This window comes from Dermochelys coriacea, chromosome 24, assembly GCF_009764565.3.
Source record: "Dermochelys coriacea isolate rDerCor1 chromosome 24, rDerCor1.pri.v4, whole genome shotgun sequence".
NCBI lineage: Eukaryota > Metazoa > Chordata > Testudines > Dermochelyidae > Dermochelys > Dermochelys coriacea.
In genome coordinates this window covers 15,188,475-15,326,780 of record NC_050091.1, presented here as the reverse complement: position 1 = coordinate 15,326,780, position 138,306 = coordinate 15,188,475, and the positions used below count along the sequence as shown (strand labels likewise).

Here is a 138,306-nt window from a genome sequence, read left to right as displayed (position 1 = left end):
CAGAGGTAAGGGGGTGGCTGGGAGTCAGGACTCCTGGATTGCTTCCCCAGCTCTGGGAGAGGAGTGACCTCTAGTGGGTTAGAACAGGGGGGAAGTCAGGACTTCTGGGTTCTAATTCAGTCTTTGCTACTGAATAATTGTTTATCCATAACTCATGTCATCCCCCACAGCCTGTACACCACGTCCTGTCAACACAGGGGTTCATGAGGCTGAATAAAGTGCACCTGCCAGGCCTCAGGCGGGCTTGTTACAGATCAACATCATTGTAATTTCTAGTCTTTCCATCATTTTGATAGCAGCTGAATGAGCCTCCTGCCCCTTCAACTCAGGCTGTTCTAACGTGGCCCCCTCTTACCCAGGTCTGCTTGTTCCTTTTCACAGCTATGAAAGCATCTTGGAAGAAAATGTAGGCGATCATCTCAGCCATCACTGCCCCGTCGCTGCATGCCCTGACGTCCACCACCACCCTGAACCAGGAGGGGGTGCTGTCATTGCAGAGAGAGGTCAGCTCATAAGCACTGTGGAGATCTCCTCCAGAGGCGCCGTCGAAGGAGGTGAGCCGGGCTCCGGGGAGTAATGTGCACCGGCCTTCCTGCTTCACACCGCAGGTCATAAATATAAAGGGAAGGGTAAACACCTTTAAAATCCCTCCTGACCCTCCTGGTCACCTGTAAAGGGTTAAGAAGCTAGGATACCCTCGCTGGCACCTGACCACAATGACCAATGAGGAGACAAGATACTTTCAAAGCTGGAAGGAGGGAAAAAAAAAGGGTCTGGGTGTGTCTATGTGATGCTTTTGCCGGGGACAGAACAGGAATGGAGTCTTAGAATTTAGTAAGTAATCTAGCTAGAGATGCGTTAGATTATGATTTCTTTAAATGGCTGAGAAATTAGACTATGCTGAATAGAATGAATATTCTTGTCTTTGTCTTTTTTGTAACTTAAGGTTTTGCCAAGAGGGATTCTCTGTTTTGAATCTAATTACCCTGTAAGGTATTTACCTTCCTGATTTTACAGAGGTGATTCTTTTTACCTTTTCTTCTATTAAAATTCTTCTTGTAAGAAATTGAATGCTTTTTTCATTGTTCTTACGATCCAAGGGTCTGGGTCTGTGGTCACCTATGCAAATTGATGAGGATTTTTATCAAGCCTTCCCCAGGCAGGGGGGTGCAAGGTTTTGGTGAAGATTTTGGGGGGGAAAGACGTTCCCAAACAACGTTTTCCCAGTAAACCCAGTCGAACCTTTGGTGGTGGCAGTGGAAGTCCAAGGGCAAAGGGTAAAATAGTTTGTACCTTGGGGAAGTTTTAACCTAAGCTGATAAAAGTAAGCTCAGGAGGTTTTCATGCATCCTGATGAGGTCCCCACATCAGTACCCTAGAGTTCAGAGTGGGGAAGGAACCTTGACACAGCTGCACACCCCATCCTGGAGTGCACAGATCTCTTTGTCGGGGCAGCTGTGGGGCTCGCAGGCAAGCCCGCCTCAGGCCTGGCAGGTGCACTTCTCAGAGCAAGCACTGGAGATGATGCTCTCCCTGGCCTGCAGAGAAATTCCCAAACAACTTTCTTACAGGAAAGCAGCATGAGTTCTGCAGAAAAGGACCTGGGGATTACAGTGGTCGAGAGCTGGATATGAGTCAGGAGGGTGCCCTCGTTGCCAAGAAGGCCAATGGCATATTGGGCTGTATTAGTCGTTGTGATGGGTTGGATCACAGAAACCCTCTTGGGGCTGCCAATTGATGTGCCAAGACTACTTGCTGTATAAGTAGGAGCATGATCATTCCCCTCTATTTGGCATTGGTAAGGCCTCATCTGGAGTACTGTGTCCAGTTTTGGGCCCCACACTACAAGAAAGATGTGGGAAAATTGGAAAGAGTCCAGCGGAGGGCAACAAAAATGATAGGGGGCTGGAACACATGACTTATGAGGAGAGGCTGAGGGAACTGGGATTGTTTAGTCTGTGGAAGAGAAGAATGAGGGGGGATTTGATAGCTGCTTTCAACTACCTGAAAGGGGGTTCCAAAGAGGATGGATCTAAACTGTTCTCAGCGGTAGCAGATGACAGAACAAGGAGTAATGGTCTCAAGTTGCAGTGGGGGAGGTATAGGTTGGATATTAGGAAAAACTTTTTCGCTAGGAGGGTGGTGAAGCACTGGAATGCATTACCTAGGGAGGTGGTGGAATCTCCTTCCTTCAAAGTTTTTAAGGTCAGGCTTGACAAAGCCCTGGCTGGGATGATTTAGTTGGGGATTGGTCCTGCTTTGAGCAGGGGATTGGATTAGATGACCTCCTGAGGTCCCTTCTAACCCTGATAGTCTGATTCTACTTCTGCCCCTGCCTTCCCTGCCAGCTTAAGACTCCAGAACCCTGCCTGGTTGTGCCAGACGCGTTTGCTGGCTACAAACACAGACCCAGGTCTGAACCACGTTCCCTAAACGCTGCAGGCTTACCTGAAAACAGCTTAAGAAGTGTTCCTGTCTCCAATACTCAGATGCCCAGTTCCCAATGGGTTCCAAAGCCGAAATAAATCCATTTTACCCTGTATAAAGATCATACAGGATAAACTCATAAATTGTCTGCCCTCTACACTGAAATAGAGATATGCACATCTGTTTGTTTTACCCTTCCCCCCAGGTATTAGTACATACTCTGGGTTGATTAGTAAAAAGTGATTTTATTAAATACAAAAAGTAGGATTTAAGTGATTCCAAGTAATAACAGACAAAACAAAGTGAATTACCAAGCAAAATAAAATAACACACAAGTCTATGCCTAATACAGTAGGAAAACTGAATATAGATAGAAAAGGAGTACTTGTGGCACCTTAGAGACTAACAAATTTATTGGAGCATAAGCTTTCGTGAGCTACAGCTCACTCGCTCTAATAAATTTGTTAGTCTCTAAGGTGCCACAAGTACTCCTTTTCTTTTTGCAAATACAGACTAACACGGCTGCTACTCTGAAACCTGAATACAGATAAAATCTCACCCTCAGACGTTTCAATAAGCTTGTATCACAGACTGGACACCTTCCTAGTCTGGGCGCAATTCTTTCCCCTGGTACAACCTTTGTTCCAGCTCAGGTTGCAGCCCCCTTTGTTCTGTTCCTCCCCCTTGTATATCTTTTGCACAAGGCAGGAATCCTTTGTCCCTCTCTGGGTTCCCACCCCTCCTTCCAAATGGAAAAGCACAAGGTTTAAGATGGATTTCAGTACCAGATGACATGGTCACATGTCCTGTGAGACCCCAAGCCTTCATTCCTCCCAGCCTGACTCACAGGAAGGCCTGCCTGCAAACAGAGCCATCCACAGTCAATTGTCCTGGTTGATGGAAGCCACCAAGATTCCCAACCACCATTAATGGCCCACACTTTGCATAATTACATTAGGCCCTCAGTTATATTTCATATTTCTCATTTCAGATACAAGATTGATACATACATACAAATAGGATAACCATACTCAGTAGATTATAAGCTTTGTAATGATACCTTACATGAGACCTTTTGCATGAAGCATATTCCAGTTACATGATATTCACACTCATTAACATATTTTCATAAAATCACATAGAGTGCAACGTCACAGTCGGAGCATTGCCAGCAGATCAAGGGAAGTGATTATTCCCCTCTATTCGGCACTGGTGAGGCCACATCTGGAGAACTGTGTCCAGTTATGGTCCCCCCACTACAGAAGGGATGTGGACAAATTGGAGAGAGTCCAGCGGAGGGCAATGGAAATGATTAGGGGACTGGGGCACATGATTTACGAGGAGAGGCGTAGGGAACTCGGGTTATATAGTCTGCAGAAGAGAAGAGTGGGGGGGATTTGATAGCAGCCTTCAGCCATCTGAAGGGGGATTCCAAAGATGATGGAGCTAGACTGTTCTCAGTGGTGGCAGATGACAGAACAAGGAGCAATGGTCTTAAGTTACAGTTGGGGAGGTCTAGGTTGGATATTAGGAAACGCTATTTCACTAGGAGGGTGGTGAAGCACTGGAATGGGTTACCTAGGGAGGTGATAGAATCTCCATCCTTAGATTTTGTAAGGCCCGGCTTGACAAAGTCCTGGCTGGGATAATTAAGTTGGTGTTGGGCCTGCTTTGAGCAGAGGATTGGACTAGATACCTCCTGAGGTCTCTTCCAACCCTAATATTCTATGATTCTATTCTATGAGAGAGTCCCTGTTCTGTTCCTGGGGAAGGGTAAGATTATGTTGATCAACAGATGGCTCAGGCAGTGGTACTATCAGGAGGGCTTTGGGAGTATGGCCACTGGGAGGCATTCATGGACAGAGGACTGTTCTTTCGGGATGGACTTCACCTGAGTAAGGAGGGAAATAAACTTCTAGGATGGAGGCTGGCAGAACTGATAAAGAGAGCTTTAAACTAGGAATTTGGGGGAGATGGTAGGGAGATGTCCAGGTAATCTCCACGCCGGATTTTAACATTGAGAGGGAAGAAAATGAAGTAAGACAGGATACAGCCATGGGTAGGAGAATAGACATAAGGAGGAAGGACAGTGTGGATACCAATCTAATAGCTGATACTGGCAGTAGAATGTCCATGCCTAATCGGGTAAAGAACGTGAGCAAAGCCAAACAGCAAAAATTAAGATGTTTGTACACCAATGCGAAGAGCCTAGGTAACAAAATGGAGGAACTAGAGCTACTGGTGCAGGAAGTGAAACCAGATATTATAGGGATAACAGAAACATGGTGGAATAGTAGTCACGGCTGGAGTACAGGTATTGAAGAGTATGTGCTGTTTAGGAAAGACCGAAATAAAGGCAAAGGTGGTGGAGTAGCATTGTATATCAATGATGAGGTAGACTGTAAAGAAATAAGAAGTGATGGAATGGATAAGACAGAGTCTGTCTGGGAAAAAATCACATTGGGGAAGAAAGCTACTAGAGCCTCCCCTGGGATAGTGCTTGGGTGTGCTATAGACCGCCGGGATCTGATTTGGAGATTGATAGAGACCTCTTTAATGCTTTTAAAGAAGTAAATACTAATGGGAATTGTGTGATCATGGGAGACTTTAACTTCCCAGATATAGACTGAAGGACAAGTGCTAGTAATAATAAGGCTCAGATTTTCCTGGATGCGATAGCTTATGGATTCCTTCACCAAGTAGTTGCTGAACCGACGAGGGGATGCCATTTTAGATTTGGCTTTGGTGAGTAGTGAGGACCTCATAGAAGAAATGGGTGTAAGGGACAACCGTGGTTCAAGCAATCATGAGCTAATTCAGTTCAAACTAAATGGAAGGATAAACAAAAATAGATCTGCAACTTTTTGATTTCAAAAGGGCTAACTTTCAAAAATTAAGGAAATTAGTTAGAGAAGTGGATTGGACTGAAAAACTTGTGGATCTAAAGGCCTGGAATTACTTCAAGTCAAAGTTGCCAAAACTATCAGCCTGTATCCCAAGAAAGGGGAAAAAATTCATCGGCAGGAGTTGTAGACCAGGCTGGATGAGCAGGCATCTCAGAGAGGTGATTAAGAAAGCAGAAAGCCTACAGGGAGTGGAAGATGGGAGGGATCAGCAAGGAAAGCTACCTTATTGAAGTCAGAACATGTAGGGTTAAAGTGAGAGAGGCCAAAAGCCATGTAGAGTTGGATCTTGCAAAGGGAATTAAAACCAATAGTAAAAGGTTCTATAGCCATATAAATAAGAAGAAAACAAAGAAAGAAGTGGGACCACTAAACGCTGAGGATGGAGTGGAGGTTAAGGATAATCTAGGCATGGTCCAATATCTAAACAAATACTTTTCCTCAGTCTTTAATGAGGCTAACGAGGGGTTTAGGGATAATGGTAGGATGACAAATGGGAATGAGGATATGGGGGTAGATATTACCACATCCGAAATAGAAGCTGAACTTGAACAGCTTAATGGGACTAAATCGGGGGGGCGGGGAGATAATCTTCATCCTAAAATATTAAAGGAATTGGCACATGAAATTGCAAGCCCACTAGCAAAAAATTTTAATGACTCTGTAAACTCGGGGGTTGTACCATATGACTAGAGAATTGTTAACATAGTTCCTATTTATAAGAAAGGGGAAAAAAGTGATCTGGGTAACTACAAGCCTGTTAGTTTGACATCTGTAGTATGCAAGGTCTTGGAAAAAATTTTTGAAGGTAGTTAAGGACATTGAGGTCAATGGTAACAGAGACAAAATACAAGATGGTTTTACAAAAGGTAGATTGTGTCAAACCAACCTGATCTCCTTCTTTGAGAATGTAACAGATTTTTTTTTTTTTTTAGACAAAGGAAATGCAGTGGATCTAATTTACCTCTATTTCAGTAAGGCATTTGATATGATTCCACATGGGGAATTATTAGCTAAATTGGAAAAGATGGGGATCAATATGAAAATTGAAAGGTGGATAAGGAACTGGTTAAAGGGGAGACTGCAAAGGATCACACTGAAAGGTGAACTGTCAGGCTGGAAGGAGGTTACTAGTGGAGTTCCTCAGGGATTGGTTTTGGGACCAATCTTTTTATTACTGACCTTGGCACAAAAAGCGGGAATGTGCTAATAAAGTTTGTGGATGACACGAAGCTGGGAGCTATTGCCAATAAAGAGAGGGACCGGGATATCATACAGGAAGATCTGGATGACCTTGTAAACTGGAGTAATAGTAATAAGATGAAATTTAATGGTGAAAAGTGCAAGGTCATGCATTTAAGGATTAATAAGAATTTTTGTTATAAACGTCAGACTTGGAAGTAACAGAGGAGGAGAAGGGCCTCAGAGTATTGGTTGATCAAAGGATGACTATGAGCCGCCAATGTGATATGGCTGTGAAAAAAGTTAATGTGGTGTTGGGATGCATCAGGCGAGGTATTTCCAGTAGAGATAAGGAGATGTTAGTACTGTTATACAAGGCACTGGTGAGACCTCATCTGGAATAATGTGTGCAGTTCTGGTCTCCCATGTTTAAGAAAGATGAATTCAAACTGGAACAGGTACAAAGAAGGGCTACTAGGATGATCAGAAGAATAGAAAACCTGCCTTATGAAAGGAGGCTCAAAGGGCTTGGCTTGTTTAGCCTAACCAAAAGAAGGCTGAGAGGAGATATGATTGCTCTCTATAAATATATCAGAGGGATAAATACAGGAGAGGGAGAGGAATTATTTAAGCTCAGTACCAATGTGAACACAAGAACAAATGGGTATAAAGTGGCTATCAGGAAGTTTAGACTTGAAATTAGATGAAGGTTTTTAACCATCAGAGGAGTGAAGTTCTGGAACAACATTCGAAGGGAAGCAGTGGGGGCAAAAGACATATCTGGCTTCAAGACTAAGCTTGATAAGTTTATGGAGGAGACGATATGATGGGATAGCCTAATTTTAGCAGTTAATTGATCTTCAACTATTTGCGGTCAATATGCCCAATGGCCTGTGATAGGATGTTAGATGGGGTGGGATATGAGTTACTACAGAGAATTCTTTCCTGGCTGGCTGGCTGAGTCTTGCCCACATGCTCAGGGTTTAGCTAATTGCCATATTTGGGATTGGGAAGGAATTTTCCTCCAGGGTAGATTGGTAGAGGCCATGGGGTTTTTCGCCTTCCTCTGCAGCATGGGGCAGGCGTCACTTGCTGGAGGATTCTCTGCACCTTGAAGTCATTAAACCATGAGTTGAGGACTTCTTTAGCTCAGACATAGGTCAGGGGTTTGTTCCAGGTGTGGGTGGGTGAGATTCTGTAGCCTGCATTGTTCAGGGGGTCAGACAAGACGATCATAATGGTCCCTTCTGACCTTAAAGTCTGAGTCTGAGTCTATATACATATATGGATAGAGAAATGACTTTCAGCAGATCATAACCTTTCCCCTGATATCTTACCAAGCCTGCTTTATGTGTAAGATCACAATTATATACAGGTGATGAATATGGGGGGTTACAGGTTGCTCCCCCAAGGTACAGAATGTCACAATAAGAACTAGGGTTCACCCAATGAAATTAAGAGACAGCAGGTTTGAAACTCACAAAAGGTAGTATTTCTTCACACAATGCATAGTCAACCTGCAGAAACTCATTGCCAGGGGATGTTTTGAAGGCCAAAAGTATAACAGGGCTCAAAAAAGCTAGTTAAGTTCATGGAGGATAGATCCATCAGTGGCTATTAGCCAGGATCGTCAGGGATGCAACCCCATGCTCTGAGTGTCCCCAGCCTCTGTTTGCCAGAAGCTTGGAGTGGACAACAGGGGATGGATCATTCAATAATTGCCATGTTCTGTTCATTGGCTCTTGGTCTCTCTCCCCCCTTGTCTGTCTTCCTGGGGTTTTGATTGTTGTGACTTTGGGCATCTAGGTCTCTGTCTTGCTGGTTTCAGAGTAGCAGCCGTGTTAGTCTGTATTCGCAAAAAGAAAAGGAGTACTTGTGGCACCTTAGAGACTAACAAATTTATTAGAGCATAAGCTTTCGTGAGCTACAGCTCACTTCATCGGATGCATCCGATGAAGTGAGCTGTAGCTCACGAAAGCTTATGCTCTAATAAATTTTAGTCTCTAAGGTGCCACAAGTACTCCTTTTCTTTTTGTCTTGCTGGATACTCTGTTGATTGGGGGTCAGTTTCAGCCAATAGACTAAGCAGATATCTCACTGGATATTGCAGTCCTTAATAAGCAGATTTCTGGGCCAGTCCCCACAGTTGGAGTCTTCAGAGTGTCCTTGTTGCTTGCAGCATAAGTGGGTAAAGGAGTGTTCTGTTTTATAACCTCAGTCCCATGTGCTTGGGGAACATAAGTCCAGGCATGTCTTGGGGGCATTGCGGAGTCCCTCCAAACAAGGCTGAGCAATTCCCCTGGTGGGGCCTCATGCAGGTGAGTCATTGCATTGTAGCTCCCTTGCTGGACAATGGCTGTTGATGGGTTGTTTGACAACCCGCCCAGGCGTTAGTTACTTTCCTTGCTGTTGCCTTTGGGGAGTTAATATCTGGCTGATTTCCCCAACTTACAGCATGCTTTAGTGACCATCATGCAACACAATTCTCATAACTTCATATGCATTAATGATACACATATATGGATAGAGAAATGACTTTCAGCACGTCATAACCTTTCACAATTATATGAAAAGGAGGAATATGGGGGTTACAGTACACTCCCGCAAAGTATAGAATGTCACACCTCCCCCCGCTTAGTCAGTGACTAACCCTCTTGCAGTAAACTATCTCGAAGGTAGTTTGTTGTTATAGTTCTCTTGGCATCCAGCCTTTAAGGCCATTAGGCAGCGTGCCTGAGTTTCCCCATTCACACACAGCAAACCAGGTTTTTTTATGGTTTCTCTGCTGTGATAACCTTTAAACTTGTTTAAGGTATTAATTGAAAAGTAGCATTATCATAAGGTTTAACATCTGTGTCAAAATTCTTATTCCCAAAACTTAACATTAATACCCAAATTTTTATCTCAGCCATGCAGCTACACCTATCTTTATGATACCACACCCTCTGTTCAGATATTCTAGTTTGAGGTTAGTTTGTTCATTATCCATGGTGTCCTTTGACTCTCTCCCATGTAATCAGTCACTGGCTTTTCTTTCCCTCCAGTGTTCCACTCTGTGTGGGCTCTTAATTTAATCCTGTTTCTGGCATTTTGATATCTCGGGCTGTGATAAATAAAGTGGGGGGAGGAGGGGGAGCTCCCTTTGATGGACACCCAGCCAGCTGGAAATCCCTCTTGGTAGCTGTTCTTACTTGCATTACCTGTAAAGGGTTAAAAAGTCCCCCAAGTAAAGAAAAAAAAGTGGGCACCTGACCAAAAGAGCCAATGGGAGGGCTAGAACTTTTTAAAATGGGGAAAGAAACTTGCCCTTTGCCTGTTGGTCTCTCTGGGCTGCAGGGACATGGAGCAGCAATGCTATAAGCAGGAATGATGTGTAATATTTGAACCAGATATGAAAAATTATTTTCCATACCTAGCAGGACTCATTGTGTCTACCTAAACATTCCCTATCCCAATCAGATTATTTCTTTATTTTGGCTTGTGGATCTCCTCTGCTAACCCCAGATACTTTTGTTTGCTTGTAACCTTTATGCTGAACCCCAAGAAGCTATTTTGGATGCTTAATTTTTGGAATTGCTCTTTTAAAATCTAGCAAAAGCCTAAGTTCCAAATGTATTTTCTTTCTTTTTGTTTTTAATAAAATTTACCTTTTTTAAGAACAGGATTGGGTTTTTGGTGTCCTAAGAGGTTTGTGCATATGTTGTTTAATTAACTGGTGGCAACTGCTAATTTCCTTTTTCTTTCTCAGCTCTTCCCCCAGAGGGCAGGGGTGAAAGGGCTTGAGGATACCCCACAGTGAGGAATTCCCAAGTGCTCCTTCCTGGGTCCAAGGGTTTTGGGGTTTTTTTTTTTTCATTTGGGTGGTGGCATCATTTACCAACCCAAGGTCAGAGAAAAGCTGTAACCTTGGGAGTTTAATACAAGCCTGAAGTGACAAGTATTAATTTTTAGAATCCTTGCAGGCCCCCACCTTCTGTACTCAAAGTGCCAGAGTGAGGATTCAGCCTTGACATGGTGGCAGCGCTGGGATCATTTTGAACCAGAAGCACAGACCTCAGGATTTTAAAAGGACACATTTTTCCGTTTGGCTGCTTGAAAGCCAGGGAGGGGTTTTTTCTTTTCTTCTTTTCTTTGCTACCTGAGGGGGAACAAGCATGCCAAAGGATTAGCCTGCAAAGCCAGGGAGCCCAACAAGCCGTTTATTTTTTGTTCTTTTCTAGCTTCATTGCAATGAAATAATTAAGCTAAAGTAGGGCAGCCTGTGCATGAGGTTGAGGTCAGGCACTGAAACCCTAGAGGAAACCAATCTTCCCAAAGCAGCACACCATGGAGAAGACAGACCCAGATCAAGCCCCGACATCCAGCTCCATGACAGAAATGCAGGGAGGGGATGGGGGAACAGGAACTTCCCAGAAGGGAAGGGTCAGCCCGCCCCCGACTGAGATCCAGGTGCCAGGATGGAGGGATGTCCTTAACCCAGACTGAGTTCTGACTGCGGAAGACAGGAATTTCTTCCTACAGATGAAGCGCTTCGAGTTGGAAGCAGAGGAGGGGAGAGAGGTGAAGCGCTTGGAGGCGGAAATGCAAGCAAAATGCTTGAAGTTGGAAGGAGAGGAGAGAGGCGAAGCGTTTGGAAGTAGAGCTGAAATGCTTAGAGCTGGAAAGCACTAAGCTGGATCAATCAGGTAGCCCTAACCATCCTTCTTCAGGTACTGCTCCCCATTCCAAGAAATCTTCCAAATATAAGGTAGGTGATGATACAGAGGTCTTCTTAGACAATTTCAAAAGGGTCTGCCTTGGGTACAGCATCCCTGCAGACCAGTATATGGTGGAGCTGAGGCCATAAATCAGTGGATCCTTAGCAGAGGTGGCAGTTGAAATGCCTAAAGAACACATGAACGAACACAAACTTTTTAAACAAAAGGCTAGAATTTGGATGGGGCTAACACCCGAGCAGGCCTTTCAATGGTTCAGAGCCCTACGGTAGAAACCAGACGTGGCATTTCCCTGACACACCGACCACATTGTAAAAAATTGGGATGTCTGGATATCAGGAGCACATGTTAAGTCTCTGGAAGATCTGTCTCTCCTAATGCAAATGGAGCAGTTCTCAGAGGGTGTTCCTGAGGAAATAGAAAGGTACATCCTCGATGGGAAGCCCAAAACTGTAACTGAGGCAGGGGAGATTGGAACCAAATGGGTGGAGGGTGGTGGAGAAAAAAAAAAGTTAGTAGCAGTTGAAGCAGATACCAGAAGGGGCAACACCTCACCATCGGGGTCAGCCCAAGGCCCCACCTCGCAAGGAGGAGCCCTCCACACAGCCAGAGAGATCCCAGATGCCCTCTCATCCCACCACCCCACTCTCCAATCATCCATCTCGCCCCAGCCCACAGTCAGCTCGGCGATGCTTCAAATGTAATGAGCTGGGGCATGTGAAGGCCAACTGCCCCAAGAGCACCAACTGACTGCAACTCATCACCCTGGAGTCCCACCAAGTGCCTTCAGGCCCAGATGTCTTGCAAATACCCCCAGAGCGAAGGGAAACGGAGAGTGTGGGCACGAGGAAGATTACTGAGTGGAGAGACACTGGCACACAGGTGTCAGCTATCCACCAATCCCTGATGGACCCCAAATTCATCGGCCCAGGTGACGGTGCAACCCTTTAAGGCCAACTCTTTTAACTTGCCTACAGCCAGGTTGCCTGTCCAGTACAAGGTCAGGAACAAGGACAAGTGCAGAGTCTTGCACTTGGGAAGGAAGAATCCGATGCACCACTACAGGCTGGGGACCAACTGGCTAAGCAGCAGTTCTGCAGAAAAGGCCCTGGGGATCACAGTGGACGAGAAGCTGGGTATGAGTCAGCAGTGTGCGCTCGTTGCCAAGAAGGCCAACGGCATACTTGGCTGTATATTGTACATATGTTTAATTAGCTGGTGGCAACCATTAATTTCCTTTGTTTTCTTTCTCAGCTCTTCCCCCGGGCGGGGGGGTGAAAGGGCTTGAGGGTACCCCATGGAGGAATTCCCAAGTGCTCCTTCCTGAGTCCAAGGGTTTTGGGGGTGGGGGGGTGTTGCAGCATTTACCAAGCCAAGGTCAGAGAGAAGCTGTAACCTTGGGAGTTTAATACCAGCCTGGAGTGGCCAGTATGAATTTTTAGAATCCATGCGGGCCCCCACCTTCTGCACTTGCAGTGCCAGAGTGGGGAATCAGTCTTATCAAGGGCATGGGACCTTTGCCCTCTATGGGGCACCAACTGCCATCTGGCCCCTTGGCTGCCTCAGGGGATTGGGGAATGGGGCATGGGATCTTTGTCCACTAGGGGGCACCAGCTTCCCAACCTAGGGCCTTTGCCTCCCTACTTTTCAACCATTGTTTTTAGCCATCCTCCAGCATCCTGCAGCGGGGCGCTGGTGAATGCAGTGCTCTAAAAGAGCTGGACGGTAGCAGGGTTGGTGGGTTATGCCATCTCGTTTCAGCCATGCGTGTCTCCGGCAGTTGTGAAGCTGCCGCATCTGTTTCTAATCCGAACCCCTTCCCATCTCCCAGACAGCCACTCAACGCACTTGGCTCCCAGGGCCTAGCTGCACTAGATGGTTTGATCACCAAGGCTCCGGCGTCATAGCACCCCCAACAAACTGCTTCGGCAGACTGCATCCGCGCTCAGCCTCTCCTGTCCATACGACAGCGGTTAAAAGCCATGGTGCATTGTGGGTAGGCATTCCTATGTCCTTAGCTCTGCCTTCAGGCATGGGGGGCTTTGTGAGTAATTGGTGCTGTGTATTGTGGGATGCCATCTTATGCCAGCTGGGCTGATGTAAAGGGGCCAACAGGCAGGTGTGAACACACCAGGGAAAGCCCCCAGCCCAGGATGCTGCTATGCCTGGCCCCAAGACAAAGCAACAATGGGTGTGGGCAAGGAGAAGGAAGCAGGGGTTGTGTCCAGGGCAGACCCTCTCTCTGGCAAGTCTGCGCCATAAGAACCATTGAAATAGGGGCTGGAGTTTATCTTAAGCTGAAGCTTCATTGGCCTCCTATGGCCTCTGAATAAGTTAACTTGCTTTCCCCCTCTCCTCGTGCTGGAGACTGATCTGTGAGGCTCTTTAACAAGGCCCCTTCCTGCACACCCCACGCATAACCTGTCGTCAATTGCAAGGAAGTCTCTGAACCAAGCATCTGCTCTCTCAGGTGCTTGGCTGGCCGGTCCTGGTGCACCTGCTCAGGGTCAAACTGATCGCCAGATATGGAGTCGGGAAGGAATTTTGCCCCCACGTCAGATTGGCAGGGACCTTGTTGGGGTATCTTTGGCCTTTCTCTGCAGCGTGTGGGTGCGGGTTACTTGTGTAGCCCATGGCGGGTAGTCTATAGTGGGTGTGAGTCACTTGTGTAGCCTATAGCGATGATGCTGGCCTATGTTGTATAAAAAGGTAATGTAAGTAGGCTCAAAGATCGATTTCCTAAAAATAGGCTTGACGATAATAAGGAGAGAGCTGGTACAATATACGTGAAGTGAAATACGAGTGCTCAGAGGCAAGGGAGAGAGAAGTCAGGACATCACCCCAGGTTATGCTGGGAACATGTGTGGTTCTAACTGGTTTTAATGAGAGTTGTGGATGTTTTGGAAGAATGCTATCTATAGCGATAGTTATTGGGATTGCTTTTACACAGCTGTTAATTAAATGTGATGTTTAATATTAACTAGCCAATGAAGGAGCAGAAGGTATTTTAATTATGGTGGTGGAAATATAGATATGCTAAAAGGCAAGATTAATGCTAACTAATGACGGGGTGTTATTCTAAGTGACTATAAAGCGTAGCATGGTAACTTTAGATTGGCATGCCCATCCACCAGCAAGGTACATCAGAAAAAGGATCACATACTTGTTCTTCTTGTCCAGGGAATCATCACTCCAAACTGCCTCACTCCACCATAGGAAGGGAGTGTAAATGCAGTGTGTGATTGTGCTCTGATGCCTGTTTTAACTATTTTACTATAAATCAAGTCTGTAATTTCATCACTCATTGTGCCCTTCACAGTCCTCCACAGATTTAAATTATCTGTAACCACCCCGGAGGCTCAACCCTTGAAGAAGTCAGTTTGGTTTTATTCCTTATCTTTAAACTACTAATTGGGAACATGTAAATTAAAGGTTGCGCTTGCCGGGGTTATCTGGGTAGCTCTTCCTTAATTGTTTCCCTGCCATTGCAATGGCTTTGGGCGCTGGGGCACCTCAGTGCCTCCTATTCTCTGCCTGTGACACACAATAGTCTAGTCTAGTCTCCTGTGGGCTGAAATATTGTGGTCTAATTGCTTGTTGGGTTTAATGCATGGGGGCTGGGTGGTGGTGGTGGCCTGCCATATACAGACTGGACGATCTAGTGGTCCCTTCAGGCCTGATCCTCTAGGATTCTGTGACACTATGGATGGCCTCCAAGGACTTTTACCCCAGCCCAAAGAATGCTCCAGGTTGGTTAGGAAACTGAGGCAGGAAAAAATGCATGAAGGGATTATTACCTTGGTGTACTTCTACATATCTCTTGGTCTTTTAGAAGAAAAGACCACTGATGTTTTAAGATCTGGTATAAAGTCTCTCTTTATACGCTTTGTGTTACATGGAGCGGTAAACCAGAGTCCCAGAACATCACACAGATGGGTGTATTTAAATTATGGCTTGTGCCCTGGGAGTGCTTAGAGGATCCAAGACTAGCAGCGGGACCTGGAGCCTGTTCAGACTCCAGACTCTTAAAACACACTGGATCCCTGCACTGCAGTCTGGGGAGTGGCCAAGAGGGGGCACTCAACTAGCACTTTGACAGGCTGGAAGTTTAAAGGCAGCAAATTTAAATCAGGAAATAAGATGCAAATATATAACAGTGAGGGTAATAAACTACTAGACCAATTTACTGAGCAATGTGGAAAATTCTCCATCTACATTAAGGGCCAGTTACATGGTGAGGAAACTCCGTCCCTGTAAATCAAGGCTGTCTTTCTATAAAAGTGATGCTATGATTGAGCCACCAGTAACAGGGTTTGCTGCAGGAATCACTGGGTGAAACTTTACATTCTGTGTTACAGAGAAGGGCAGATCAGATGATCCCAGTGATCCCATCTGACCTTAAAATCCATGACCCATCCTAGCGATTCTCTTAAATTCAAGTGTGATGCTGGCAGACCAGGTGCCAGGCCATGCCAAGGCCCCAGGCCTGACTGAACACTTAGAAATGCAAAACTGGAAACTAGTCTTGCCTACTTGTGTGCTAGCGTCGCTGAAAGGAATATTAGATGTTTAGCTGATAAGAATGTGTTTAGTGTTTTTATAAAATGCTTGCAGGACGCCACATGTATTGTTCTCACTCAGCTGTACTCCATGCTATAATGTAACGGCAGACATTTGCATCGCATATACCCCTGGAACTAAGGCCACGACTACACTACAAAATGAAGTTGACCTAACTTACATCGGCATACAGCCACCGCAGTTATTACATTGCTTGTGCATGCCCACACTTTGCTCCTTGTGTCGGTGGTGTGTGTCCTCCCTAGGAGTGCTTGTACTGACAGCATGGAGTACTGTGGGACAAGTTCTGAAAGCCAGTAATGGTTGATGTAAGCAGCACAGGCTCTATACGGACACTGCATTGCCTTAACTACATCGATTTGGACTTTGTGCCGTTCGTGGAGTTGGCGTTATTAAGTCAGTGTAGTAGGGTGGTTACATCAGTGAGTGAAATTTAAGTGTGGACACTTCCATAGTTAGGTTGAAGTAAGCTGCCTTGCATTGCCCTAACACTGTAGAGGTGACCAGGCCTACAGAACCCATCAAACCGAACAAACTGAGTCACATCAACCTGATAGCTTTCTTTGATTTAGTTGGGGATTGGTCCTGCTTTGAGCAAGGGGTTGGACTAGATGACATCCTGAGATCCCTTCCAACCCTGATATTCTATGAACAAGCCTTGTGGATAGAGGGGAAGTGGTAGACGTGGTATATCTTGACTTTAGTAAAGCTTTTGATGCTGTCTTGTATAACCTTCTCATAAACAAACTAGGGAAATACAACCTAGATGGAGCTACTATAAGGTGGGTGCATAACTAGTTGGAAAACCGTTCCCAGAAAGTAGTCATCAGTGGTTCACAGTCATACTGGAAGGACATAACGGGTGGGGTCCTGCTGGGATCAGTTCTGGGTCCGGTTCTGTTCAATATCTTTATCAACGATTTAGATAATGGCATAGAAAGTACACTTATAAAGTTTGTGGACGATACCAAGCTGGGAGGGGTTGAAAGTGCTTTGGAGGATAGGATTAAAATTAAAATGATCTGGACAAACTGGAGAAATGGTCTGAAATAAATAGGATGAACATTAATAAGGACAAATGCAAAGTACTCCACTTGAGAAGGAACAATCAGTTGCACACCTACAAAATGGGAAATGACTGCCTAGGAAGGAGTACTGTGAAAAGGAATCTGGGGGTATTAGTGGACCACAAGTTCAATATGTGTTAACAGTTTTCAGAGTAGCAGCCGTGTTAGTCTGTATTCACAAAAAGAAAAGGAGTACTTGTGGCACCTTAGAGACTAACAAATTTATTTGAGCATAAGCTTTCGTGAGCTACAGCTCACTTCAGTGTAACACTGTTGCAAAAAAAGCAATCATTCGAGGATGTATTAGCAGGAATGTTATAAGCAAGGCTTGAAGTAATTCTTCCGCACTACTCCACGTTGATTAGGCCTCAACTGAAGTATTGTGTTCAGTTCTGGGTGCCACATTTCAGGAAAGATGAGGACAAATTGGAGGAAGTCCAGAGAAGAGCAACAAAAATGGTTAAAGGTCTAGAAAACAAGAAGTATGAGGAAAGATTGGAAAAAATTGGGTTTTAGTCTGGAAAATGCGTCTGATTGTTCTCCTCCTCATCGCTGTGTAAATCAGGAGTGACCCTGGAATTATGCCACCCAGTTTGAGCACCCAGTTGGCCTCCTGGTCAGCGCTCAGAAGGCATGAGCTGACCTTTCTGTGATGGTGCTGTTAATTCCCTGGTGAGGAAAGCCAGAGGTGATGGAGATGATTTGTTGGCATGACCCGCATGTGGATCTCAGGGGAAGAGCAGGTTAGGAAAGGCATCGCCTATCACACAGTGCTGACAGAGAGATTGTGGTTAGGCACCTTTGCCCATAATCTCTGCAGTGTATCAGCACTAGGCCTAGGCCCGAATTCCCAATTACCCAGCCCTCTTTACACCATTCTAGTGCTGAGAAGAGAAACAAAATTGCCTGAGTCGCAATATGCTGATGCTCCTTTATTCCACTTTGGCAGCATAGAGGCCTTAAAGGGTGTTGTGAAGGGACCTTAGCAGTCAGATCCAAGTGGAATGTGAAAGCCATTTCCCGAGGCATGCCAGAGCCTGCTGCTTCAGACACTCCTTTGCAAACTTCTCTATTGACAAGTTCAGATGAGATTTTCCATCACGCACCCAGCACCACTGAACTCATCCGTGCTGCAGGGAGCGCCCTACGTGAAGGAACAAATGTTTGTGTGCTAAGCTATGCCTGTTACTGAGTAACCAGCCAACCCAGTCCAATGCAGGGAAGGGAAAGGGGGTGGGGGGTCCATTGCAGCTCAGGTGGCTTTTAAACATCGCTAGGAGAGAAAGAGAAAGACAGACAAAAATTAGTCCCTCCTGCTGGGTCACAGAGCACATCGAGATTGACAGCACTTTTCATCCAACCACCTCAAAATATTTTATGAGGGTCCCTCCAGCAAACTGGAATGAAATCCAGTGAACACCATGTGATGTTGCACCCCATAATGCTTTATGGAAATATGCTTATGAATGTAAATGACATAACTGGAATATGTTTTATGCTACATATGCCAGGTAACATATCTCTGCAAAGGTTATCTGATGATTATATTCATCCTATTTGTATGCACGTATCATTTTTGTATTCGAAGTTATGAATATTGGCTGTGTACTTGTTTGAGTTTAAGTAGCCTTAGTAAAGCATTTGGTCAGCTTCCTGAGAAGAATGTGCAAATTAAGTGCCCAGTCAAAAAATACTTAAGTGACAATGGATCTTGGAAGACTCCAATCCACATAAGAAGTCTTCCTGGAGAAATTCAAGATAGTTTTTACAGGAAGCGCCATTGCCCACATGCTGAGTCATGCATGGACATGTGACTTGCCCATGTGACTCCAAAACTCCATCTTGGAGCTGGATTTTGCATAGGAGAGAGGAGGGGGTCTCCACCCACAAGAGGAAGTCTATTTAAGCCCCTGGAAACCCCTCCATTTTGTCTTCAGCTGGCTCAAGAGATAGCCTCTCCACCCCCAAAGGATACCGGAAAGAAACTGGAACAAAGGACAGTAACCACAGGGGTGTGAGTGATTGCTGGACCCAGATTAGAAGGAGACTAGTCTGTAAATGAAGCTTACTGGAACATCTCTGAGGGTGAGATTTCATCTGTAATCACTTATTACTGTATTAGGTTTAGACTTCCATGTTTTTATTTTGTTTGGTAATTTACTTTGGTCTGTCTATTACTTGGAACCACTTAAATCCTACTTTTTGTAGTCAATAAAATCACCTTTTACTTATTAATTAACCCAGAGTATGTATTAATACCGGGGGGGGGGGGGGGGGGAACACAGCGGTGCATCTCTATCAGTGTAATAGAGGGAGAATAATCCATAAAACAGATTTATTTGGGGTTTGGATCCCATTGGGAGCTGGGCATCTGAGTGTTAGAGACAGGAACACTTCTTAACCTGTTTTCAGTTAAGCCTGCAGCTGTTGGGGGACCCATGGTTCGGACCTGGGTTTGGGTTTGTAACAGGCTAGCGTATCTGGCTCAATCTGGCAAGGATCTGGAGTTCCAAGCTGGCAGGGAAAATGAGTTAGAAGTAGTCTCAGCACATCGGTTTGTAGTTCCCAAGGGGTTTTCTGTGATCCAACCCATCACACTCCACTGACACTGGGGTCATCAAGAACCCCAGAGTCCTTACAATGACTGAGAGCATCTGCTCCAGCCCCACACCTCGCTCTGGGGCCATAAAAGTTACACAAGAAGAATCGCCCCAGGGAAGGAGCAGTATAGGGCTGACAGGCAGACTTGTGCTGGCAGAGGCAGACCTGTGCTATCCACCTCATAAGCCCCAGTGTATGGGTCATGGAGCAAGAGGGGTAGTCTTCACAGTCTGCGGACCTGCAGCAATTCTGGGCTGATCTAGGCTGTGAAGCAGCCTTGTTATAAACTAAAGCAGCCCATGGCTTCTCTATTATATGCCAGGGGCTGAAGCAGAAGCAGAGCAAAGGTGGCACAGAACAGAAGCAGAGCCATCGTCTTTACTCCAACAAAAGTGGTACTGCAGGTAGCCATGGCCAGTGGTTTCCATATCACAAATGCTGGGTGGGGGCGGGAGGTTCCTAGCTGCCAGCCCTGAAAGTTCCTTCTGGGATCCAAGGGTACGTCTACACTGCAATCGGGAGAGGTGACTCCAGCATGTCTAGGGCTATCTGAGCTAGCTTTGATTGGGGTAGTGGCACCAGCTAGCTGCCTGGTCATTAGCCTGTCTCTGACCCTAGATAGGTGCTCAAGCAATTAGTCCAGGCTACTTGTACAGTCACAGCTCTTTTTACCAAGCTAAGTCAATCCAAGCCAGCTCAGATACACGTAAATGAGCTGCAATCATGCCTGATTGCAGCATAGACATATCCTGAGAGTCAAGCTGGGGTCTTTCCTTCTTGGGCACCAATGCCAGTGTAACACCGACAGACCCCTGTCATCAGTGGGCGGTATTGAATCTAGGATCTCTGGAGCTTAGTGCATGAGCTTCTACTGCATGAGCTAAAAGTCATATGGCCATTAGCTAAGGCTGTAGAGCAGACTCATTAATCTCTCCCTAAGTGGTCTCAGTGCCACTAGATGAAACAGAACACCACACCAAGGAAGTGTGTGGTTATACCAGCAGTACAGGTTCATCAAGGCTAGCTTCATCTTCGGGGAACCTGTTCAACCCTATTGGGTACAGGGGCGTTGCACAGGCATAAGTGGTTGAAACAAGAACAGGACCATCTCACTCTTCCACTGCCACATTGGATCTACAGGACCAACAGAAGGAACTGCAATTTTGCAGGGCTGGTTTAAATATTGCCATCAAAGCTGTCGTGCCAACAGACAACCAACTGGGTTTTCACTTTAAATGACCATTTTCAAGGAGAGTATCAGCTTTCCTTGAACTTTGATTTTTTTCATCAGACAAACAAAAATCCAAAAACCAATGGTGGATCCTCCAGTACTCGGCATTCTGTAATCAAGCCTGATGCTTTTCTAAAAGATCTGCTCTAACAGGAATTCTTTTGAAGCAGGTCCCAATGGCCCCTCTTGGCCTTGGAACATATGGAATCTATGAACCAGGTCAACCACATGATCACACCTATGGAGAGTGAATGGCCATGCTGTCTTAGAAGAAGCAGCCCTTTGAAGAGCCCCTTACCTTCTTGAGAGGTCTCGCGCCCTCCAAGCTTCAAACACATCCGTGATGTTCCCCACGACCTGCCCGCTGGGCAGCTGCAGGTCATCGGAGATGTCGCCGTTGAAGTTCCCACAAGGTGCACACAGATTGTTAGCCAGGCTCTCGCTTACTGTCACCGTTACCTCCCCACTCAGGCTGAACAGAATCTTTATTCTAGAGTCCTGGACAATCATGATGGTGCCCTGAGACTCACTTACAGACAAGGTTTTGGATACCTTCACTGGGAGCTGCCTTTGGTGCCCTCTCACCTGGAAGGCACAGAAAGGGAGGTCAGAGAAAAGCTGGGCACCATGGGAGGGAGTAAGACAGAGCTAGTCTATGGATCCCAGTACAAGGCAATGGGGTCTGGAGTCGCTAGGTCAGATTTTTCTCTCAAACAAGTGTAAAACCCAAGTAAATCTATTGCAGTCAGGGGAGTAACTCTCGATTGAGACTGATGTAACTGAGAGCAGGATCTGCCCCTCCACTCTGGGAGATGAGCCTATCTTTTTCCAGTTCTTCTCCTCATTGCATGGTGTGACTAAGAGTATCAGTTCTCCTTTTTTTCTGATACTAACATGGTCTTCGTTAGCTCACGTTTCCATAATTAGTGGCATTATTTCTATTGCAACAGCACCCAGGAATCCCAGGGTGGTTCAGGACCTCTTTGTGCCAAGTGCTGTACAAACACAGACCAAAAGCACAGTCTTCACCCCAACGAGCTTACAGCCTAATGCTTCATTTTCAGCCAAAAGAAATGTGGTCAGATCTAATCATATTGACTGTGAAGGGCAATAAATGGGGGCCATCAATGAGGCAGGGAGATCCAGCCCAGAACAAGTATTTGACTGGTACTCGGGAAACCTGGGTTCTGCCCATGGCTCTGCTACTGAATTCCTGTGTGACATTGGTCCATGTATCTTCTATCTCCCTTTGTGTCTATTTAGTTGTATGCTCTGTGTGATAGAGACCCTGATCTCAGGTGGGCAGGGACTGTCTCTCGCTGTGTGTCTGGGCAGGGCCCAGAACAATGGGGCCCTGATCTCAGCTGGGGCAGGGACTGTTTCTCACTGTGTGTCTGTGCAAGTCCTGGAATAATGGGGCCCTGATCACAGTTGGGGCCCATTGTGCTGCCATACTTGGTGTCCTGAGTCCTAGTTTCCCACCCCGTACTTTAATAGAAATGATAATAATAACTGTTACAGAGAATATAAAGCTCCCCCGGAACATATTTCTTCAGTCATTAAAACCAAACTCAAACCAGGGTTGTTTTAAGGTCTGTAAATACACAGATTAGAGCTGGAGGGGGGTGGAATGGTGTTCTAGTATTGCCACAAGTTTTTGAGAGTTTGACATTTTTTCTCATCCTGAATCAGTACGGAAAGTCTTCAAATTTTCGCAAATCAAAAATCTGATTTTTTTGTTTGTTTGTTTTGGGTCAATTGAAATATTTGGTTTCAGTAAAATTGTCATTTCTATTTTGACCTTTTTCTTTTTAACTTTATTTTTAGACTAATTCATTTAAAATTTGAAACACAAAGTTATTCTGAAATGGAAAACCAGAATTTTTCATTTTGAAAATACTGAAATGTTTCATTTTGAGTATTTTGGAATTCCTTTTTCAGAGTTTTATTCCACTTGGGAGCTTCATCAAACCCAAGCCTGTATCACAAAAAGTTTTGGGTTCAACAAACAGCATTTTTTGTCCCAAAAACAATTTGTCAGAAATCTTGCCCATAGCACAGATATGCATTTTTCATCCTTGTTTCTGGCTGGGATCAGGACTAGATCTACTCAAATCACCATAAGTCCTGATCCACAGATCTCACACATTTTACAGAGGTGAGTGGTCTCCTCAACATTCTTCCCAGTGGTCGCATGGTTAAATACCCTGGTGAAGGTCTTTTGCTCACCACAGCTTCCTACAACTACGGCAGGTGAGATTGCTGGCATGTCAGGAACAGCCTTGCTATTGGTAGCAGTGCAAGCTCACCATTAGAGAAGGAGGTTAGGGACTCCCAGCTCCATGTGGTGCTTAATTCACTGGTTAGATGAGTGGGCTAAGATTCAGAACTCATGGGTTCTAGTCCCACCCCTGGGAGAGGAGTGGGGTCTAGTGGGATTAGAGCAGGAGTGAGATGGGAGCCAAGACTCCTGGGGTTTTGCTCATGGAAGGGAATAGGGTCTAGTGGGTTTGAGTGGGGGGCTGGGAGCCAGGACTCCTGGGTTCTATCCCTGGGTCTAGGTGATTAGAGTAGCATCCTCACAGGAGTCCTGCACTCTATTCCCAACTCAGTCACTAACTCATCATATAACTTTGGGCAGATCACTTCCCTTTAATAAAGCGGGGATCTTAATAGTGACTCACCCCCTCCCCCAGATTTTTGCCCCTCACCCTTGGTTTAGGGTGTGCTAACCCAGCCTCCTCTTACCCAAATCTCCTTTTTCTTATTGACATGGATAAGACCCTCGTCGAAGAAAACGGAGATGCCTTCAGGAACGGCCAAGCCACCTTCTCTGAACACACTGACCACCATCCGGAACCAGGGGAGGTTGACCCCTTCGCAGATGGAACACACTTCGTAGACCCCATCAAGGAGGACTTCCCTCGTGACACCATCAAAGGAGGTGAACCATATTCCTGGGGCCAGTGTGCACCGGCCCATCTGCTCCACGCATCTGCGCACCCCATTCCTGAGCATGCATTTCTCCTCTTCGGTACAGTTTGTTTCCTCACAGATGACCTCTCCTGAAGCGTGGCAGGTGCATTTCTCAGAGCAGTTGCTGGAGACAAAGCTCTCCCTGGCCTGCAGGGAAATACCCAGACAAACAACTTTGTTAAGTGAATGCAAAGGGAATCACACCTCGGCAGGAGGGACTGGAAGCAGCAATATATAGAGCTATGGGAAAGCCCCGCCGTGAGGGTCAATAGAGAGAAGGCGTCAAGGACCTTCCAGAAGCAATAGCTTAGCAAGGCTGATGACAGAGAGGAAGAGCAGGTGGATACAGCAGAGATAAAGAAAGCAAGGTGTGGAATTGACCGGTCTCCACCCTGAGATCTAACAACATCAAGACCCAACACCTACCAACGTCCCCTGCCCAAGGTCTGACAACAAGGGGGGCGGCTGCAGTGTTGATTTTCATGTGAAAGGCAGATTTGCCAACCAGAAATTAGGCTGAGTCCCACCAACACTCTTCTTTACACACAGTCAATGCTCTTGTTTCCCAGGAGCCAGACTGGAGGGGAAGAGCCTCATATTCCACTCACTGCCCCCCTGAACTAAGGCTGGATTGGAGCTGGTCCCCTGGAGGGGAAAGGCCCCATCTCGCATGGCCCAGCCACCTAAGCCAACCAATCCCCCCACCCTGGGCTGGATCAGAGTCAGAGGCCCCTAGAGGAGAAAGGGCCCTGTGTCCCATTTCCCCAACCCACTAAGCCAGGCAGTCCCTCTGACCTGAGGCTGGCTCAGAGCTGGCACCCCTAGAAGAGCCAGGCCCTGTGTCCCATCCCCTGTCCCCCTAAGCCAGCCAGTCCCCTTAGTCTGAGTCTGGATTAAAGTTAGACCCCCTGGAGGGGAAAGGCCCGTTTCCCATTCCCTAGACACTCCCTTACTTTACACTTGCTCAGACTCTAACATGCTGGACAGTTTCATTCCCTCATGGTATTTCTTTCCAGCTCTGTTTTACAATTTCCTGCAAACAAGCTTTATCTCAATACCTGGCTATCTGGATACCTGTCTGATTTGAGCCCATGCTCAGAACCTTCTGAGAGTCACATTACATCCCAGGAACTGGTCAGTTCCTTAGATCGAGCCACCGAGGCTGCTTAGTGAGGTCCATAAACCGTGAGCATCATTGATCAAGTCTGCTCTGCATGGGCAATTACACAGAACCAATGAAACTCCCAAAGACTGACACCCCCATGGGATGCTCTCAGCTCAGTGTAAAACTGGGAAAGGGTCTTCTGGGAGCAGCCTTTGCTTTGGTTATTCCAAAGGCCTGTTCTGGAATATAGAAGACCATCCTTGTTCTCAGTGGTGGCAGATGACAGAATAAGGAGCAATGGTCTCAAATTGCAGTGGGGGAGGTTTAGGTTGGATATTGGGAAAAACTATTTCACTAGGAGGGTGGTGAAGCCCTGGAATGGGTTACCTAGGGAGATGGTGGAATCTCCAGCCTTACAGGTTTTTAAGGCCCGGCTTGACAAAGCCCTGACTGGGATGATTTAGTTGGGGTTGGTCCTGCTTTGAGCAGGGGGTTGGACTAGATGACCTCCTGAGGTCTCTTCCAACCTTGATCATCTATGATTCTATGATCCCTGTAATAGAAATGATGTGCCCCACATTTTGTATGCACAGCTGCCGTTGACTGCAGTGGAAGCCGCATGGGTGACTCTGAGGGCAGGATTTGACTTTAGGTTTTAGGTATAGCCACATAGTAGGATACAGAACATGCCACTCTATAGTCACTCTAACCCCCATTGGGAATCCCATTGCCAGAGGAGAACGGCAGAATCGGGGAGAACGGAGAGACCAAAAACCCAGCACCCACCTTGATGTAGCGTCCGTTGTGCACACAGCCGCACCTGTCCATGGAGACACATGCCTCCCCGTCGGACACGTATTCTGGATCACACCAGCATCCTTCAAAGCACTTCCCGGTGCATTGCGCAGGGGCAAACAAGCTGGCACAGGTGAAATCGCAGGATCTGGTACACAGCTCATAGTGGCTGTTAGCTGGGCAGGCGAGGGCTGGAGGGACAGAAGAAAAATTACAACCATCACAGACAGAAAGCTAAGTTAAGCTGAGGTCTCCAACCTAAATAAACAGAGGCTCCTACTTAGCCTAGAAGTCTGAGAGGCATTGTGGAGGTTAGATCGCACAAGAACTACAGCAGCTATGGGTTAATGAAGTACAGACTGTAGATTGTCTTGTAGACTTACGGCAGAAGGAGGCTGTTCTCCAGGTCTCGATCTTGGCCCCAGCTGCTTGGCATGCAGCCACATAGGCCTGCAGGCTCTGGCAGAGGGTCTCTCCCCTTCCGTTGGTGGCACACAAGTCATAGAGACAGTGGTTGAAGTACTCAACAGGACTGATTATTGAGTGACAGTGTCTGAAGGGACCCGAGGTGGCTGCGATTAGCCCACAGGAGCTCTCAGTCTGGTACAGTGCTGTCTGGGCTGCATCACAGATGGGGCACTTCTCACCACAGCCATCAGAGCATGTGGCACCATCAACAGGCACCTTCCAGGAGGCGACAAATTCATCCACATTCTGGGTACTCTTCATACCGGGCAGCAGGAGATCATCGTTCTTGTCATCATTAAAGTTGCCACAGAAGCCGCACACATGTCCCTTATAGGTGCTGGGGACGGACACTTGGAGGTAGGAGGCAGTGTCGTAAAAGACTTTGAGGCCAGAGGCTGATTGGACAATGATGTTGTTCCCCTCTTGGTTGATCCAAAGCTTCCCATCATCCGTAGCCAGTGGGAGAGCGTAGAGCTCACCACCCACCTGTGCCAGTGAGAGAGAAATTCACCCGTCACTGGTGGAGACTCAGCAGTGGCCTGCTGTTTTTCTCACACACACCCCCACACGCCATTAGTGCTATGTAAGACTAATCGCAAACAGGGACTTACCGCAATCTTCCACTTCCTCCCCCTCTCCATGGCGATGGTGTAACCATGCAGGGACACCACCACTGTCCTCGTCACAGCCATGTGGCCACCACCAGGGCTCTCATTCTCCACCACCACAGAGAAGTTCCCCAGTCCAGAGTCTCTGCTGCAGACCTTAGCTAAGATATAAGTGCAGGAGCCCTGGAAGTCGAAGGCCCGTCCATCAAAGGAGATGTAGTGAGGTCCACCAGATGCGATGCAGGTTCCATATCCCGTGGCATGGCAGCCCAGGGCTCCGCTCTCCACCCTACACTCCTCACTGGCTCTACAGGAGGCCTCCTGGCACTCGACGACCCCATTGTCTTTGCACAGGCAGCGCTCCTGGCAGGAGGCGCTGGGGTAGAACTCCTCTCCCTTCCTGTAATACACGGCCTTGTGCACACAGCCACACTGTGCGACAGGTATGCACTTGTCACCACTCAGGGTGAATCCAGCATCACAGAAACACCCTTCAGCACAGGGCTTCTCACACCAATCTAGAGCCCACAGGTCATTGCAGTTGGAAGGGCAGCTGATTCCACAGAGTTCGTAGTGAGAGTTAAGCGGGCAGGAGGGTCCTGAAGAAAAAGATCAGAGAGAATTTGAATTTGTGTGAGGAGAAATGTGGTTGAACTAACAGATCATCTTGGGTCAATGTTCTTTTCACATCCGTTAGGATATGTTTAGAGCAGGGGACTGGGAATCAGGACTCCTGGTCCTAGCTTCATCTCTGGGAAAAGGTATAGTCTAGTGATTAAATTAGGGGAGTGGCCATCAGGACTCTTGGGTTTTATCCCCATCTGTAAGATGAAGGGTCACCTCTTGACTAGAATAGCAGGAGTCGGCTCTGTAACTATAGACAAGGCATGAAAACACCAGGAACAGAAAAGATGAGCTCTAAGAGAAAGTTTACAGGACATCTAGACATTAAGTAACATGACACAGAGTGAAAAAAATATTTCAGGGACTAACATTTTAATTGCATGGTGGAAATGTCCAGGTCTAGAATCTGTAACAAAGATATCGCACACTGTAAATTAAAACTCAGAACTGGGTGGGTGAACAATTCTGAGCCCACCCTGCAGAGGGTGCCGCTGCACATGTGCAGTCGCCAGTCCCTAAAGCAGAGTCCCCCAGGCGACACTCACTGCAGAACGAGGCCGATCTCCACTGCCCTATCCGGATGCCCCTGGCCTGGCAGGATGTGACGTAGGCGCTGATTGCGCTGCACAGAGTGTCCTGGTGACCCTTGTACTGGCAAGTGTCATAGAGACAATCATCAAAGAAGGGAGCTGGGTTGATGGCCCCGTGGCAGTGCCTGAATGGCCCGTTCTGTCGGGTGAGGACCCCGCAGTACTGGTCTCCCTTGTAGGGTTGTTTCTGAGCCTCACTGCAGACTGAGCAATCCCCGGTGCAGCTAGACGAGCACCCTGGCACCTCCCCCACCTTCCAGCTCTCTGCGAACTGAATCTCATCAGATGTCTGAGTTCCATCCTTCATGGTCAGATCATCGCTGGGGTCCTGATTGGCATTGCCACAGAGGCCGCAGACGGCATTGGCGTACGTATTGGGTATGATGACTCTGGCATAGCTGTACCAGTCAAAGCTCACTCTCAGGTCGAAATCAGTCTGGATAAAGCCGTGGACTCCACTGATGTAGGCCTTGAACTTGTGCTGGTAGGAGAAGGGCAGGTCCACAAAGACACTATTGACCTGGAAAACATACAGTAGAGATTGTCAAGGATTTCACGCAGTGCACTCAACATGAAATAATTCCATTTCCATGGAGCTGCCATGGATGGTCTGGCTCCAGAATTTCTATTTCTGAATTGGGTGGAGGGTAACCCAGTGCATTAATATTTCATCCCATTGCCCCTTACTAGTGCCCTTTCCTTTTCTAGAGCTCCTTCTATCCAAGGAGTGCTAGGCAGTTGAAGCATTAAAGACTAGAGCTAGGTGAAAAATCTCACACAAATAATGTACTTGCTCATAAATGCAGTTTTCGTTGACCAGAAACTATTTTCATATTTGATAAAAATTGGAGGGATAGTTGTGGTGGAAAAAAAATTCAGGCTGGATGCACAAGGCACTGTATGTGCAAGCAGTTTCCTTTATAACTTTTAGCCCAGTCTTTAGGGCACTCACCCAGGATGTGGTAGACCTGGGTTCAATTCCCCCACTGCCTGATACAGGGCAGGATTGAATTTTGGTCTCACATTTAGCCTACTAGGCCACTCTAGGGAAAAGGTATTCTCAGTCTCTCCTGCTGAAGCTGTTCTACTTTGTGTAACTAACTAGTTAATGGAGCAGGAATTTAAAGGGTAGCCCTGCCCCAGAATATCCCATAGTCCAGTAGTTAGGGGACGCTCCAGCAAATTCGAATTCCTTCTCCCCATCAGGCAGAAAGAGGAATGGAATTCAGGTCTTCCACATCCCAGATGAGTGCTCACCCACTGGCCTAAAGGGAGTCATTAGCACCGCTGGTGACTGCATGAACCTAGCCCGTCATTTCCTTGGCTTTTTATTGCCTGGAAACAAAACAAAAAGTTACCTTTCAGATTAAACAGAATTTTTGTCAATATTTTCAGAACTGGAAGTGCATCAAAAACCAGTTATTTGCCTAGCTCTACTCATAACAGCCCTGTGAAGTGAAAAGGTCTTATTACCCCCTTTACAGCTAGGAAAATAGGCCAGGTCTACCCTATAATCTTACATCGGTATAACTACGTCGCTCCGGTGTGTGAAAAATCCACGCCCTGAGCAACGCAGTTACACTGACCTAACCCCTGGTGTAGAACTTGCTCTGGCAATGGGAGGACTTCTCCTGTCAACATAGCCACTGCCTTTTGGGGAGGTAGATTAACTATGCCAACAGAAGAAGCCCTCCCATCAACATAGTAGCATCTTCACGAAGCGCTACAGCGGTGCAGCTGCATCGGTGCAGTGTTTTAAGTGTAGACCTGCTCATAGAGGTATAAAGATAGGAAGCGACTTGCCCGAGATTATTAAGCCAGTCAGGGGCAGAGAGAGGAATAAAATCCTAAATGTCTGAATCCCAGCTCAAACCACTTCCCCTACTTCCCAGGAGCAGAATGCTGGAGCTCTAGTTCTTAGCACCATCTGCTCTAACCTTCTAGTCCCCACAGCTGTGTTAGAACCTCGGAGTCCTGACTCCCAGCCCCCCGCACCAACCACTGAACACCACTTCCCTCACAGAGCCAGGGATGAAATCCAGGAGTCCTGGTTCCCACCCCCCTACTCCAACCACTAGACCTCACTCCCTCCCAGAGCTAAGAAGACAACAAAGAGCCCAGACAAGAGATCATTGAAATGACTTCCTGTGTTCCCCAGTGATCCTGCATCCCTACCTGGATCTTGCGTGGATGCTCCTGGCTCAAGCTGATTGTCACATTGTAGACCACTAAGGTCACCCTTTTGGTGAAGGACACGGCCTTACTGCCTCTGTTGTTGTTCTCCACTTTGACATTGAATGGGGTGAGTGTGGGGTCCTTGGAGCAGAGAGCAGCAAATTGGTAGATGCAGGAGCCCATGAAATCATACTTTTTCCCATCGAAGGTGGTGTAGTGAGGGTCTCCAGTACCTATGCACGTGGAGTAGCTGATACTATGGCAGCCACGGATGCCATTGACCATGGAGCATCTTTCTTTGGCCTTGCAAGTGGTCTTTCTGCAAACCACTGTGCCCAGGCTGGAATCACACCTGCACCGAGAGTGGCAGTTATCATCCCAGAACTCCTCACTGGGTTTGTAGTAGTGGCCGTTGTAGTCACAGCCGCAGCTCCCCAGGGGGACGCACTTGTCAGTACTGAGGACGTAACCGTCATTACACTGGCAGGTCTCCACGCAGGGCTCCCGGCAGGAGGAGGGGGCAGTTCGGTCAGAGCAGCTGGCGGGGCAGGCATTCCCACAGGCCTCATAGTGGCTGTTCTCAGGGCAGGGCAGGGCTGGGACAGGATTGGAAAGGGGAGATTTAAAAATATAGGAAATGAATGAAACAACCTGCCTAGACGCAGTGAGAGCTACAGACAAATTCTTACACGCAGTACATTATCCACCCTGCATGAAAAAGCCATAAGGAAAAGGACGGTGGAATTAACTTCTGCATTCAGAAACCAAAAGGCCATATATGTCTGCAGCCAAATCTCACAGGCCATGAGTGAATCATCAGGGTCAGCTCTTGGGTATAAAGAACACTTAGGGTCTGCAGGGAGTGCTCAGTAAGAGTACTCTCCTTTGGAGTTAGTGCTGATCTCAATGGCACAGTGTGGAGCGAAGGGGCGCTGTTCTGCAAACAAAGGAGCTGGGTCTGATTAGGAGGTGCTCTCCACTTGAGTCCATGCTGACTCCAATGCCCCAGTGTTGCGCTGGGGGGCACTGTGCTTCAGGGAGTGGGGTGGAAGGCTCAGTAGGGGATGCTCAGTCCTTGGAATCAGTGCTGACCCCAATTCCCAAGGGTGACACTAGGGGGCATTGTACTGCAAGGAGCAGAGTAGGGAGCTCAATAGATGGTGCTCAGAGTCAGTGTTGATCCCTATGCCCAAGAAACCCAGTCATTCCCAACTCTATGCTCAGGTCATTCCCCATCCCCTCCACCGACAGAGGGAACAGATGGGCTACTGGAACTGAGCTGAAACCAGATTTACCATTTCATGGGAAATACCAAGATTTTGGATTTTCTTCTGTTCCAAAAGGGAATGGAAATGAAATTCCTGTCCCAGACATTGTTGGAGGTCGATCAAAGTGTTTTATTTTGATAAAATCAAAACACTAATGTCTCATTTCAACCTTATAAAACTTTTAAAAAATGTTTTATATATCTAAAAATAATTAATTTTGTTGTCAAAAGTTGTTTCAAAATGAAAAATCAAAATACTCCATTCTGAAATGTTATTGACATGCTTTGTCTCACTTTTTGAAATTACTTTTTTCAAAATCCGAACTTTTTTCTAAACATTTGGACTTTGACAAGAATGGCATTTTTCCTTGAAACTCTGGTGGAATGAAAAACATCCAGGCTTCTCTACTGACTAGCCTGATTATGCCCGTCACAGTAAGGACACCAAGCTGTCAGACTCACCACAGCCAGATGGCATCCTCCAGTCATAGACAGTGACCCCGTGGTCTCTGCAGGTTGCTGCATAGGCCTCCAGCGCCTGGCACAAGATTCTCATAGCGCCCCTGTTCAGACACACGTCGTAGATGCAGCTATCGAAGAACTCACTGGAGTTCACTCTGGAGTGACACTCTCTGAAGGGCCCTCCCAGTGCTTTGCTGATCAACCCACAGTGACTGTCGCCCCCGTACAGCTCCCTTGTGCTCTCATCACATGTCAGGCAGTTCTCTTGGCAGGAATCCAAGCAAAACGGATCCCGATCTTGGACTTTCCAACTGGCAGCCCAGCCCACGATGGAGGAGACTCTGGTTCCGCTGGCTGACATCATGTCATCTTCAGGGTTCTGGTTGAAGTTCCCACATAGGCCACACGTGGCCCCATAGTAACTGCTGGGGAGGGTGATCATCAGATGCCAGTCCCAGTTGTATGCCACCCGGAGACCAAAGTCCGTCTGCAGGATGGCGCGGAAGCCGCTCTGGTACATTCTGATTTTACCGTCTGACAGTGTCACTGGGAGACTGGTGATCACGCCGTTTAGCTAGAGACAAGGAAAGGATGGGATGTTATTGCTCTTTCATCCTAACCTGTTCTTATTGCGTATGTCGCCTCACCAATCATTTCGACTGTACCTCGTTGTCACTCTAAGCAGTGGCATATACAATATGGGGGGGCCAAATCCTTCATCAAAAGAAGATAAGAATGGCCATACTGGGTCAGCCCAGTATCCCGTCTTCTGACAGAGGCCAAATGCCAGATGCCCCAGAGGGAATGAACAGGACAGGAAATCATCAAGTACTCCATCCCCTGTAGCCCATTCCCAGCTTCTGGCAAACAGAGGCTAGGGACACCATCTCTGTTCATCCTGACTAATAGCCATCACTTTTTACCCATTCCTTACTCAGAAAGAACCAATTAAATCAATGCGAGTTGGCCTGAATATATTAAGAACAGGTTAGACAAACACCTGTCAAGGATGATCTAGCTATACTTAATATTGCCTCGGCCGAGGGAGATGGACTTAGATGACCTCTTGAGGTACCTTCCAGCCCTACATTTTTAGAATTCTGTATAGAGCACTTAGCTATCTACAAAATCTACCTACAGTATCTGTCTGTCTGCAGAATTCTCTATGTCTATCTACCCATTCACACCACCTACCTATATGACTAGTCACCTAAAGAATCTAATCATCCATCCATCCATCCATCAATCAATCGACCCACCCACCGATCTCTCTGTCCACATTATCTAGCTCTATTATTTACCCACCCACAGGATCTATGTACAATATCTGATTATCTAGAGGTGTCTAATATACAACCCATCTGATACATTTGTATAACACATTGGGAATCTCCAGAATCTAAGCTTTCAATTTAATTTATTTATTGAATTGTTTGTTTGTTTAAAATAATTTTTTGGCCTTTATGGCTGCAAGGAAAACCTTCCAAATGTGCCCGAAGTGTGACTAGTTCGGCAACAACTGCCTGAGTCTGCAGAGCGCCTGAAACGATGACCCCCAATGGTGTAAACTCCACTGCCCATACTAAGTGGATCAGAGCATCATCTGTAAAGCCCATGGATAACACTTCAGAGACAACACTAGCTATTTAAGTCCTGTGTGGCAAAAGTGCTTTCCCCCACATAGAATTATAGAATCATAGGACTAGAAGGGACCTCGAAGGTCATCTAATGCGATCCCCTGCACTCATGGCAGGACTAAGTATTATCTAGACCATCCCTGAGAGGTGTTTATCTAACCTGCTCTTAAAAATCTCTCATGACGAGATTCAACAACCTCCCTAGGCAATTTATTCCGGTACTTAACCGCCCTGACAGTTAGGAAGTTTTTCCTAATGTCTAACCTAAACCGCCCTTGTTTAAACCCATTGCTTCTTGTCCTGTCTTCAGATGTTGATGAGAACAATTTATCTCCCTCCTCCTTCTAACAACCTTTTATTATTCTTGAAAACTGTTCTGTCCCCTCTCAGTCTTCTCTTCTCCAGACTAAACAAATCCAATTTTTTAAATCTTCCTTCATAGGTCATGTTTTCTAGACCTTTAATCATGTTTGTTGCTCTTCTCTGGACTTTCTCCAATTTGTCCACATCTTTCCTGAAATGTGGTGCCCAGAACTGGACACAATACTCCAGTTGAGGCCTAATCTGTGCGGAGTAGAGTGTAAGGGAATGTCTACACTGGCAAGTTTCTACGCAACCACTTTTATTAAAGTGCTGGAATTAAACCGCTGTTGCATGTCCACACTGTGCTCCTCATGACAGTGGAGCGCATTCACATTAGCAGCTCTTGCAATGGCAAAGAGAGCAGTGCATTGTGGTAGCTATCCCACTGTGCAACTGGCCGGAGGGTGCTTTGGGAAGGGTTTGCAATGCCTCATGCGGCAGGCACAGCATCACATGATGCAGGTTTCCCAATCCCATTGTTCCATGGACATCCTACTACATTGCCAGCAACAATGTGTGTGTGTGTGTTGAGGGGGGACAGTGTGTTTTGGGGGACAGAGAGAGGGTCTTGTAAGTTCAGACAGTAGCAGGAAGCAACCAGACCTGAGGCAGTGGGAGGGGGAAACCCCCGACATCAACTCCCGCCTCCCTCCACAGCTCTCCGCATGCTGTCTGTCTGTCTGTCTCTCTCACACACACACCTCTGTGTTCAACAGCATGAGCATTCCACATTAATGGTTTGCTCAGCACAGCATGCAAGGGCTGTCAGAAACTGGAGCTTTGTAAGGGGAGGGGTGCATGTCTCCAGGGCAGCGAGTTCAAAACAATGAGGAGAGCGGCCACTTGAGGGATTATGGGACACTTCCAGAGGCCAATCGATTGTTTTCTGTGCTGTAATGTGTTTACGCTGCCAATACAGCGCTTTAAGGCTTACGACTAGGCGGTTTTTTTGCAATACTGCAACTGAGGAGTTTCTGCGCACTAAGTGGCTTGGCAGTGTGTTCACCTCAGGAGTTACATCACAGAAAGCTGCTTTATTGCACAGTAACTTGCCAGTGTAGACAAGGCCAAAGAATTACTTCTTGTGTCTTGCTTACAATGCTTCTGCTAATACATCCTAGAATGTTTGCTTTTTTTGCAACAATGAATCGTGGCATGTACAAATGCAATTTTGGGTTGCATTAACAGAGGCATAGCGTGCAAATCACAGGAGGGGATAGTATCGCTCTACTTGGCACTGGTTAGGCCTCAGCTGGAGTACTGCATCCAATTTTGATCACTGCTGTATAGGAAGGATGTAGAGAAACTGGAAAGGATCCAAAGGCGAGCGACAAAGATAATCAAAGGGATGGAATGCAAATCTTATGAGTAAGGCTACGTTTTAGTCTCGGGTATTTTTAGCAAAAGTCATGGACAGGTCACGGGCAAGAAACAAAAAGTCACGGCTGCCTGACCTGTCAATGACTTTTATAAAAAATACCTGTGACTAAGTCTTACCTGCTGGGAGGGGGGCGCTCCTGAAGACTGCTGCTGGGGGGAGCTGCTGGAGGAAGCAGCAAAGGGCGATGTTTTGGCTGGGGGGGCAGCCCAGGCCCTGATGCAGCTGGAGGGGGTTGCGGCCTGGGGCCCTGCCGCTGCTGGTCCAGGCGGGGGAGGCATGAGGCCCTGCTGCCACTACCGATGGTCCCGGACCACTGCACCAGGGCAGCACTGGGGACCAGTTGCCTGGGGCTCCCAGAGCTGGCCCCGGTGCTTCCCCAGCTGCTGGGTGGTCCTGGGGTCAGCTGCACCAGTGCTTCAAAATTCACAGAGGTCATGGAAAGTCACGGAAGCCATGACTTCTGTGACCTCCATGAATGATTCGCAGCCTTACATATAAGCAAAGACTGAAGGAACTGGGTATGTTTCCTTTGCAAAAGAGGAGATCGGGGGGGGGGAAATATGATAGCTGCCTTCAAATACTTTAAAGGCTGCCAAAAAAAGATGGAAAAAAATTGTTCTTTCTTGCCACAGAGGGCAGGACAAGAGGCAATGCTTTCAAACCACAGCAGAGCAGATTTAGATTAAATCAGGAAAAACTCCCTAACTGAAAGAAGAGTAGGACAAAGCAACAGATTATTTAGCAAGGTTGTGGAATCTCCCTCACTGGAAGTTTTCAAAAGTTTTCATCTCTCTTGGATGGTTTAGACCCAACAAATCCTGCGTCATGGTAGGGAGTTAGACTAGATGATCCTTGAGGTCCCTTCTAACACTATGGCTTTATGATTCTATGTGTAGGATAAGCATCCCAACACACCCTGGTCATTTTAACAGACCAAATGGGGCAAACACTGGGGCGAAAGCATCTTGTGTAGAGAACTGGGGGTAGCTACAGAGAATGAGATACAAAGAAAAGGATGAAGGAGATTCACACAGACAGGTCAGGAAAAGAAAATCAGACAAAGGAAAATGCTGAAAATAGAGGAAAAAAGGAAAAAAGGGCAGAAATATATCTGAGCCTCAAATGGAGCAAGTTTTCTCACTGTACAATGAACGGAACAGGAAGGAAATGAATAATAAATGCATAAATAAAAATTTAGTTCCTTCTAGACTAGTAATTATGAAAAAATTAGAAAAAAATGATTTCAGTTGAACTGAAAAAAAATTCACATTTTTTGGTGAAAAGTGGAAAGAAAATTGTTTCAGGTCGAACAAACCACTTCAGTCCAATTTCAAGCATTTTTTAAAATATTTTAAATTTGAAAAAAAAATTAAAGGAAGTTTTGAAACAAAACATCATTTTGAATTAAAAAACTGAAACGTTTTATTTCAAAAATGTTGAAACAAAACCTTTCAGTTTTTTTAGATTTTTTTTCCTCAGCCAAAATAAGTTGTCGAAACAGATGCAAATTCATGAACAGTTTCAGTGCACAGAATCTGCATTTTTCACCAACAAATATTTTGGATGAAAAGTGTTGCCCAGCTCTGGTTAAGAACAGAAGAATGGACATACTGAGTCAGACCAATGGTCCATCTAGCCAGATATCCTGTTTTCCCCACAGTGTCCAATGCCAGGTGCTTCAGAGTGAATGAACAGAAAAGGACAATCATTGAGCGATCTAGCCCATCGTCCACTCCCAACTTCTGGTAGTCAGAGACTAGGGATCCCAGAGCATGGGGTTGCATTCCTGACCATCTTGGCTAATAGTCATTGATGGACCTATATGCCAGGAACTTTTCTATCTCTTTTTTGAACCCCGACATAGTTTTGGCCATCATCCTCTGGCAATGAGTTCCACAGGTTGACTCTGTACTGTGTGTAAAAGTATTTTCCTTTTATTTGTTTTAAAACTGCTGCCTATTAATTTCATTGGGTGACCTCTGGTACTTGTGTTATGTGAAGGAATAAATAATACTTCCTTATTCACTTTCTCCACACCAGTCATGATTTTATAGATCTCCATCATATGCCCCCTTAGTCGTCTTTTTTCCAAGATGAAAAGTCCCAGTCTTTTTAATTGCTCCTCATTTGAAAGCTGTTCCATACTTCTAATAATTTTTGTTGTCCTTCTCTGTACCTCTTCCAATTCTAATATAACTCTTTGAGATGGGGCGTTCAGAACTGCACACAGTATTCCAAGTGTGGAGACTATATTCTCCCTTTGATCTCTGTGCAAACTTCTGACAGGCCATTCTGCTGTGCATATTGGCGAGTATATAATCCTGAATTTGCACTGTGACACATGCACCATAACTAAATGTAGAATTCAGCCCTCTACTGAGAGGTGTGATCTATGCCACCTACTCCCATTGATTTCAATGGAGTCATGATTTCATCTTTAGTATCTACCTATCGAACACTCGTTTCTTTCTCTGTCCCTTCTATAGGAGGGAGAGTCTTCTCCCATGCATCTTCTAACACTTGAAACAGCAGCCCCACCTTGTCCAGGTTAGAAACGTTACCTGAAAACATCTTTCTTCCCATTTGCCTCTGTCTTTCTCTCTCACATCCCCTGATTCTAGGATACCATTTGTGTGGGATAGACACTATGCCAAATCACTGTGTGTTATAAGTCCAAAAGGTGCAGTCCTGAAATCAGAGACTTACCCGGACTTTGCCAACTTCCCTCTTGTAGATGGAGATGTTGTACCCATAGACATAGATGTTGGTCACTCGCAGAAAGGAGATGGCCTGGCTGCCCCTGTTATCATTCTTCTCATCGATGGTAAAGGGTTCCAGGGAGTGGTCGTGGCCACAGTACTTGGCGATGGTGTAGGTGCAGGTGCCCTGCAAGTCAAACTTCAGGCCATCAAAGGTGTGATAATGCGGGTCCCCCCAGCCCCAGCAAGTTCCCACATAGTCGGGAACACATGTCGCGTGGCCATCCTCTGTCTTGCACATCTCCTTGGTCCGGCATTTCAGGGATTTGCAGGTTTCTGAAAGGAGAAAGCCCAGTCACATCAACAGAGTGGGGGACTCAAGTCAAATGTCTAGGCCGGGGAGCAAGATATGCCATGAGCACAGCATTCATGCAGAACCAACTGAATCAACCAAGGTGTTCTGAAGATACTCAACATCACATGGATAATCACATGGCTGGTTAATTCAGCTGGTTAGAGCGTGGTGCTAATAACACCAAGGTCACAGGTTCGAGCCCCGTTTGGGCCACAGTTGTTTCAGGGGGAGGGATAGCTCAGTGGTTTGAGCATTGGCCTGCTAAACCCAGGGTTCTGAGTTCAATCCTTGAGGGGGCCATTTAGGGTTCTGGGGCAAAATTGGGGATTGGTCCTGCTTTGAGCAGGGGGTTGGATTAGTTGACCTCCTGAGGTCCCTTCCAACTCTGATATTCTATGAAACATAGAATCATAGAATATCAGGGTTGGAAGGGACCTCAGGAGGTCATCTAGTCCAACCCCCTGCTCAAAGCAGGACCAATCCCCTACTAAATCATCCCAGCCAGGGCTTTGTCAAGCCTGACCTTAAAAACCTCAAAGGAAGGAGATTCCACCACCTCCCTAGGTAATGCATTCCAGTGCTTCTCCACCCTCCTAGTGAAAAAGTTTTTCCTAATATCCAACCTAAACCTCCCCCACTGCAACTTAAGACCATTACTCCTCATTCTGTCATCTGCTATCACTGAGAACAGTCTAGCTCCATCCTCTTTGGAACCCCCTTTCAGGTAGTTGAAAGCAGCTATCAAATCCCCCCTCATTCTTCTCTTCTTGCAGACTAAACAATCCCAGTTCCCTCAGCCTCTCCTCATAAGTCATGTGTTCCAGTCCCCTAATCATTTTTGTTGCTCTCCGCTGGATGTTTTCCAATTTTTTCACATCTTTCTTGTAGTGTGGGGCCCAAAACTGGACACAGTACTCCAGATGAGGCCTCACCAATGTCTAATAGAGGGGAATGATCATGTTCCTCGATCTGCTGGCAGTGCCCCTACTTATACAGCCCAAAATGCCATTGAGCTTCTTGGCAACAAGGGCACACTGTTGACTCATATCCAGCTTCTCATCCACTGTAACCCCTAGGTCCTTTTCTGCAGAACTGCTGCCTAGCCATTCGGTCCCTAGTCTGTAGTGGTGCATGGGATTCTTCTGTCCTAAGTGCCGGACTCTGCACTTGTCCTTGTTGAACCTCCTCAGATTTCTTTTGGCCCAATCCTCCAATTTGTCTAGGTCCCTCTGTATCCTATCCCTACCCTCCAGCGTATCTACAGAACTTGGCTTGCTGCAAGCTCTGGGCCCAGTCCAGCTAAACAGTCAACCGTGTGAGCAGTTCCATTGAAATCAATGAGGTTATTCATACGTTTAAAGTTATGCATGTTCTTAAATACCCCTGATTCTGATCCAGCACACCCCCAATAACCCATTGATGTGGCACTGAAGTAACTGGCTAATTCCCACTGACTCCTTTGGGAGTGACATTTCAGGCAATACATCAGTGAGCAGGCCCGCCGACAGCAGGGGGGGAAGGGGGCAATTGCCCAGGGGCCCAGGTGATTTAAAAGGGCCAGGGGGCCCCCGGCCACTGCCGTGGCAGCAGCCAGGAGCCCCGGCCCTTTTAAATCATTCAGGTGGGCCACAGGGCTCCTAAGCATGTGGGGGGTGGTACCGGCGGCAGTGAAGGCAGCCAGGCGGGCATGTGGAAGCCCTGGCTGTGCTGGAAGAATGCACCCAGCAGCGCAGCTGCCCTGGGGCCCAGAATTGTTGGTGGTGGGTGTCAGTGAGAGCCACACGTTAGGGGTTAAATTCTGAGAGTTGTAAGCACCTTTGACTCCCATGTATTTCAATGGAAGAAAAAGTTAATCCCCTGGATCTCCCTTCCTAACTCCTGGATTGCCCACTGCTTTGTTCTTATGCTGTTTCACTCTCAAGATCACTAGAAATGTTCCACAGACTCCTATGGCCCATAGACACTGAACTACACCATTGCCTGCTTGCTAGATACGTTGCACTAAAGGCAAATTGCAGATAAACTACCTGTGTCTGTCATTCTTTCAGGCTTGTGAGTTCTTTGAGAGGAGACTACTAGGGTACACTTAACCAAACAAAGGAAACCCTGCAGAATAGGGGGAGCTCTACCCTAAGAATCAGTGCAGACCCCAATGCCCCACGGACCTGGATATTCCCATCCCCATGCTCAGGTCACTCACCATCCCCTCCATCAACAGGGTAAACTGTCTGATTAGTCCCATTGCCATCTGTTTCGACAGAATACCAACCTCCAGATTCATCACAACTGGACGGTGTTCTCCAGTCATAGACAGTGACTCCATGGTCCCTGCAGGTATCTGCGTAGGCCTCCAGCGCCTCACATAGAATGATCTTGTTCCCCTCATTCAGACACACGTCATAGATGCAGTTGTCAAAGACGTCGTCGGGGCTCACCCTGGAGTGACACTCTCTGAAGGGCCCTTCCGGTGCTTTACTGATCACCCCACAGTGACTGTCATCCCCATACAGATCTCTCTTGCTCTCATCACACATTGGGCAAGTCTCTGGGCAATAATCCCAGCAAAAGGGGTCCCGGTCTTGGACTTTCCAACTGGTAACCCAGCCCATGATGGAGGAGACTTTGATGCCGTTGGAGGACATCAGATCGTCTTCTGGGTTCTGGTTGAAGTTCCCACAAAGACCGCACATGGCACCATAATAGCTGCTGGGGAGGGTGATTACCAAATGCCAGTTCTTGTTGTACCCCACCCGGAGGCCAACGTCTGTCTGCATGACGGTGCTGAGGCCTTTCCGGTACAATCTGATTTTACCATCTTTCAGCATCACTGGGAGACTGGTGATCACACCGTTTAGCTAGAGACAGACAGGAGGGGAAGAACATGATGGGCATTATTCTTCTTTGATCCTCACTTGCTCTTACTCCAGATGTAGCCTCACCATTCATTTTGGCTGTTATTCATTGTCACTCTAAGCAGCAGCAAGTAAAATAATGGTCAAATCCTAAGTCAGTTTAGCCGTTCCTTACTCAAGAAGAACAACTGAAATCAATCCAAAGTCCCGGAGTAAACACAGTATTTATCTAGCTTCACTATCTACCTAAGGTATCTGTTTCCAGAATTCCCTATATCTCTATATAGATTCTACCTATCTGAAATATCTACCGATCTAGCCACAAAGTCTTGTTTTTGCTATCTATCTATCTATCTTACGTTTTTCAAACATACAGATCAAACGGATCAGATATATTTATGTACTTGTATTGCCCACATGACATATTCAGCTGACGGCATCTGTTTGGGATTCTGTTTGTGTGAGACACTACACAAAAGTACTGTGCCTTGTAAGTTGAAAAGTGCCAGAGCCCTGAGCTGGGAGACTCACCCGGACTTTGCCAACTTCCCTCTTGTAGATGGAGATGTTGTACCCATAGATGTAGATGTTGGTCACCCGCAGAAAGGAGATATCCTGGCTCCCCCTATTATCATTCTTCTCATCAATGGTGAAAGGCTCCAGGGTGGCGTCGCTCCCACAGTATTTGGCCAGGGTGTAGGTGCAGGTGCCCTGGAAGTCAAACTTCAGACCATCAAAAGTTTGGTAGTGCATGTCCCCTGAGCCCAAGCAGGTTCCCATGTAGTCAGGAATACATGCTGTGTGGCTATCCTCAGTCCGGCATGTCTCTTTGGTCCGGCATTTCAGAGCTTCACAGCCATCTGAAAGAAAGACTCTTGGTCATATCAACATGGCAGGGAACTCAAGTCCAGTATCTAGGCTCCTAAGTGCTACAGTCGTATAAATAAATAAATAAATATAATAATAATAATACTCTATATATAATAAAGCAGTAAGGCATGTAGCTATGCCATGCCAAGAGTCCTAGACCATTGTGAGTTAGAGGTATCTCAACCAACCACCACCCTTACTCTACACCTAGCTTGTATTCAACAATTTCATTGGTTGTAATGAGACAGTGATATAAGGGAACTGCCCCACAGTTCTTTAAAGATTGATTCACCACCTGTATAACTTAAAAGAAACTCTCCACCGCAGTCCACATGCCCAAACAAATCAACACAAAATCTCCAAACATGATCCCCCGGACACACATCCCTCATTTGTCACCCACACAATTAAATACAAAATTCTTCAGCCCAGTCCCCCGATACAAATTAACACAACCACCAACACAACAACACAGTCAGAACATGATAACCCCAAACACATAGCTCCTCATCACAGCACACACTCCTCTTCCACCACCTTCCAAAATTTCTCAACACAACACAAACATTTGCCCACCTATATTTAGACTTGCCTTCAAACAATAAATGTCAGTGGCAAAGCTGTGGTTTATCAATTAATAACAATAATAGCAGCATGGGAGAGCCAGACTGGTCATGAGCACAACCTTCACGCAGAACCAGCTTAGACACCCATTGCATGCTGAGTGAGTGGCAAGTCCATGATAGTCAACAGAAGCTGGCTTGCTGCAAGTTATAGTCCCAATCCAGCAAAGAACTTAACCATGTGAGTAGTTCAATTGAAATCAATGAGGTTACTCACACGCTTAAAGTTATTCATGTGCCTACGTGTATATGTCTCTGATCCAGCAACATGTTGAGCACCCTCAATTAGCTGTTTCTGTGGCACTGAATTCATTGGTGAATCCCATTGGCTCCAGTGCGAATGGGATTTCAATCCATAAGTCAGGAAGGGCTGCAGGTGCTAAGAGTCAAATTCTGAGAGGTTTAAGCACCTACAGATCCCATGCCTTTCAATGGGAGAATAACATCTCATGGAGCTGCCTCCCCTCTTAACTCCACAATTGATTATAGCTGCTTCACTCTGAAGACCACCAAAAAAGTTCCATAGCCCCCTATACTCCATGGACACTGAGAAACACTGAACTCCACCAGTGTCAGCTTGCTAGATACATCACACTTATAGGGTATATATACACATAGGAGACTTGGGCAGCTAGCTTACACTGTCACCTGTGACTTTGCATCTACGCTGATATTTTTAGATATCTATCTCAAGCCGAGTGAGTTTGTAAACGTCCACCTGAGCTGAGAATTATGCCTCCCAACTGCTGTGTACATGTACCCTAGCCACCTGAATCGGTGATTGTTTTAGATCTCATTAACTAACAGGGCCAGGCGGGTTAGCTCTTGGCTGAATGACTGCTAGAGGGAGCTCTACCCTAAGAGTCAGTGCTGACCCTAGTACCCCAGGGATCCTGGATATTTCCATCCCCATGCTCATCAACAAGATAAACAGATTGACTACTGCTACCACGATCAATAAGAAACAAAGATGCCAGACTCACCACAACTGGATGGCATCCTCCAGTCATCAACAGTGACCCCATGCTTCCTGCAGGCATTCGCGTAGGACTCCAGCGCCTCACACAGAATGCTCTTGTCCCCCTCATTCAGACACATGTCATAGATGCAGCTGTCAAAGAAGTCATCGGCGCTCACCCTGGAGTGACACTCTCTGAAGGGCCCTCCCGGTGCTTTACTGATCACCCCACAATGACTGTCATCCCCATACAGATCTCTCTTGCTCTCATCACACATTGGACAAGTGTCTTGGCAATAATCCCAGCAAAAGGGATCCCAGTCTTGGACTTTCCAACTGGCAGCCCAGCCCACAATGGAGGAGACTCTGGTGCCATTGGATGATGTCATGTCATCTTCTGGATTCTGGTTGAAGTTCCCACATAGGCCGCACGTGGCCCCATAATAGCTGCTGGGGAGGGTGATCACTACATGCCAATTTTTGTCATATGTGATCTGGAGGCCAAAGTCCGTCTGTAGGACGGTGCTGAGGTCTTTCTGGTACAGTCTGATTTTACCGTCTTTCAGCGTCACTGGGAGATTGGTGATCACACTGTTCAGCTGGAGACAGAGAGAAGGGGGGAGGTATAATAGGTGTTATTGCTCTTTCATCCTCACTTGTTCTTACTGCAACTGTCATCTTGTCACTCATTTCGGCTGAAATCATTGTCACTTGTAACCAGTGGCATGTAAAAGAATCACTGAAATCAATGTGACTTTCCCTGAATAAACACAGTATTTATCTAGCTACGCCTATCTACCAGTTTATATTTTTCTGCATAATTATCTAGCTAGCTATCTACCTATCACAACCATGTCAAACACACAAGACCAGTTGCATTTATGTATTTGTATTGCCCATATAATACATTCAGCTCATGTCGCTTGTATCTAGGATTCCATTTGTGTGAGAGATACTACACAAAAAATACTGTTTGTTAAAAGTACAAAAGGCACAGAGCCCTGAGCTGGGAAACTCACCCGGACTTTGCCAACTTCCCTCTTGTAGATGGAGATGTTGTACCCATAGACGTAGATATTGGTCACCTGCCAAAATGAGATATCCTGGTTCCACCTTTTGTCATTCTTCTCATCAATGGTGAAGGACTCCAGGGTAGGGTCACTGCCACAGTATTTAGTGATGGTGTACTTACAGGTGCCCTGCAAGTCAAACTTCAGGCCATCAAAAGTTTGGTACTGTGCATCCCCTGAGCCCAGGCAGATTCCTGTGTAGGCAGGAACACATGCCTCTTGGCCATCTTCAATTTTGCATCTCTCCTTGATCCGGCATTTCAGGGTTTTGCAGGGATCTGAAAGGAGAAAACCCAGTTCTATCAACAGGGTAGGAAACTCAAGTCCAGTGTCTAGGCTGGGAGATCCAGCCCTGTCATGGGCACAGCATTCACACAGAACCAGCTGAGATAGCCAGAGGACACTGAGAAGTTGGGAAGTCAGGGATACTCAACAGCACTTGGTTTGCTGGAAGCTATGGTTCCAATCTATCAAAACACTTAATCAAGTGAATTGAGTTGAAATCAATGAGGCTACACACATGCTTAAAGTTATGCTTATGCACAAGTGCCTATGGCTCTGATCCAGCAAAGTGCGGAGCACCCTCAGTAACGCATTGTTATGATTCGGAAGTCATTAGCCATAGGTGCTGGAACTAGGAGTGCTGGGGGTGCTGCTGCACCTCCTGGCTTGAAGTGGATTCCAGTGTATGTAACATTTACAGTTTGGTTCAATGGCTCTCAGCATCCCCACTGTAAAAACTGTTCCAGCACCCCTGTCATTGGCTAACTCCCAGTGATTCCATTGGGAGAGGGAATTCAGTCCATAAATCAGTGAGAGCTGCAGGTGCTAATGGTCAAATGCTAAGAGGTGCTAAGCGCCTGTGACTCCCGTGGGAGGAAAAGTTCATCTCAGAGATTTCCCTCCCCTCCTAACTCCCCAGAACTCAATTCTTATGCTGCTTCACTCTGAAGTCCACCAGCTCAGTTTATAAAGGCGAGTGTGTGTCCTCTCCACATCGAAGGAGGGGCAGACTTGGAAGTGAACTTACACTGGTCAGGCTTCTGACCAAGGCAAGCAAGATGGTACTGTTCTGGGGCACAAGTAGGGTGACCAGACAGCAAGTGTGAAAAATCGGGATGGGGGTGGGGAGTAATAGGAGTCTATATAAGAAAAACCCCCAAATATCAGGACTGTCCCTATAAAATTGGGACATCTGGTCACCCTAGGTGCAAGGCTGGGGAGCTGGGGGAATTGGCTGGAGCCTCCCTATTGTTGGTTCATGAAAGGCTAGGAGAAGCATTCATGTAACTCGGTTGGGCGTGTCCCTGCCTGTAGATGTCTGTGTAAGTGTAGTACCTGCCAGAGGTTGTAGCTTGCCAACAGCATCACAGTGAGAGGGATACCCCAGGTCATAGGCGGCGACTTCCCCACTTTCCCCTGGGTGCTTAACTTTCGCCCCTGGCCCTGGCCCCGCCCCACTCCACCCTTTCCATGAGGCCCTGCCCCTGTCCTGCCCCTTCCACCCCTCCCTGCCCCCATTCCAACCCCTTCCCCAAATTCCCGCCCTGGCCCTGCCTCTTCCCTACCTCCTCCCCTGAGCGTGCCACATTCCCGCTCCTCCCTCTCCCTCCCGGAGCTTGCTATACAGCCAAACAGCTGTTTGGTGGCAGCTGGGCAGGAAGCGCTGGGAGGTAGGCGAAGGAGCAGGGAGGCGGCGTGCTCAGGGGAGGAGGAGGCTGAGGTGGGGTTGGGGGTGAGAGAGCTTGGCTGCCAGTGGGTGCAGAGCACCCACTAATTTTTCCTCTAGCCCCAGAGCACCCATGGAGTCAGTGCTTATGCCCCAGGTTGGACAGAGGGCTCAGCAGTCCCACAGTCCAGGGTTGCACCCTGGGAACCTCTGTAACAATCAAACTTCTTGCTGAATTGCAAATTGGCTATCTCTGTCTATGATTAGCTAAGCAGGATCAGGCTGTTTAGTTAGCAGAAGAGTATTTCTTGAGGAAAAATAAGCTTAATAAATAATCTGTTGTAAACTGGTTTCTCCCATCCCTACCTCAGTTATTCCACCCACAGTAACCCCTCGGGGAATATTTCAATCAGGTTTCAGAGTAGCAGCCGTGTTAGTCGGTATTCGCAAAAAAGAAAAAGGAGTACTTGTGGCACCTTAGAGACTGACAAATATATTTGAGCATAAGCTTTCGTAAGCTACAGCTCACTTCATCGGATGCATTTGATGCTTATGCTCAAATAAAGCTTATGCTCAAATAAATTTGTTAGTCTCTAAGGTGCCACAAGTACTCCTTTTCTTTATTTCAATCAGTGACTCTCCTTCACCTTTGCTGATGCAGCCCATGATACCGTCTCTGATCTGGCAGGTTTCTTCTCTGGTGCAGTTGTGGGCTTTGCAGGTCACCTCTCGGGCAGGAACACAGGTGCAGCTCTGCTGGCACTTGTTCATCAGGATGATCTCTCTGGGCTGAGGGGATGTTTGGAAAAGGGGAAATAACACAATGTAATGAAGAAAAGGTTATTTATAATAATTTCTGGCAGTACTTGTGACCAAGTGGGGTTTTATTCATCTTCTTATGTTGCATGTGATTCTTAGTGTCCTATACTAATACTGTGTGTACCTTAGTTTCCCTGTGTACTGCATGACTTAGGTGATGGGAATTGGGTGTGTGATTTTGCTGAGGCCCTCAGGGCAGGGGAGACTGCCCAGCTATTTGCACCTGTGTAACCTGAGACCCAGGAGTGGGGATGCGATCAGCTGACACCTTTTGCCCAGGGAGCAAGACAAAGAGAAGGAGGAGCAGCATCAAGGGGGGGGCGTAGGAAGTAGGGTAACTGGAGATTGGCAGTCTGCGTGGGGGGACTGGAAGAGGGGCAATCCAGGGCATCTGGCCCAAGATTTCCAAGATGGACTTGGCTGAAAGTCACTGATGTCTGTAATAGCAAGATCTGTTCTATGCTGTGTCCCTGTTGACTAATAAACCTTCTGTTTTACTGGCTGGCTGAGTGTCACGTCTGACTGTGGAGTTGGGGTGCAGGGCCCTCTGGCTTTCCCAGGAGCCCTGCCTTAGCAGACTCGCTGCAGGAAGCGCACCATGTGGAAGGAGATGCTGAATGCTCCAAGGACAGACCCAGGAAGGTCAAAGCTGTGTAAGCTTCTTGCCCTGGAGACAGTGTAGCTCAGAGAGAGGAGGCTCCCCCAGTCCTGACTGGCTTTGTATAGAGTAGTTCCAGAGCATCGCCCAGTGACTCTGTGACAGTGCTAAACCCAGAAATGTGTGGTGATGTGTGTGAAAAATGTCTGTTCTGTTGTCATATTATTTGCTCTTAATGTTAAAGAGAAAGGCTGTCTCATGGCTCACCTCTGGGCCAAAGGCCAGAAATAGTGCCTAGGTTTTAACCTCCCATCTGTTCATGACTCACTATGTGGCCGTGAGCAAGTCACTGCCTCTCTCTGTGCCTCAGTTTCCCTATGACAGACGAAGGGAATTAAATAATCTTGCCTTTCTTAGCGCTTTGGGCATTGGATACTAGCAGAGTGGGGTGCCAGGCTGGATAGGCCAAAGCTCTGATCCACTACAGATAACCCTATTCCTGGTTAGTGTAGGGATTAAGATGTGGATAGAGCAAAAACTAGATCAGACCCAGAATGCTTGGGGCGGTACCTTGTAGTATCTCCCACGCTCGAAGCACCCACAGCTCTTCAGAGTTACACAGCCCTGGCCATCGAAGAAGAAGCCCTCGTCACACTGGCAGCCTTCAGCACAGGTCTCCGGGCAGTCCATGATGTCTCCAGTGCAGGTGGTGCAGAGGTCGGCACAGACCTCATAGTGGCTGTTGGCTGGGCAGGTCAGAGCTTAAATAGAGAATTAATTTAGGGCAGGAAAGATCTCACACCATGAACCAGAGGTACAGAGACATGAAGGGGAGGAGAGCTGGGCTGGGAGGAGAGGACTTGGACACATATTTAAGGTTGGTTTCCATCCAGAAGAGTTTCTGAAGAAACCCAGAGGTTTGGAATGAGATGCCTTGAAATTATGACCCTCCCCAGTGCATCCCAGAGCTCCATCAGCATCACAGAACTTACGGCAGAAGGAGGCGCTCCTCCAGGGCTGGATGGTGACCTTGGCCTCTTGGCAGGCCGTCACGTAGCTGTGGATGCTCTGGCACAGGACCTGGGAGTTCCCGTTGCCCAGGCACAAATCATACTGGCAGTTGTTGAAATACACACTGGGGCTGACCGTGCCATGGCAGGTGGCAAAAGGGCCGTCAGGGGCTATGAGCAGCCCACAGTAGTTGTGCTCTTTGAAGACATCTTTCCTCTCCTCCTCACAGACCGGACAGCTGTTCCCAGCACATTTGTCTGTACAGGATGCCTCTGGGGTCTGAACTTCCCAGGCAGACCCAAAGGATGCAATGTCGGGGGCCACCCTGCCATCAGGGAGCAGGAACTCGTCATCCTGCTGCCCTTTGTAGTTCCCGCACAGGCCGCACATCCGGCCATGGTAGCTCCCTGGGACAGTGACTCTGGCATGGTAAACCAGGTCGTAGATCACAGTGAGGCCAAAGTCAGTTTGCACCAAGATGTTCCCGCCGTGCTGATATGCCCGGAGCTGCCCATCGGCCACGATCACAGGCAGGTTGTGGGACACCCCGTCCACCTGGGAGAGACAGAGCATCCTGTGTGAGCTGTGGGGAGTGGAAACTGTAGGGTTTGGGTTATGTGCAGTGAGTTTTGAGATTCTGTTCTCACTGACACTTGTAGCGTAAATCCAGTATGACTCCAGATCTCACTTTAGAATAACTCCAGATTTACACCAGTGCCAGATCAGTCTCTGGTTCCAAGCCTGCAATAAAATAGGCAGCAAAAGCCCTGATCACTGTATTGCATGATCACTCTGGCCCACATCTCCCTCTGCCCCTCATCTTACTCCTGATCTTTCTCTTTCCCACTCCCTCCATTTCCTTACCCGGCTCTTCGCATGCACCTGTTTGGGAGCTGACTTCACCACATCTCAGCTGTTCCCCTTGTGCAAGTGTAATGTGATTTTTGTTAGGTTCTCAGAGATCATCAGCACCGCTATTCCCACTCAAATCACTCCCCACCGAGCTGTTCCCATCCTGCTGCGCTGATGAGACCCACAAAGTCAAGAAGGAGATGGAGGCCTGAGGGAGGGTTTCAGCACAGGCTGAGTACAAACAGTGGCAGAGAAGGATAATGATGCCATTGCCGACAGGCAGATTTGCAGCAAGAGGTGGTTTAGGAGGAGGAGGAGAGTTCAGGTTCAAAGTCAATACCCAGGTTAGAAAAAATGGAGACAAATCTTCAAGGGGAAACTTCTTGTCCATATGTTCCAAGCTCGTCACCCTGACCTACCTCTCTGCTCCCCTTTTGCTAACCATCCACGTCCTCCCTGATCCTCTCTTTACCATCCCCATCTCCTCCACCCACATTTGGCCTGCAGCTCTGCTTCATGCCCACACGTACACTCAGAACTATCTCCTACTTCTTGTCCATGTCCTCCCTCCCCTAAAAACCCATGAGTTATGAACCAGAAATGGAAGCAGAGAAGACGAAGCTGAGCTGGAGGATGCTCACTGTGCCCACGAGAAGCTCTCACATAGCAGCATCCATGAGTAATGCTCTCCACCATCTCCTGTTGGCTATGAGACCAGTCCCATCCACCTGGATGATGACCTGTCCTCAGTTACTCATGCTTTTGTAAGCTCTTGACAGGATTACAGCAGTAGGCTATAACCAGACATGAAGCCCTTAGCACTTAGTAAACTTCTGCTGGTACATAATTCTGCAACACATCTCTTCAGCAACACCGGCTGCTGTGAAGATATCAAACCTGTCCCTACGCTGGATTTCCAGAGAGCGCTGAAGTTCTCTGTCCTTATCTTCAAGGTGCTCAATGGCCTGAGCCCAGGGTATCTAAAAGATCAGCTACACTTCAGGGATGAAAACCATGTGTAAGCAGGGTCTGAATGAGGTTTGGGAAAGGTCTCCAGGAACACATGGTATTTGCATAAACACACCTACTTTGCCTAGGTATTCAGCAGAGGGGGCTGCTTTGCCAAAGTGCTCAATTTTGGCTGGTGTTGGGTTACAAATCACTTATACAGACACTCTTTTCTTAACCTGTGTATTATATATATTTTTTTAACATTCACTTTAATAATATTTTTAAATTTGAGTGGAGGGGTAATGAAATGTTATCCTGATTGTATGAGCAGAACGGTACTTACCCAGGCCTGACTGATTGAGGAGTTTCCCCTAAACTTAAGCTCACTTGCTAAGCAGGGGGTAGAGAAGTCAGATCCCAGTGAAAGAATGGTGATGGTGGTGCTGAGTAGGGAGTCCTAGACAGCATTTGACTCTCCATTGTATTGTTCAATCATCACTGAAATCACTGGTAACCAGATGCTGAGCCTTAGATCTGGTGTGGGACCATAGGTGCCGACTCCGTGGGTGCTCCGAGGCTGGAGTGCCCATGGGGAAAAAATGGTGGGTGCTTAGCACCCACTGGCAGCCAAATTCCCTCCCTCCCCTAGTGCCTCCCGCCCCCCGCCTGCCGCGAACAGCTGTTTCACACTGTGCACGAGGCTGGGAGGAAGCGGGGAGGAGCAAGGACAGGGCTGGCCTTACCATGAGGCAAACTGAGGCGGCCGCCTCAGGTGCCAGACTGGCGGGGTGGGGGGGCCACTAGGACCCAGAGTGTAGAAAATTGTGTCTGCTGCTGGTGAATATGGATTCTCTCTGCTCTAGATGCACAGAGATAGGGGAGTACGGTGCTGGAGGAAGGAGGGCACATGAGACATAACAGACCGGCAGGAGAAAAGGTGAGGGGCAATAACAAAGCAGCAGGAGCTACAGGGAGAGAGAGGAGAGGAGCCTCTTATGTACCTCTCTAGCATCCCCAGGAGCCTGGATTGTTAATACCAGCTTCTCAGGGGGCTTCCAGTTTCCTGCTGCTTCCCTGAACCCACTTGAGGAGAACAGGCAGTCAACTGAAGTAGTAGGAGCTAGTTAGGCCTTTAAGACACTGATATCTTCCCTCACTCAGGCCCTGCTACCCGCCTGCTTATTTGTCCCCTTCAACTGAGCGTTGAGAGCCACCATAGCTGGCACAGAACAGCAGTCATGAGTGAAAGAAGAAAACGCCCCTCTGGGGCAGCATTCAGAAAAAAAAAGAAAGCAAAGGAAGCTTTTCTATCTAAGCAGGAAGGAGCTCTCCTGAGATACACAGACACAAATGTTCACGATGAGCCTTCCAGCTCCAGTGAGGATGTAAGTGGTGAGGAGATGCCTGATCTTCCAGTTAGTCAGAGTGCAAGTGACCTGGCAGCTACTGCAGCATCCATATCTCCATCTCAAATGGATGTAACCATGCTCATTCCTGAAGAAAAGTGTAGATCAGAGAAGAGTGTGGTGGAGGTGCAAGAAACAGCTGCTGCTGAGTTTAGTTCCTTAAGTCTAGATGATCCAGGTCTGTGGACCCACTTGAGCAGTAGCCTGAGGGACTGCATGGGCCACAGCAAGTGAAAAACTTCACATTCCCCAAAGACAATGGAAATAGAAGTTTCCATCCCACACATTACTGGCGTGAAATCCCCAATGGGGACAAAGTGGAGAGGCCATGGCTTATGTACTCCAAAACCCAGAATGCTGCATTTTTTTTGTTCCAAACTCTTCCAGTCTAATGTTCCAGCCACATTGGGTTCTACAGGAATAAAAGGACTGGAAAAATCTGGCTAGAAATCTGGCATGCCATGAGAAGGCAGCAAATCACCAGATAGCATTCCATAGGTGGAAAGAGTTTGAGATGAGACTAAGGTTAAAGGCCACCATAGATGATCAGCATCAAGAGAAGATTGCATCAGAGTCTCTTTACTGTCAAAATGTTCTGAAAAGGCTCATGCCATTGTGAGAATGCTTGCTACCCAAAACCTAGCACTGTGTGGCACTTCAGTTCAGCTGCATGTGCCAAACAATGGAAACTTCCTTAAAATTGTGGAGCTGATGGCTGAGTTTGATGCTATACTCTAGGAGCATCTAAGAAGAGTCACCACCCAAGAAATAGTACACACACCACTATCTTGGAAAAACAATTCAAAATGAGATCATCCAGTTACTGGCAACAAAAGTCAAACAGAAGATTGTGGCAGATCTGAAGTCAGCAAGATATTACTCTGTTATTCTGGACTGCACATCTGACATCAGCCATATGGAACAAAACTACATTAATGGTGCATTTTGTAACAGAACCTAGTGAAAATGTCCCTGCAATGGTGACTGTCAGAGAGCATTTTCTAGAATTTATTGACATCGATGTCACATTTGACAAATGTGCTTCTTAAAAAGCTGGAAGATATGGGAATTGTGATAGCTGACATGAGAGGTCAGGGCTACGACAATGGTGCCAAAATGAGAGGAAAGAACAGAGGAGTGCAAACACGGATCCGAGAGTTAAACCCTCGAGCTTTTTTTGTACCATGCAGTTCTCATTCATTGAACTTGGTGGTCAGTGATGCACCATCAGCTTCTAGTGAGGCTGCTGAATTTTTTAATGTAATTCAAAGCATCTATGTATTTTTCTCTGCATCAACTCATCAATGGCAAATTTTGAAGCAACATCTGGGAACATCCTCTCTGACACTGAAACCATTGAGTGCCACACGATGAGAAAGTCGAATGGAGGCAATAAAGCCTATCAAACATCAAATTGGGAAGATAGATGATGCCATAGTTGCCATTATGGAGGATAATGCTATGACAGGAACTGTTCATGGGAGAACAGTGGCAGAGAGAAATGGAATCACCAGAAACATATATAAAACTTCAAATTTCTGCATGGCTTCGTGTTGTGGCCATGACATACTGTTTGAAATAAATGTTGTAAGCAAGAAACTCGAAGGTGTTGACCTTGATATATCTGGAGCAATGGAACAACTGGACAAAGCAAAGTCATACCTACAGTCTTACCAGTCAGATGAGGGATTTCAAAACATTCTGAAGAGTGCACAGAAGCTGGCAGAGGAACTTCACACTGAAGCTATTTTCCCACCCATTCAAGAATACAAGAGTCACTGAAGAAAAAGACATTTTGATTACGAGGCACAGGATGATCCCATAAGAGACCCCATACAACAATTCAAAGTTGAATTCTTTAACCAGGTGCTAGATTGTTCAATACAGTCAGTTGAAGAATGTTTCATGCAGCTCAAGGAACACAGTAGTATATTTGGGATGTTGCATGATATTCCAAAACTCCTCACTATACCTGAAGAAGACTTACACCAGCAATGCAGGGCACTAGAGACAGTGTTGACACATGATAACATGCGCGATATTGATGCAAGTGATTTAGGTGATGAACTGAAAGCCCTTTCAAGATACATTTCAGCAGGATCAACTCCAAAGGCTGTTCTGGAATATATGTGCACAAATAAGATGACCACCCTCTTTCCAAATGCTTTTGTTGCTCTATGCATACTTCTAACACTTCCTGTAACAGTTGCCAGTGGAGACGCAGCTTCTCCAAGCTAAAGTTCATAAAAACACATCTACGCTCCACAATGACACAGGAGAGGCTGGTCGGCCTTGCAACCATCTCAATAGAGCATGAGCTGGCCCAGACTGTGGACCTTCGGGAAGCAGTTCAAATCTTTGCAACCAAGAAGGCACGGAAAGCACCACTTTGATTATTCAAACAGACAAAAATGCCAGTGTTTACTATGCAGACAAGAAAAGTTAACTTTCAAACACCTGAACAGCAAATGTAAGTGTTACTTAACATTTTTGAACAAGGCATTTTAAGTTGTTAGTTCTCCTTTATTGGGGTAGGTAGCAGAGCAGTACTATGAGAGGAGAAGAACAGGAAGAAGGCAGAATTGAGACCTTTCAAAGTTTTGAAGCAAGTTTTGAAGTTTTGAAGCCAAGCAAGGGGGTATGGGGGTGTCATTTGAGCTCCCCATCTCAGGTGCCAAAATGTTGCAGGCCGGCCCTGAGCGAGGACGCAGAACACTCGGGGAAGGGAGCAGAATATTAAGAAAAATCCATAACAAAACACCCCACTGAACACACAACTTCCCCTGGGGAGAGGAGGAGAGAACAAATAGGAGACAGAAGTGAGTCACATTGCTTAGTATAATACTGGAAGATGCTCAAATACTCCAGTGATGAACATGGAATAAGAACCTTGTAACAGGGTGGCTTGCCCCTTAAGGGCTAGTGGCCTGAGGTCAGCCAACCCTTATTACTAAGTAGGCACACCTGAGCACCAATCACATGATTCCCCTATAAGAGCAGCTGGTGGAGGCCAGGCTGATGGCCCAGCACAAAGAGTTCTCAGGGAAAACAGAAAAGAGTCCAGAGGCTGCTGCAGACCACTACGCTCCAGCAGGGAAACCTGGAACTTGGGAAGTGAGAAGACAGGCAGGAAAAGCCGGGGAGTGACCAGATGAAGAGGTAAATGGGTGGATGTGAAAACTTTATTCATAATGTGTGTTAATTTAACAAACCAGACCCCTAGGAGGGCTGCTATTATTAAAAGTTGTAAGTTATTCGGAGGTCCAAGAGGGTAAAATGAGGAAGACCACCTATAGAGTGACCTCTGGCCACGAGAGGACAAACCAGTATAGAAGAGAAGAGAATCTCTCCTGTCCAAAAGGAATCAAGAACGATCTAGGACTTACCATGATGAGCCAGAGTAAGCGAAGAAGGACTTACCATGATGAACCCCTGTTTGTTCTGCAGCAGGGTGAGTGTGATCCCATACACCTGGATGGACACCAGCTTGGCCATGGACACATTGCTGGTGCCCCAATCTTCTTTCTCTACACTGATAGTGAATGGTGTAAGGTGACTGGCATCGGTGCAGGTCTTGGCCAGGATGTAGGTGCAGGTGCCTTGGAAGTCAAAGAGGACCCCGTCGAAAGAGAGGTAGTGGGAATGGCCGGAGGCAGAACAGGTCGCAGATCCAAATGGGTGGCATTTCTGGATGCCGTTCACAACCCCGCATTCCTCACCAGTGCCGCAGGAGAATGCCTTACACACAACCTCCCCACCAGCCTGACACATGCATTCCTCCTCGCATGAACTGCTCGGGTGAAAGGTCTCCCCGGCCTGGTAGTAAAGTCCCCTGTGGAGGCATCCGCACTGGGAAAAGGGGACGCAGTGGTCACCACTGAGAACAAAGCCCTCGTCACACATGCAGCCTTCCTTACACTGGCTCGTGCATTGCACCGGGGCATAGAGGTTGCTGCATGTCAGATCACAGCTGCTGCAGAATTCGTAGTGACTGTTCAGGGGACAGGACGGAGCTGTAATTAGAACAAAGAGTTAGCTCATGTAGTGCATTAGCAATGTGCGCAATGAACCATCACAGAACATGCAATTTCATTCAAGCTCCTAATTTTCTATTTCCTTAGTTTGGTTAATTAATAAAAGGGCAACCTCTCTAATTTGGTCCCAGGTCTGGGGACTGGGTGCCCCAGAGACACCAGGTGATGGGATATAGACAATCTCTCTCCAAGGATTAGGCTTCTAATCTGGTCCAAGATTAGGGAGTGGAGGGCTCATGGGCCTGGAATTGTTCTGTAGAGTTTTTCACCGCTAGCTTTTTGCTTTGAGTCCAGGACACTAGTGCCTAAAACTCATTCCCAGATGATGGCTTATGGGAAATGAGTTGGTGGCTTCCCACACCAGTTCCTAATAGACAGACATCTCAATTACTAAGACTCCACTGACTCCCAGCTCTGATTGTGTCCAGTCTCAGCAGGGAAGCCAAGGACTGGATGGACCATGGAGGGAACTACTACATCCCCAGACAGTGCCTCTTGGCCTGGGGTGCAGCACATTGATAGGGCACGGTGAGGGGCCAGCTCCAATGACTGCACTCATAGTTTGGAGAGAGGGCTTCTTTGTCACTTAAGAAACATTCTGCAGAATAGGATATGCTGAGCATTTAGATCAACATCTACCAGCCAACAAAAATTAACAAGCCCCATGGGGCAGTCAGTAGTGAACAGAGGAGACTCACAGCAGAATTTCGGAGTCCTCCAGGGATGCACCGTAGCACCAGCTTCCTGACATGCCTCGGAATAGCCAGCAACAGCCTGACAGATGTTACTTTCCCACGCACTGAGGATGCAATAGCCGTACACGCAGTCTATGAAGTATCCATGGGGGTCGACTTTGCTGTGACATCCTCTGAAGGGGCCATTCTTGTCTAGGGTGATCCCACACTGTCCTCTGCTACCTCGTTGTTTTTCAATAGCCTCTATACTTGTGCATGGTGGTATCGTTACTGCAGAGCATCCCGGGAGGTCTCCCACCTTCCAGCTCTGGCCAAAGCTGATGGGGCTTGGTGCCAGCGTGCCATCCCTCATGAGCAAGTCATCCTCCCTGTCACTGTTGAAGTTGCCACACAGACCACACACGGCTCCCACGTAGTTGACTGGCAGAGTCACCGTGATGCGTCCTGACCACCCAGCAAAGGTAACAGTGAGTCCAAAGTCTGCCTGTATCACTGTGGCCCAGCCCTTTCTATACACAGTGATTTTCTTATCATTGAGGCTGAAGGGAAGGTTAATCAGGAAACCATTCATCTGTAAAAGCAAATCATTCAGTATATGAAACATCACTCGCTCATGGTGGAACCTCTCGCTCCAGAACAGAGCACCAGCCCATAATTATAATAAAAATCCACCTCTGTTTAAATTTTGTCCAGTCTGCCCTGCTCCCTTCCCTACAACCTGCCTGAATCTCTCCAGATTGGTTGGAAGATCCTGCCCAGACTTTCATTACCTCTGGCTTTGGCTATTGCAGTTCCCTCCTCTCTGTTCTACCTGAGCCCCAGCTCCCCAGGTTCCCACATACGCTGGATGCTACTGACACTTTCTGACCCATCTCAAGTGAAATGGCAGCGCCCCGATCTTTAAATATCTCCATCGGCTCCCTGTTCATAGAAGAATCCAGTTCGCATTCATTCTATATTTCACAATCCTTCCATGCACTGTCTGTAACCTATGTTGATGACACAGGTGACTTTCTAGAAATGTTTTAGAGAGACTAGAGACAATTTGAGAAACTCACCAGGACTTTCCCAGGGAATTGATTGCTGATCCCGAGTTTGGTCTGATACACCTTAATCTGTAGAGGAGCGGTATTGTTCTCCTGGAAGTAGACCTCAAAGTCCACCAGTCCCTCTGCCTTCTTGCACAGGGCTGTGAGCTGGTAGCGGCAGGTGCCTTGAAAGTCGTATCTCTGTCCATCAAAGGTGGCATAGTGCAGATTCCTTGTCGCAGAGCAGGTGGCATAGCTGGAGGGGTAACAGCCCCGTACGCCGTTCACTAGCCCACACCTCTCTGAGTGTTTGCACATAGCAGCCACGCATTCGACTTGCCTAGTGGCTGCGTTGCATATGCACTGTGTCCCACATACCTCATCGACCCAGAAGCTCTCATTGGGGGCATAGGGGCGTCCTTCAAACTGGCACCCACAACCGCTCTTGGGTATGCATTTACCCTGGCTCAGCACAAAACCATCCTTGCACTGGCAGCTTTCCACACAGGGGTCTTTGCAGCTGCTGGGGGCTGACTGGTCCACACACGTGGCTGGGCAGGCTGTTCCACAGAGCTGGTACTGGCTGGTCTTCAGGGGGCATTCCATGGCTGGAGAGTGAAGGACCCACAGATTTAGCAGCAAGTTCTCTCCAAGCAAAAACAGTATTTAAAATAGACAGAGGGGGATGTATCTTGTGGGGCTATAATGAAATAAATACTGTTTGGAATTGTGTGATTATGGGAGATTTTAACTTCCCAGATATAGATTGGAGTAAAAGTACTACCAATAATAGTAGGGCCCAGATTTTCCTGGATGGGATAGCTGACAGATTTCTTCACCAAACACTCACTTAACCAACAAGATGTGATGCCATTTTAGATTTGGTATTGGTGAGTAGTGAGGACCTCTTAGAAGTACTGGTTGTAGGGGACAACCTGGGTTCAAGTGATTATGAACTAATTCAGTTTAAATGGTAGGATAAAACAAAAATAGATCTGCAACTAGGATCCTTGATTTCAAAAGGGCAAACTTTAAAAAAAAAAAAAAAAATAAAAGAATTAGTTAGGGTCCAGGAAGTAGACTGGACTGAATGTGGAGGAAGCTTGGATTTTCAGAAACAATCTGAAGTCGGCATTCCAAGCAAGGGGAAAAAATTTATAGGGAAGGATTGCAGACCAAGCTAGATGAGCAAACGTCTCAAACAGGTGATTAAGAGAACACGGAAAGCCTACAAGGAATGGAAGAAGGGATGGATCAGGAAGGAAAGGACCCTGTTGAGGGTTAGAAAGTGTAGGGAGAAAGTGACAATTGCCAAAAGACAAGCAAAGTGTACCTCGCAAATGAAATTAAAACCAAAAGTAAAATTTTCTATAGCCATATAAATAAAGTTACTCAGGAAAGAATTTTCTATAGTATCTGGCTGGTGAATCTTGCCCATATGCTCAGGGTTTAGCTGATTGCCATATTTGGGGTCAGGAAGGAATTTTCCTCCAGGGCAGATTGGAAGAGACCCTGGAAGTTTTTCGCCTTCCTCTGTAGCATGGAGCACGGGTCACTTGCTGGAGGATTCTCTGCTCCTTGAAGTCTTTAAACCATGATTTGAGGACTTCAATAGCTCAGACATAGGTGAGAGGTTTTTCGCAGGAGTGGGTGGGTGAAATTCTGTGGCCTGCGTTGTGCAGGAGGTCAGACTAGATGATCATAATGGTCCCTTCTGACCTTAGTATCTATGAATCTATGAAATAAAAACGAAAGAAGTGGGACCACTAAACACTGAGGATGGGGTGGAGATTAAAGATAATCCAGGTATGGCCCAACACCCAAACGAATATTTTGTCTCAGTTTTTAATAAGGGTAATGAAGAGTTTTGGGGTAGTGGCAGGATAGCTAATGGGAACAAGTATATGGAAATAGAAATTATGGTATCTGAGGTCGAAGTCAAACTCAAAGAGCTTAATGGGACTAAATCATGGGGCCTGGATAATCTCCATCGAAAAATATTAAGGCAACTGGCACATGAAATTGCAAGCCCAATAGCAAGGATTTTTAATGAATCTGAAAATTTGGGGAAGAATTTCTAATATTGGTCCTATTTTTAAGAAAGGGAGAAAAGTGATCCAGGAAACTACAGGCCCATTTGTTTGACCTCAGTTGTATGCGGGTCTTTGAAAAAGAAAGCAGTAAGGAAACAGAGGTAAATGGTAATTGTGATAAAATATAACAACATGGTTTTACAAAATTTAGATCATGTCCGGCCAACCTGATCTCCTTCTTTGAGAAGATAACTGACTTTTTTAGACAAAGGAAATGCAGTAGATTTTATGTACCTGAATTTCAGTAAGGCATTTGATACAGTTCCATATGGGAAATTATTAGTTAAATTGGAGAAGACGGGGATTAATATGAGAATTGTAAGGTGGATAAGCAACTGGTTAAAGGGGGTACTACAACAGGACATATTGAAAGGTGAATTGTCGGGTTGGAAGACAGTCAATAGTGGAGTTCCTCAGGGATTGGTCTTGGGATCAATCTTATTTTACATTTTTATTAAATGACCTTGGCACAAAAAGTAGGAGTGCGGGAACAAAATTTGCAGATGACGCAAGATTGGGGGGGGGAGGTATTACCAATATGGAGGAGAACCGGAATATCATACGAGAAGATCTGGATGACCTTGAAAACTGGAGTAATAGAAATGGGATGAAATTTAATAGTGCAAAGTCATGCATTTAGGAACCAACAACAAGACTTTTTGTTATAAACTGGGGATGTATCAGTTGGAAGTGACAGAGAAGGAAAAAGACCTGGGTGTATTAGTTGAGCACAGGATGGCTAAGAGACACCAATGTCATGCGGCTGTGAAAAAAGGCTTATGCAGTCAGGAGAGGTATTGCCAGTAGAGACAGGGAAGTGTTAGTACCATTATACAAGGCACCGGTGAGACATCATCTGGAATACTATGTGCAATTCTGGTCTCCCATGTTTAAGAAAGATTAATTCAAACTAGAACAGGTGCAGAGAAGGGCGACTAGGATGATCCAAGGAATGGAAAACCTAACTTATGAGACAAGACTCAAAGAGCTTGGCTTGTTTAGCCTAACCAAAAGAAGGCTGAAGGGAGATATGATTGCTCTCTATAAATACATAAGAGGGAGAGGAGTTACTTAAATTAAGCGCCAATGTTGACACAAACAAATAGACATCAACTGGTCATCAAGTTTAGCCTTGAAATTAGATACCCATCACAGGAGGGAAGTTCTGGAACAGCATTCCAAGGGAGCAATAAGGGCAAAACACCTTACTGGCTTCCAGACTGAGCTTGATAAGTTTATGGAGGGGATGGTATGATGAGACTGCTCACAATGGCATGTAGCTGATCTGCGCGTGGTAGCAGCAATGTCTCCAACAGCCAGTGATGGGACAATAGATGGGGAGGGTTCTGAGTTACAACAGAGAATTCTTTCCCAGGTGTCTGGCTGGTGGGTCTCACCCACATGACCAAGGTCCAGCTGATTGCCATATTTGAGGTCAGGAAGGAATTTTCCCCCCAGGTCAGATTGGCAGACCCTAGAGATTATTTGCCTTCCGCTGCATCTTGAGCCACAGGTCACTTGCTGGTTTAAACAACCAAATAACAATTCTCTGTAATTTGAAGTCTTTAAATCAAGATTTGAGGATGTCAGTAACTCAGCCAGAGGTTAGGGGTCGGTTACAGGAGTGGGTGGGCGAGGTTCTGTGGGCTGCAACGTGCAAGAGGGCAGACTAGATTAACATCATGGTCTCTTTGGACCTTAGAGCAGACGTTCTCAACCCAAGGTCCACAGGTCACTGTGGCCCATGTGACATGCTTTGGGCTATACAGGTAGTATATATTGTGCAGGCAGCCCATATAACACCTAGAGAGCTGCATCTACGGCCCACAATAGTAAATAGGTTGAGAACCACTGGTTTAGAATCTATGATTCTATGAATGTCTTAAACTGTCACCATCTTACCCCAGCTCCTATGTGTTATCAGTGGACGTTAGATACTCCAAGTGACAGGCACCTTAGCAATTCCAGACAGACAAGTACTGTGGGTACAATAGAACCCAGAAGTCCTGATTTCCCAATCACTACTCAATCCCAAGCCACTCGATCACGACCCCTCCCAATACCAGGGCTAGAACTCAAGAGTGCTGAGCCCCAGGCTCCCCGATCTAACCAGCAGACCATAGACCTTGCCATTCAAATCTGTACTCACGGCATCTGGCCAGCTGCCTCCATTCCCCAATCCTGACCCCCTCCAGCTGGCAGGCGTCCGCGTAGGCCTTCAGGGCCTCACACAGGGCCGTCCTGTAGCCGTCATTGTGGCACAGATCGTTCATGCAGTTGTCCAAGTAGACTGTAGGATCCACCTTGGTGTGGCACTGGCTGAAGGGCCCATCTGAGACCTTGGCTATCAGGCCACATGAGGCCTCCTCCTTGTACTTTCTGGCTATGCTGGCGGCACAGGGCCTGCAACCTCCAATGCAATCGTGCCAGCAAAACTGATCATCTTCCACTGCCCAGCTTTTCCCCAGTGCGGCGACACTGGGAGACAGGTCCCCGTCTGGGGTCCGGAAGTCATCGGAGGGGTCCCCATTATAGTTGCCGCACAGGCCGCATAGGCTGTTGGAGAAGTCATTAGGGACGGTGACCCTCAGGTGGTTGTTCCAATCATAGGACACCCTGAGGTTGAAGTCGGTGCGGAGGACGAGGGAGGTGCCACTTTGATAGAGCAGAAGAGTCCCATTGTTCAGGGAGATGGGTAAGTGGGCCCTGGTGTTATTCACCTTCATAGTGAGAAAGAAAGGGCAAAGGTCACAATCGAGTGCACAGGTCTGTCATTTACATACTGAGCTCTACTCTGATATAGTTTTTCACTAGTATTTGCCTATTCATCAAAATCAAAAGGGGGTTTGAGAAGATTGTTCCTTTTCCAAGAAGTTCTCATGGAAACAAGGCCAATTTCAAAACCTGTCTGTTTTTTCCTGCCACCAGCTCCTCAGCAACCTGCCGGGCGGACTGACCTGGAGCTGGGGCTCCATTCGTCTTCATAGAAAATGTAGTAATTTATGAGTTTCATTCCATATTGGAATGAAGCTAAATTTTCAAAATGTTGAAATCTTTCTGCCAATGGAATTAGCTTTCTCAGGCTAGTTCTATCTAATGTGATGTTTTAATTCAAAATTTGGTTCAAGTTTGTGTCCAGATTCACTGGAAATTGTGATTTGGCCCCATTGCTATTCATAGGATTTTTCCAACCAAGTCCTATATTATATCCATGATTGTGTTATAGCCTGTTGTAGACAGGATTGAGGAGAAGAATGAGTGGGAGGTACGCTAGAGGATGGGGGCTGCATTGGTTAGAACCATTAGGGAGCAGCTCTTGTGGGGACAGTGCTGCATGGGTGAGAGCCCTTAGGAGGAGCACTTGAGGGGCAAGAGGTCTCAAGGAGCTGTCTACAATGTTCCAGGGCCCCTGAGGTATGTCAGGTTGGAGCAGGCTCTGTAGGCAGAGCCCTGAGCTGCCTATATGTGCCTCAGTTTCCCCATATCTTAGAGTTCAGGCAATGTCCTCCCGGATCCAGGAGTGGGGATTCTCCTCAGGTGGGGTCTCAGAAGGATCCCTGTTACATTAGAAACTGCTGGGGAATTTGTGGTAGGATGGACCTAGTGGAGCTGGAATTTGCCCACAATAGCTGAAATACTGGCCCTGCTCTTGAATGATGCACTGGGGATAGGTAATGACCACATGCTCAGGTCTACACTTTATCTGGCATGCAGATCCCATGAGCTTGAGACAGAGTTGACAGCTCCGCACACTAAGTCAGGCACCCCACACCTTTCAGTACAGCACCCTGTAGTGCCATACTGTGATCCTGAGGGATAGCGCCCTCGACTGACCCCCCTGACATCACTCCCTGCCACACAGCACCTGCTAGATAGGCATTGGGGTCAGCAATGACTTGCCGGGACAATGTTCCCTTTTAGGTGGCCCACCCCGCTCCCTGCAGCTCAACATGGTGGCTGCTGGCCATTGGTGTTGGCACTGACTCCAAGCACAGGGTGCCCCCTATAAGGAAGCCTACCCATTCACTAGCACAGTGTTGGGACTTAAGGAACAGCTCTGATTCAGCAGCAGAGCACACCCTACTATTTCAACAAGACACCCCACTGCAATGCCTTGGTTTACTTCATTGGAAAGGTAGCCTAACTACTGATCACACTGGGCCTTGTCTACGTTGGGCGTAGCCTGGGGGCTGCTTTAAATGGAGCCCACTGGCTGTGGTCCCATAGGAGGCATTAGCCAGCTGGGTACTGTCCTACCCACAACATGCCCCCATCAATGGTGGGAGATGCAGTTTCCTGCCCTCTATTTAGCAAAGTCTACAGGGTGGACATAGGAGTAGGGTGGACGTGCGCGCCCAGCACTCACCCACACAAAGCCGGCTTCAGCCCTGGCTGCTGTGACAGTGACTCCATCCACCTGGACGGTCACCGACCCAATGTAGAAGACCTGTGTGTTCCCACTGTTCTCGCTCTTGGCCATGACATGGAAGGAGGGCAGGCCGGAGTCATCCCTGCAGGTCTTGGCCACGGTGTAGGTGCAGTTGCCATGGAAATCATACGCCCGTCCATCGAAGGTGTGGTAATGAAAGTATCCCCCGGCCCTGCACGTGCCCCGAGAGACTGGCACACAATTTGGCTGCTCATTTATCATCTTACAAATAGTTCCTTCCCTGCAGCGAACCACACTGCAGGATGGCTTTGGAATAACTAATGGGGAAAGACAATAGAAAGACGAGAAACAGCAGACTAATCAGTAACATCTGTCTGTCTATCTTTATATCTATCTATCACCATGCACTCCTCTGTCTCTCTTCCTCTATGTATGCATCCGATGAAGTGAGCAGTAGCTCAAGAAAGCTTATGCTCAAATAAATTTGTTAGTCTCTAAGGTGCCACAAGTCCTCCTTTTCTTCTTGCGAATACAGACTAACACGGCTGCTACTCTGAAACCTATCCCCATACACACTTCGTTTGCATCATTCACAAACCTCCCGCGCGTCCCATGCTGAGGAAATCTCTGCATGTGTGTGACAACAGCAAAAACGGATCCTATGTCTCCTTCCCCGCAATGCGCAGCAGAGGTGGTGCAACACCTATGGGCATGTTGCCAGCATTGATCAGGCAAAGGATTGTGGCTGGGCACTGACAGTGCCCAGCTGACTGATGGCCCCCACAGTGGGGCTCCAATTTAGAGCAGCTCTTAGGCTACAGCCAGGGAGAAGACCTACAAGTGTGATCAGCTCCCTGACAGCTGCCCACTTGGCGCTGCTGTGAATATCAGAAGATGGATGCAGCAGAGACAAGTGTTTCCAACAAGTGTTTCCATCTTTCAAGTCAAAATTCTGTAATATTACGGATCAGGATTCCAGGCTAAATAAAAGGGGGGAGAGAGAGAGAGAGAGAGAGAGAGAGAAGGGTGAGGAGACATAATGGAAATGACTTTACTCACTGCTTATGGAATAACCCCTCAGGACATGTTTCAATCAGTGACTCTCCTTTACCTTGGCCGATGCAGTCCATGAGGCCGTCTCTGATCTGGCAGGTTTCTTCACTGGTGCAGCTGTGAGCTTTGCAAGTCACCCCTTGGGCAGGAACGCAGGTGCAGCTTTGCTGGCACTCATTTCTCAGGACTGTCTCACTGGGCTGACGAGATGTTTGGGAAGGAGGAAATAACGCAACGAAAGTGGAAATGGTTATTTATAATAATTCCTGGCAGTGCTAAATTCAGAGCTGTGTGGTGAGGCGTGTGAAAAACTATTGTGTCAGAATATTATTTCTGTTAATATTAAAGAGAGAGCCTTTCTAAAGGGCTAAGAATTGGGTTGAGGGACAGGACAATGCCTAGGTTTTAACCTCCCATTTCCTATTGATTCGCTGGGTGGGTCTTGAGCAAGTCAATGCCCCGCTCTGTGCCTCAGTTTCCCCACAACGGACAAAGGGAATTAAATCTTCTTGCCTTTCTTGGTGTTTTGGGCATTAACAGAGCAGGAATGCCAGGCTGGATAGGCCAATGCTCTGATCCACTATAGCAAACCCTATTCCTGACTAGTGTAGGGATTAAGGTATGTGAGAAAAAAATTTAGATCAGACCCAGACTGCTTGAAGCTGTACCTTGTAGTATCTCCCCTGTTCGAAGCACCCACAGTTCTCTGGAGTCACACAGCCCTGGCCATCGAAGAGGAAGCCCTCGTCACACTGGCAGCCTTCAGCACATGTCTCTGGGCAGTCCAGGATGTCTCCAGTGCAGGTGGTGGTACAGAGGTCAGCACAGACCTCGTAGTGGCTGTTAACCGGGCAGCTCACAGCTTAAATAGAGAGAGAAAAATAAAGGATGGATGGAAAGATCTCGTACCACAGCCTAGAGGGACAGACATGAAGGAGAGGAGAGCAGGACAGGGAGGAGAGGAACAGGGCACCTTTGTCATGAGATTGTTGGCTCCCACCCAGAATAGTTCCAGAAGAAGCCCAGAGGTCTGGAACAAGATGCCCAGTAATACTGACCCTTTCCCTTCCCTGGTGCGTCCCAGAGCTCCTACACTGTCAGTGCATTTACCACAGAAGGATGCGCTCCTCCAGGGCTGGATGAAGACCTTAGCCTCTTGGCAGGCTGTCATGTAGCTGTGGATGCTCTGGCACAGGACCTGTGCATCTCCATTGCCCAGGCACAGATCATACAGGCAGTTGCTCTGATACACGCCGGGGCTGACCACGTCGTGGCAGGCCGCAAAGGGGCTGTCGGGGTCTGTGAGCAGCCCACAGTAGTTGCGCCCTTTGAAGACGTCCTTCTTCTTCTCTTCACAAACTGGGCAGCTGTTTCCAGCACATCTGTCTGTACAGGATGCTCCTGGGATCTTGACTTCCCAAGCAGAGCCAAATGCTGCCACATCAGGGGCTGTCTTGCCACTGGGGAGCACGAACTCCTTGTCCTGCTGTCCATTGTAGTTCCCGCACAGGCCACACATCTGGCCCTGGTAGGTCCCTGGGATGGTGACTCTGGCCTGGTAAACCAGGTCATAGCTCACAGTGAGACCAAAGTCGGCTTGCACCAGGACATTAGTGCCATGCTGATATGCTCGGAGCTGCCCATTGACCATTATCACGGGGAGATTGTGGGATACCCCATCCACCTGGAAAAGACAGCACATTCCCCTATGAGCAGGTAGGATGATCACTGCATCGTGGGTAGGGGCTATGGACAAGTTTTGAGATTCAGTTCTCACTGACACCAGGGGTTAAATCCAGAATGACTCATAGGTTTCAGAGTAGCAGCCGTGTTAGTCTGTATTCGCAAAAAGAAAAGGAGTACTTGTGGCACCTTAGAGACTAACAAATTTATTAGAGCATAAGCTTTGCATCCGATGAAGTGAGCTGTAGCTCACGAAAGCTTATGCTCTAATAAATTTGTTAGTCTCTAAGGTGCCAGAATGACTCATGACTCCCGATTTCACTTTGCAATGTTTGTCCTCACCTTCCAAGCTCTAGATGTTGTCACCCTGACCTACATTTCTGATCTCATCTCCCAGGCACCTCCCTCCCTCCTGATCCTCTCTCTTTATCTTCCCCAACTCCTCAACCCATGTTTGGCCTGCTCCTTCTCATGCCAACTCCTGGACTCAGAACAATCTCCTACTTCTTCTCCATCTCCCACCGCCAGCCCCTAAAAACCCACTTCCCTGGTGACATCTCCTTCCTTAACCCCTTCTCTCCCGCTCCTATCTCAAAAAAATTTCCTATGTGTTGTGTTCAATTTGCCCCAAATTAGACTGCAGGCTTCACAGGGCACTATGCCATGGGACAGATTCTTCAACACAGAGGCCAATGGAGATATAATGGGGAGGAATTTTACCCCATGTTTGCAAAATGTGAGGTATGTGGACGGGGTTCACCAAATAATTAATACTCATAAATATGGGTATAACCAACAAGGGAGGCAAAGATGGAGCTGAGCTGGAGGATGCTCATCTCACCCAAGAGAAACTTTGACATAGCAGAATCCACGAGTAGCACTTTCTACCATTTCTAGCTGGGTAGGAGACTCCATCCCATTCTGACAGAAGATGACCTGGCTTCAACCATTCGCGGCTTTGTCGCTTCCCGGCTGGACGATATTGCAAGGTGGTATACCCGGGCATGAAGCATTCAGCACTTAGGAATAGTCAAGTGCTAACATCTCTGCAGCATGCCTCCTTAGCAACACTGGCTGCTGTACACATCAAACTTGTCCTCCGCTCCCCACACTGGCTTCCCACAGAACAAGGAATCCAGTTCAAGTTCTCAGTCCTTATCCCAAGGCGCTCAATGGCCTGGGCCCAGGCTATCTAAGATGAATTAAACCAGGTTGAAGACTGTGGTTGACAACTTTCTTCCATTGGCACAATATAAATCACATCAATAAGGATAACCTTTGTCTCTGCCAGAGACAAAGCTTTATTAGGAGTCTGGTCCAAGTCTGGGGAACGAACAGTCTCAGGAACTAAGGACCCTCACAAACCTGGCCATCCTCCTTTCCAGGTGCAAGGTGCGTTCTTCGACCACCTTTCTCCAACATATATATGGCAACATGCGTATACATTTATCATTATAAAAAAATCCACAACAAAACACCCCACTGCACACACATCTTTCCTGGGGAGAGGAGGAGAGAACAAACGTGGCAGACGTTAGTCACGTTGCTTAATGTATTTCTGGGAGAGGCTCAAATACCACGTGAATGAGCCTGGTATATGAACCTTGTAGCATCGTGGCCTGCCTCTCAGTGACTCGCCGCCTGGGGCCAGCCAGCCCTTATTACTACGTAGGCACATCTGAGCAGGAATCATATGTGTCCCCTGAAAGAAAAGCAGGAAGAAGCCAGGCTCCTGGTCCAACAAAGAGTTGTCAGGAAGAAAGAGGGGAATAGAGAGGCTATTGGCAGTGAGTAGGCTCCTTCAGAGAAACCTGAAAGTAGGGGAGTGAGACGGCAGTCAGGCAATGCCTGGGAATGACCAGATAAGGCGGTGATTGGCTGTATGTGAAAACTCCTATTTGAATGAGACCCTTAGGAGGGCTGTTGCCATTGGACTTCTAAAAACCTTTTGTGAGTTGTTGAGTCCAAGAGCGGAAGCTGAGGCAGGCCACATGCAGAAACCTCTGGCCACAAAGGGACACTCAGAATGACCTAAATGAGGATCTGGAGAAGGACTTACCATGATGAGCCCCTGTTTGCTCTGCAGCAGCGTGAGTGTGATCCCATACACCTGGATGGATACCAGTTTGGCCATGGACACATTCTCACTGCCCCAGGATTCTTTCTCTATGCTGATAGTGAATGGTGTAAGGTGGCTGGAATCGGTGCAGGTCTTGGCCAGGATGTAGGTGCAGGTGCCTTGGAAGTCAAAGGGGACCTCATCGAAAGAGACGTAGTGGGGATGGCCAGAGGCAGAACAGGTCACAAATCCAAATGGATGGCATTTCTGGATGCCGTCCACCACCCTGCATTCCTCACCAGCGCCGCAGGAGAAAGCCTTACATACAACTTCCCCACCAGCCTGACATACACACTGCTCCTTACATGAGCCACTCGGGTGGAAGGTCTCCCAGGGCTGGTAGTAAAATCCCTTATGGAGGCATCCGCACTGGGAAATGGGGACACAGCGCTCGCCACTGAGAACAAAGCCCTTGTCACACACGCAGCCTTCCTTACACTGGGTCGTACATTGCACCGGGGCATAGAGGTTGCTGCATGTCAGATCGCAGCTGCTGCTGCAGAATTCATAGTGACTGTTCAGGGGACAGGACGGAGCTGTAATTAGAACAAAGAGTTAACTCACATAGTGCATTAGCAATGTGCACAACGAACCATCACAGAACATGCAATTTCATTTAAGCTCCTAATTTTCTATTTCCTTGGTTTGGTTAATTAATAAAAGGCAACATGTGTAATCCAGTTCCAGGTCTGGTTAACTGGTTGCTCCAAAGAAACCAGGCAGTGGGATACAGATAATCTCTTTCCTAAAGCTAGGCTTCCAATTTGGACCAACGTCAAGGTGTGGGGAGTGGAGGGCCCATGGACCTGGGAGTGTTCTGCAGAGCTTTTCACCACTAGCTTTTTGTTTAGAATATAGGTCAGTAGTGCCTAAAACTCATTCCCAGATGATGGTTTATGGGAGATGAGTTGGTGGGTTCCCGACCTGTTCCTAGTGGACAGACATCTCAATTAGTGAGTCACTATCATGTCTCAGCTCTAATTATGTCCCAGTCTCAGCACATAAGCCAAGAACTAGATGGGCTATGAAGGGCACAACTACATCTCTAGACAGTGCCTCTCTGGCCTGGGGTGCAGCACATTGATAGGGCATGGTGAGGGGGCAGCTTCTATGGCCACTGCCTGTGCTGTACCCATAGTTTGGGCTCCTTTGATAATTAAGAAATGTTCTACATCACTTGATGAGCTCAGCATTTAAACCAACATCTACCAGACAACTTGGAACAGTGATCCCCAAGGGGCAGGCAGCGATGAACACGGGGGACTCACAGCAGAATTTCGTAGTCCTCCAGGGATGCACCACAGCTCCAGCTTCCTGACATGCCTCGGAATAGCCAGCAACAGCCTGGCAGACGTTACTCTCCTGCCCACTAAGGACGCAATAGCCATACACGCAGTCTACGAAGTATCCATGGGGGTCCACTTTGCTGTGACATCCTCTGAAAGGGCCACTCTTATGGAGGATGAGCCCACACTGCCCTCTGCTACCTTGTTGCTGTTTTTCAATAGCCTCTACACTTGCACATGGTGGTATCGTTACTGTAGAGCATCCTGGGAGGTCGCCCACCTTCCAGCTCTGGCCAAAGTTGACGGGGCTTGGTGCCAGCTTGCCATCCCTCATGAGCATGTCATCATCCCTGTCACTGTTGAAGTTGCCACACAGACCACACACGGCTCCTGCGTAGGTAACTGGCAGAGTCACCGTGGTGCGTCCTGACCACCCGGCATAGGTAACGGTGAGACCAAAGTCTGCGTGGATCACTGTGGCCCAGCCCTTTCTATACACAGTGATTTTCTTATCAATGAGGTTGAAGGGAAGATTAATCAGAAAACTGTTCACCTGTTAAAGCAAGACACATGAGATATGAAACATTGCTCGCCTGTGGTGGAACCTCTCACCCCAGCACAGAGCTCTGGCCCATGATTACAATAATAATCCATCTATGTTCAAATCTTCATTCAGTTCAGCCTGCTTCCTTCCCTACAGCTTGCCTGAATCCAAGCTCTAACCACACTTGTATTTCCCCTGGCATTAGCTATTGCAGTTCCCTCCTCTCTGTCCCCCAGTGCCCCAGGTTCACACCTCTGCTGGATGCTATTGACACTGTGAAGGAGTGCTCACCCCACACCTGCCCTTGAAAGGGTTAAGGTGGCTAGATAGGCCAATTAAGCATCTAAGATGCATCTAGAGGAGGAGCCAGGGAGCAATGAGAACTAACTAAAGGCTGAAGCTCACCTGAACAGGAACACGTGGGCTTGTATAAAGCAAGGTAGCTGAGGGCAGAAGGGGGGCTGCAGGGAGGAGGTCTTCAGTCACTCTCTGAGGCTAGGGAGAGAGGGGACTTGGCCAGGAGGGAAGGGTGTACCCGGAGAAGGGTAGAGAAGGAGACTGATAGAGGCAATGTAGGAAGCAATCCAAGGAAACAAAAAGCATGGGACAGGGTAGACCTTAGCTGCTGGTTTTAGGTCCCTGAGCTGGAACCCAAAGATGAGGGTGAGCCCATGTTCCCCTACCAGCCACTGAGGATGTGGCACCATTGAGGAGCAGTGAATTAGAAGACTGCCTGGGAGAGTTGATGACACTTGGTACACAAACCTCCCAGAAAGGAGAAACTACGGTGACCTAGCCGGAGGGCCAAGCCACAAGGAGAGAGCCACTGAATCTGGGTAGAGAGAGAGAGAGAGAGAGAGAGAGAGAGTGAGTGAGCACTCACAGGAAGGGGCTTCAGAAAGGCAGAGCTAATTCCAAGCTGCGGCCACAAGGAGGTGCCCCATTGGGGATGAGAGCACACTGTGAAAGTGTGGACACTTGTGGATGGGAGGGAAGAGGTAGATGTGGTACATCTTGACTTTAGTAAGACTTTTGATACTGTCTCACATGACCTTCTCAAACAAACTAGGAAAATACTACCTAGATGGAGCTACTAAAAGGTGGGTACATAACTGGTTGGAAAACCATTCCCAGAGAATAGATATCAATGGATCACTGTCAAGCTGGAAGGGCATATCAAGAGCGATCCTTCAAGGATCAGTTTTTGGTGTTGTGAAAGAGTTAAAAGAACTCTCATTTCTGTGGCTTTGTAGCAGGCTGCTCTCGCCTGGCCTTGACTCGCTGTTTGGCGAGATAAGCAACTGCCATGAAAAGGGCCTGGAGTTAGCAAAATTTTGTGTAAGCTTGTTATCGCAAGTGAAGGTTGGGTTTAAATGCAATAATAATGGGTTTTTACTCATTGGCTGAAGAACCCTGTGCACGAGGGCAATGGAACCTACTGATTCGTGGAGGGGTTCGGGCACAAGGGCTGCATGCATCACCTACTCATATATATATGATGTGTAGACAATGCATAGGGTCCCCCTCCGACTAGCAGGGGGGCACTACGCTCAAGCGTAATAAACTTTGCAAAGACTGACCAGTGGTAACTCGTTTATGTGCCTCAGCCTAGACTCGAACTGTGTGTGACCTATTGGGTATAATTCGTAACAGTTTTTGTGCGTGACCTATCAGGTGTAATTCACAACATTGGTCTGGTTCTATTCAATACCTTCGTCAGTGATTTAGATAATGGTATAGAGAATACACGTATAAAGTTTCGGATGATACCAAGTTGGGAGGGATTGAAAGTGCTAAAAAAGAATTCTGGTAAATTATTTGACAAATAGATTCCTTGCTAGGCATATTAGTACAGAACTCTGTGTAATTCATTTAAATTACAATACAGGACTTTTTTCAGAGTAGCAGCCGTGTTAGTCTGTATTCGCAAAAAGAAAAGGAGTACTTGTGGCACCTTAGAGACTAACAAATTTATTAGAGCATAAGCTTTCGTGAGCTACAGCTCCGATGAAGTGAGCTGTAGCTCACAAAAGCTTATACTCTAATAAATTTGTTAGTCTCTAAGGTGCCACAAGTACTCCTTTTCTTTTTTGCGAATACAGAATTGTATTTTCTGCCCCTGTCAGAAGCAATGTAAAGACTTGGGGAAGTCAGGGGTAATGGAGGACCTCAGGGAGAGAGAAGGAGCCTAGGAGTGACCCTGGAGGGTGTTGGGTGTGGGTGAGAAGCTTTTCTTTGTGGGGGGTGAGTTTGTTAGGGTATTGGGAAGCCTCCCCCATGAAGATCCTGGATGACCCCAAGCCTCTCCCATTCAGCCAGGCATGTCTGCCCCTGTCCCCACACTCCTCATCCCCATGGGTCTCTGCTGCCTCTCCCACATCCCCAGGCTCAACTCTGTCACTCAACTAGCTCCTGAGCCCATGCTCCAGTCTGTCTCCCCCACAAGTAATTCTGAACCCCAGTCTGTGACCCGCCCCAGCAGCCCTGTGTGCCCCACTCTGTCCTAAACTGGCTCCATGGGAAAGGTGCTGCTCATGGGGCAATTCTGAAGCACTGGGCTTAGAATTTAGTATTTTTCCCCATAAAATACATTGATAAAATATGATGAAGCGAGCTGTAGCTCACGAAAGCTTATGCTCAAATATATTTGTTAGTCTCTAAGGTGCCACAAGTCCTCCTTTTCTAATTATGTGAGAATTTCCCCAGGAGTAACAAATGCAAAGTGCTCCATTTAGGAAAGAACAATCAGTTGCACACATAGAAAATGGGAAATGACTGCCTAGGAAGGAGTCCTGTACAAAGGGATTTGGGGGTCATAATGGATCACAAGCTAAATATGACTGAACAGTGTAACACTGTTGCAAATAAAGCAAACATCACTCTGGGATGTATTATCAGGAGTGTTGTAAGCAAGGCACAAGAAGTAATTCTTCTGCTCTTCTCTGTGCTGATTAGCACTCAGTTGGAGTATTTTGTGCAGTTCTGGGTGCCACATTTCAGGAAAGATGTGGTCAAATTGGAGAAAGTCCAGAGAGGAGCAACAAACATAATTAAAGATCTAGAAAACATGACCTATGAGGAAAGCTTGAAAAAATGGCCTTTTTTAGGATGGAGAAGAGAAGACTGAGAGGGGATATGATGACAGTTTTCAAGTATATAAAAGGTAGTTACAAGGAGGAGGGTGAAAAAAAATTTCTCCTTAACTTCTGAGGATAGGACAAAAAGCGATGGGCTTAAATTGCAGCAAGGGAGGTTTAGGTTGGACGTTAGGAAAAAACTTCCTAATTGTCAGGTGAGTTAATCACTGGAATAAATTGCTTAGGAAGGTTGTGGAATATCCATCATTGGAGATTTTTAAGAGCAGGTTAGACAAAAACCTGTCAGGGATGGTCTAGGTAATACTTAATCTTGCCATGAGAGCAGGGGACTTGACTAGATGACCTCTCAAGGTACTTTCCAGCCCTACGATTCTATGATTCAGACACCTTCTCACACATCCGAAGTGTAACCACATCACCCCAATCCTTAAATATCTCCATTGGCTCCCTGTTTATGCAAGAATGTGGTTACAATTCACCCTATATTTCAAAATCCTTCCATGCACTGTCTGCAACTTTTCTGGATCACGCAGGTGACTTTCCACAAATATTTTAGAGAGATTAGAGACAATTTGAGAAACTCACCAGGACTTTCCCAGGGAACTGATTGCTGATCCTGAGGTTGGTCTGATAAACCTTGATCTGTAGAGGAGCAGTATTGTTTGCCTGGAAGTTAACTTCAAAGTCCACCAGCCCTTCTGCCTTCTCGCACAGGGCTGTGAACTGGTAGCGGCAGGTGCCTTGGAAGTCATATCTCTGTCCATCAAAGGTGGTATAGTGCAGATTCCTTGTCAAAGAGCAGGTGGCATAGCTGGAGGGGTAACAGCCCCGTACGCCGTTCACTAGCCCACACCTCTCCGAGTGTTTGCACGTAGCAGCCACGCATTCGACTTGTCTAGTGGCTACGTCGCACGTGCACTGTGTCCCACATGCCTCGTCGACCCAGAAACTCTCATTGGGGGCATAAGGGCGCCCCTCAAACTGGCACCCACAGCCCCCCTTGGGGATGCATTTGCCCTGGCTCAGCACAAAACCATCCATACACTGGCAACTTTCCACACAGGGGTCTTGGCAGCTGCTGGGGGCTGACTGGTCCACACACGTGGCTGGGCAGGCTGTTCCACACAGCTGGTACTGGCTGTTCTCCAGGGGGCACTCCATGGCTGGGGAGTGAAGGACGCACAGATTTAGCAGCAAGTCTCTCTCCATGCAAAAACCATATTTAAAATAGACAGAGGGGATGTATCTTGTGGGGTCTGAGAGCCCTAAAACCCCAGTGACCTCAACAGGAGGTCAGGGTGCTCAGCACACTGCCGAAGGCGATTAGCACCTTACAGGATCAGGTTCATGGTAGGAAGAGTGACTTAAAAACAGGCATCATTTTACCCCAACTATCCATGTGTTATCAGTCGACATTAGATACTCCAAGTGACAGACACCTTAGCAACTCCAGGGACAAATACTGTGAATACAATAGAACCCAGGAATCCTGATTTCCCAATCGCTGCTCAATCCCAAACCACTCGATCACGCCCCCTCCCAACACCAGGGCTAGAACTCAAGAGTGCTGAGCCCCAGGCTCCCTGATCTAACCAGCAGACCATAGACCTTGGCGTTCAAATCTGTACTCACGGCATCTGGCCAGCTGCCTCCATTCCCCAATCCTGACCCCCTCCAGCTGGCAGGCGTCCGCGTAGGCCTTCAGGGCCTCACACAGGGCCGTCCTGTAGCCGTCATTGTGGCACAGATCGTACACACAGTTGTCCAAGTAGACTGTCGGATCCACCTTGGTGTGGCACTGGCTGAAGGGCCCATCTGAGACCTTGGCAATCAGGCCACACGAGGCCTCCTCCTTGTACTTTCTGACTATGCTGGCGGCACAGGGCCTGCAACCTCCAATGCAATCGTGCCAGCAAAACTGATCCTCATCTTCCACTGCCCAGCTTTTCCCCAGGGCAGCGACACTGGGAGACAGGTCCCCGTCTGGGGTCCGGAAGTCATCAGAGGGGTCCCCATTATAGTTGCCGCACAGGCCACACAGGCTGTTCAAAAAGACTCTAGGAACAATGACCCTCAGGTGGTTATTCCAGTCATAGGACACCCTGAGGTTGAAGTCGGTGTGGAGGACGAGGGAGGTGCCGCTCTGATAGAGCCGAAGGGCCCCATTGTTCAGAGAGATGGGTAAGTGGGTCCTGGTGTTATTCACCTTTGCAGTGAGAAAGAAAGGGCAAAGGTCACAACTGAGTGCACTAGTCTGTCATTTGCAAAGTGGCCCCTACTCAGATTAGCAAGCAGTGCAACCTGGACCCAAATCTGAACCAGAATTACTTTAAAACATCATATTAAATAGAGCTAGGTGGAGAAATGTAATTGTTTTTGGAGGATTTCAATGTTTTGAAAGTTGTTTAATAATGGAACCACACTTTCAAAAGTCGAGACTGGGATCCTAAATTCTTAACTTTGCTGCACAGTAAAAATCATGGTTTTAATAAAGACACTGGAGTTATAGATTATTACAGCAATCTGTAACTCAATAACCCACCCTTTTTGTCCTATGATGTCAGTGGGTTTAACCACTTATGCTTAACAATCTCTTCCACCTTCTATTTAGCTATGATGCTCTGGGCTTGTCTATATTTGGAAATCTACAGCTGTGGAAAATCCAAACCCCTGAGCAACACAGTTATACTGACCTACTCCCCGGTGCAAGTAGCGCTATGTTGACAGGAGGGCATCACCTGTTGACATAGGTACCACCCATCAGGGCATGGCCACACTACAAAATTAAGTTGACCTGATTTACGTCAGGATAAAGCCACTTCAGTGATTACATCACTTGTGCATGTCTACTCTTTGCTCCTTGTGTCTGTGCGATGTGCATCATCACCAGGAGCGCTTGTACCGATTGTATTGTCAGCGTGGGGCATTGTGGGATGGCTTCTGAAAGCCAGTAACAGTCCATGTAATCAACGCAGTATCTACATCAACATGGCATCGACCTAACTACATCAACATTGACTCTAAACCTCTCATGGAGGTGGAATTATTAAGTCGATGTAGCAGGGACTATTATGTTGGTGAGAGCGAAATTTTACTGTAGACACTTATTGGTCGAGGTCAACTGCTTTGCATTGACCTAGCACTGTAGTGTAGACTGCGTGGAGTACCTATGCCAACAAGAGAAGCTGTCCTGTCAGCCTAGGTAGCATCTTCACTAGGTACTACAGCTCGGCAGCTGCACTGGTGCAGCTCTGTAAGGGTAGACAAGCCCTTACAATGACTTAATTAAATTGCTTGGAGTATGGATTTTTCACGCCCCCGAATAGGGCTGGAGCACACACAAAAAACAAATAGTGGGTGCTGAGCACCCTCTGGAAGCCCTATGGATCAACTCCTCCACCTCCCTCCCAGTGCCTCCTGCCCAGTGCCATCAGCTGTTCTGCAGTGTGCAGGGGGTGCTGGGGTGAGGGAGAGGAGCGGGGGCAAGAAGGGGTGCAGAGGGGACAGGGGCTTGGGGAAAGTGGTGGAGAGGGGGGTGGAAAGAGGTGGAGAGGGGTTGGGGCACCCCCCGAGTCGATCTAATTCTCTAGCATAGACCAGCCCTGAGTACCATTCCCAGACCTGAAGAAGAGCTCTGGGTAGCTGGATGACTTGTCCCTTTCACCAACAGAAGCTGGTCCAATAAAAAAAGACATTATCTCTCCCACCTTGTCCCTGGGACCAGCACGGCCACCATGACAGAGCAAACCGTTCAAAAGTTGGAATTTTGAGGGCGAGGGGGCTGCATCAGTTAAAGCCATTAGGAAGTGGCTACAGGGAGGAAGCTGTGTCACCTAGAGCCATTAGGGAGCGGCTCCTGCAGGGGAGAGGGCCACGTCTAGGGTTGTCAACTTTCTAAATTGCAGAAAACCAAACACCCTTGCTCTGCTCCCTGCCCTGTGGCCCCACCCCTTCTCAGAGGCCCCGCCTCCATTCACTCCATCCCCCCTCCCTCTGTTGCTCGCTCTCTCCCATCCTCGCTCACTCACTCATTTTCATCCGGCTGGGGCAGGGGGTTAGGGTGCAGGAGGCGGTGAAGGCTGTGGGCTGCGGGTTTGGGGGTAGGAGCAGGCTCCAGGTTGGGGCCAAGGGGTTTGGAGTGTGGGAGGGGGCTCAGGGCTGCAGAAGGGGGTTGGGATGCGGGATTTGGGATGCAGGAGGGGCTCTGGGCTGGGGCCAAAGGTTTTGGAGTGTGGGAGGGGGCTCTGGGCTGGGGCAGGAGGTTGGGGTGCAGGAGAGGGTGAGGACTCCAGCTGGGAGTGAGTATTCTGGAGTGGGGCCAGGGATGAGAGGTTTAGGCTGCAGGAGGTGGCTCTGGGCTGGGGGTGGGGCCGGGGGTCTGGAGTGTGGGAGGGGGCTCCGGGCTGGGGCAGGGGGTTGGGGTGTTGGAGGAGGTACGGGCTCTGGTCTCAGGTATAGGCTTTGGGATGGGGTCAGAAATGAGGGGTTCAGGGTGCAGGACGGGACTTCAGGCTGGGGCAGGGGATTGGGGTGTGGGAGGGGGTGCAGGCACAGAGAGGCAGTTTGGTGCAGGAGGGGGCTCAGGGATGGGGCAGGGGGTTGGGATGCAGGAGGGGTTGTGGGGTACGGGTACCAGGAGGGAATTTGGGTGTGGGATGGGGCTCAGGGCCAGGGCAGGGGATTGGAGTGGGGGAGGGAGTTCGGGGTGTGGGCTCCGGGCGGCGCTGACCTCAGGCGGCCCTGGCATTTCCCAGGGATGGAGGAAGTCCGCGTGACTCCCGGGAAATGGTGGCATGTCACGGGCTCTGTGTGCTGCCCCCACCTGCAGGCGCTGCCCCCGCAGCTCCCATTGGCCACAGTTCTCTGTCAAAGGGAGCTGCAGAGCCAGTGTTCAGGGCGGTGCCTGCAGGCAGGGGCAGTGCGCGGAGCCCCCTTGCTGCCCCTCCGCATAGGAGCTCGAGGAACATGCTGGGCTGCTTCCCGGGAGCTGTGCTGAGCTGAGCTGGGCACGGTGCCTGCCTGCCCCTCTGCGGCCAACCAGACTTTTAGCAGTCCAGTCAGCTGTGCTGACCGGAGCCGCCAGAGTCCCTTTTCGACTGGGTGTTCAGATTGAAAACCGGACGCCTGGCACCCAGAGCGCGTCAGTTAGAGCCGTCAGGGAGCGGCTCCTGCAGGGGAGGGGCTGTGTCAATTAGAGCCATTGGCGAGTGACGGGCGGTTGTTTTGATTAGGGTGACCAGATGTCCCGATAAAATCGGGACTGTCCCGGTTTTTAGTTCTTTGTCCTGCATCCCGACCGATGCGTGGGACATTTGTCCCGATATTGCGGCTTTGGCCACTTCGGCCGCTTTTTCTCCCTCCCCCCCATGTGTTCCAATATTTTGTCTGTTTCATCTGGTCACCCTAGTTTAGACCCTTGTCTCTGACTCCTGGTTCCTGACTCCAGATCTGGCTACTAGCCCTGACTGCCACTACTCCAGCCAGGAGGTCTGACCGCCCATGTCCCAGTTGCTGACAGTAGCCCCAAGCACAGAGCTTTGGAATTGTGTCAGTGCCCCCTGCTGGCCGCTTGCCTTATTCATGACTGGTATTGCCATGATGGGAATTGAGGTCAGCACTGACTCCAAGGGGAGAGTGCGCCCTACTGGCATATCTGTACATCTGAACGTAGTACAGTGCCATGGCTTCAGGACAGCACCAATTCAGGAGGAGAGCACCCTCTACTACTTAAACAATTCTACCCCCTGCAACACCTTGGGTAAATATTTTCAAAGTATCCTATCAACGTACTGACCATGCCCAGCACTTACCCCCACAAAGCCGACCTCAGCCCTGGCTGCTGTGACGGTGACTCCATCCACCTGGACAGTCACCGACCCAATGTAGAAGACCTGTGTGTTCCCACTGTTCTCGCTCTTGGCTATGACATGGAAGGAGGGCAGGCTGGAGGCATCCCTGCAGGTCTTGGCCATTGTGTAGTTGCAGGTGCCGTGGAAATCATACACCCGTCCATCGAAGGTGTGGTAATGCAAGTAACCCCCAGCCCAGCACGTGGCCTGGGAGACTGGCACACACTCTGGCTGCCCATTTATCATCTTGCAAATAGTTCCTTCTCTGCAGCGGACCACACTGCAGGATGGCTTTGGAATAACTAATGGGGAAAGACAATAGAAAGACAAGAGACACCAGACTAATCAGTTATATATGAGAGTGGAGAGGGGGCTGAGGGTGGTGTGAAAATTGGGATGATATTTAGTGTCATTGTAATCCTACTTCTTAATCTAGCCTGTTTGTGAAATGGAGCAAATGATCAATCTATCTAGCCATCCATCCCCATACATATTTCCCTTGGACAGTTCCCAAAGCTCCCACAAGTCCTCTGCTGGGGTGAGACCACAGCAGTCTTTGAGCCAGCAGAGCCACCTCCTATATCACCCTCCCCACAGCCTCTAGTGCAGCTGGTGAACACAGAGGGCCATATGACAGGTAATATGGAGCAGAGCCCTGCAATGCAACCCAAACCTGACGGGAGCTGACAGCAAGTGTCAGGTCTGGGTAAGGTTGAGTAGGAAATCAACGGGACCCTCTTGGGCTTGGGTCAAGTCAGCTGTTCTCCTTCTGCCTGTGGGTAGGGTTGCCAGGTGTCCATTTTTTGCCTGGAAAGTCTGGTCGAAAAGGGAACTTGGCAGTGTTCGGTCATCACTGCTGACCAAACATTAAAAGTCCAGGTCCTACAGTAACCAGCCTTCGCCACCCAGGGAAGGGGGAGAGCAGAAGCTGCTGCTGGAGCCTGGAGAAGCACTCAGCAACAGCTCCGGCGGAGAAAGGTACCGGCGTACCAGCAGCTCCCCATCCTGCCTTGAGCATGCCTCTCCCTCCCCCACCCTGCCCCAGTCACCCCATCACCCTCAGAGCCCTGCTCTCTCTCCAACATCCTACCCCAGTCACCCTTCCACCCCTAGAGCCCTGCTCAGCTATCAGGGGCACGGTGGTGGAGAGAGCAGTGAGTGACAGTGGATGGGGAAAGAGGAACAGGGAACAGGACCTTGGGGGAAGAAGTGGAGCAGGGAAGGTTCCTGTGCTCAGTGTTCAGTTTTCACAAATGGGACAGTTGGCCACCCTACCTGTGGGATGAGCGCGGAGGTGGGTGCATGCGCAGCTCCTACTAGCACTGCCACCTGGCTGCCTTATGCATCCTGTGGAGTGAGGGAGCTGCCCCAGAGCGCACACACTGCTGCCAGGGATGGCGGATGGCAGGAACAGGGTACATAGCCACGGTCGTGCCAACCCCATGGGCGGGAGGTGGCCATAGCACTCATGCACTTTCATTGGAAGAGTCAGGCTGGGTCGGAAAATGACCTGACCTTCTTGGGCTTGGGCTCCTCAGAAATTAGGCCCAAGCAGACCTCTAGCGTGGAGCAGACAAGGAGAGTGGTGAGAGGTGATGGGCTCTGACACTACCCAGATGACTGATGGCCCCTATGGGTCTGTAGCCAGGGTTTTCTGTTTATAGCAGCCCCCAGGCTGCGCCCAAGGAGAGAATCATGGAATGTGCATAGATCCCTGACAGCTGCCCACCCGCTCTGCTGGAGAGACCCAACAAGTCTTCCCATCCTTCCAGTCGAAATTCTGCAATATTATGGGTCAAAGTTCCAGGATAAATGAAGGGGGAGAGTGAGAAGACATAACCCCAGCTACTTACTTGCTCCTGTACAATAACCCTTAAGGGTACATTTCAAACAGTGACTGTCCTGTACCTATGCTGATGCAGGCCCTGATGCCATCTCTAATCTGGCAGATTTCTTCTCGGGAGCAGCCATGAGCTTTACAGGTCACCCCTCGGGCAGGAACACATGTGCAGCTTTGCTGGCATTTGTTCATCAGGACTGTCTCATTGGGCTGATGGAACATTTGGAAAACAGGAAACAACAGAATGTAACTGGATTATTTAAAATAATTTTTGATAGCGCTAAACCCAGAGCTGTGGATGTGTTTTTCTAACAGATGTGCTCTCGGAATGATATTGGGGCAGCTCTCTGGTCTGTGTTATACAGGAGGGCAGACTAGATGATCACAATGGACCCTTCTGGCCTTAGAATCTATGTATCTATAAAAATGTCCATTGTGTCATAATATTATTTCCTCTTGCCTTTAGAGATAAAGGCTGTCTAATGGGCTGAGGACTGGGCTTAATGCCAGGAACAACTGCTAGGTTTTAACCTCCCATCTGCTACTCATTCCCTAGGTGGCCTTGAGCAAGTCACTGCGCCCATCTGGGCATTAAATCTTCTGGCCTTTTTTGGCGCTTTGAGCATTAGATACTAGCAGAGAGGGAAGCCAGCCTGGATGGACCAGTGTTCTGATCCAATATAGCAAACCCTATATTCTTGACCTGTGTAGGGATTAAGATGGGGACAGAGCAAAAATTAGATCAGACCCAGATGCTCCAGCAGGGGGTGGTACCTTGTAATATCTCCCATGCTCAAAGCACCCACAGCTCTGCAGAGTCACACAGCCCTGGCCATCGAAGAAGAAGCCGTCGTCACACTGGCAGCCTTCAGCACAGGTCTCTGGGCAGTCCATGATGTCTCCAGCGCAGGTGGTGGTACAGAGGTCAGCGCAGACTTCGTAGTGGCTGTTGGCTGGGCACCTCACAGCTTAAATAGAGAGAGAGAAATAAATGTTGCCTGGAAAGATCTCACACCACAGCACAGAGAGACAGACACAAAAGGAGAGGAGAGCAGGACAGGGAGGAGAGGAACAGGGCACCTTTAGAAAGGAACATGAGATTGTTGGTTCCCACCGAGAAGAGTTTCAGAAGAAGCCCAGAGGCCTGGAACAAGATGCTCAGCAATATTGACCCCACCCCCTGTGCATCTCAGAGTTCCTACACTGTCCGCGCACTTACGGCAAAAGGAGGCGCTCCTCCATGGCTGGATGGGGGCCCCGGCCTCTTGGCAGGCCGTTACATAGCTATGGATGCTCTGGCACAGGACCTGGGAGTCCCTGTTGCCCAGGCACAGATCATACAGGCAGTTGCTCTGATACACACTGGGGCTGACCATGCCGTGGCAGGCCGCGAAGGGGCCGTCAGGGTCTGTGAGCAGCCCACAGTAGTTGTGCCCTTTGAAGATGTCCTTCTTCTTCTCTTCGCAAACTGGACAGCTGTTTCCAGCACATCTGTCTGTACAGGATGTTCCTGGGATCTGGACTTCCCAAGCAGAGCCAAATGCTGCCTCATCAGGGGCTGTCCTGCCATCGGGGAGCTGAAACTCCTCGTCTGCCTGTCCATTGTAGTTCCCGCACAGGCCACACGTCTGGCCCTCGTAGCTTCCTGGGATGGTGACCCTGGCCTGGTAAACCAGGTCATAGCTCACAGTGAGGCCGAAGTTGGTTTGCACCAGAATGTTTCTGCCATGTTGATATGCTCTAAGTTGCCCATCAGCCATGATTACTGGGAGGTTGTGGGACACCCCGTTCACCTGGAAGAGAGAGAACATTCCCTGTGAGCACGGGGAAGCAGGGACATAGACAAGATTCTGCTCTCACTGACACATGGCATAAATCAGAATGACTCCAGATTTCACTTTGGGATGACTTGTCCTCACCTTCCAATGTCTTCACATTGCCCCCTACATCTCTTCTCTCCACATCACCTCAGTTCCCTCCCAGTTCTCTCTCTCTACCATTGCTATTTTCTCCAATCATGTTTGGGTTACACCTCCTTTTCATGAAAGCTCCTGCAGACAGAACACTCTCCTACTTCTTGTCTATCTCCCCTTCTCCTCTAAAGACCCACTTCCCTGGTGACACCTCATTCCTTCACCCTTGCCTTCTTCTCCTATCTCCACCAATTTACCACATGTTGTATTTGTCCCAAGTTAGACTGCAGGCTTTTCAGGGAAATGCATCATGGGAGAAATTCTTCAACACAGAGCCAATGGAGTTAAAATGGAGAGGAAGCTTATTCCATGTTTGCAAAAATATGAATTAGGTGTAGAGAGTTCCCCAAATCATTAATTCCCAGAAACATGGTGTATAAACCAAGAAGGGAGGCAAAGAAGATTGAGCTGAGCTAAGAGGATTCTCAGCTTGCTCAAATGAAACTCTGACATAGCAGCTTCCATGATTCAGAGTAGCAGCCGTGTTAGTCTGTATTCGCAAAAAGAAAAGGAGTACTTGTGGCACCTTAGAGACTAACAAATTTGTTAGTCTCTAAGGTGCCACAAGTACTCCTTTTCTTTCAGCTTCCATGAGTAATACTTCCTACCACCTCCAGTTGGCCAGGAGACTCTTTTCCATCCTGATGGATGATGATCTGGCATCAATTATTTCATGCCTTCATCACCTCTCTTCTGGACTTCAGTAATGTGATATACCATGAACCCTTCAGCACTCCAGAATCTCTATCAGGTACAGAAGCGTCTCCTCACCAGCACTGGCTACTGAGAACACATCAAAACTGTCCTCTGCTCCCTCTTCTGCCTTCCAAAGAGAACACTGAATCCAGTTCAAGCTTTCACATCTTACCTTCAAGACGCTCAATGGCCTGGGCCCTAGGTATCTAAAAGATCAATTAAACCTCCAGGATGAAGATCATAGCTGACCATTTCCTTCTTCTGGAACAGTAAGGGTAAAGTTTGCCTGTGTAGGAGACGGAGCTTTACTGGTGAGCAGTTTGAGACTGGGGAATAAACTTCCTCAGTAAAAGTACACGGACAAACCTCACCAATTCCGCCTCAAGTGCAAGGTGCATTTCTCTGACCTGCTGTCTCAAACACACACACACACACACACACACACATATATATATAGAAGGCAATACGCGTGTACATTTATATCTTTTTAAAGTAAATCCAATACAAGACGCTCCCCTGTATACACATCTCCTCCTGGGGATAGGATGAAAGAGTTGGTTAAGTTACTTAGTGTGTTGCTGGAAAGTGCTGAAATACTACATGGTGCGCATGTTATAAGAATTTGAAAGAGGGTGGCTTGTCCTTTAAGGCCAGTGGGCCAGCCAACCCTGATTACTAAGGAGGCATACCTGAGGAGCACAAATCATCTGATTCCCCTACAAGAGCAGCAGGAGGAAGATGGGAGGCTGGCCCTGCAGAGAGAGTTCTCAGGGAGAACAGAAGAGAATCAAGAGGCTGATGAGAACAAATAGACTCCAGCAGGGAAACTTGAAATTTGGGGAGCATGACTACAGACAAGAAAGAACTCGGAGTGACCTGGTATGGAGAAAAATGGATGGACTTGAAAACTTTATTTTTCATGTTTGCTAATTTAATAATCCATACCTTAAGGAGGGCAGTTGTTATTCAGCTTGTCTTCTGAGCTATTGAGGAGCCCAAGAGGGGAAGCTGAGGCAAACTACCTGCAGGGCAACCTATGCCATGAGGGGGCATTAGGGTGATAGCCAAACTGCAAACAAATCTGTGTAGAATAGAATAAAATCTCTGCCCATGAGAATATGGAGGACTTACCATGATGAGCCCCTGTTTGTTTTGCAGTAGGGTGAGTGTGATCCCATACAACTTAATGGACACCAGCTTGGCCATGGACATGTTCCTGGTGCCCCAATCTTCTTTCTCTATGCTGATAGAGAATGGTGTAAGGTCACTGGCATCGGTGCAGGTCTTGGCCAGGATGTAGGTGCAGGTGCCTTGGAAGTCAAAGGGGACCCCGTCGAAAGAGAGGTAGTGGGGATGGCCAGAGGCAGAACAGGTCGCAGATCCAAATGGGTGGCATTTCTGGACACCGTCCACCACCCCGCATTCCTCACCAGCACCACAGGAGAATGCCTTACACACAACCTCCCCACCAGCCTGACACACACACTGCTCCTTGCACGAACCACTCAGGTGGAAGGTCTCCCCGGCCTGGTAGTAAAGTCCCCTGTAGAGACATCCGCACTGAGAAATGGGGACGCAGCGGTCGCCACTGAGAACAAAGCCCTCATCACACACGCAGCCTTCCTTACACTGGGTCATGCATTGCACTGGGGCATAGAGGTTGCTGCACGTCAGATCGCAGCTGCTGCTGCAGAATTCATAGTGACTGTTCGGGGGACAGGACGGAGCTGTAATTAGAACAAAAAGAGAGTTAGCTCATATAATGCGTTAGCAATGTGCACAACGAATCATCACAGAACATGCAATTTCATTTAAGCTCCTAATTTTTTATTTCCTTGGTTTGGTTAATTAACAAAAGGCACCATCTGTAATGGGGTCCCAGGTCTGAAGAACTGGTTGCCACACAGAGGCCAGGAGATAGGATACAGACAATCTCTCCTTCAGTGAGGCTTCTAATTCAGTTTATTGTTTCATTGTTTCACTACTAGCTTTTTGTTTTGAATCCAGGTCAGTAGCGGTTAAAATTCATTCCTAACTGATGACTTGTGTGGGATGAGTTGGTGGGTTCCCAGCCCAGTTCCTAATGGACTAAACATTCCAATTAGTAGCCACCTTGAGTCCCAGCTCTGATTATGTCCCAGTCTCAGAAGGGAAGGCAAGGACTGGACTGGCCATGGAGAGCACACTACATTCCTAGCAGTGTTTCCCTAACCCAGGGTGCAGCTGCCAAGGCCACTACGAGTGCTGTGGGTTCAGCACTCTTAGTGGCCTTGGCAGCTGCACCCTGGGCTAGGGTGCAGCTGCCTGCTGAGAGAGACCATTGTCTGTTAAAAATGTTCTGCAGTGTTTAGATCCACATCTACCAGCCAACAAGAATTAATGATCTCCAAGGGGCAGGCAGCGGTGAACACGGGGGACTCACAGCAGAATTTCGGAGTCCTCCAGGGACGCACCATAGCTCCAGCTTCCTGACATGCCTCGGAATAGCTAGCAACGGCCTGGCAGACGTTACTTTCCTGCCCACTGAGGACGCAATAGCTGTACACGCAGTCTATGAAATATCCATGGGGGTCCACTTTGCTGTGACATCCTCTGAAAGGGCCACTCTTGTATAAGATGAGCCCACACTGCCCTCTGCTACCTCGTTGTTGTTTTTCAATAGCTTCTATACTTGCACATGGTGGTATCGTTACTGCAGAGCATCCTGGGAGGTCGCCCACCTTCCAGCTCTGGCCAAAGCTGATGGGGTTTGGTGCTAGTGTGCCATCCCTCATGAGCATGTCGTCCTCCCTGTCCATGTTAAAATTGCCACACAGACCACACACAGCTCCCGCGTAGGTGACTGGCAGAGTGATCGTGGTACGTCCTGACCACCTGGCATAGGTAACGGTGAGACCAAAGTCTGTCTGGATCACTGTGGCCCAGCCCTTTCTATACATAGTGATTTTCTTATCATCGAGGTTGACGGGAAGGGTAATCAGGAAACTGTTCACCTGTAAAAGCAAGACATAAGGGATATGAAACATTGCTCGCTCGTGGTGGAATCTCTGGTTCCAGCCAGAGTTCTGGCCCATCTACGGCTGCTGAAATCTTCATCCAGGTTGAGCTGCTCCCTCCTCTACAGCCTGCCTGAGTCCCAGCTCCCCAGACTGGGAAGGATCCTCCAACCAGACTTTCCTTTTTTCTGACATTGGCTATTGCTGTTCCCTTCTCTGTGAGCCCCAGCTCTCCAAGTTCCCACATATGCTGGGGGCTATTGACACCTTCTCACACAGATGAAGTGTAACCACATCATCCCAACCCTCTAGCTTCTCCACTGGCTTCCCGTTCACATCAGAATCCAGTTAATATTTGAACTGTTTTCTAAAAATCCTTTCATGCACTTTCTGCAACCGACTTCTGATTTCACAGGCGACTTTCCAGAAATGTTTTAGAGACTAAATGTGATTTCTGAAACTCACCATGATTTTCCCATGGAATTGATTGCTGACCCTGATGTCGGTCTCATAGACCTTGATCTGCACAGGAGCAGCATTGCTTTCCTGGAAGTAGACTTCAAAGTCCACCAGTCCCTCCGCCTTCTTGCATAGGATAGTTAGCTGGTAGCGGCAGGTACCTTGGAAGTTGAATCTCTGTCCAACAAAGGTGGTATAGTGCAGATTCCTTGTCACAGAGCAGGTGGCGTAGCTGGAGGGGTAACAGCCCCGTATGCCGTTCACTAGCCCGCACCTCTCCGAGTGTTTGCACGTAGCAGCCATGCATTCGACTTCTCTAGTGGCTGCATTGCACATACACCATGTCCCACATGCCTCATCAACCCAGAAACTCTCATTGGGGGCATAGGGGCGCCCCTCAAACAGGCACCCACAGCCGACCTTGGGGATGCATTTGCCCTGGCTCAGCACAAAACCATCCTTGCACTGGCAACTTTCCACACAGGGGTCTTGGCAGCTGCTGGGGGCTGACTGGTCCACACACGTGGCTGGGCAGGCTGTTCCACACAGCTGGTATTGGCTGTTCTCCAGGGTGCACTCCATGGCTGGGAAGTGAAGGACCCACAGATTTAACAGCAAACCCTCTCCAAGCAAAAACAATATTTAAAATAGACAGAAAAGGATGCATCTTGTGGGGCTCTGAGAGACCTCAAATCCCAGTGACCTCAACATTGGCTGAGGGTGCTCAGTATGTTGTAGAAGGTGCTTAGCCCCTTACAGGATCAGGCCCATAGTAGGAAAAGTCACTTAAAAACAGCCATCATTTCACCTCAACCATCCATGTGTTATTAGTCAACGTTAGATACTCAAAGGTGACAGGCTGTGATGAAGGGGGGATTGTATGTACTATTTTTATAACCTCTATGTGTGCCTCACTTTTCCCATATGCCTTCTGTGTTACCCAGTGTGTCCAAAATGACTGTTTGCTCTCAGGGCAAGCTAAGGCCATCTCTACATGAGCACTTCTGTCAGCAAAACTTTTGTCACTCAGGGGTGTGAAAAACAACACACACCCCGAGCAACACAAGTTTTGCTGGCATAAGCACTTGTGTGCAGAGCACTATGTTGACAGGTGATGCTTTCCTGCCAACAGAGCTACTGCCACTCATTGAGCTGGTTTTATTATGCTGATGGGAGAGCTCTCTCCCATCAGCATAACGCAGCTACACGAGCGATCTTACAGCAGCACAGGTGTATCGGTGCAGCTGTGCCGCTCTAAGCTTGCTAGTGTAGACATGCAAGTAAAAATCCTTATGAATGTCACTGAGCAGTCTCAGCTGGATGGGTCATTAAAAAAGGACTGGCTGAGAAGGACCCCATAACAGTGGAGAATCCAGAAGTTAATGGCAAATGCAGTCACAAGGACACTGACACTTAGCAATAAACGACTCCGAGGTGAATGGATTTCCCTGCCTCTCAGCAGAGAGGTGGAGCAAAAATCCCCCAGCTCAAGAAGAAAGGACTGGGAAATGTAATGTGGGGAAATAAGGGTTGGCTGCTGGCAGGAGTCGGGGCTCTCACCTGGAGTCTGACCAAAGAGCTCAGACGGAGACCTGGTCTACACTACCGAGTTAGATGGATGTAGGGCAGCTTATGTCAACCTAATTCTGTAGGCGTCTACACTAAAATGTAGCTCCCACCTCTGTAACTCGCTTACTACACTGACTTAATAACTCCACCTCCACGGAAGACATAGCACTTAGGTTGATGTAATTAGGTCGATGCAGTATCTGTGTAGACAATGCATTGATTACACCGACTGTTGCTGCCTTTCAGAAGCCTTCCCACAATGCCCCACACTGACAGTTAAATTGGTGCAAGCGCTCCTGATGAGGACGTGCACCGCCGACGCAAGGAGTAGAGTGTGGACATGTAAAACCAATTCAGTTACTGCTGTGGCTGTACATCACATAACTTAGGGCAAATCTACACACAAAACTACACGGGCACCTTAGCAATACCGTGGACAGACAAGTACTGTAGGTACAATAGAATCCAGGAGCTCTGATTTCCCAATCATTGTTCAATCCCAAGTCACTTGATCACACTCCCTCCCAAATAGGGTTTCCGGGTGTCTGGTTTTTGACCAGAACACCCAATCGAAAAAGGACCCTGGCGGTTCTGGTCAGCACCACTGACCGACCCGTTAAAATTTCAGTTGGTGGTGCAGTGGGGCAGGCAGGCTCTCTACCTGCCTCCATGCGGCTCCTGGGAAGCAGTGACATGTCTCTCCATCTCAGGGGCAGCCACAGGGGCTCCTTGCTCTGCCCCCACCCCAAGTGCCAGCTCCATAGCTCCCACTGGCTGGGAATGGCCAATGGGAGCTGTGGGGGCAGTGCCTGGGGGGTGGGAGCAGCATGCAGAGCCCCATGGCTGCCTCCAAGCAGGAGGGACATATCGCTGCTTCCCAGGAGCTGCCTGAGGTAAGCACCACCCAGAGCCTGCACCCCCATCCTCTTCCCAACCCCCTGCCCCAGCCATGGGCCCCCTCCTGCAACCCAACTCCATGCCCCTGCCCTGAGCCCCCTCCCACACCCCAAATCCCTCCCAGAGCCTGCACCCTGCACCCCATCCTGCACTCACACTCCCTGCTCCACTCCAGGGCCCCTCCTGCAATCTGAACCCCTTGGTCCCAGCCCAGAGCACCCTCCTGCACCCCAAACCCCTCATCCCAGGCCCCACCCCAGAGCCCACACCGCCAGACAGAACCCTCACCCTCACCCCAGCCCCCTGCATCAGCCCAGACCCCCCTCATGCATCCTGAAAACTTCATATATGGCCCCACCCCAGAGCCTGCACCCCCAGTCCAGAGCCCCTTCCCCCTCCCCCTCTTGCACTCCAACCCCCACCCCAGAGTGGTGAAAATGAGCGAGTGAGCAAGGGTTGGGGAGAATGAGTGACGTTGGTGGGGGGAATGGAGTGAGCAGAGGGTGGGGCCTCGGAGAAGGGGTAGGGCAGGAGGCGGGGCAAGGGTGTTCGGTTTTCTGCGATTAGAAAGTTGGCAACCCTACTCCCAACACCAGGGGTACAACCCAAGAGTGCTGAGCCCCAGGCTCCCCAGTCTAACCAGCAGACCATAGACCTTGGCATTCAAATCTGTACTCACGGCATCTGGCCAGCTGCCTCCATTCCCCAATCCTGACCCCCTTCAGCTGGCAGGCATCCGCGTAGGCCTTCAGGGCCTCACACAGGGCCGTCCTGTAGCCATCGTTGTGGCACAGATCGTACACACAGTTGTCCAAGTAGACTCTAGGATCCACCTTGGTGTGGCACTGGCTGAAGGGCCCATCTGAGACCTTGGCTATCAGGCCACATGAGGCCTCCTCCTTGTACTTTCTGGCTATGCTGGCGGCACAGGGCCTGCAACCTCCAATGCAATCGTGCCAGCAAAATTGATCCTCATCTTCCACTGCCCAGCTTTTCCCCAGGGCGGCGACACTGGGAGCCAGGTCCCCATCCGGGGTCCAGAAGTCATCAGAGGGGTCCCCATTATAGTTGCCGCACAGGCCGCATAGGCTGTTGGAGAAGTCATTAGGGACGGTGACCCTCAGGTGGTTGTTCCAGTCATAGGACACCCTGAGGTTGAAGTCGGTGCGGAGGACGAGGGAGGTGCCGCTCTGATAGAGCTGAAGGGCTCCATTGTTCAGGGAGATGGGTAAGTGGGTCCTGGTGTTATTCACCTTTGCAGTGAGAAAGAAAGGGCAAAGGTCACAATCGAGTGCACAGGGTCTTTCATTTACAAAGTGACCTCTTCTCAGATACAATTTTTCACTAGTATTTGCCTATTCTTCAAAATCCAAATATTTTCAGGAGATGGTTCCTTTTTAATGACGTTTGGATGGAAACTAAGCAAATTTCAAAGACTGACCTAGAGCCAGGACTCCATTCCCCTTCCCAGAAATTTTAGTAATTTTTGGTTTTCATTCCATATTGGAATGAAGCTAATTTTCAAATAATTGAAATCCTCTCCCAAAAGGAATTAACTTTCTCCAGCCACCTAGTGGCTAGTATGATGCTATAATTTAATATTGGTTCAGATTTGGGTCCAGATTCATTAAAAATTATGAGTTGGTTCCATTGCTATTGATTGGAATTTTTCCAAACAATTCCAATATTGGACCCGTAATTTCAATATAGCCCATTGTAGATGAAAGGGCTGGCGACAAGAATTGCTGGCAGCTGCTGTAAATGACAGGGACTGCATTAGTTAGAGCAGTTAAGTAGCGGTTCCACTGAAAGAAGGGGCTGCGTTGGTGACAGCTATTAGCAGCATCACTTGAGGGACGAGAGGTCTCTAGGAGCTGACTACAATGTTCCGGGGCTCCTGAGGTACCTCAGGCTGGAGAGGGCTCTGTAGTTCAAAGGCCCTGAGCTGCCTAGATGTGCCTCAGAGTTTCCCCATGTCTTAGAGCTCAGGCATGTCCTCCTGGATCCAATAGTGGGGATTCTCCTCAGGTGGGCTCTCAGAGGAATCCCTGTTACATTAGAAACTGCTGGGGAATTTGCGGAAGGATGGACTCAGTGGAGCTGGGAATTGCCCTGCTCCTGCATGACATGCTGTGGGATATGTAATGACCAAATGTTCACATCTACACTTTATCTGGTGTGTAGATCCTATGTGCTTGTGAGAGAGCTGACAGCTCCCTACACTGAGCCACCCAATCTGCTCCTCTCAGCACAGCACTGTCTAGCGCCAGATTGGGATCAGTGCAACTCTGACGGGACAGCACCCCCAACTGACCCCCCACACCACTCCCTGCCACACAGCACCCGCTAGCGCCATGATGGGCATTGGGGTCAGCACTAACTGCAAGGGGAGAGTGCTCTGTACTTGGTACCCAGACCGCTCCCTACTGCAGAACTCTCACCAATGCCCTGCTGAGCATTGGGCTTAATATTAACTCGGGAGAAAGGTCCTGCTACTGACACCTACATATCTAAATAGTACAGTGTCCCCTATCAAAGTGCTGGTATGTGGGTGACAGCACAGATACAGTGGCAGAGCACCTACTAAATCAACACCTTGGGGTATTTTTTTCAAGGTAGCCTATTTATGTATTGACCATGCCAGATATTGTCTAGCTTGCAATTCTACGTGGAGGTCAGGAGTGCAGTTTCCTGCCCTCTATTTAGTAAAGCCTACAGGGTGGGCATACGAGCAAGGTGACGTGTGCGTCAAGCACTCACCCACACAAAGCCGACCTCAATCCTGGCTGCTGTGACAGTGACTCCATCCACCTGGACAGTCACCGACCCAATGTAGAAGACCTGTGTGTTCCCACTGTTCTTGCTCTTGGCCGTGATGTGGAAGGAGGGCAGGACAGAGTCATCCCTGCAGATCTTAGCCACCGTGTAGTTGCAGGTGCCGTGGAAATCATACACCCGTCCATCGAAGGTGTGGTAATGCAAGTAACCCCCAGCCCAGCACGTGGCCTGAGAGACGGGCACACACTCTGGCTGCCCATTTATCATCTTGCAAATAGTTCCTTCTCTGCAGCGGACCACACTGCAGGATGGCTTTGGAATAACTAATGGGGAAAGACAATAGAAAGACAAGAAACACCAGACTAATCAGTTATATATGAGAGCAGAGAGGGGGCTGAGGGTGGTGTGAAAACCAGGATGAAATTTAGTGTCCTTGGAATCCTACTGCTTAATATAGCCTGTTTGTGAAATGGACCGAATGATCAATTGGTCTATCTATCCCCATACACCCAATCTACCTATCTATCTATCCATCCATCACCATACTCTCTATCTATCTATTCCCATGCACCCTTCACAAATTTCTCACTAGTCCCCTGTTGAGAAAATCCCTGCCTGGGTGACACCTTTCCTAGCGTAGAGCCAGCAAAGCGATCTCCTGTGTCTCCCTCCCACCAATGCCCAGCAGAGGTGGTGCAACCCAGAGGGGCATGTTGTGGGAAGCATTAAACAGGCAAAGGAGAGCAGCTGGGATGTGATGCGCTCTGACACTGCCCAGCTGATTGATGGCCCCTATGGGGCTACAGCCAGTAGGCTCCATTTTGAGCAGCCCCCAGGTTTTAATAAACTCCCTGACAGTTGCCCATCCTACTCCGCTGTATATGCCAGAAGCAGGACACAGCAGACACTCTGATCCAACAAGGATTTTCATCTTTCAAGTTGAAATTCTGTAATATGGCTCATGGTTCATGGCTAAATAAAGGGGAAGAGAAAGTGAAAAGGGTGAGGAGACATAATAAAACTAGAAAAGGAGTACTTGTGGCACCTTAGAGACAAACAAATTTATTTGAGCATAAGCTTTAATGAGCTACAGCTCACTTCATCGGATGCATTCGGTAGAAAATACAGTGGGAAGATTTATATACATAGAGAACATGAAACTATGGGTGTTACCATACACACTATAATGAGAATGATCACTTAAGGTGAGCTATTACCAGCAAGAGAGCGGGGGGGGGGGTGGGAGGTGGGAACCTTTTGTAGTGATAATCCAGGTGGGCCATTTTCAGCAGTTGACAAGAACGTCTGAGGAATAGAGGATGATGGGGGAGGGGGGAATAAACATGGGGAAATAGTTTTACTTTATGTAAAACGAAAAGGAGTACTTGTGGCACCTTAGAGACTAACAAATTTATTAGAGCATAAGCTTTCGTGAGCTACAGCTCACTTCATCGGATGCATTTGGTGGAAAAAACAGAGGAGAGATTTATATACACACACACAGAGAACATGAAACAATGGGTTTATCATACACACTGTAAGGAGAGCGATCACTTAAGATAAGCCATCACCAGCAGCAGGGGGGGGAAAGGAGGAAAACCTTTCATGGTGACAAGCAAGGTAGGCTAATTCCAGCAGTTAACAAGAATATCAGAGGAACAGTGGGGGGTGGGGTGGGAGGGAGAAATACCATGGGGAAATAATGACAGGTTTCAGAGTAGCAGCCGTGTTAGTCTGTATTCGCAGACTGTAATGCATCCGATGAAGTGAGCTGTAGCTCACGAAAGCTTATGCTCTAATAAATTTGTTAGTCTCTAAGGTGCCACGGGTACTCCTTTTCTTCATGGGGAAATAGTTTTACTTTGTGTAATGACTCCTCCATTCCCAGTCTCTCTTCAAGCCTAAGTTAATTGTATCCAGTTTGCAAATTAATTCCAATTCAGCAGTCTCTCGTTGGAGTCTGTTTTTGAAGCTTTTTTGTTGAAGTATAGCCACTCTTAGGTCTGTGATTGAGTGACCAGAGAGATTGAAGTGTTCTCCAACTGGTTTTTGAATGTTATAATTCTTGACGTCTGATTTGTGTCCATTCATTCTTTTGCGTAGAGACTGTCCAGTTTGGCCAATGTACATGGCAGAGGGGCATTGCTGGCACATGATGGCATATATCACATTGGTAGATGCGCAGGTGAACGAGCCTCTGATAGTGTGGCTGATGTGATTAGGCCCTATGATGGTATCCCCTGAATAGATATGTGGACAGAGTTGGCAACGGGCTTTGTTGCAAGGATAGGTTCCTGGGTTAGTGGTTCTGTTGTGTGGTGTGTGGTTGCTGGTGAGTATTTGCTTCAGATTGGGGGGCTGTCTGTAAGCAAGGACTGGTCTGTCTCCCAAGATCTGAGAAAGTGATGGGTCGTCCTTCAGGATAGGTTGTAGATCCTTGATGATGCGTTGGAGAGGTTTTAGTTGGGGGCTGAAGGTGATGGCTAGTGGCGTTCTGTTGTTTTCTTTGTTGGGCCTGTCCTGTAGTAGGTGACTTCTGGGTACTATTCTGGCTCTGTCAATCTGTTTCTTCACTTCAGCGGGTGGGTATTGTAGTTGTAGGAATGCATGATAGAGATATTGTAGGTGTTTGTCTCTGTCTGAGGGGTTGGAGCAAATGTGGTTGTATCGTAGAGCTTGGCTGTAGACAATGGATCGTGTGGTGTGGTCTGGATGAAAGCCGGAGGCATGTAGCTAGGAATAGTGGTCAGTAGGTTTCCGGTATAGGGTGGTGTTTATGTGACCATCTCTTATTAGCACCGTAGTGTCCAGGAAGGGGATCTCTTGTGTGGACTGGTCCAGGCTGAGGTTGTTGATGGGATGGAAATTGTTGAAATCATGGTGGAATTCCTCAAGGGCTTCTTTTCCATGGGTCCAGATGATGAAGATGTCATCAATGTAGAGCAAGGAGAGGAGGGGCATTAGGGGATGAGAGCTGTATTTTCCCACTGTATTTTCCACTGAATGCATCTGATGAAGTGAGCTGTTGCTCACAAAAGCTTATGCTCAAATAAATTTGTTAGTCTCTAAGGTGCCACAAGTCCTCCTGTTCTTTTTACGAATACAGACTAACACGGCTGCTACTCTGAAACCAATTACAACTACTTTACTCACTGCTTGTGCAATCACCCCTCAGGCATGTTGCAATCAGTGACTGTCCTTTACCTTGTCTGATGCAGCCCATGACGCCGTCTCCGATCTGGCAGGTTTCTCCTCTGGAGCAGCTATGGGCTTCGCAGGTCACTCCTTGGGTGGGAACACAGGTGCAACTTTGCTGGCACTCTTTCATCAGGATCATCTGACTGGGCTAAGGGGATGTTTGGAAAAGGGGAAATATTGCAATGGAACTGGAAACAATATTTCTGGCAGTGCTAAACCCAGAACTCTGTGATGAGGTGTATGAATGTGCATATTGTGTCATAACATTATTTCTCTGTCTAAAGACTGTCTGATCGCTTTCTTTGATACGGTAACAAGCCTTGTGGATAGAATCATAGAACATTAGGGTTGGAAGAGACCTCAGGAGGTCATCTAGTCCAACCTGCTCAAAGCAGGACCAACACCAACTTAATTATCCCAGCCAGGGCTTTGTCAAGCTGGGCCTTAAAAACCTCTAAGGATGGAGATTACACCACCTCCCTAGGTAACCCATTCCAGTGCTTCACCACCCTCCTAGTGAAATAGTGTTTCTTAATATCCAACCTAGACCTCCCCCACTGCAACTTGAGACCATTGCTTCTTGTTCTGTCAATGAGTCCTGCCATGAATGCAAGGGATTGGACTAGATGACCTCTCGTGGTCCCTTTCACCCTGTGATTCTATTATTCTAATGGGTTAAGTGCTGGTCTGAGGGCTAGGAACAACACCTAGGTTCTATCCTGCCATCTGCTCCTGGCTCATTGTGTGGCTACGAGCAAGTCACTGCCCGTCTCTGTGCCTCAGTTTCTCCATAACAAGCAAAGTGTGTTTAATCTTCTTGCCTTTTTTGAAATTTTGGGCATTGAGTACTAGCAGAGCTGGGATGTGAGGTTGGATGGGCCAGTGCTCTGATCCATTATAGATAGTCCTATCCCTGACTAGTGTAGAATTTTAAGATGTGTATAAAGCAAAAATTAAATCAGACCCAGACCACTTGAGGCACTACCTTGTAGTATCTCCCCTGTTCAAAGCATCCACAGTGCTCCTGAGTCACACAGCCCTGGCCATCAAAGAAGAAGCCCTTGTCACACTGGCAGCCTTCGGCACAGGTCTCTGGGCAGTCTATGATGTTTCCAGCACAGGTGGCAGTGCAGAGTTCAGCACAGACCTCATAGTGGCTGTTGGCAGGGCAGATCACAGCTTAAAAGAGAGAGGAATAATTATTAGCTGGACAGATCTCATACCACGGGGTAGAGGAAGGAGACATAAAGGAGAGGAGAACAGCACAGGAAGGAAAGGACAAGGACACCTGAGGTTGTTGGTTCACACTGAAAGAGTCTATGAAGAATCCCAGAAGTCTGGAATTTTGTTCCCATAAATGCTGTCTCCCTCTCCCCTTTTGTTCTGCACCCAGCGCACCTTGGCTACCTGAGCTCCATCAGTATCATGGACTTACGGCAGAAGGAGGGGCTCCTCCAGGGCGGGATGGTAACCTTGGCCTCTTGGCAGGATGTCACGTAACTGTGGATGCTCTGGCACAGGACCTGGGAGTCCCCGTTTCCCAGGCACATATCGTACAGGCAGTTGCTCAGATACACACTGGGGCTGACCATGCCATGGCAGGCAGTGAAGGGGCCATCGGGATCTGTGAGCAACCCGCAGTAGTGGCGCTGTTTGAAGACATCCTTCTTCCTCTCCTCACAAACTGGACAGCTGTTCCCACGGCATCTGTCTGCACATGATGCTCCTGTAACCTGGACTTCCCAAGCAGAGCCAAATGCTGCCACATCAGAGGCTGTCCTGCCATTGGGGAGCAGGAACTTGCTGTCCTGCCGTCCACTGTAGTTCCCGCACAGGCCACACGTGTGGCCCTGGTATCGCTGTGGAACGGTGACTCTGGCCTGGTAAACCAGGTCGTAACTCACAATGAGGCCAAAGTCAGTTTGCACCAGGATGTTAGTACCATGCTGATATGCTTGGAGCCGCCTGTTGGCCGTGATCACCGGGAGGTTGTGGAACACCCCATTCACCTGTCCAAGACAGAGCATGCCCCTGTGAGAAGGGGGAGTGAATACTGGGCAAGGGCGGGGACAACGCGTTTTCAGATTCTGCTCTCACTCACACATGGAGTAAACCCAGAATGACCCATGACTCCAGATTTCACTTTGGAATGACTTATCCTCATCTTCCAAGCTTTTGACTTTATTATCCTGGCCTACATCTCTTCTCTCACCTCCCTATCCACCCACCTGCCTCCCTCCTGATCCTCTCTCTTTTCCATCCCTATCTCCTCCATCCATGTTTGGCCCACACCTCCTTATCATGACAACTCCTGCACTCAGAATAGTTTCTCACTTCTTTTCCATCTCCCCTTCTCTCCTAAACCCCACTTTTCTCATGAATCCTTCTCCATTCATCACTTCCCTCCCTCTCCTGTCTGGACCAATTTCCTATATGTCAAGTTCTATTTGTTCCAAGGTAAACTACAGGTCTCTCAGGGGAACTGATCCTGAGATAGATTCTTCAACAGAGGGGCCAATGGAGTTCCCATGGGGAGGAATTTCATCCCATGTTTGCAAAATATAAGGTATGTAGAGGGGGTTCCCAAATAATTAATATTAAAAAAATATGCGGTATGAATCAAGAAGAGAGGCTGAGAAGATGCATCTGAGCTGCAGGACGCTGAGCTTGCCGAACAGAAGCTCTCACATAGCAACATCCATGAGTAATGCTTTCTACCATCTCCGGTTTACTGCTGCGGGAATTCTGCGCCACTCGCACTGCAGAATTTCTGCAGAAATTAATGTGCGCGCAGAATTTCCTTCCTCCCCCCGAAATGGGCTGCAGAGCTGCTGGCCGCCACTAGGGACCACTGGACCCAGCAGAGCCCAGCTCACAAAAAGAAGAAGACCAGCGGGAGAGGAAGGGAGCTGCAGGGTTCCCAGTTCTCAGCAGGCCCTGGAGGAAGGAGGTGTGCAGGAAACTCCATACAAGTCCGGAACCCAGCATCAGGCTGGTTCTCCCTCTGGATCCCTGGGCTCTAAGGGCTAGGAGGAGCGGGTGTCTGGGTTGGGGGAGAGAAACAGGATACTGGATTGTCGTAGGGGTTTTTTTAACTCTGTACTCCTGGTGGAATTTGTATGTGTGTGTGGTTACAGACATACTTGCTGACAGGTATTTTGAAATAAACCACCAAAATAATTGAAATTGGCATGAGTATATAGTGTTATTTTGACAACTAAATATGCAGAATTTTGCAAGATTATAAAATATTGTGTTCACAATTTAATTTTTTGGCATAGAATTTGCCTGCAGTACCAGTTGGCTGCAAGATTCCATCCCATCCTGGCAGAGGATGACCTGGCTTCAGTTATTTACGCCTTTGTCGCCTCTCGGCTGGACTGCAACAAGTGATATAGGTGTGGAAAGAGCCTTCAGCTCCCACTCCAGCTGGTGAAGAATGCTGGAGTTTATCTCCTCAGAAGCACTGTCCACTGTGAACACATCACACCTCTCCTCCACTCGCTACATTGGCCCCCCGCAGAACATCAAATCCCATTCAAGGTCTCAGTCCTTATCTTCAATATATTCAACTGCCTTCCAACAAGGGGAGATACTACGTAATTAATTGGATCAATTTCCATGACAAAGACCCTTGTTCCAAAGCTCCTCAAGGCTTGAGCATAACCTTTGCCACCATCACCATAGCCTGCCTGTGATGGGGTGCTCTCGCCACACCAGCCCCAAAAGGGCAAAGAAAGCTGAGTAAGGAACCAATTACTGTGATAGGCCACACATGAGAGGATTAAGCTGGAGGAGCAACCTCTGACTGGAGGATGAAATTCAGCTGAGTAGGTGTGACCTGGGCTAGTATAAAGCCAGGAAGCTGGCAACAGAAAGGGTGGCAGTGAGAAAGTTTGTGCATTAGAGAGGGAAGGAGGGAACCCAGGGAAGGAGTAGACTATGGCTGCATGTTGTAGAGTCCATGAGCCAGAACCCAGAGTAGTGGGAAGGCCCAGGTTCTCCTACCAGCCACTGACAGAGTGGCATTGCCTGGACAGCGGGTCCAGGGAGACTCTATACCCTGGAAGGAGAAACCACATAGTGACCTGGCCAGAGGATGAGTCACAAAGAGGAAGCTGCAGCTCCTGGAGCAAGAGAGGGGCCCCGGAGTGAGAGACAGGGAGAGACCACAAGGGGAGACATTAGACATGGAAGAGAGCTAATTCCCAGAACAGTCAGAAGGAGGCACCACCTGCAGTGAGTAGAGCACCCTGTGACACTGCCACAATGGCCACTTCTCCAGCGATCATGACATCCGTGACAAGGTTAATGCCATCAATAGAAACTCTCAGCGGCCATAAAGGTTATCAAATTTATTCTCTGTGACAGAATCATTTATGTTGTAGTAAGCACTCTCAGGATCCAGTTGGCCTTTATCTTATACAACTAGTCATTTGCTCTGAGATGCCTTTAATTCGAGGAGATGTGGATATTTGGTACAAGCCAGAGTGGTCAAGTCCCCACCATCATCTAAAATCATACTCAAGTATTGCTGATCCTTGAAGTAGAGGGTATATTAAAGATTGATAAAAGCTTCAGGATGAAGTCTGTGATCAACAGCTTTGCTCCTCTGGCACAACTGGACTTTCACTTTCTACAAATGGGAAATGACTGCCTAGGAAGGAGTCCTGTGGAAAGGGATCTGGGGGCTATGGTGGATTACAAGCTAAATATGAGTCAGTGTAACACTGTTGCAAAAAAAAAAAAAAAAAAAAAACACACACACCACATCATTCTGGGATGTATGCAGGAGTGTTGTAAGCAAGACATGAGAAATAATTCTTATGCTCTATTCCATGCTAATAAGGCCTCAAGTGGCATATTGTGTCCAGTTCTGGGCAGCCACATTTAAAGAAACATGTGAACAACTGGAAAAAGCCCAGAGGAGAGCAACAACAACGAATATAGGTCTAGAAAACATGACCTATGAGGAAAGATTGAAAAAATTGGGTTTGTTTAGTCTGGAGAAGAGAAGACAGAGAGGGGACATGACAACCGTTTTCAAGTACATAAAAGGTTGTTACAAGGAGGAGGGTGAAAATTGTTCTCTTTAATCTCTGAGGATAGGAGAAGAAGCAATGGGCTTAAATTGCAGTAAGGGAGGTTTAGTTTGGATATTAAGAAAAGCTTTCTAACTCTCAGGGTGGTTAAGCACTAGAATAAATTGCCTAGGGAGGTAATGAAATCTCCAGCACTGGAGGTTTTTAAGAACAGGTTAGACATACGCTTGTCAGGAATGATCTAGTTATTACATAGTCTGGCCTGAGTGCAGGGGACTGGACCAGATGACCTATTGAAGTCTCTTCCAGTCCCACACATCTATGATTAAGGGTAAGGCTTATCTGTGCAGGAAACAGAGCTTTCTTGGAGGCCAGCCCAAGCCTGGAGAATGAACACCCACAGGAATTAAGGACCATCACGGACACCACAACCTTCTGCTCAAAGTGCAAAGCACAAAGTTTCTATGACCTTGTGTGATGGAGTGCACTCACCCCGCACTGGACGGGGAAGGGTTAACTCCTCATTGTGGGCTAAAGAAACCAGGATCCCACGTCCCTGCTGGGCATGCTCCAAGTGCAGCACTAGTATAAAAGAGAGCAGCTCAGTCGGGGCTGATCGCTGACAGGGAAGGACACACCTCTCAGGTTGCAGTCTGGGAGCAGCTGGAGCCCCTGACTATGGAAGCCAGAGGCGCCAAGACCGAGACAGATGCCTGGATACCTACCAACACCCAAGAGGGATTGGAGTCACTGGGAACTGCATGCGCAGAGAAGCCCAGAAACCCAGATGACACCCTGACTAGTGCTTCAAGAGACACTGAAGGAAGTGGCCTGGGGGGGACTAGCTGTAGTCCTGTGGGAAGTTGGCATGTTTCAGTTGGAGCCCCACTGACTCAATGGCCCTGTTAGGGAACCTGGGCCAGGACATGGTGGAGCAGGGTGGGCCTGGGTCCTCCTACCCTGGTACTCCCCCCCCCGATGGTTGCCCATTGGCTCTGGCTGCTAGGCCTCATTGCCCTGTGGATAAGGGCAACTCCATTGTCTCTGACCACAAAGCCTTACCGTCCTATGGGTAACAACCACCCTACCGACTCTAGCCACAAGGCCTTATTGCCCCGCAAGTGAGGGCGCCTCTCTGACTCTGGCCATTGGGTGGCATAGCCCTGAGAGCATGGCAGTCCTATTGACTCTGGCCATTGAGAGAGAGGGCATCCATATTGACCCTTACCATCAGGTCTTCTAGCCCTGAAGACAAGGGCAGCCAAATTCACTCTGACCACTAGGCCACACTGTCCCAGAGGCAAAGACAATTATGTCGACACTAGCCATTTGGCCTTGCCCCCATGAGATAGAAGACAGGATCTGGAGAAGGCCTTACCATGATGAGCCCCTGTTTGTTCGGCAGCAGGGTAACTGTGATCCCATACACCTGAATGGACACCAACTTGGCCATGGACATGTTCTTGATACCCCAATCTTCTTTCTCTATGCTGATAGAGAATGGTGTAAGGTGGCTGGCATTGGTGCAGGTCTTGGCCAGGATGTAGGTGCAGGTGCCTTGGAAGTCAAAGGAGACCCCATCGAAAGAGAGGTAGTGGGGATGGCCAGAGGCAGAACAGGTCGCAGATCCAAATGGGTGACATTTCTGGACACCATCCACCACCCTGCATTGCTCACCAGCACCACAGGAAAATGCCTTACACACAACCTCCCCACCAGCCTGACACATGCACTGCTCCTCGCATGAACCACTTGGGTGGAAGGTCTCCAAGGCCTGGTAGTAAAGTCCTCTGTGGAGGCATCCACACTGGGAAATGGGGACGCAGAGGTCACCACTGAGAACAAAGCCCTCATCACACATGCAGCCTTCCTTACACTGGGTCGTGCATTGCACCGGGGCATAGAGATTGCTGCATGTCAGATCGCAGCTGCTGCTGCATAATTCGTAGTGACTGTTCAGGGGACAGGACAGATCTGTAATTAGAAAAAAGAGTTAGCTCACATAGTGCATTAGCATTGTGCACAATGAACCATCATGAGGAAATGCAACTTCATTCCGGCTCCTAATATTCTATTTCCTTGGTTTAGTGAAATAATTGAAGGCACCATCTGCAGTGCAGCCCCAGTTCTGAAGGACTGGCTGCCTCCAAGAGATCAGATGATGGGATACAGACAATCTCTCTCGAAGGCCTAAGGTTCTAGTTTGGGTCTTGGATTCATGGATTCACTACTAGCTTTTTGTTTTGAATCCAGGTCAGTAGTGGTTAAAATTCATTCCCAACAGATGGCTTGTGTGGGATGAGTTGGTGGGTTCCCAGCCCAGTTCCTAATGGAAAAACGTCACAATTCCAAGCCACCCAGTTCAGGCTCTTACGATGTCCCAGTCTCAGCAGGGAAGCCCAGGACTAGATGGGCCATGAAGTACACTACATCGCTAGATGGTATTTCTCTGGCCCCAGGTACACCACACTGATGGCGCATGTAGTGGGGACAGCTCCAGTGGCCACTACCTGTGTTGTACCCATCCTTTGCAGAGAGGACATCTTTAAAAAAAAAAAAAAAATGTTCTGCAGAACAGGATAAGCTAGTGTTTTGATCAACATTTACCAGCCAACAAGAATTAACAATCAGTAGTGAACATGGGGGACTCACAGCAGAATTTCCTAGTCCTCCAAGGATGCACTATAGCTCCGGCTTCCTGACATGCCTCAGCATACGCAGCAACAGCATGACAAATGTTACTCTCCCGCCCACTAAGGACGCAATAGCCGTACACACAGTCTACAAAGTATCCATGGGGGTCCACTTTGCTGTGACATCCTCTGAAAGGGCCACTCTTGTATAAGATGAGCCCACACTGCCCTCTGCTACCTCGTTGTTGTTTTTCAATAGCTTCTATAGTTGCGCATGGTGGTATCGTTATTGCAGAGCATCCTGGGAGGTCTCCCACCCTCCAGCTCTGGCCAAAGCTGATGGGGTTTGGTGCCAGCGTGCCATCCCTCATGAGCATGTCGTCCTCCCTGTCCATGTTAAAATTGCCACACAGACCACACATGGTTCCTGCATAGGTAACTGGCACAGTCACCGTGGTGCGTCCTGACCACCTGGCATAGGTAACGCTGAGGCCAAAGTCTGTCTGGATCACTGTGGCCCAGCCCTTTCTATACACAGTGATTTTCTTATCAAGGTTGAAGGGAAGATTAATCAGGAAGCCATTCACCTGTAAAAGCAAGACATATGGGATATGAAAAAAATCGCTTGCCTGTGGTGCAACCTCTTGCCCCAGCACAGACCTCTGGCCCATGGTTATAATAATAATCTACCTCTTGAAATCTTTGTCCCATCTGGCCTGCTCTCTCCTCTATGGCCTGCCTGAATCCCTGCTCTCCAGACTAGGAAGGATCCTCCAACCAGACTTTCATTTCCTCTGGCATTGGCTATTGCCGTTTCCTCCTCTGTGTGCTACCTGAGCCCCAGCTCCCAAGGTTCCCACATATGTTGGATGCTATTGACACTTTCTCACACAAACAAAGTGTAACCACATCACCCCAACCCTTCAGCTTCTCCACTGGCTGGCCATTCACATCAGAATCCAGTTAACATTTGACCTGTTTTTTTAAGATCCTTCTATGCTTTTTCTGCAACAGACTTCTGATCACAAAGGCGACTTTCCAGAAATGTTTTAGACACTAGATGTGATTTCTGAAACTCACCATGATTTTGCCAGGGAATTGATTACTGACCCTGATGTCATTCTCATAAACCTTGATCTGTACAGGAGCAGTACTGTTCTCCTGGAAATAGACTTCAAAGTCCACCAGTCCCTCTGCCTTCTTGCATAAGGCAGTTAGCTGGTAGTGGCAGGTGCCTTGGAAGTTGTATCTCTGTCCATCAAAGGTGGCATAGTGCAGATTCCGTGTCACAGAGCAGGTGGTGTAGCTGGAGGGATAACAGCCCCTTATGCCATTCACTAGCCCACACCTCTCTGAATGTTTGCATTTAGCAGCCTCGCATTCGACTTGTCTAGTGGCTGCGTTGCACTTGCACCATGTCCCACATGCCTCATCAACCCAGAAGCTCTCGTTGGGGGCAAAGGGGTGCCCCTCGAACAGGCACCCACAGCTGCCCTTGGGGATGCATTTGCCCTGGCTCAGCACAAAGCCATCCTTGCACTGGCAGCTTTCCACGCAGGGGTCTTGGCAGCTGCTTGGGGATGACTGGTCCACACACGTGGCTGGGCAGGCTGTTCCACAGAGCTGGTACTGGCTGTTCTCCAGGGGGCACTCCATGGCTGGGGAGTGAAGGACCCACAGATTTAGCAGCAAACCCTCTCCATGAAAAAGCAGTAATTTAAATATAGAGAAAGGGGCGTATCTAATGGGGCACAAAGAGCTCTTCAATCCCACTCACCTCAAGAAGAGTAAATGATGCTTATCACATTGCAGGAGGTGCCTGGCACCTTGAAGGATCAGGCCCATAAAGGGATCATTGACTTAAAATTTGTCATTATCTTATCTCAGACTCTCATGTGTCATCGGCAGATGTTAAATATTCACAGTGAGAGCCATCTTAGAAATATCAGATACAAAGTGTACTAGTGGCACCTTAGAGACTAACAAATTTATTTGAGCATAAGCTTTTGTGAGCTACAGCTCACTTCATCGGACACATGATGGCATATATCACATTGGTAGATGTACCAGCCAACACCTTCAGCCCCCAACTAAAACCTCTCCAATGCATCATCAAGGATCTACAACCTATCCTGAAGGATGACCCATCACGCTCACAGATCTTGGGAGACAGGCCAGTCCTTGCTTACAGACAGCCCCCTCAACCTGAAGCAAATATTCACCAGCAACCACACACCACACAACAGAACCACTAACCCAGGAACCTATCCTTGCAACAAAGCCCGTTGCCAACTCTGTCCACATATCTATTCAGGGGACACCATCATAGGGCCTAATCACATCAGCCACACTATCAGAGGCTTGTTCACCTGCACATCTACCAATATGATATATGCCATCATGTGCCAACAATGCCCCTCTGCCATGTACATTGGTCAAACTGGACAGTCTCTACGTAAAAGAATAAATGGACACAAATCAGACGTCAAGAATTATAACATTCAAAAACCAGTGGGAGAACACTTCAATCTCTTTGGTCACTCGATTACAGACCTAAAAGTTTCAGAGTAGCAGCCGTGTTAGTCTGTATTCGCAAAAAGAAAAGGAGTACTTGTGGCACCTTAGAGACTAACAAATTTATTAGAGCATAAGCTTTCCTGAGCTACAGCTCACTTCATCGGATTCATCGTAATGCATCCGATGAAGTGAGCTGTAGCTCAGGAAAGCTTATGCTCTAATAAATTTGTTAGTCTCTAAGGTGCCACAAGTACTCCTTTTCTTTAGACCTAAAAGTTGCAATTCTTCAACAAAAAAGCTTCAAAAACAGACTCCAAGGAGACTGCTGAATTGGAATTAATTTGCAAACTGGATACAATTAATTTAGGCTTGAATAAAGACTGGGAGTGGATGGGTCATTACACAAAGTAAAACTATTTCCCCATTTTATTCCCCCTCTCCCCCACCCTCCACTGTTCCTCAGAGGTTCTTGTCAACTGCTGGAAATGGCCCACCTTGATTATTGCTACAAAAGGTTCCCCCCCCACCCTGCTCTCCTGCTGCTAATAGCCCACCTTAAGTGATCACTCTTGTTACAGTGTGTATGGTAACACCCATTGTTTCATGTTCTCTATGTATATAAATCTCCCCACTGTATTTTCCACTGAATGGATCCGATGAAGTGAGCTGTAGCTCAGGAAAGCTTATGCTCAAATAAATTTGTTAGTCTCTAAGGTGCCACTAGTACTCCTTTTCTTTTTGCGAATACAGACTAACACGGCTGCTACTCTAAAACATAAACAGATAGGCAGAGACACTGTAGGTACAGTACAACCAAGAGTCCTCATATCCCAACCACTGCTCAAAGCACTAGGCCACACTCCCACCTAAGGAGAAGAATAGAATGCAGGAGTGCTGACCCCCAGACCCGTTTATATAATGTTGGCGTTCAAATCTGTACTCACGGCATCTGGCCAGCTGCCTCCATTCCCCAATCCTGACCCCCTCCAGCTGGCAGGCATCTGCGTAGGCTTTCAGGGCCTCACACAGGGCTGTCCTGTAGCCGTCGTTGTGGCATAGATCGTACATGCAGTTGTCCAAGTAGACTGTAGGATCCACCTTGGTGTGGCACTGGCTGAAGGGCCCATCTGAGACCTTGGCTATCAGGCCACACGAGGCCTCCTGCTTGTACTTTCTGGCTATGCTGGCGGCACAGGGTCTGCAACCTCCAATGCAATCGTGCCAGCAAAACTGATCCTCATCTTCCACTGACCAGCTTTGCTCCTGGAGAATGACACTGGGATCCGGATCCTCGGCTGGGGTCCAGAAGTCATCAGAGGGGTCCCCATTATAGTTGCCGCACAGGCCGCACAGGCTGTTGGAGAAGTCATTAGGGACAGTGACCCTCAGGTGGTTGTTCCAGTCATAGGACACCCTGAGGTTGAAGTCGGTGCGGAGGACAAGGGAGGTGCCGCTCTGATAGAGCCGAAGGGCCCCATTGTTCAAGGAGATGGGTAAGTGGGCCCTGGTGTTATTCACCTTCATGGTGAGAAAGAAAGGGCACAGGTCACAATCGATGGCACTAGTCTGTCATTTACATTTCATTCTGACCTCTGCTCAGATTAGCAATGGGCCCCATCCAAAATTTTCAGTGAATCTGGTCCCAAATCGGAGCCAGAAATAGTTTATAGCATCATGTTGGATAGAACTGGCTGGAGAAAAGTAATTCTTTATGGTGGAGGATTTCAATATTTCAGAAATTGGTTCCGTCACAATTTAGACTAAATCTAATCAATTGCAAAATTGTCTCCGAAGGGAAACGGAGACCCAGCTCTGAGGCAGTCCTCTTGGCAAGATGCCAAAGATCCAGGCCGGCAATCTGGGAGAAGAGCAGGTGGGTTTTGGAATTTGTATGGTTTCCATCAGAACATCATTGAAATTGGATCATCTCTTCAAAGCCTTTTGATTGTGACAAATTGGCAACTACTGAAGAAAACTGATTTCATTGGGATTTCGGAAGGACTAAGGCTAGGAATTGGTGAGGCCAACCATGGGGGAGGGGGACGGTGCGGGTTAGAGCTTTTAGGAGCCGCCCCGTGGGTCTACCGTATTGCCAATTTCAAGAGGTCAAAAATCAGGAGTCAGACTCGAAAACTCATGAGATCGGTCCCTAGACATAAAGAGCTTTTCTAAGAAGGACTACACTGTGATTTTTGGATTGTCTTTTGATGTTAGAACTCTCCCTGCCCATTTCAGTGAGTGTCTGTGACAATTCGTGTTGCCCACTCTCCTAAATTTATAGGGGAAGAGGATTTTGGTCCCTGTTGCAGGAGCTGTCACCCCCACATTTGCCTGTCCCCTGTGCAGTAATTAATCTTGTCCCCCAGTCTACCCCTTCTGTTCTCTCTGCACCCATTTCCCACCCACCCCATCAGTTCAGCCACCTCGGTAACCCCCGCATTGCCCACCCTCCATCGGTCCAGCCCCCAGCCCACTCCCCCAGTTCAGCTCTCCATTCTCCACCCCATCAGTACAGCTCCCCTCAGTTCAGCACCCCAGCCCTCACCTCCATCAATCAATCCCTCCTCAGTTCAGTCCCAGCCCCTGCCCCGACCCCATCAGTCCCGGACTCCCACCTACTCAATTCAGCCCCCCACAGCCTCTCCTCTGCTCCTCCTGGGATTCTTCACACACACACACACACACACACACACACACACACACACACACACACACCAAGTCCCAGAGAGGGCTGCAACAAGATGGGGGTAGCTCCTGAGGCTCTTCACCCCCATTTGCCTCTTCCCAGGGTGGGTGCTGCAGGGCGGAAGGGCATAGGAGCTGTCCCGTCACGTTGCTCATGGGACAGGGGAAGGGAAGGAGTGGAGTCACCCTGGGCAGCTGGGATCTTTACTCCCCGTCCCCCCCCCGCAAATCATAGTGGTGGGTGGAGAGGAGCGACTTTGCTGGCTACCAGCAGGGCTGGACTTCACCATGAGGCTGGAGCTTCTCACGCCATCACCAGACGAACCCCAGCCCCCGCAAAACCCTGGCACTTGTGAAAAAGCCACAAGACTGGCAATGCTGGGCCTGTGTCAGCTAGAGCCGTTAGGGAACGGCTCCTGTGGGGGAGTGGGCCGCGCTAGTTAACGGCATTGGGGAGCAGCTCCCGTGAGGAGGGGGCCATGTCAGTTAGAGCCGTTAGGAGCAGCACTTGAGGGGCAAGAGGACTCAAGGAGATGTCTAGAATGTTCCGGGGCCCCTGAGGCACCTCAGTTAGAGCAGGCTCTGTAAAGCAGAGTCCCTGACCTGCCTAGATGTGCCTCAGTTTCCCCATATCTTAGAGCTGAGTCAACATCCTCCTGGATCCAGGAGTGGGGATTCTCCTCAGGTGGGGTCTCAGAGGGAGCCTGTTACATTAGAAATTACCAGACGGATAGACTCAGCGGAGCTAGGATTTGCCCACAATAGCTGGGGTAACAGCCCTGCTCCTGTATGATGCATCAAGGGAGATGTAATGCCCAAAGTCCTCGGGTCCTCAATTTATCTGGAGTAGTACAGCAGATCCCGTGTGCTTCTGACAGAGCAGACAGCTCCCCACACCGAGTCACCCACTTCTCTCCCCTCAGTGCAGCAGCTTGAGGTGCCATACTGAGGAATTGGGCTCAGTGTAACTTTGAGGGGAAAGCGCCCCAGACTGACCCCCCACACACACCACTCCCTGCCACACAGCACCTGCTCGTGCCACAGTGGGCAATTGTGAGTAGTAGCGGGGTAGAGATGTGCGCCCAGCACTTACCCTCACAAAGCCGACCTCTGCCCTGGCCACTGTGATGGTAATTCCATCTACCTGGATGATCATCAACGCAATGTATGAGGCCTGCATGTTCCCCCTGTTCCCACTCTCAGCCGTGATGTCAAAGGAGTGCGGGCCGCAGTCACACCCACAGGTCTTGGCCACGGTGTAAGTGCAGGTTCCATGGATGTCATACAGCTGGCCATCGAAGGTGTGGTAATGCAAGTAACCCCCAGCCCAGCACGTAGCCGCAGAAACTGGCAAACACTCTGGCTCCCCATCTATCATCTTACAAACGGTTCCTTCCTTGCAGAGGACCACACTGCAGGATGGTGTCGGAATATCTAGCCGGAAAGACAATTGAAAGACAAGAAACACCAGATTAATCAGTTACATTTACAAGCAGAAAAGGGCTGAGGGATGGTGGAAAAAATCTGAATTAAATTTAGTCTCAAAAGAATCCAACAGTCTGCCTGTGAAAAGGACAAAATGATCGATCATTCTTTCCTTTTTTTAATTAATCATGGTTATTAGGGTAGTGCCTAAGGCCCAACTGAGAATGGGACCCCACTGTGCTAGGTGCTGCGCAAACCCAGAGCAGCAGACGGTCCCTGCCCCAAAGGGCTTACAATTGAAATAGACAAGACAGACACTGGGTGGAGAACGAGGGATAATGTACAAGCAGAGTGAATAACAGCATGTCAGTGCCATGATTTTTATTATTGATATTAATTATTATTTTATTTGAGTGGGTTTATGTAGGAGGGATCAGCTGTATGAAAAGTGAAGAGAAAGATGAGGGGGACAGGGCTGGGATGAAGAGGGTAAGAGCGGTAGTAGTGGAGTGAAGATACAATCTATCTGTCCCTCACAATCTCCTCTATACTGCCTATCTATCCCCACATCCTCCCTCTAAATTTATTTATCTATTCCCCACCACACATCTATCCCCCCCACACCTATCTAAATATAAAGTGTCCCCTATATAGCTATCTGTCCATCTGTCCCCCCACATCACTTACTATATCTTTCTGTCACCCTCTCCGTACCTATCCATCAATATCTATCTGCCAACTGCCTTTATATCTGTCTATCCATCTATCACCTACCACACCCTCTATATTGATCTATCAACACACAAACATCCATCTAGTCCCATACATATGCCCTTTGCACCATTCATAGAGTCATATAATTGTAGGACTGGTTTTGCCGGGGACAGAACAGGAATGGAGTCTTAGAATTTAGTAAGTAATCGAGCTAGATATGCATTAGATTATGATTTCTTTAAATGACTGAGAAAATTAAGCTGTGCTGAATAGAATGGATATTACTGTCTTTGGGTCTTTTTGTAACTTAAGGTTTTGCCTAGAGGGATTCTCTATGTTTTGAATCTAATAACCCTGTAAGGTATTTACCATCCTGATTTTACAGAGGTGATTCTTTTTACCTTTCCTTCTATTAAAATTCTTCTTGGAAGAAATTGAATGCCATAGGGGACCACAATCAGTGGGCTCAATTTAAAGCAGCCCCTAGGCTACACCCAGGGAGAAGATCTCAGAGTGTGATCAGCTCTCTGTCAGCTGCCCATCCTGTTCTGCTGTGCACACCTGAAGCTCAACAGTGCAGAGACTCTGACCCAACAAGTCTTTCCATCTTTCAAGCTGAGATTCTGTAATATTATGGGTTGGGGTTCAAAGCTAAATAAAAGTGGCAAGAGAGTGAGAAGTGGGAAAAGACATAACAAAAACTACTTTACTCACTGCTTGCACCAATAGCCGGTGAGCCATACCCAGATTTGGATGCAATCCCAATGCTCAGAAGCCCAAAAGGAGATATGGGGTGCTCCATGGTTTCTCTCTTAAACCCTTTGCCAAGGTTGTATTCAGCCCAAGAGAACCCTGTGCTTGGAACTGGCCTCCATGCAATGTTTCCCAAGGGTTCCTTATCAATGGTGATACCACCAGATTCTGATGTTTTGGCTGTTATCATTGCGTAGTTCTCAAACAGGTCCTGTCCATGGATGTTATAGGTCTGGCAGTAGCCAGAGACATCTGGGATGATCAGGAAGAAGGGATCATACATGATTTTTCCTTTGCTTCCACCAGCGCAGAAGAGGAGGACTTGGATCCCAGCACTAGAAGAGATGTACAAGGGACTAGGGAATTTGATTTCAAATGTCACAACCTGCCCAGCAACCAGGTCCTTAGAGGCTCTCGCCCTCCCAGACTGATAATCAATGCGAGTGTGTTGGGAAGCAGCCACATACACCAGGTCAAATTTTGGCTGGAAGGATAAGGGTGGTACAATGAATGTGGTGCCCCAGCCAGACACCGGCAGGAGCTGCTCACTCACGTAGTCACATTTGGTGTGCTTTGCAACACATACATGTCCACTATAGACAGCCACGGGATTCTGGGACACGATCCTGGTGCCAGATAAGTCATCACGGCTTTGCAGCTGGACGGCCTGGTAAGCTCCAAGTGGGATGACCAGTTTTGTCCCTGCTATGTAGGCTTTTCTTTGGAAAGTGACAGCCCCTTTGAGGTAAACTTCAACAATGGTGGGATCCTTCCAGGCTACTACAGCAAATTGCTTATCGAGACCATCAGGCTTGCCCAGTGGAGTCACCACATAGTACTCTGTCCCGAGCCTCTGCACGGGGTACACTACAGTGGTATCAGCCGTATAGGTCTTATAGTTCAGAGCGAGGATGGAGATCTCATGATCAGCACGGATGATGACCGTGTGGTCAAATTTGTTGCTTCCAGCCAGCTCCACAAACGCTGGGATCATCACAGATACTGTCTGTTCGGGATTTGCAGTGATAGTGACCAAAAAATCTGCTTTATTTACTGAGATAGTGACAAACGTCTCAGGGATGTAGCCAGTGATGAATAACTTGAAATCATTACTGCCATAACTTGGTAAGTGATTCTGCATGAAGACTGTGATAAATTCTGTCCCTTGGGGGCCTGAGCAAGATGTACTGGGAAGATCTGGAGGTTGAATAGTAGGGGCAGCCCTAGAAATGCCTAGATAGAGGAGACAAATACAAAAGAGCATCACAAACCAGGACACGAACATTTTATGAGACCTGCTCTTGTCGTTTGGTGCCAGCCTTCCTAGGACTAATAACAAGGAGCACGGACACAGGAATGGGAGTCGGGACTCCTGGCTTCTAACCCTGGCTCTGGGAGTGAATGTCATTGGTACATTTTACAAGGTCAACTGTACCTCCATCTGTTCCTCTCTTCTCTCATATTCACCCCCCAGACAAATATGAGACTTAGCACTGTCTACACGGGGATTTAGGTCAGCTTACCTATGAGACTCAGGAGTGAGGATTTTTCACATCCCTGACTCATGTAGTTAAACTGGCCTGACTCTAGCATACTCCCAGGCCTGGGAGTATCTTACCTTTTGTCTCAGGGTCCACGCACCCTTCTCCTGAGAAGTGCATTTCCCCCAACCTCAACTGATTTTCCTGGGCAGCCAAGTATACGCTTAGTGGTTGTCCCAGTATAACTATTTTGGTTATGGGGGTGACTTTATACAAATAGAGTTATATGCATATAATCCCTGTTTGGAGCCAGTTATATAAAGATGCCTAAGGTCCTGTCTACATGAGAAAATTTTACCAATTGTACAAGTATTATTTTACTGGTGTAACCAGCCAGTGTGGACATCTGTATTCCAGAATAAGAGTCTTCTTTCAGTTTCATTTACACCCCTTCCCAAGTGACATTAGCTAATCCAAAAAAGGACACTCTATAGTGTTAGTCAGGAGTAGGAAGAGGTGTCATACTTGACGAATATAGCTATGCCAGAAAAAGCCTCTAGTATAGATACAGTTTATGCCAACAAAACTGCACTTTGGGAGTTGGTACAGGCTATTTCACTTGGGCCAGATTTACACTACTATGGTTGCTCTACACTAGAAAATTAGATTGACCCAGCTATGTCTCTCAGGGGTATGAAAAATCCACACCCCTGAGCAACATACTTAAGCCAACCTAAGTCCCTGTGTAGACAGCGCTAGGTTGATAACAGTGGGAGAACCCCTTCCATTGCTGTTGATCTACACTGTGCCACATAGCTGAGTGTAGTGTGGAGATCAGAGTTTAAAGCGTAGAGTTTTGCTGGCATAAGTGTATCAGCTTGAAGTGTACAAAAATTACATCCCTAATTGATCTAGCTATGCCAGCAAAAACCCCGATGTAGACACACCTCGTACTGGCAAAACTCCTTTTGCCTGAATAGTTTATGTTGCTCAGGAAGGTGGTTTAACTAAACCAACAAAAGAACTCCTTTTGCCAATATAAGCGACATCACCACTAGGGGGTTTGCCAGTCTGGCTATACTGGCAAAACTGCACCAAAAAGCTTTTGTTGTCCAGAAGCCCGAAGGCTAGTCTGCAACAAGCTATACTGGCAAAAGCACTGTTTTGTTGGTATAATCTGGGTCCATCCTAGGAGTTCTTCACTAGTATAGCATATTGGTACAGCTATACCAGCAAAGTGCCCCTAGTGTGGGCCTTACCTAAGAGTGTCTATTCAGGGGAATATATTAGTATAACTTTATTAGTTTATATTCAAACCTCAGGTTATACCAAAAAATCCTGTGTAGACAAATCCTTATGCTAGTAAAGCTTATTTTTTGCCCAGATACTTATACTAGTACAGCCCTTTGTGTGCATCACTGTTATAGCTGTAAAAAGTTGCTTCAGACCAGTATAGCTTATTCCCTTTCCTGTACAGAAATAGCAGAATACTACAGGCCAGAAATATCCACGCAATAATTCCTGCATCATGTTTACACCCTTAACTCTGCCCCCCTTCATAGATTGGTCATTGAGTGTTTTGATGATGAATGTACACTCCAGAATACCACTTTTCATCCAAGTCCTGGTCTATACATAGATTTTGTACTGATATAACAATGTTGGTTAGGGCTGTTATGCCAAATTAGTCATACCAACCCCTAACGTGGACACAGTTCTTTCAACATGAAGGTGTCTTATTCCTCGTCTACACTACGAAGTTTTGCCAGCATAGCTGTCAGTGTGAAAAAAAAAAAAATCACACCACTTAGCCAACCAATGCTAACAAAACGCCTGGTGTAGATTTACAACTATGCCAGTAGAGTTGTGCTTCTGTTTGCATAGCTAATGTTATTCAGAAAAGTGGTAAAGCAGATCTCTTTCTGCTGTGTTACCACTAGGGGCTCTTCCAACACAGCTATACTTTTCAAGGCGCTGTAATGTAGACAAGTTTATGCATTTATCCCTTTCCCTGACAAGAAACTGGGATAAGCACCTTTATACTGACATAACTGTATCCACACCAGGGAGGTTGTGTTTCTTTAGCTATACCAGTATAAAGTGGTACAACTAGTTTGGGCAATCCAGGTGAATGGTTGGGGCTACTGCCTGGGTGGTTAGGTCCATTTCCTTTTAATGATTCTCATTTGTGATCCTTAGTGATGCATCTCCATGGCAGAGAAGAGGGATCAGTTCCCTCCTGCTTCACAGGGAATTTGTTTACCAGACACCCCCTGCAGGTTCAAAATACACTTGGAGCGGAGGACAGAGAAATCATATTTCAGTTACGTATCAAAATATACATTTGGTATCTATTTTTTAAGTGATCTAGTGCTCAGAGCATGAGGTCTGAAAGGCAGGTCTCCTAGGTTCTGTCCTTTGACTCCGAGTGGGAGTGTTGTCCAATGGAGGGGCTGGGAAGGAAGGGAACAGGGAAAGATGGTGGAAGGCAGGCTGGGAGAGTGAGAAAGACTATCAAATATACTGTACTTACCACCAATAGCTGCTGAGCCATATCCAGCCTTGTCTGTAATCCCAATACTCAGGACACCAAATGGGGACCTGGGGTTCTCTATGGTGTGGTTGCTAAACCCACTTCTCAAATTGTATGTAGTCCAAGAATATGCTGTGCCTGGAATAGGCCTCCACAGAGTAACACGTAGTGGTTCCGCATCAATAGTAACAGCAGCAGTCTCGGCCGTCTTGGCTACAATCACAGCATAGTTCTCAAACAGGTCCTGTCCATGGATGTTATAGGTCTGGCAGTAGCCAGAGACATCTGGGATGATCAGGAAGAAGGGATCATATACGATTTTCCCTTTGCTCCCACCAGTGCAGAAGAAGGCGACTTGGATCCCAGCACTAGCAGAGATGTACAAGGGGATAGAGATTTTAATTTCAAACGTCACAACCTGCCCAGCAACCAGGTACTTAGAGGCTCTCGCCCTCCCAGACTGATAATCAATGCGAGTGTGTTGGGAAGCAGCCACATACACCAGGTCAAATTTTGGCTGGAAGGATAAGGGTGGTACAATGAATGTGGTGCCCCAGCCAGACACCGGCAGGAGCTGCTCACTCACGTAGTCACATTTGGTGTGCTTTGCAACACATACATGTCCACTATAGACAGCCACGGGATTCTGGGACACGATCCTGGTGCCAGATAAGTCATCACGGCTTTGCAGCTGGACGGCCTGGTAAGCTCCAAGTGGGATGACCAGTTTTGTCCCTGCTCTGTAGGTTTCTCCTTGGAAAGTGACAGCCCCTTTGAGGTAAACTTCAACAATGGTGGGATCCTTCCAGGCTACTACAGCAAATTGCTTATCGAGACCATCTGGCTTGCCCAGTGGAGTCACCACATAGTACTCTGTCCCGAGCTTCTCCACAGGGTACACTACAGTGGTATCAGCCGTATAGGTCTTATAGTTCAGAGCAAGGATGGCGATATCATGGTCAGCCCGGACGATGACTGTGTGGTCAAATATGTTGCTTCCTGCCAGCTCCACAAATTCTGGGATTTGTATCCATGTTGTCTCTCCCAGATTTGCCCGGACATTGAACCTAACACCTGCTTTGTTCACGGAAATGATGACAAATGTCCCAGGGGTGTAGCCAGTGATGAACAACCTGAAGTCTTTACCACCATAACTTGTTAAGTGATTCTGCATGAAGACTGTGATAAATTCTGTCCCTTGGGGGCCTGAGCAAGAGGGATCTGGAATTTCTACAGATGATAGTGCGATTGAGATATTAGCAACACCTGTAGAGACAGAAAGACAGAGGAGATAGGCATAAAACCCTGTCCCAATTCTGTCCACCCTCACCTTATGAGACACCCTGTTTTTATTCAGTATTAATTTTATTATGGAGACTTTATTATGGCAGTATTCCAACCCCAAACATGCAAAAATCATGAGACATCTGCCAAAAATCATGAGATTTGGCTTCAAATCCTTAGTTGGTTTGTTTTTAAATAATTTTAGTGCTCTATTTCTCTGCCTCTTGTTTTCTGAACCTGAGGTCACACTTTTTCCACTGTTTTATTCACAACCACTTTTTTTTTTAAATGGAAGTGGAGATTCTCCTATAATTCATTGATTTCAGTACATAAAAACACAAGAATGGCCATACTGGGTCAGACCAAAGGTCTATCCAGCCCGGTATCCTGTCTACCAACAGTGGCCAATGCCAGGTGCCCCAGAGGGAGTGAAACTAACAGATAATGATCAAGTGATCTCTCTCCTGCCACCCATGTCCACCCTCTGACAAACAGAGGCTAGGGACATCATTCCTTACCCATCCTAGCTAATAGCCATTAATGGACAGTAGCTAGGTCTTAAGAAACCTGTCAAATACTCTTCTGCATGGGTGTGTCGATAGGGGCTAGAGCAGGTTGAAAATGAAACAATTTGATTCTTGGATATTTCCATGACTAAAAATATCACATTCTCTCTGCCCTATTCAGTCCATTAACATTGTTCTTTTTCCTGAGTATTCAGATCACTGCATTGGGAAAGGGCGGAGAGTGGTGCGTGGGCTTAAGGAGGGGGTGGAGTGGGGAGGGAAGAGGAAGGGCAAGGGTGGAGCCTTGGGAAAAGGGGCAGAATGGAGGTGAGAAGAGGTGGATGAGGGCAGGGCCTTGGGGAAGAGGCAGAGTGGGGCGGGCCTCAGGTGGAGCATTCCTGGGACAATCTAGAAGTCAATGCCTATGAGTGGTATAGAGAAAGTAAATAAGGAAGTGTTATTTACTCCTTCTCATAATACAAGAACAAGGGGCCACCAAATGAAATTAATAGGTAGCAGGTTTAAAACAAACACAAGAAAGTATTTTTTCATGTAACGCACTGTCAACCTCTGGAACTCCTTGCCAGACGGTGTTATGAAGACCAATACTATAACGGGGTTCAAACGGGAGCTAGATAGATTCATGGAAGATAGGTCCAGGATGGGCAGGAATGGTGTCCCTAGCCTCTGTTTGCTAGAAGCTGGGATTGGGTGACAGGGCATGGATCACTTGATGATAACCTGTCTGTTCATTCCCTTTGGGGCACCTGTCATTGGCCACTGTCAGAGGACAGGATACTGGCTTGATGGACTGCTAGTGTAACCCACACATCTCCTGGGTGTGGTGTTCTGTCCCATATAGTGGCACTGAGACTGATAAAAATGAGTCTGCTCTACAACCTTAGCTAACAACCAGGTGGCTTTTAGCTCATCCTGTAGAGGCTCATGCAGTAACCTCTAGAGGTCCCTAGTTCAATCCTGCCCAGTGATGATCAGGTTCTGTTGGCTTTACAAGTGGGGGCTCATCTGGGATTTCAGCTGGGAAATCTCTGAAGTCTGGGATGCGCTTCCTCAGCTAGGGGAAGTATGTAACCCACAGACCTCCTGGGTGAAGTGTTCTGTCCCATCTAGTGGCACCGAGACCATTTAGAGGGAAAGAGATAAAATGAGTCTTCTCCACAGCCTTAGCTAACAGCCAGGTGGCTTTTAGCTCATGCTGTAGAGGCTCATGCATTAAGCTCCAGAGATCCCCAGGTTGATCCTACCTGCCAACCACCGGTGTCTGTCAGCGTTACACTAACAGCAATGGCTGGTGGTGGGACAGTAGATGGGAAGAGCTCTGAGTTACTACAAAGAATTCTTTCCCAGGTGTCTGGCTGGTGGGTCTCGCCCACATGCTCAGGGTCCTACTGATTGCCCTATCTGGGTTTGGGAAGGAATTTCCCCCCAGGTCAGATTGGCAGAGACCTGGAAGGGTTTCACCTTCCTTTGCAGCATGTGGCAAAGGTCACTTGCTGCTTTAAACTAGAGTAAATGGTGGTTTCTCTGACTTGAAATCTTTAAATCATGGTTTGAGGACTCTAGTAACTGTCAGAGGTTCTGGGTCTATTACAGGAGTGAGTGGGAGAGGTTTTGTGGCCTGCAAAATGCAGGAAGTCATAGGCACTGACTCTGTGGGTGCCCTGGGGTTGGAGCACCCACAGAAAAAAAAAATAGTGGGTGCTCTGCACCCACCAGCTACAGCAGGTTGGCGGCACTGCCGCCGATCAGCTGTTCAGCCACACCACCGAACAGCTGTTTGGCAGCTCATGGAGGGGCTTGGGAAAGGGCAGAGAGTGGTGTGTGGGCTTGAGGAGGGGGTGGAGTGGGGTGGGAAGAGGAAGGGTGAGGGTGGAGCCTTGGGAGAAGGGGAGGAATGGGGGTGAGAAGAGGTAGGTGAGGGCAGGGCCTTGGGGAAGAGGCAGAGTGGGGCGGGCCTCAGGTGAAGCTGGGGTGGAGCATTCCTGGGACAATCTAGAAGTCAGCGCCTATGGGTCAGACTAGATGATCATGATGGTCCCTTCTGGCCTTAAAGTCTGTGAGTTTAGAGAGGGACTGTGACCGCCAGATACACTTAAACATTATCTAAACTTAGACCAATAAATGCCTCCCCCCCCCCAACAAAACACAAAACAACACACAAATAAATAAAAACCCTGCAAGAGTGCAGGCTGAAGTCCTTGTGGACTGGTGGTGTACGTGTGCATTTGGTGCACGCAACTCGTGTCCCTCAGAGACTCCAGGCTCTTGAGACCAGAGTGGCTGAAGTGGAGGAGCTAAGGAAGTCAGGGAGGTACAGAGACAAGACTTTCCAGGACACAGTAGAGCGGTCCCAACCCAAATCTGACAGCCTCTGTGGTGTTGAGGAGATTAGATGTCTCAGGGGAAAAGAATATCAAAGTGAAGCAGAGGGAAATAATCCTATAGTTGGGACCCTCCTTCCGGATGATGTCATGAAATCCTCTCGCACTGAGGATACCACTCTGCGGGAGGGAACTCCTGTTATTAGGAAGAGACAGATAATAATATTGGGGGATTAAATTATTTGAAATGTAGATAGCGGAGATTGTGATGATCGGGAGAGCCACATGGTGAATTGCCTGCTGGGTGTGAAGTTGCAAACATCTCAAGACATCTAGCTAGACTTATGTACGGTGCTGGGAAGGATCCAATGGTCACGGTGCATGTAGATACCGGTGACATAGAGAAAGGTAGGAGAGAGACATCCTAGAGGCCAAATTTAGGCTACTAGGAAAGAGATTTAAACCCAGGACTTCCATGATACAATTCTCTGATATGTTTCCAGTTCCACATGCAGGATGAGACAGTGTGAGGAGGACGGATATAGGTTTATTAGGAACGGGGGAACCTTTTGGGAAAGAGGGAGCCTAATCAGGAAGGATGGGCATTATTTAAACCAAAAATGGAACCAGATTGCTGGCATGCAAAATTTAAAAGGTCATAAAGGAGTTTTTAAACTAAGGGGTGGGGGAAAGCCAACAGGTACTAAGGAGCACATGGTTTGGAGAGAGACATCCCTTAGGAGAGGAACAGGGATTCTTTATATCCTAGTAAAGAAGAGAGAATAGAAGTTGATAAAGGACAGGTAGGAACTGAAGAGAAAGAGCCAAAGGAAAAACAGTTCCAATCAATTACATCACATGAAGCCAGGCAACTAAACATTGACAAATTTTATAAGTGCTTATATACAAATGAAAGAAGTCTAAATAATAAGATGAGTGAATTTGAGTGTGTGGTATTAAATGAGGATGTTGATATAATAAGCATCAAAGAAACATGGTGGAATGATGATAATCAATAGGACACAGTTTTACTAGGGTACAAAATATACAGGAATGGCAGAGTAGATCATGCTGATGGCAGAGTGGCACTATATGTGAAAGAAAGCACAGAGTCAAATAGAGTAAAAATCTTAAATCAAACAGTATCATAGGATCTTTATGGAGAGAAATTCCATGCTTGAATAATAGGAGTAGGAATACACTACCAACCACCTGGTAACAGTGATTGTGAAATGCTCAGGGAGATTAGAGAAGCTACAAAACCAAAAAAAACAAACAAATAAAAATGGGGGATTTCAACTCTCCCCATATTGACTGGGTACATATCACTTCAGGACGGGAAGCAGAGATAAAATGTCTAGACCCCATTAATGACTGTTCCTTACTTAGAGTAGGAGTAATCCACAAGGAGAGAGGCAATTCTTGATTTAGTCCTAAGTGGTGCATAGGATCTGATCCAAAAGCTGACTATAGCTGAACTGCTTGACAACAGCAACAGTAACTAAATTAAATGTAACATCCTTCTGGGGAGTAAAATACCAAGGAAACCCACCACAGTAGCATTTAACTTCAAAAGAGAAACATAAAAATGAGGACATTAGTTAAAATGAAATTCAAAGGAACCATCGTAGGAGTGAAATGCCTGCAAGCAAACTTTTTAAAAACACCATGATAGAGGCAAAAAATGATAAGTATACCCAGTGATGAGCTGCCAAAATCTTAACAACCGGTTCCCTCCTCACCTCAGAAGGGGGTCATGCCCCCCTGGGACCCCTGCCCCATCCACCCCCTTCCCTGTCCCTGGAACCAGGCAGGAGGGTCTCGTGGGCCACCGTAGAGGGTGCCCACTCTGCCCTGCCCCTAAGAGCCAGAGGGACCTGCCAGCGGGTGAGGTGGGAAGTCCCAGTGGTGCTTATCTGGGGCAGCTCCCAGGAAGCAGCCAGCAGGTCCCTCTGGCTCCTGGGGCGAGGTAACGTAGCTGGGGGGGGGGGGGGGGAGCAGCCGCTCCCCCCACTGATCACATCAAAAGTGGCGCCTTAGGCACCAACTCCATAGATGCTCCAAGGCTGGAGCACCCATGGGGAAAAATTTGGTGGGTGCAGAGCCCCCACCGGCAGCTCCCCACCCCACGCCCGGCCCCAGCTCACCTCCGCTCCGCCTCCTCCCCTGAACATACCACCCCGCCCTGCTTCTCCGCCCTCCCCACCCCCAGCTACCCGCGAATCAGCTGTTTGCACGGGAAGCTGGGGAGGGCTGAGAAGCAGCCGGCAGCTTCGCACTCAGGCCCAGGGAGGCGGAGGTGAGCTGGGGCAGGGAGCAGTTCCCCTGCGCGTCCTGCCCCCTCAGGTTACCTGCTGCGGTGGGGGCGGCCCTCCTCGTGCTGCCCCCCCTCCCAGCTCACCTCCGCTCCGCCTCCTCGGGCCTGAGTGCAAAGCCACCGCTTGCTTCTCAGCCCTCCCCGGCTTCCTGTGCAAACAGCTGAATAGCGGGAAGTCGGGGAGGGGAGGGAAATGGAGAAGCAGAGCGGGGCGGAGTGTAACTCAGGGGTGGAGGCAGAGCAGAGTGTAACTCAGGGGTGAGATGGGGACGGGGAGGAGGGGAACTGCCGGTGGGTGCTCTGCACCCACCAAATTTTCCCCGTGGGTGCTCCAGCCCCAGACCACTCATGGAGTCGGCACCTAAGGCGCCACTTTTGGCCGGTTGTTAAACTTAGAAGCCTTTTTAGAACCGGTTGTCCCTCGTGGGACAACCGGTTCTAAAAAGGCTTCTAAATTTAACAATCAGTTCCAGCGAATCGGTGCTAACCAGCTCCAGCTCACCACTGAGTATACCCCTAATGAATAAAACAGTAAGAGAACCAAAAATGCCACCATGGCTATACAGTAGTGAGAAAGAGGCAATTAGAGACAAAAAGAATCATAGACTAAGGTCAGAAGGGACCATTATGATAGTCTAGTCTGACCTCCTGCACAACGCAGGCCACAGAATCTCACCCACCCACTCCTGGAACAAACCTCTAACCTATGTCTGAGCTATTGAAGTCCTCAAATCATGGTTTAAGGACTTCAAGGTACAGAGAATCCTCCAGCAAGTGACCCATGCCCCACACTGCAGAGGAAGACAAAAACCCCTAGGGCCTCTGCCAATCTGCCCCGGAGGAAAATTCCTTCCTGAACCCAAATATGGTGATCAGCTAAACCCTGAGCATGTGGGCAAGACGCACCAGCCAGCCAGGAAAAAATTCTCTGTAGTAACTCAGATCCCACCCCATCTAACATCCCATCGGGCATATTTACCGCTAATAGTCAAAGATCAATTAATTGCCAAAATTAGGCTATCCCATCATACCATCCCCTCCATAAACTTATCAAGCTTAGTCTTGAAGCCAGATAGGTCTTTTGCCCCCACTGGTTCCCTTGGAATGTTGTTCCAGAACTTCACTCCTTTAAAATTGCAAGTTGAATCCTACTGAGGAAAACAGAAAAGAGTATAAACTCTGGCAAGTCAAGTGTAAAATTAATAATTAATTAGACAGGCCAAAACAGAATTTGAAGAACAGCTAGCACAAGACGAAAGCTAGCAGCAAAAAAATGTTTAAGTACATCAGAAGTATGAAGCCTGCCAAACAATCAGTGGATGATCAAGGTACTAAAGGAGCACTCAGGGAGGACCAAGCTATTGTAGAGGAGCTAAATGAATTATTTATATCAGTCTTCACTGCTGAGAGTATGGGGCAGATTCCCACACTTGAGCCATTCTTTTTAGGTGATAAATCTGAGGAACTCTCCCAGATTGAAGTGTCACTAGAGAAGGTGTAACACCCACAGACCCCAATTGGCAGCAGGTGGGATTGAAACATGGACCTCTGGAGCTAAAGACATGAGCCTCTACTGCATGAGCTAAAAGCCACCTGCCTCTTAGCTCAGGGTGTAGCGCAGACCAATTAATCTCTAAATAGTCAGGGTGCCACTGGCTGGGACATAACACTACACCCAGGAAGTTAGAGGTTTTGGAACAAATTGATAAATCAAACAATAATAAGTCACCAGGACCAGATGGTATTCACCCAAGAGTTCTGAAGGAACTTGAATATGAAACTGCAGAACTACTAACCTATAGTTTAAATTAGCCTCTGTACAAGATTACTGGCAGATAGCCAATGTGATGCCAATTTTTTCAAAAGGCTCCAGAGGCAACCCTGGCAATTATAGCCTGGTAAGACTAACTTCAGTACAGGGAAAATTGGTTGAAACTATAGTAAAGAACAGAATGATCAAACACATAGATGAACATTATATGCTGGGGAAGAGTGACACAGCTTTTTACAAAGGAAATCATGCCTCATCAATCTATTCAATTTTTTTGAGGGGGTCAACAAACATGTGGACAAGGGTGATCCAGCGGATATAGCATACTTGGACATTCAGAAACCCTTTGACAAGGTCTCTCACTGAAAGCTCTTAAGCAAAGTAAGCCGTCATGGGGGGATAAAAGGGGAGGTCCTCTCATGGATCAGTAAATGGTTAAAAGATAGGAAACAAAGGATAGGAATAAACAGTTTTCATAGTGGAGAGAAGTGAATAGCAGGGTTCCCCAAGGATCTGTATTGGGCTGTTCAACATGTTCATAAATGATCTGGAAAAAGGAGTAAACAGCGAGGTAGCAACATTTGAAGATTATAAAAAAAAATACTCAAAATAGTTAAGTTCAAAGATGACTGCAAAGAGTTACAAAGGGATCTCACAAAACTGGGTGACTGGACAAGAAAATGCAGATGAAATTCAATGTTGAAAAATGCAAAGTAATGCGCATTGTAAATCATAGTCCCAGTTAAATATATAAAATGATGGGGTCTAAGTTAGCTGTTACCACTCAAGAAAGAGATGTTGGAGTCATTGTGAATAATTCTCTGAAAATGTCTAGTCAATGTGTAGCAGCAGTCAAAAAAGCTAACAGAATGTTAGAAGCCATTAGGAAAGGAATAGATAGCAAGACAGAAAATAACATAATGCCACTATATAAAGCCATGGTATGCCCACACCTTGAATACTGGGTGCAGTTCTGTTCATCCCATTCCAAAAATGGTATATGAGAATTGCTAAAAGTACAGAGAAGAGCAACAAAAATGATGAGGTGTATGGAACAACTTCCAGATGAGGAGAGAGTAATAAACTGGGACCCTTCAGCTTGGAAAAGAGACGACTAAGGGGGTGTGGGGGGAAATATGATCGAAGTCTATAAAATCATGAGTGGTGTGGAGAAAGTGAAGGAGGAAGTGTTATTGACCCCTTCATAAAATACACAAACCAGAAGTAACTCAATGAAATTAATAGGCAGTGGGTTTAAGACAGACATAAGGAAGTACTTTTTCAGACAGTGCACAGTCAACCTGTGGAAATTGTTGCCAGGGAATGTTGTGAAGGCCAAAAGTATAACAGGGTTCAATAAAGAACTAGATAAATTCATGGAGAATAGGTCCATCAATGCCTACTGGCCAAGATGATCAGGGACACAACCCTGTCCTCTGGGTGTCCCTAAACCTGTGACTGCCAGAAGCTGGGATTGAATGACGGGATAGATCACTCAGTAAATTGCCCTGTTCTGTTTACCTCCTCTGAAGCATCTGGCACCAGCTACTGTCAGAAGAGAGGATACTGGGCTAGAGGGACCACTGATCTAACCCAGTATGGCTGTTCTTATGTCTAGTCCTATCTGTGATGCATTTCTATGAGTTTTAGCCAATTTGTGATATCATGTGGAAAATGGCAAGGCAAAATCTATGGCTCTGAGTGAGCTTTGCTTTAAGATTTGGGTTCATTGCTAGTTCCAGTTGCTTCATTGCAAAACTCAGGAGGGATAAATGACATGAAAAGGCTGAGCTTCATGCAGAGATAATTTATATGGAAAGACGTACAAATATCTGTGATATTGTTGAATACTCACTCCACAGCATGAATATCCAGGCCCAGAGGTGCAGGATGATATTTGCGAACCCCATGGCTAAAAACAGAATGAAAATACATCAGAAATTAATTAAGAACACAGCTACATTTTGTGTACCGTTGTGAAATGTGAACAGAAGCTTCCAGGTCTGTGCATTATATACAAAGAGTGCAGCATAGTGACTCTCTGAGTGAGTAAATCTTTCACCGGCTCGTTCATAACTATAACATTCTAATCACTGAAGTTGGTTGGAAAAAAATCAAATACATAAACATTTGGAATTTAAAAATAATTTTAACCAGCTCCACCAATAATGTTGGTTAAATGTGTTTGTTATCTATCTGTAACCACTGAAATAGCTTAACAAAGATTTTGGTGGGAATTACCTTAGGTATTTTTTAAAGCAATTAATTTAGAACACAAACACATTTTTTGTCACATTTGTGAAATGTTGACAGAAGTGTTCTGACAAGTATATCACACAGCAATAGTGTAGGTTAGTGGTGTAGGGGAGAGACCTCAACATTGAGGTACAAACAGATATTCATAAAATTCTTATAACTGTTTTATTAGGTTGTTTGCACCTTTACTGAATATTAAGATACATCTACAAGTACTTTTAGTCAAAGTGCTTATAACAATACTATACTATGTTTAGGGGGCTCCACACCCTGCTCCTCCTTTCCCCCTGGGGCCCCGCCACCCTGATCCACCTCTTCCCCATGAGGACCTGCCCCTTGGCCAGTCTGAAAGCCGGAGCCCAGCGACTATATTTCCCCACTGTCCCCCTGCATGGAGCTGGCCAAGCCAATGGCCTGAGCCCTTCTTCCCCACCCCTCCCCACATGGAGCTGGCCCTAGCCCCTCTCCCCCACCCCTCCCCACATGGAGCTGGCCCTAGCCCCTCTCCCCCACCCCCCCCCACATAGAGCTGGCCCTAGCCCCTCTCCCCCACCCCTCCCCCCATCACTTGGAGCTGGCCTGAGCTCCTCTTCCCTCCCCAATGCAGAGCTGGCCCAAGCCCCCCTCTGCTCCCGCCCATATGGGGAAGGGCTTAAAAAGGGGACTGTCCCAGCCAAAACCAGATGCATAGTCACTCTAGGCTGTAGTAAGAGCCACCCAGGGAGCCCAGTAGCTGTGGGGAGCCCTGGACCCACCATCTGCCCTGGGTGGGGGGCAAGGGTGCCCAAGAGTAGCCCCTGGCCCATGTCCCTGCTCTCCAGAGTGTGCCACCCAGGGCAAATGGAGGGTCCCAGACTCCCCAGAGTGGCCTGGTTTCTGGCCAGGCCAGGGCGCAGGGCTTTGGGGGGGGGGGGGTAAGGGAGGGACAAGGGCCGGGGCCTCATGGTGTTAGGGGCCCAAATGTTCTTTGTGCCCAGGGCCCCAATAAATCTTAATCCATCTCTGGGTGTACCACCACCACCGGGTACACCCGCAGCAACAAGTCATCTTACAAGGGCTAGCGAGGGGGAGGAGAAGAGGGAAGGGAGCGAGTGGGGGGCGGGGTCTTGCAGGGAAGAGGCAGTGGGAGGGTAGGGATTGGGGGTAAGGGGCACTGCGGAGTCAAGGTCTCGAGGAGAAGGGGCAGCGCAGAGGGGGAATTGGGGGGAAGGGTGTACTGTGCCCCCCAGGCTGCCCGAGCCGGACGCCGCAGGCCAGGCAGTGCTGGTGAGTAGAGCCCTGCACGGTGGTGTATGCATCTGATCCACTCTCCACAAAAATGGTCCATGGCTATCGCCATCCATGGACACAGATATCCGTGGATATGAAGCAGATATCCGTGGATTTTCAGGGCTCTATTGATCATTGTAGTAGTGGAGATATTTCTGCAGGTTTTGCATCTGTTATTCTGGCAGAGGCTGGTGCCACGTTGAGTTGGAGCGTCCAGCTCCATGGGGAGTTTGCTTCTGATGATGAGCTGGACAAGGCTGGGGAGTTGGTTGAAGGCCAGAAGAGGCCATTCATGAAAGATTTCTCCAAACTGAGCTCTCAGGCCTTGTCCTCAAGGCAAACCTGCACAACATCTTCAAAAAATGAGCCTGGGGATTTAAATCCATACCTGTGCTAGACACTCAGCAGAGACACCGGTTTTATGGCTCATTACAACAATTTGTAACTTATTAACCCTCCTTTGTTCCATGCCTGCCAGGTGGTAATTGTCTACTTGATTTCAAGTGGTTTCTTGCAACGCATGTTAACTCCTTACGGTGGGTGCTGGAACAGGCTAGCTGCCAGAGTACTGACCCGGGGGGGGGGGCGGTTGCGCAGCTAGACCACGATCGCAACGCTACTTTTGGCACACTGGGTCAAGCAGAGTGAGGGCAGGTGTGCCAATCCAAATTGGGAATCACACAACCCAGCTGCTTAATCTCTCTGGATTGCAGTTTGGCATCTGTAAAATGGGGCTAATACCAGTTTCCCACCTCCCAGGTGGGTCATGAGGATAAATACATTATGAGGTGCTCCAATACTGTAGCAGTGGGGCCACACATGTACCTAAGACAGATAGATCAGTAAGGGGAAGTATTGAGTAGTACTGGATATCAATAAAACCTTCCACAGTCAAACTAGTTGGGATCATAATTATATAAAGGATACCAGCACCTTATTGGGGGGAGCTACTTTCTAACTGGGGCTAGGATGAAATTTCCCCCACAGGCCAGTTATGACATATTTGTCCATCATTCAGGACCGGCCCACAACATTTTGGCACTTGAGGTGGGGAGCTCAAATGGCACCCCCCATACCCCCTCATTTGGACCAAAACTTTGAAACTCTGGTTCCTAGTGGCACCCCCCACAGCCTAGCACCTGAGGTGGCCACCTCAGTTCGCCTCATGGTAAGGCTACCCCGCCACCATAGCAGCAATTCCTATGTTCCTCTGGCCTTTAAATAAGCAGCAGCTATTGAAATACTAGAGAACAGCCCAAAATCTCTTACCTTCAGCCCCTCTCAGTGCTACTGATTTATCTCTGAGAAGCAGCAAGAGAGAGATTTGTCCATTGCATCTCCCTCTCTCTGTCTTTCACTGTCTCTGCCTCTCCTCTTTATACAGAGAGCAATTGGCAAGCCCCCGTTCCACAGAACTCACTGGCAAAACTCCCACTGACCAAAGTTTGAGCTCCTAACATCCAAGATCCAAACAATGTCACAGGTGGAATCAATATCTCAAAACTCTGCACTGTCATTGCTAGTATCAACTCTTATCTCAAAGGTTGTGGGGAAGGTCCTATTGGGCAACATCCATTCGTCAGTGTGGGGGTGGAGGACAATGCTGGGACTGCAAATTCTCACTTTCCTGATACTGCTTGCAGGGTATGGGGCTCTGAAGTCCTGGGAGCAGCAATCAGTCTCCAGACAGATAGCTTATAGGAAGGTGTGGGGAGCTGGGCCTCTCTGTTTTAGGGGGCTGCCTGCTTTTTCTCTCTCTCATGTTGATTTCTCGTCTGCTATCATTCTGAATTCTAAGAGAGAAAGTTGTGTTACATTGCAACCTTCCACCAAGAGCATTTGTACTGTTCTCTAATGTCTGCGTGTGTGGGCCATGAGCACAGCAATCAGGAGGCTGGTGGTAATAAACTAAACCAGGGGTTGTGGCAGTCCCATGCCAACTGCTGAGCAAAGATTACAGGGATCTGCAGCGTTACCCCTGCCAGGGGAGCGGGAATCAATATGCAAAGTGCTCTGTGGCCTTACACCAGGGAGCTGGCTGTGCACTGTCGCAGGTTATCTTTGTGTTAGCCTGACCAGAGAGGGCTGGAACACTGCTTCAGAGGGGCAGCAAGCTGTCCCTATGGGTGCAGACCCACCCCTCTGTGCATATGCCTTGCTGTAGCTGAGAGTAGTAAACAGCCAGACGCGCAACAGAAGTGAGAGGTGAAAATCTGTGGCGCGGCAGGACACCGAACTGCAAGCCCTCGACCAAGCCATGCGTCCACATCAGGGACGCAGGAAACACACATGGGGGAAGCCTGCCGATGTCGAGCCCTGTTGCACTGCTAAGGGCCCGAGTCATTAGGGACACCACCGAAGGCTCGGGGATGCTGATCACGGGAGTATTGGAGGGTATTCGTTTCGATCGATTATTGGGAAATGATAAAACAGGGTTAAACTGAAAGATTTGGGGGTGACAAGGGAGGGCAGAGAAACATGAAAAACTCCCCATGTGTGCCCTGATAGGGTGCGTCTACACTGCATGGTTCTTTCAGTGGCGTATAGTATACACTCAGCTCTTCCCCACCCTACCCCAACCTGGGTATAAATCTCAGCGTAGGCAGTGAGGCAAGGAGTAAGCCCTTGGAGTAAAGACATGCCTGAAGGGTGTGGGTGTGCACCCCCAGAGTACAAACCCTACCTGTTCGCTACTGGCCCAGTTCGTGCCATCCCGTCTACACTGCTATTTTTGGCAGTGTGGCGTCCTGCTGCCCCGCTGCATGGGAAGAGCCCAGTGGTGCTGGCAGGCAGAGGGAAAGCGGCTCGACCTTTCTCTGCTGCCTCCCCTCTGCCAGAGTCTTTCACTGACACATGTAGTGACACACGCAGCATGCTTTTTACTGTGGTGTTTAGCTACATGTGTGCAACATGCTGCCAAAAGTGGCATGTAGTGTAGATGTAGCCACAGTATGCTCCAGAGGGAAAGGTACAGCTGATGGGTTTTAAACTGTTCTGTCACATATTTTGAACATTGATTTGACTCCTGGTCCTTCCTCAGCACAGTGGGATGAACTAGATGACCTCCAATCCTCCATTAGATATGAGAAGTGGGGAAGCTGGGTGACGAGAAGGCTTCTCGTGTGAATGGGCGAGGTTTGAAATCAAAGGGGTAATAGCGGAAGTTTGTGTTGTGCCTCTCTCACTTAGGGAGCAGTCTGCTTTCGGTCTCCCTGTAATTGGTTGGTGGAGTCTAAGAAATAAAGCAAAATAAAGTAATGTTGCATTCTTTCGGGAAGAGTATACATGTTTTCCCCCTGAACACAGTCCTTTTTCAAAGGGAGGAGAGATGTGATGGACTGAGAAAACATCATTATTATTTTTTATGATCATTATGTGTGACTTGGTTTCCCTTGTTTGGTTTTGTATTGCTGCTTGCTGGAATGCATAGAGTTAAATCAAAGGAGGTGGCATCAGCGTGAAAGGGGATCAATTCTGTGAATTTGCCAACATGCCAGTTAGATTTTAAAGCTGAAATCTAACAAACCAGATTTACCAATGGATGAGTGTTATAGCCATTTTATCTAATAGGATAAAACCTGTTTATGGAGTCTGTGCAAGTCTCTCTAGCGGTCGGTACCTCTCTGAAGGTTTTACAAGCTGTGTAGTTCACCTTCATCCCTGTTTTGGTTCTGGGAGAGCTGTGGTAACTCCCCTCCTGGAGTGGCATGCAATCCCCAGCCCACAGTCATCTATGAGCTAGTCATACACTTACGACTGTAATTCAGAAGCTGCATGGAGCTGCAATATCCGTCACCTCTCCCCCATAAAGGAGGGGTGAACCTAGGGTGCCCAGCCAGCCTCCTAGAGGACCCCACCTATTATTCCATGGATGGCATTTCAGCCGTGCCCATTCATAACTTCACATTTCAGCTCGTCAGATAACAGCCATTCTGCTGACAAGCTGGCACACCACATTCATCAAGCCGTGCAGCTCCGCAGTGTATTTTCTCTCTCTAGAGCCTAGGGGGCAGATCTGGAGGGAGAGCTCTCACAAGCCCCCTCTTACCCCTGTTGCCCAAAACCTTTGGGCCTGGTCTTAAGACCCGACCTCTGTTGGAATTATTAATATGGGAAACCACCACACACTAATTTAACCATAAATTCCTTTATTAAATCCAAAGGCCAAATGGTACATATACAATTGTTCTAAACAGGCCTACAAAGCCTAACTAAGAAGCAATTTACTACACCCAAAGAGTACCAAAACATTTATAAGTGTAACCCTTCTGCCAGGTGGAATCAGCAGCAACAAGGGCTGGGTTCAGTATCTAGGTGTTCCTTTTCAACAATACAACACAAAACCAGCTCGAGCCCCCACCCAGTGACCTGGGACAATTACACACCACCCCCGGGTGCCTCTGAGAGGCAAAACTTCCCACTCGCAAGCACAGAGTCTGAGTGTAGCAAAAACTTTTAATAAAAGAAGAGAATTAACTCAGCATTAATTTGGGAAAACACCACAGCTAGGGCTCATAAACACAAACCATGAGCAAAAGACGGAGAGTGGACCAGATGATATGTCTGGGGGGAGAAAGCAGAAGGAGACCCCGCTGGTTGGGAGGCATGAGATGCGATGTCCTGAGGTTGGGGGTTCCACGACCACCACTCCCAAGAGGAGAAGGCGGGTGGTGGTGGTCGGGGACTCTCTCCTCCGGGGGACTGAGTCATCTATCTGCCGCCCTGACCGGGAAAACCGAGAAGTCTGCTGCTTGCCAGGGGCTAAGATTCGTGATGTGACGGAGAGACTGCCGAGACTCATCAAGCCCTCGGATCGCTACCCCTTCCTGCTTCTCCACGTGGGCACCAATGACACTGCCAAGAATGACCTTGAGCGGATCACTGCGGACTACGTGGCTCTGGGAAGAAGGATAAAGGAGTTGGAGGCGCAAGTGGTGTTCTCGTCCATCCTCCCCGTGGAAGGAAAAGGCCTGGGTAGGGACCGTCGAATCGTGGAGGTCAACGAATGGCTACGCAGGTGGTGTCGGAGAGAAGGCTTTGGATTCTTTGACCATGGGATGGTGTTCCATGAAGGAGGAGTGCTGGGCAGAGACGGGCTCCATCTTACGAAGAGAGGGAAGAACATCTTTGCCAGCAGGCTGGCTAACCTAGTGAGGAGGGCTTTAAACTAGGTTCACCGGGGGAAGGAGACCAAAGCCCTGAGGTAAGTGGGAAAGCGGGATACCGGGAGGAAGCACAGGCAGGAATGTCTGAGAGGGGAGGGCTCCTGCCTCATACTGGGAATGAGGGGCGATCAACAGGTTATCTCAAGTGCTTATATACAAATGCACAAAGCCTTGGAAACAAGCAGGGAGAACTGGAGGTCCTGGTGATGTCAAGGAATTATGACGTGATTGGAATAACAGAGACTTGGTGGGATAACTCACATGACTGGAGTACAGTCATGGATGGTTATAAACTGTTCAGGAAGGACAGGCAGGGCAGAAAAGGTGGGGGAGTAGCACTGTATGTAAGGGAGCAGTATGACTGCTCAGAGCTCCGGTATGAAACTGTGGAAAAACCTGAGTGTCTCTGGATTAAGTTTAGAAGTGTGTGCAACAAGAGTGATGTCATGGTGGGAGTCTGCTATAGACCACCGGACCAGGGGGATGAGGTGGATGAGGCTTTCTTCCGGCAACTCACGGAAGCTACTAGATCGCATGCCCTGATTCTCATGGGTGACTTTAATTTTCCTGATATCTGCTGGGAGAGCAATACAGCGGTGCATAGACAATCCAGGAAGTTTTTGGAAAGCGTAGGGGACAATTTCCTGGTGCAAGTGCTAGGGGAGCCAACTAGGGGGAGCGCTTTTCTTGACCTGCTGCTCACAAACCGGGTAGAATTAGTGGGGGAAGCAAAAGTGGATGGGAATCTGGGAGGCAGTGACCATGAGTTGGTTGAGTTCAGGATCCTGACGCAGGGAAGAAAGGTAAGCAGCAGGATACGGACCCTGGACTTCAGGAAAGCAGACTTTGACTCCCTCAGGGAACAGATGGCCAGGATCCCCTGGGGGACTAACATGAAAGGGAAGGGAGTCCAGGAGAGCTGGCTGTATTTCAAGGAATCCCTGTTGAGGTTACAGGGACAAACCATCCCGATGAGTCGAAAGAATAGTAAATATGGCAGGCGACCAGCTTGGCTTAATGGTGAAATCCTAGCGGATCTTAAACATAAAAAAGAAGCTTACAAGAAGTGGAAGGTTGGACATATGACCAGGGAAGAGTATAAAAATATTGCTCGGGCATGTAGGAAAGATATCAGGAGGGCCAAATCGCACCTGGAGCTGCAGCTAGCAAGAGATGTCAAGAGTAACAAGAAGGGTTTCTTCAGGTATGTTGGCAACAAGAAGAAAGCCAAGGAAAGTGTGGGCCCCTTACTGAATGAGGGAGGCAAGCTAGTGACAGAGGATGTGGAAAAAGCTAATGTACTCAATGCTTTTTTTGCCTCTGTTTTCACTAACAAGGTCAGCTCCCAGACTGCTGTGCTGGGCAACACAAAATGGGGAAGAGATGGCCAGCCCTCTGTAGAGATAGAGGTGGTTAGGGACTATTTAGAAAAGCTGGACGTGCACAAGTCCATGGGGCCGGACGAATTGCATCCGAGAGTGCTGAAGGAATTGGCGGCTGTGATTGCAGAGCCCTTGGCCATTATCTTTGAAAACTCGTGGCGAACGGGGGAAGTCCCGGATGACTGGAAAAAGGCTAATGTAGTGCCCATCTTTAAAAAAGGGAAGAAGGAGGATCCTGGGAACTACAGGCCGGTCAGCCTCACCTCAGTCCCTGGAAAAATCATGGAGCAGGTCCTCAAAGAATCAATCCTGAAGCACTTAGAGGAGAGGAAAGTGATCAGGAACAGTCAGCATGGATTCACCAAGGGAAGGTCATGCCTGACTAATCTAATCGCCTTTTATGATGAGATTACTGGTTCTGTGGATGAAGGGAAAGCAGTGGATGTATTGTTTCTTGACTTTAGCAAAGCTTTTGACACGGTCTCCCACAGCATTCTTGTCAGCAAGTTAAGGAAGTATGGGCTGGATGAATGCACTATAAGGTGGGTAGAAAGCTGGCTAGATTGTCGGGCTCAACGGGTAGTGATCAATGGCTCCATGTCTAGTTGGCAGCCGGTGTCAAGTGGAGTGCCCCAGGGGTCGGTCCTGGGGCCCGTTTTGTTCAATATCTTCATAAATGATCTGGAGGATGGTGTGGATTGCACTCTCAGCAAATTTGCGGATGATACTAAACTGGGAGGAGTGGTAGATACGCTGGAGGGGAGGGATAGGATACAGAAGGACCTAGACAAATTGGAGGATTGGGCCAAAAGAAATCTAATGAGGTTCAATAAGGATAAGTGCAGGGTCCTGCACTTAGGATGGAAGAATCCAATGCACCGCTACAGACTAGGGACCGAATGGCTCGGCAGCAGTTCTGCGGAAAAGGACCTAGGGGTGACAGTGGACGAGAAGCTGGATATGAGTCAGCAGTGTGCCCTTGTTGCCAAGAAGGCCAATGGCATTTTGGGATGTATAAGTAGGGGCATAGCGAGCAGATCGAGGGACGTGATCGTTCCCCTCTATTCAACACTGGTGAGGCCTCATCTGGAGTACTGTGTCCAGTTTTGGGCCCCACACTACAGGAAGGATGTGGATAAATTGGAAAGAGTACAACGAAGGGCAACGAAAATGATTAGGGGTCTAGAGCACATGACTTATGAGGAGAGGCTGAGGGAGCTGGGATTGTTTAGTCTGCAGAAGAGAAGAATGAGGGGGGATTTGATAGCTGCTTTCAACTACCTGAAAGGGGGTTTCAAAGAGGATGGCTCTAGACTGTTCTCAATGGTAGCAGATGACAGAACGAGGAGTAATGGTCTCAAGTTGCAATGGGGGAGGTTTAGATTGGATATTAGGAAAAACTTTTTCACTAAGAGGGTGGTGAAACACTGGAATGCGTTACCTAGGGAGGTGGTAGAATCTCCTTCCTTAGAGGTTTTTAAGGTCAGGCTTGACAAAGCCCTGGCTGGGATGATTTAACTGGGACTTGGTCCTGCTTTGAGCAGGGGGTTGGACTAGATGACCTTCTGGGGTCCCTTCCAACCCTGATATTCTATGAAAGACCCCAAGTAAGTTGGGCAGTGTCCTTTTCCCCTCAGGGTCTTAAGTCCAGCAACCCAAAAGTCCTTTAATGTGCCTGTCCCTTCTCTGTACCCCACTCTCAGTTGCTGTCTTTGGCCAGTGCAGCCCCAGAGTTCAGTGGTTCATCCACAGAGTTCACCTCCCAGGGTGAAGGCAGGGAGGGGTAAGGTGGGGGGGGTGAGGAGGCACCTCACATGCTGCACTGCTTGGGCACTCACTTGTTGCCACAACAGCCAATTGCCAAACCTCTGCAGGGCTCTGCTCTGGCTCTCTCCACCAGCCTCTCTGCCAGCCACCCGCCACACCTCTCCACCAGCCACATTACTAGCCACTTGCCATGCCTCTCCACCAGCTGCCCAAACGCACAGAGTTCTCAGTGATTTCAGCTGTTAGTGGGGTAGCCTATTGCAATAGAAATACTATCCCAAAGGAGGTCTAAAACTTGGACCAAAGTATCAGTGATTTCAGCTCTGCAGCAAGTCTAAGTTAGCTCTTTTATTATTCCATAGAGAGAGTAGTCAAATAGTGCCTAGGACCCTTAAACAAGCTCACACATACATACCCCCACCCTCTCTTCACTCATTGGGCTTTGGAACCCATATCCCCTGACTAGCGAGAGCTGTTCCATTGAGAGTGAGTCCCTCCATTGGGGTATGCCAGGTACAATTCTGCATGATCATGGGAGATTTTTACTTCCCAGATATAGACTGGAGGACCAGTGCTAGTAATAATAATAGGGCTCAGATTTTCCTAGATGCGATAGCTGATGGATTCCTTCATCAAGTAGTTGCTGAACCGACTAGAGGGGATGCCATTTTAGATTTAATTTTGGTGAGTAGTGAGGACCTCATAGAAGAAATGGTTGTAGGGGACAATCTTGGCTCAAGTGATCATGAGGTAATTCAGTTCATACTAAATGGAAGGATTAACAAAAATAAATCTGCAACTAGGGTTTTTGATTTCAAAAGTGCTGACTTTCAAAAATTAAGGAAATTAGTTAGGGAAGTGGATTGGACTGAAGAATTTATGGATCTAAAGGTAAAGGAGGCCTGGGATTACTTTAAATCAAAACTGCAGAAGCTATCGGAAGCCTGTATCCCAAGAAAGGGGAAAAAATTCATAGGAAGGAGTTGTAGACCAAGCTGGATGAGCAAGCATCTTAGAGAGGTGATTAAGAAGAAGCAGAAAGCATACAGGGAGTGGAAGATGGGAGGGATCAGCAAGGAAAGCTACCTAATTGCGGTCAGAACATGTAGGGATCAAGTGAGACAGGCTAAAAGTCGAGTCGAGTCGGACCTTGCAAAGGGAATTAAAACCAATAGTAAAAGGTTCTATAGCCATATAAATAAGAAGAAAACTAAGAAGGAAGAAGTGGGGCCACTTAACACTGAGGATGGAGCGGAGGTTAAAGAGGATCTTGGGGATAATGGTAGCATGACAAATGGGAAGGAGGATATAGAGGTAGATATTACCATATCAGAGGTAGAAGCGAAACTGAAACAGCTTAATGGGACTAAATCGAGGGGCCCAGATAATCTTCATCCAAGAATATTAAAGGAATTGGCACCTGAAATTGCAAGCCCATTAGCAAGAATTTTTAATGAATCTGTAAACTCAGGAATAGTACCAAATGATTGGAGAATTGCTAATATAGTTCCTATTTTTAAGAAAGGAAAAAAAAGTGATCCGGGTAACTACAGGCCAGTTAGTTTGACATCTGTAGTATGCAAGGTCCTGGAAAAAATTTTGAAGGAGAAATTAGTTAAGGACATTGAAGTCAATGGTAAATGGGACAAAATACAACATGGTTTTACAAAAGGTAGATCGTGCCAAACCAACCTAATCTCCTTTTTTGAAAAAGTAACAGATTTTTTAGATAAAGGAAATGCAGTGGATCTAATTTACCTAGATTTCAGTAAGGCATTTGATACCGTGCCACATGGGGAATTATTAGTTAAATTGGAGAAGATGGGGATCAATATGAACATCAAAAGGTGGATAAGGAATTGGTTAAAGGGGAGACTGCAACGGGTCCTACTGAAAGGCGAACTGTCATGTTGGAGGGAGGTTACCAGTGGAGTTCCTCAGGGATCGGTTTTGGGACCAATCTTATTTAATCTTTTTATTACTGACCTTGGCACAAAAAGTGGGAGTGTGCTAATAAAGTTTGCAGATGATACAAAGCTGGGAGGTATTGCCAATTCGGAGAAGGATCGGGATATTATACAGGAGGATCTGGATGACCTTGTAAACTGGAGTAATAGTAATAGGATGAAATTTAATAGTGAGAAGTGTAAGGTCATGCATTTAGGGATTAATAACAAGAATTTTAGTTATAAGTTGGGGACGCATCAATTAGAAGTAACGGAAGAGGAGAAGGACCTTGGAGTATTGGTTGATCATAGGATGACGATGAGCTGCCAATGTGATATGGCTGTGAAA

The 138,306-nt window shown here is 47.9% G+C and overlaps 1 protein-coding gene across 1 annotated transcript; it reads right to left on the bottom strand.

Annotated features, from left to right (window-relative positions):
• Nucleotides 1-17,140: 17,140 nt before the first annotated feature.
• On the bottom strand, nucleotides 17,141-129,096 carry LOC119848109 (IgGFc-binding protein-like). Its single transcript, XM_043502305.1, has 50 exons — nucleotides 128,967-129,096; nucleotides 126,028-126,084; nucleotides 115,953-117,218; nucleotides 111,900-113,171; nucleotides 110,140-110,480; nucleotides 107,306-107,879; nucleotides 104,925-105,502; nucleotides 103,864-104,431; nucleotides 102,590-103,185; nucleotides 97,605-98,178; nucleotides 97,155-97,348; nucleotides 96,176-96,317; nucleotides 92,954-93,294; nucleotides 90,873-91,446; nucleotides 87,734-88,311; nucleotides 86,695-87,265; nucleotides 85,404-85,999; nucleotides 82,823-83,396; nucleotides 82,378-82,571; nucleotides 81,672-81,813; nucleotides 79,725-80,065; nucleotides 75,547-76,120; nucleotides 74,500-75,077; nucleotides 70,255-70,825; nucleotides 68,927-69,522; nucleotides 66,295-66,868; nucleotides 65,853-66,046; nucleotides 65,243-65,384; nucleotides 64,108-64,448; nucleotides 61,891-62,461; nucleotides 57,679-58,256; nucleotides 56,624-57,191; nucleotides 55,312-55,904; nucleotides 48,664-49,237; nucleotides 48,242-48,432; nucleotides 46,902-47,043; nucleotides 44,535-44,863; nucleotides 43,541-44,114; nucleotides 41,596-41,924; nucleotides 40,482-41,067; nucleotides 37,865-38,193; nucleotides 31,778-32,351; nucleotides 30,049-30,644; nucleotides 27,829-28,393; nucleotides 26,663-27,258; nucleotides 25,967-26,537; nucleotides 25,575-25,774; nucleotides 23,456-23,830; nucleotides 21,006-21,292; nucleotides 17,141-18,148 (listed from the first exon to the last, which is right to left on the bottom strand). Exons 2-50 carry the CDS (start codon nucleotides 126,080-126,082, stop codon nucleotides 18,139-18,141), a joined length of 22,779 nt encoding a protein of 7,592 aa, XP_043358240.1. The 5' UTR covers nucleotides 126,083-126,084; nucleotides 128,967-129,096; the 3' UTR covers nucleotides 17,141-18,138.
• Between the last annotated feature and the right edge of the window lie 9,210 nt (nucleotides 129,097-138,306).

Bases quoted from the DNA above. Each gene is read 5' to 3' on its own strand.
- LOC119848109 (XM_043502305.1), bottom strand. From the start codon at position 126,082: ATGGGGTTCGCAAATATCATCCTGCACCTCTGGGCCTGGATATTCATG. The intron at 104,432-104,924 runs GTGAGTTTCAGA...TTGCTTTTACAG, and splicing joins AATTCCCTGGCAAAATCATG to GTGAATGGCTTCCTGATTAA. The intron at 27,259-27,828 runs GTGAGTGTCGCC...CTTTTTCTTCAG, and splicing joins GAGATCGGCCTCGTTCTGCA to GACCCTCCTGCCCGCTTAAC.